At 37.3% G+C, this 144,179-nt stretch overlaps 8 protein-coding genes and 2 long non-coding RNA genes across 10 annotated transcripts; 8 read left to right on the forward strand and 2 right to left on the reverse strand.

Annotated features, from left to right (window-relative positions):
- The first annotated feature begins 1,506 nt into the window (after positions 1-1,506).
- LOC139128706 (uncharacterized) lies at positions 1,507-21,771 on the forward strand. Its single transcript, XM_070694437.1, has 9 exons — positions 1,507-2,557; positions 2,837-2,926; positions 3,372-3,464; positions 3,810-3,927; positions 4,079-4,186; positions 5,576-5,668; positions 6,279-6,665; positions 7,303-7,958; positions 17,929-21,771. The coding sequence occupies exons 7-8, from the start codon at positions 6,428-6,430 to the stop codon at positions 7,710-7,712; spliced, it is 648 nt and encodes a 215-aa protein (XP_070550538.1). The 5' UTR covers positions 1,507-2,557; positions 2,837-2,926; positions 3,372-3,464; positions 3,810-3,927; positions 4,079-4,186; positions 5,576-5,668; positions 6,279-6,427; the 3' UTR covers positions 7,713-7,958; positions 17,929-21,771.
- Positions 21,772-36,022: 14,251 nt separating this feature from the next.
- On the forward strand, positions 36,023-48,942 carry LOC139128717 (uncharacterized). The gene is made up of 8 exons (XM_070694447.1): positions 36,023-36,138; positions 38,813-40,089; positions 40,600-40,692; positions 42,734-42,788; positions 43,235-43,620; positions 44,325-44,981; positions 45,329-45,447; positions 48,151-48,942. The coding sequence occupies exons 1-8, from the start codon at positions 36,023-36,025 to the stop codon at positions 48,940-48,942; spliced, it is 3,495 nt and encodes a 1,164-aa protein (XP_070550548.1).
- A 9,342-nt stretch (positions 48,943-58,284) lies between these two features.
- Positions 58,285-79,433, reverse strand: LOC139128709 (kin of IRRE-like protein 2). Its single transcript, XM_070694438.1, has 21 exons — positions 79,366-79,433; positions 78,534-78,673; positions 77,472-77,780; positions 76,351-76,644; positions 75,298-75,558; positions 72,552-72,820; positions 71,412-71,672; positions 69,930-70,199; positions 68,109-68,372; positions 67,256-67,560; positions 66,718-66,809; positions 65,509-65,565; positions 64,973-65,029; positions 63,599-63,829; positions 62,414-62,525; positions 61,864-62,050; positions 61,263-61,381; positions 60,798-60,915; positions 60,494-60,593; positions 59,859-59,958; positions 58,285-59,555 (listed from the first exon to the last, which is right to left on the reverse strand). Exons 2-7 carry the CDS (start codon positions 78,586-78,588, stop codon positions 71,652-71,654), a joined length of 1,209 nt encoding a protein of 402 aa, XP_070550539.1. The 5' UTR covers positions 78,589-78,673; positions 79,366-79,433; the 3' UTR covers positions 58,285-59,555; positions 59,859-59,958; positions 60,494-60,593; positions 60,798-60,915; positions 61,263-61,381; positions 61,864-62,050; positions 62,414-62,525; positions 63,599-63,829; positions 64,973-65,029; positions 65,509-65,565; positions 66,718-66,809; positions 67,256-67,560; positions 68,109-68,372; positions 69,930-70,199; positions 71,412-71,651.
- On the reverse strand, positions 59,439-70,210 carry LOC139128718 (fibroblast growth factor receptor 3-like). Its single transcript, XM_070694448.1, has 13 exons — positions 70,033-70,210; positions 68,109-68,372; positions 67,331-67,560; positions 65,509-65,565; positions 64,973-65,029; positions 63,621-63,829; positions 62,799-62,824; positions 62,468-62,525; positions 61,864-62,050; positions 60,798-60,915; positions 60,494-60,593; positions 59,859-59,958; positions 59,439-59,555 (listed from the first exon to the last, which is right to left on the reverse strand). Exons 1-13 carry the CDS (start codon positions 70,208-70,210, stop codon positions 59,439-59,441), a joined length of 1,701 nt encoding a protein of 566 aa, XP_070550549.1.
- A 5,512-nt stretch (positions 79,434-84,945) lies between the features above and the next one.
- Positions 84,946-99,714, forward strand: LOC139128740 (uncharacterized). The gene is made up of 5 exons (XM_070694470.1): positions 84,946-85,181; positions 96,549-96,881; positions 97,303-97,587; positions 98,797-99,074; positions 99,454-99,714. The coding sequence occupies exons 1-4, from the start codon at positions 85,106-85,108 to the stop codon at positions 98,901-98,903; spliced, it is 801 nt and encodes a 266-aa protein (XP_070550571.1). The 5' UTR covers positions 84,946-85,105; the 3' UTR covers positions 98,904-99,074; positions 99,454-99,714.
- A 3,168-nt stretch (positions 99,715-102,882) lies between these two features.
- LOC139128719 (B-cell receptor CD22-like) lies at positions 102,883-105,142 on the forward strand. The gene is made up of 5 exons (XM_070694449.1): positions 102,883-103,140; positions 103,356-103,619; positions 103,909-104,172; positions 104,408-104,671; positions 104,970-105,142. Exons 1-5 carry the CDS (start codon positions 102,891-102,893, stop codon positions 105,140-105,142), a joined length of 1,215 nt encoding a protein of 404 aa, XP_070550550.1. The 5' UTR covers positions 102,883-102,890.
- Positions 105,143-107,676: 2,534 nt separating this feature from the next.
- Positions 107,677-109,055, forward strand: LOC139128707 (uncharacterized). Its single transcript, XR_011551387.1, has 3 exons — positions 107,677-107,770; positions 108,318-108,581; positions 108,892-109,055. It is a non-coding gene; the product is annotated as an uncharacterized lncRNA (long non-coding RNA).
- A 657-nt stretch (positions 109,056-109,712) lies between these two features.
- On the forward strand, positions 109,713-111,335 carry LOC139128705 (uncharacterized). The gene is made up of 3 exons (XR_011551386.1): positions 109,713-109,970; positions 110,279-110,541; positions 111,088-111,335. It is a non-coding gene; the product is annotated as an uncharacterized lncRNA (long non-coding RNA).
- Positions 111,336-111,727: 392 nt separating this feature from the next.
- LOC139128721 (B-cell receptor CD22-like) lies at positions 111,728-118,888 on the forward strand. The gene is made up of 8 exons (XM_070694450.1): positions 111,728-111,923; positions 112,892-113,155; positions 113,435-113,698; positions 114,434-114,739; positions 115,565-115,849; positions 116,162-116,257; positions 116,664-116,682; positions 117,168-118,888. Exons 1-8 carry the CDS (start codon positions 111,728-111,730, stop codon positions 117,247-117,249), a joined length of 1,512 nt encoding a protein of 503 aa, XP_070550551.1. The 3' UTR covers positions 117,250-118,888.
- Positions 118,889-130,689: 11,801 nt separating this feature from the next.
- LOC139128722 (MAM and LDL-receptor class A domain-containing protein 1-like) lies at positions 130,690-142,769 on the forward strand. Its single transcript, XM_070694451.1, has 10 exons — positions 130,690-130,730; positions 131,545-131,618; positions 131,700-131,837; positions 135,384-135,728; positions 136,588-136,728; positions 138,577-138,839; positions 139,405-139,489; positions 139,779-139,817; positions 140,496-140,672; positions 142,618-142,769. The coding sequence occupies exons 1-10, from the start codon at positions 130,690-130,692 to the stop codon at positions 142,767-142,769; spliced, it is 1,455 nt and encodes a 484-aa protein (XP_070550552.1).
- The last annotated feature ends 1,410 nt before the right edge of the window (positions 142,770-144,179 follow it).

Below are 144,179 nucleotides of genomic sequence, written 5' to 3' on the forward strand. Positions count from 1 at the left end.
CACGGACACGAGAACAAGTGACATAAAGCTGGGAATCATAAGCGTAAAACATAGCATCTAAACCATGCGTTGTTATGGTGTCCCAAAGGGTGCAATATACAGACTGAAAAGCACAAGGCTAAGGACTGAACTCTGCAGAACACCAGAAGCAAGCAACTTAACATCTGACATCATCGACCAAACACATGCTGTCATTGTTCTGACGCTAAAATATAACTATATGAGATAATCCAATTGAGTACAGCACCATCAATTTTAAACCCACGTAGTCTGTGTATAGAGATACCATGGTCGATGGTGTTTAGGGCTGCAGGAAGATCAACAAGAATTAGAATGACATTACAACTCTCATCAAAGGCACGAAACACGTCGTTGTGCACTCTAGCTAGTGCAGTTTCCGTGCAATGACCTCGATAGGCGAACAGACATTAGCATAGAGGCCGTTATTCCATAAAATTTCCGTTTTCCATTCAATGTCGAAAAAAATACTTGGTCGGGCACACCATGGAGGTAAAATTTCCTCAATGGGCAAACAAAGTCTAAGTTCGAAGATTGCTGCACTCTGGAAATAATGTAATTGACCAATGACAGGAATGTTACCTTAGCCGATACCTAAATCTATTTTCGTGAGCAGCGCAGCCAGTGGTAGAAATGGGGCAAGAGACCAGACCAGATGTACGCAAGGTGTTATCGATTCTTTGAAACAAATATATATTCTGGCCTTTCTGTAAATTAATAAGGGCGCCATTTCGTTTGACGTGATCAGTATATCCATTAGCTTTTTCCGATATTACCACTGTACAACTGACTCAAAAAATCTCCATGGATATACAAATTTGACAGACGCTATAACATGACACATGCATAAAACCTTACTTTCCTGATGATGCGTCGTACCCTACTGACCCCAGAAGCTTTAGCTTTAAAGTGTAAAGTTTTTAGAAACAGAAAATGTGACATCACATGCCTTTAGGATCACACAATATTCGAGAGGGGTATATGTAATTTGACCCACCGTAATTATCTCGCTGTAAGGTATCAAAGTTTAAGGCCCATAAAAAGACTGCCTTAGGGTGACAAATTGCATTACAAATATGATTATTTTCGTCATTCAGATAATGACTCTATCGTGAATAGTGTACAACGTGTCCACGGGTCTGATACTTTTGAGCCACTAGGCAAAGGTGTTTAATTAATAAACAAGCAAAAATGACGTGTAAGTATTTACACACAACGGTGTTTATGAATGCCAACCAATTGTCAAATATACTTGTTTTACTCAAAGGAGTATGGTAAATAAGGCATTGATCGTATGTGATCGATGGGCCCACCAATTCATGGAGGAGTCTCCGATGGTCTTCATCTGGTAATCAGACTGTTACAAGACATGGGAATATCTGTTCATTGTACAGCCTTACAAGCAACAGAAGAAGAGGAACGCGAAGCCGAGGAACTTGGCGTAACACTTCATCTTCCAACAAAAACAGGCGCATTTAAATTTCGAGAGCCGCATCGTGATTGGTTGATGTACCATAACATACACTATCCAAAGCTAGAAGAATTAGCAAATGTCAAATTCGTGTTTGGCTTCAGTCCGTTCACCTCTGAAGCTGCTTTTCATGTCACGTGTAAGGTGTTTCCCCATGCGTCTTGTTTCTGATCAACTCTTTGATAAAGATGACATAACGCCTTTGATTGTCGGCTGTAGTAAGGAGGAAGTGGAATTTAGAAACGAGTTATGTCAGATGAATTTAAGAATGCAAAGTGTTCGTTTTCAGTAGGAGAAAGAGTTTACGCAAGGTATAGGCGACTTTATCGTGATTCAAATCAACAGCTGCTTTCTCCAACGGTGTTTGAGGAATATTATCGCCCCCATTATCAGAACCGCTGCCAATTGCTAAACATGAAACATTCCAAATTCTATCCATCGTCCAAGAATACGAATTTGAAGATCCCAAGAAACTTGATGTCATCATAAGTGCCATTAACACAGTCGCTGAAAATCTCGATCAGTCTCGACGAAACGCCACCAGCGTGGAAAATTATAGGAATACCACCAAGTAAGGAGGAAGAAATCGTGGAAAAGCTGCAGAGAAGCCCTGCATTGAAGATCACGCCTACTTACGTGACAACTACTGAGGGATTTAATCGTGAACTGTTCTCTTCGCATCTTGTACTGATTCCACCTTCATCAACAAGTTATGCAAATCTCACTCTAGCAGCTATGTGCGCAGCGATACCCATTTTCTTCCCTCGAAGATCCCACAGCCACGAGATAGTAGATGAACACTTTCGCATAGTCGAAGCACAAGAACTTGCCGTAGACATGGATAGAGATCCAGCAGGGTTGGCCAAACGAATAACCTCCGTCAAACGGAATAATCCGACTGCATTGGAACGTGCGAAAAAAGATAAGACAACACATCAAAGAAAAGGTTGCCGGGATCTACAAAGTGCCAATAAAGCTTTTAGTACAACTTTATCCGCTGATATGCAAGACGCCTCATCAGTAAAAATGAAACCGTCAGAGAAGCAATAACTACTGTTGAGCAAAAAGGTATGCATATACGAAAGCGGCTATTGAGTGCATTAGTAAGTGAGCGTATGTGATATGAGCGTGCATAATGTGTCTAGATTTTAAATTGGGTGTTTTTTGAGGCAAAAGAGAGGTTCAGAGGCAACAAGATAGATAGGGAAAAAGATATATCAAATAAAAAAACAGTCAGAGATGTGGGGGAAATGCAAATAAAGGTGATGTCAGAAAAGAAAATTATACACACTGACCGTAATTTACGACTGTCACCATAAAGTTGATTTTCATATTCCCTCCGAGCAGATCGTGAGTCGTCAACGTTAGAAGACGTAGTAAGAACACCAGACGATATAGAAAGTGTTCCCAGTACCTCCAGCAATCCAGAAAGTAAAGGTAAGGTAAAAAAAGAATCGACCATTCACCGTAAATGTTGATTATAAGAAGTTACAGAAGTAAGGAATTTTATCTCCTGCAAAAGTTCATACAATGGTTTGGGGTTATGAGATCATCCTGTAGGCTGGTCCTCTTTTGCCCTGGACAGTCGTCCAAGTAAGACTGCCATTTCTGCAGCTCGACCTTATCTGAGCTAATTAATATATATATATATATATATATATATATATATATATATATATATATATATATATATATATATATATATATATATATATATATATAGATAGATAGATATAGATAGATAGATATATATATATATATGTGTGTGTGTGTGTGTACTCTCGAGATATTCTATCAGAGAATCGAACAGACATGCATATTAGTTTTACTGGTTGTTATGCCTAGTGTATCTTTTTAAAAAAAGTATCATGTATGTCCAAAGGTAAAGACGAAAAGAGTCCAGTTGATGGCCAGAAGTCAAGGACGACTCATAGAAAAGATGAAGAAGAAACGATAGGGGATAAACAAAATACAGGTATCCCTAATAGTTATAACGCTCTTTACAAAATAGTCATGATTGGGACATTATATCTTCTGCTATTATGTTTATTTTTCGCCAGCAGTTTTATTTTAGAACCATAATTGATGTTTTCACTGTGAATATGTTTTTGTTAAAAATGTTTTCATTTTGTGAAAAAAGAATGTCTACAGAATAACTTACATTTTAAATGCATCGCTTAGTAACTTCCGGTACTTTGTGTGCCTTCACGATAATGATATTTTTCAAATTTCTTTAGTTGATATCCGAGAGTCTGTTAAGCTATTGCTGTTATTCTGTGAGCAAAAGTACGGGTTTGAAAAATCTTCTTTGATTTTACAGCAAAAGAGCAAAGACATACAGAATATCTATCACTGACAGCTCAAGCATTACGCGACGTAAAAACCGATACCTTCTAAAAGTGATAGAAGAGCAAGTACTGGACGAAAACGACGGCAAGGTGAGAGAGAGAGAGAGAGAGGAGGAGAGAGAGAGAGAGAGAGAGAGAGAGGAGAGAGAGAGAGGAGAGAGAGAGCCGTTTCTGTTCGCCAAACTTAAATCAAAGCTAGAATATGCACTATTATTCACTGATAAAATTTTTACTTCTTCAGATGGTGCAATTAGTGAAGGATACAATACGTGTACACCTGAAAATGCAAACGAATCAAGACATGATTATGAAGTAAAGCAATCAAGGAAAGCAGCAGAATATAGTTCAGGTAATAGTGCTATGTTGAATATTGTCTGTAAATCATCAATACTTATTCTATTGACATTCATTGACTCAACGGTGCCATTTTTTTTTGTTTGTTTTTTCTTTGTGTGTGTGTGTGGGGGGGGGGGGAATCAGCATTCTTTAAATTATTTCTTTGGTCACTGTTAACTTTTAAAGAATGATCTGTTTGTCCGACGTAATATTGCTATTAAAGAGCAAACGACAGTAACTTGACACGGTCAATATTATAGGGTTATTCACAAAATACGGCCCTGTATGGACGAGGGCTCAGTGAGTGACGTATTGGACGAGCCGAAGGCGAGTCCAATACGTCACTCACTGAGCCCGAGTCCATACAGGGCCGTATTTTGTGTATAACCCTATTATTATACACCTCCCTCCATTAATCGTCCGTATAAACTAATTCTATGGTAAATTTTGAGGGATGCCGCACGCGCGATATGAGTGGAACGCGCGCGATCTACTGCTCCGTAGTACAAGTCCCTTGCGTTGGCACGAAGCCAATTAATTTTCAGTGCAGCTCAAGCAAACTTCGCTGAATATTTTCAATTTAATTTGTTTTTTAAAATAAAAATCAATTGCATTTAGACTCAGTTTTGTGTTTAGCGTGTTTTAAACCTTATACTACGAATACATTTTGGTGGAAGATGTTATTATGTCTATAACTCTCCGTAAAATAGTTTGTTTACATCCGATAATCGCTAGGTCAAAGGTCAAACAGGCGCGTCGCGCGTCTCCCGTATTCGGGACTCCGCGTACTATACAAAATACGGAAAGTTATTGGACGGTCAAACTCCCATAGGTTACGGCAGTAGGTGTATAATAATGGCATATTCTGTGCATGAACGGACACGAGTTAAACCATATTATATTCGAAAGTGACCTTGTAGAACGCAATATACTAGTACTCACCTGCGATAGCAATGAAATGCTTAAGTGTAATCAAATGGTGTCCTAGTGGTAAATTGGTATTTCATCACTATGAAAGACAAGCACATAATTGTGCTAGAAAGGGGGAGTTTGAGTTATGATTACATCAACCACTGAGTCGCACATTATAACAATCACGCGTACTAAAGAACAACAATTACTTGCAACATAATACGTGTAGAGTAACACGAACATCCAGATTACACTAAATGATAAAAATAAAGAGATACCTTTATTACGTCGATAAATAGAAATGTCTTATTTATTTCATTTCGCAAGAGCAATAGTCTCAGTCTACGCTCTAGTATTGTGAATACTGTTATCATATCGGTCGTTTCTTAACTTGCATATTTTAACTCCAAATCGTATATAGCAAATTCGAACTGAAATATTGAAGTAATTGGTCTATGTTTCTCTCATTAAAATGTAATATTTTTAACAGGCAAAGTGGATGTCAAGAAATCGAAGAAAAGGTCTAGAGATTCGCCTCTTTACCGGCTTTGGTTAAAGAAAAACAAGAGGAGGCGCCTACCATGTAAGCAAATGACATTATGATAGTATCGATTGAAATATAACAATACAAAACACCAAACAATTCCCATTGTGGCAAATGGAATACACTGGAAATAGCATAATGAAAATAATATGCTACCGATGTGATTCTCTATGAATGGAAGGTGCCAAATGTAATTAATTGTAAGTTTACGATTATTAAATATGATATATATATATATATATATATATATATATATATATATATATATATATATATATATATATATATATATATATATATATATCATATTTAATATATATATATATCATATTATATATATATATCATATTTAATAATCGTAAACTTCGATTTTTAGACAAACGGGAGGAATTTCATGCAATCAAAACAAAGTGGGATGATCTCTGGACGAATCAAATCAATATAAGTGTAAATCATGTGCATGACAGGTCAATATCGATTGCGTTATCATAACTTTCAGTTCGGAAGCTCTTTGATCTTAATTGCTGACCTGCCTACATTGTTTTAAATCAATGTCTTTCATTTTGATAGAGACAATCGCTGTAAGTACATATTGAATATATGAGTGTGTCCAAGCTAAGTACGAGAAAGCTCTGGTTTGCCGTTTCAGGCCAGATTGAGATAAAAGTGAGACCAGACGGTGTTATTCCGCAGGAAGGGCAAAAAGTGAGGGATGTTACTGCTGCATTCTACGACAACGAACAAACAAAAGAAAATGCAGAACTGGTAGGGAAACAACTAGATCAACGTCGGAATGATATGAGTTTAGATCATATAGGTGAAGGAAGCATTTCCTATATCATGGATTGCCAGTCATCGGAAGCCCTGGAGTCTTTGATGGGTGACTATTCAAGTGGAAGTCTTCACAGGATGGTGAAGAGTACATTCCTGTCTGAGAGCCTGCTGGATGAGATTGGAGCTCTATACCTGTCATTGGGAACATCAATAGACTATGAAGAGTATCTGCTATGTAAGGAGGAATTGGCAGACACCAAAGGTACGTTATTGTGACGCTTACTAATCATAGTATGGTTGGGTAGATAGGCGAGTTAAACGTTTGCGATGTAAAGGAACGATTCCATCGAAATAGAGTATACGCCACTGCTTTTCTCCTCCTTTGTGAATGGGGAATTTTTGAATGTTGTCTAATAATTGCATGTGTAGATGATTATTAATGCTAAAATGTTCTAGTTCGTATTTCATGGACTGTTTTGTTGTTAAACTGATATATCGATATACATATTATAAAATAAATTCTCTTTATATCAACTTTCTGTCAAATATGACCAAATAAATAATTTCCTTTATATATAAGATTCCAGATGCCATGCCTAAACGTTTTTACATGCACAATGGTCTATACGATAATTGTTACTGATTTCTTATTCTAAACGATGATAAAATTGCAATTCATCTCTAATAACCTTGCGTCCATTCTTATTGCTTGCCATATCAAGAACCTTAGTCTTGCCCAAGTTGTTAACTCGTCTCTTATTCATCAGTATTTTAGTCTAAGTCCATGATTAGCACATTGCAATCTTGGCAGGTTAAGGAGTTTACCACGAAACAACATGGTTGTAATTTTGTCATTAAATCCCTTATCATCTATCATTACCATTTATATTTGTATTCAGGTGAAGACATACACCAACAGTCTATCGAAGCAATCGAAGAAATGAATGATAAAATCGAATCCGATGTTCTGAGAAAAAGGGCCAATGTCACTATGGAGCAGGCAAAGACAAGAGATAAAGCTAGAGACAGAGATATTCTAAGGGGAATATCAGAGGAAAGAGAGAAAGGTAGAACATCTGAACTCAATGAACTCATAAATGAATGGATCCAGATAAAGAAAGAATTACAACGACTCAATACCATTCATTCTGAATTGGTTTTTGATCGACAAGAGTTCGTTCGAAAGACAGGAGCCATTATCAATGAAGTAGATGTTCCCCTTGAAATAAAGCAAGAATTGATGATGGCTTTCCAGAAGTTCCTGCCTTTGAGTCCAGACAAGACGGCAAGCCAGATCAAAAGCTGGTGATAGAGGGCGATGTACTCATTGAGTATGTTGAGAACACCGTTCATGACTTTGACATTCCTACCAATGAGTACATAATAGAGCAATTCAGGAAGTTGGTACGGGCAAAGTCAGGGAAGGCGACCGCTAAAGCCAGTCTCACTGCAAAACAAGATGATCTACAAGAACGTATCCAGGCAATCGTTGATGACGGTGACATTCCTGATCAACAGAAGGAAGTCTATCATCAGTTGAGGCAGGTCGAAAGAGGTAGGTATATTCATGTAGCAATGACGTGTTTGGATAGGTGAACCATTATAACTCTTTCTATTCCCTCAATGTGGAAAAACAAAAGGAAAACTTAATACGGACATGTAGAGGAGCAAAGTTGGGAGAAAAATTGTCGGTTAATGGGGTCATGAAGCCTGTGGCTCGCGAGTCTTTAGTTTATCAAAAATACACTGATATTTTGCTTGTAGCTGGTTAATTGAGTCAGAAATTAATTATCCCATGGAACAAATCAGTTTGAATTAAGCAACACAATAAATGCTGATATCATATTCATGTGTTCAATGTACTAAATTCAACTAAACCGAGTAAAATGTTTATTTATTGACTACGAAACATCATTTGTAGAGATACTATTGATTTTCAAAGAAGCAAGATTGCAAGTATATAAAATTGCGTCCTTGATTTTAAATGTACATTTGTACTTGGGGATCACTACACTCAGTGCTCTGATAAGCGTGGCTCATACATATATTAGGTAAAAGTTGGAAATCTAATACACGCCATAAAATATGCAGCATTTTCTCAAATTTCATAACAATAGAGGTCTCTCTGTAAATCGCAATAGCTGTGAGATCCAGCAAATTTATATTCTAACAGTATTTTATGGTCAGTTTCGGAAAAGAAAATTCACTGAAATAAAAAAAAAATTGTAATAAAAAGACAAATGTTACCCTGTAAGATACTTATAATTAACTCGTATTAAAATTAAGATTAACTATTGTTCAAAATATTTTCTTACCACTTTCATATCATTAAACATCAAACTTTGGATTGACATGTTCACTTGCACCACACACACCATTCATTGAGATGTGAATCTGCACTCCCAATACGTTGTATACATGAGGTGATTCTAAGGCTTTTGCAGTAGACAGATAAACATGGAAATACGGACAGACAGACTCACCTTCACTGATGCATGCATGCTTGTATGAATACATACATACATACATACATACATACATACATACATACATACATACATACATACATACATACATACATACATACATATATACACATACATACATACATACATACATACATACAAACATACAGGCAGACAGACATACACGCATCCATGCTTCTGTGTATGTATAGATTCATTCATGCATGCACATATACAAACACACAGACACACACATACATACATACATACATATATACATACATACATACATGCATGGATGCATACATACCTACATACACATATACATACATACCTACATACACACATACATACATACATAAATATACACATACATACGTAAATACATACATATGTTCATTCTTAGATACATAGATACATAGAATACATACATACATACATGCATGCATGCATGCATAAATACATATATATATATATATATATATATATATATATATATATATATATATATATATATATATATATACATGCATGCATACATACATTTTTTTCATATAAATACAATATATACATAATACAAACATACATGCATGCATTATAACCTACCTACCTACATTTAATACATACATGTATGCATGCATACATACTTACATATATACATATATACATCATCCAAATACATACATACATACATACAGGCAGAAGACATTGACAAGCAGACAGACAGACAGGCAGACATACATGCATCCATATGCATACATACATTCATGCATGCAAGCACACACACATACATACACACACCTACATACATACACACCAATACACATACATTATATATACATACATACATATATACAGACACACATACACACATACATACATATATACCGTACACATACACATACATATATACATAGATACATACATAGATACATACATATATACATACATACATACTATCATACATACCTACCTACATACATACATACATACATACATACATACATACATACATATATACATACCTATATACATACCTACCGACATACATACATACATACACACATACATACATACATACATACATACATACATACATACATACATACATACATACATACATACATACATACATACCTACATACATACCTACTGACATACATACAGTACATACATACATACATACATACATACATACATACATACATACATACATACATACATACATACATGCGGTACATACACACATACATACATACATACATACATACATACATACATACATACATACATACATACATACATACATACATACATACATACATACATGCGGTACATACACACACACTACATACATACATACATCACATACATACATACATACATACATACATACATACATACATACATACATACATACATACATACATACATACACACACACATACATACATACATACATACATACATACATACATACATACATACATACATACATACATACATACATACATACATACATACATACATACATACATGACATTGTACATTTTACAGAAATCTATAATCTCATAAAATCTTGTATTTCATGAGAGTCAAAATAAACTCATTGTGGCAGTAATTCACTCATAAAGTCAATGACTTGTTCCTCAGTCTTACATATACTGTCATATTTATTGGAATAACTCTCAGCTTTTTGTATCATAATGGAGATTGCAAATCTCTCTAACCATTAAAAAATTGAATAAAACATCAAAAGTTCAGAACCATAATACAACCTCCTTACGACATTGAAAGGATAACATAATTTATTACATGTAAATTATACATATATATTTTATCTAATCTATCAGAATAGTTCAGATTCCATCTTTACAGGAAATTTTAAAATTGAGGAAAACACAATAAATATGAAATATTTCATAAATTATCTTGACTGCATAACTAATAGTTTAATTTCTATCCCTAACCCTAACAAAAATTATAATGCATTTGATATATTCACATGCTCCAGTAAATCTACACTAGGTTTTAGAGTGTACATGAGCCCTGATAGCTGTAGATCATCATACATTAAACAGAGAGAAAATCTGTATTTTCTGAAATGTAATCGTGTATTGCAAATGATTTACACAGAGAAAAGCTTTGACCCAGTAAGACTTAGAAGAAAGCAGAAAAAAACTTGGAAAAAGAAACAAGGAAACCCAAAATGTGCTGTAAATGACAGTACAACTGACATACAGTACACAGAGAACTGTATCACTTCATGATCACAGTCCTGTACCAGTCACATCATTTCTACATACTGTATGTTTACATGTGTTCACTATCATGGCCATATTTACACAGTCTCAATGAAATGGAGAACTAATTAATCAATCCCATTTGGCTATGTAACTTTATTTTCTTCAAAACTGTGGTTTTGGTCACAAATGTCACCATCATTAGAGTCATCAAATCAAGAGTGGCATCTCTGAAGTGAGTGTGAGTGTCTGTATCACATTATCCGTCATTATATGTGTCAAACTTGGCAACTGTCATTCATTCTGTAGTACACATGTCACCACCATTACAGCCATCAAGAGTGGAATGTTTAATGCTTGTCAGTGTCCCGATCAGAATTTCCATTGCTGTCAGTTTCTAAGCTGGCATTTGTCACAGTTACCATCATCAACACTGCCCTCAAAGTCCAAGTAGAATTTCAACTGCGGATATATTGTTACTCAATCAGAATATCCATCACCATCAGTTTCAAACTGTGACAGCTGTCATTCATTGTAGTCACAATCATCAATACTGCCCTCACAGTCCGTTAGATATTCCACTGCAGATTCATCATTACAAGTCAATCAGAATATCCATCAGAATCACTATCAGTTTCAAACTGTGGCAGCTGTCATTCATTCTGTAGTCAGCATCATCAATACTGCCCTCACAGTCCAAGTAGAATTCCACTACACATTCATCATTATAAGTCAATCAGAATATCCATCACCATCAGTTTCAAACTGTGACAGCTGTGATTCATTCTGTTGTCACCATCATCAATACTGCCCTCACAGTCCAAGTAGAATTCCACTGCAGATTCATCATTACAAGTCAATCAGAATATCCATCACCATCAGTTTCAAACTGTGACAGCTGTGATTCATTCTGTTGTCACAATCATCAATACTGCCCTCACAGTCCAAGTAGAATTCCACTGCAGATTCATCATTACAAGTCAATCAGAATATCCATCACCATCAGTTTCAAACTGTGACAGCTGTGATTCATTCTGTTGTCACCATCATCAATACTGCCCTCACAGTCCAAGTAGAATTCCACTGCAGATTCATCATTACAAGTATAACTGTGAAAGATTATCTCACTGGAGTCATCTTCTCTGTACTGCTATCAGTCCTTATCACTTCCTGAAAGATATCAATGAAAATGTAGTTTACATAAAAGCTACCTAAACACAGTACATGCAGTTTTATGAACGTAAAATTCAAAGTCTTCAAGCAGTAAACTATTGTTCTCCATTTCTTCAAGGAAGTCTTTTCATAAAAAAAATTATTGTCAAAAAATTACATTAAAATGTGTCAATGTCAAGTCATTCCTTTGCAATGAAGTGTGTATCCCTGACAACACATTTGAAAACTGTGCTACAAATACTTTTGTAGAGAAATGGAAATATCTATTGAACTTTCTTAAAAATCCAATGAAAGGCTTAAAAGTAAAAGATTATCTCACTCACACATTATCTCATAATGCTTTTAGTAATCAAACTGATAAACCAATCTAAAAATATCTTTTGCTATCCAAGAGTTTTCTTTGAATAAGACCCATAAAAAACAGAAAAAAAGTGTTGAAAGTGGCATGAAAATTTAAAACTTTTAAAATCATTTGAGATTTCCCACTAAAACTAATCACGTTAAAGAGAAACAAAGATTACAACAACAAAATGCCAGCCATTCTGTGTTGTGCATTCAAGTAAATGGCATCATACTTGTTTCTTGGATGATCACAATCTGTATGTGTAGGAAATACTGTATTTTTTGTACTTTTCCATTGGGCACCATTTAATGAATGTGACACCTGTTCATTATTTGACCTGTTCAAATATGTAGACATGGTGCAAATCAGTGAGCAGTGATACTTCTATGCACGTCCTTCAGTTAGCACAGTTATATGACCAACTTTAGTTTGACAATAAAATTATGAAAATATAGCATAAAATTTGCAGCTAGTATGGCTTGTTCTCAGTTCGATTGCACAATTTTTAATATTTTCAACAAATTACATCTAAAAGTATTGTATGAACCCACCAAATTTGGACAGTTTGATGAATCTTGATGAAAGTTGCCTGAGTATCCAAATTTCAATGCTAACATATGAGTGTTTTAAATTTTTTTGATCCAAAATCAGAAAAAAAGCCCTAGTTAAAATGACCCTTATAAATCTTCCATTACAATTTGAACATGTTCATTCATGTCTCAGTTTCTCATTGATTCCTAAACTCAAACTCCTCCTCGTTTTTATTTTGCTGAAAACTATTTCTGCTGCAATTGAATCATATGAAAAACTAATCAGCCAGCTTAGCCTTTGGCAAATTATGTTTTTGATCTTAAAAATGAAATTTTTATCAATGATGATAATTTCTTATTTCTCAATGTTTCTTCAATGCTGATAGCTTATAAATACAGGTGCCCTACTCAATTTAACATAAATACAACTTGTGTAAAGTGGATATTGACTTTGATTTTGAGCGGGGTTTCATTTGCACAGCGCCCTCTATAGGTGAAAACTGTTTGCTGAAGGCTGCATTTGGTACAGGCCATCAACACAATCATGTACACCAGAAGACTGAGAGTTTATTTAATACATTTCAAACACCTAAGTTGTACATAGAATGTTGCAAATAAATTAATGAAGCACCTGTGAACATCAAGAGTTAAAAACAGACTTTACTTCAGATTCCATTGCCACTATCACTTGACTTGAATTACAAGGTATTCTTAATATGAGCAGGGTTGATACCCTGTTGACATGACTCAGCATTGTATTTATAAATTCTTCATTTAATTCCCCTTTCTCATAACTGATACAAATTAAAAGGTCAATTAGAAAGATCTGGCAAAGTGAAGTTGTATGCCCACCCCCCCCCCCCCAAAAAAAAAAAAAAAAAAAAAAAATTGGCCCGGTACCTCTGTAATGAGGCCGAACAAAAAATTGTGTTCTGATAACCTGACCTACCCTATTTTTACCTACCGACCCGAAACTTTTTAGAGCAACGTAAACACTTAAGTAAAATAAGAAAGAAAAAACCCATAAAATCACGTTTATTACTTGGCATTTGCTTGAACGAGGATGTTTTTTATGTTTTTAAACCTTTTATATGTATGATACATTTTCCTGGAAATGTTGTGGCCAGTGTTTGACCATCCTGAAACCCTGAACAATGCATATGCATATTTAAAAAAATATATTCTGGAAAAAATTCTTGCAACCTACCAACCCTTTTTTTGTTATCGGAACAACACAATTTTTTATTTATTTTTTGGACTGATAATATGCACAAGTTTCTTATCACTTTAAACATAGGCATTGAAACTTAAAGGAAATCTATGTCAAAGGATTTTCTGCATAATCACTGATACATTGACACAGCTTATCATTGTACAGTTTATTTTCTTTTCACTTTTGATGAGGGGACCATTGGTCATTTTCAAGGTTAAATTTATGAAGTCAAATTTGAAGTACATTTTTGCCAAGTTAGAGAGCCCTAATTTTACAAAGAAGCACATAAAATGATAGCTGATAAAGTACAATTTCATAAAATATCAACATCTCATCATTTTGACTATTTAGGTATCATTTTGCCTAGCTTGACTCATATCATTTTACAGTGTGCTGTTTCTGTTTTAGAGTGAAAAGCACTCTCCCTGATGATCACTGTGTTTATGCGTCAAATCACAGTGCAGTGATGTCAGACTGTTGTATACAATATTCGGAGATAGTCAGACACCAGTATAAATCCAAACATGGAATAGAATTATATGAAGAACTAAAAACATCAGGAAGTGAAAGTGACAACAGCTGTATACTTTGTGGATTTGACATTCTGTAGGTTTTCATATCCTCTTGTTTTTACGCCAAAAAGCATACTTAACTCTCAGAGCGCAGATAACGAGAAATGTCGTTTAATTGGCCATTTGCGCCTGCGTGGAAACCAAGATATGTTGTTTTGACATTAACATAATATATTCATGTCTTTTGGGGTATTTGCATACATCAAGGCAAGAAATATGCTTGTTATCCAATCATCATCCAGTGTCCTTCAACTTTGAACCCGAGAAAACCTGATCATGCAATATGACATGCAGGTGCCATGAATGAAATTTTGCCATGTGAATGCAATTTTTTAAAGATTATTTCAGGAAAGCATCTGAAAATATGTTTTTTTAAAACTCTGAGCCCCCAAAATTCCATTGTATTTGTCATATTTCATCAATCAAGACATCACAGATGGACAGCTCATGAAATGTAGATTGCATTTCATATATACATTGTCCAGATTGGACCAATTCTTATTGCAATAAAGTATCAATGAATGAGACAGTGCAATTACTGTGTTACGTCATTATTTATTCAGCGCACAGGGAAATGGCCATAGAAAGTATTCAGCGCTCTGAGGGTTAACTACTGTTTGTGATATGCAAACTGCTATACTATTTTTGACAATTGAATTAACTGTGGCTGTATATATTGGGAGTGTAAACATGCTGAAAACTGGCCATTTGTATATATTCAACCTTTGACCCCAATGTCCCTGTATTTCCAAACTCGACCATAGGAAACAGTGGAGTTGAATTCAACTATGGTGGTGTATGGGTTTAGTGAAACAGATTATAAAACTGAACACAGAACAAAAAATCTAAAAAGATGCCATAAAGCATCCACTAAGTACTTACAATAAACTATTTATCTGTATTAATGTTAACTAAAGTTTACATCAACATCTTTGCTGTGTGCGGAAGAACACCTTTTACATCACTGTAGCTAAGTTTGGAATCAAGGTTACATATAGGTGTATGGACCATCGTGCAATTCCAAGTGTTTGCAAGAATGAATCAATTAACGGGATTGGTCATCGGAACTGCACATGTGTGACTTTCTTGTTGACAAACAATGTATTTTATGCATGATATCTAAATGCATCACTTCAACGTAGCTGCAACATATAAAATTTATGATATTCATTGTTAACAAACATGTTTCACTTTCATCAACCGCCAATGTACCCTAGAAACGGTATTTACATAGGTCGCAGGGGTCGCTGGCAACCTTTGAGCAGAGTTCCTACGACCACCTCCCTTTAAGGGTCATATACTTACATACATTCATTCATTTATGCAAACACAAATCCATACATCATATTACAGATACATACAAAATTTAGAATATGGACTGTACAATGATTTAATAGATTTGTGGTATCCTACATCAACTACTGTTCTTGAGTTATTGTCTACTGGCTACATGTAAATTCGTAAACACCATGGACAGAAAATAAATAAAGACAATACTACTGCAATCAACATCAAAAATTAAACAAATTTGCAGAATATTACCAAAAAAATGTCAAAATATTGCCTAACTGGTATATAGTCATTAATTATGCATATTAATAATAATAATAATAATAATAGGTTCTTACATAGCGCACATATCCACAAGTACATGCGCTCAAGGAGCTTTAATTATTATTACCCCTGGTCACTGGACCTAATATGATACCACTCAACTCCCTGGGGAGCAAACAACAGCTCACATGTGCAGCCAATAAGCGCAGCAGAGCTAAACGCACATTACAACCACTGTCCTACCAGGTACCCATCACTCCTGGGTGGGGAGAAGCAATGAGGAATAAAGTGCCTTGCTCAAGGACACAACACCATAGCCATGCTTGGGCTCAAACTCACCATCCCGTGATCGTGCGTCCACTGCTCTAACCACTGGCCCATGATGCCCCAATACAATTGATACATTCACAAGTAAATGTGATGACACGGCAATAGCTTCAGTGACAATTCCACAAAATTCTACCATACCACACTGAACTGTTGATGATTACAGCCTATAGCTAATTACCTAAAGTCATTAATTATGCAAATAAGTCATTACTACACAGATAAAATTCACTGGACAAACACAATGACGCTGCCATGACTTCAGTGACAGGTCAACAACAATGTACACCAAACCATTATGGAGATAAAGCCTAATTACCTAAATTCATTAATTATGCAAATTACTAATTAGAGTAGAGATAAAATTCACTCAACCAAAAGGCAGGTACATCGCCATGACTTCAGAAACAATTTCACAAAATTGTAGCATATTACACTGAACCACTACTGAGCTACATCCTAATTACCTAAATTCATTAATTATCCAAATTAGTCATTACCATAAATATAAAATTCACTGGACCAAAGGCGATGGCATTGCCATGACTTCAGTGAAAATTCCACAAAATTCTAGCATATTGCACTGAACCGTTATTGAGATACAGCCTAATTACCTAAATTCATTAATTATGCAAATTAGTAATTATAAGACAGATAAAATACACTGGACCAAAGGCAATGACATGGCCATGACTTCAGAAACAATTCAACAAAATTGTAGTATTTTACTCTAATCCATTATGGAGATAAAGCCTAATTACCTAAATTCATCAATTATGCAAATTACTTGATCAGAGCAATTTTTAATTATTACCTAAAATCTTAAGAATGTCAACAATCATTGTCATTACTCAACTGAACAACTACCAGCATTTACAAAGAGGTCAAAAAGTACAATTACCAGCCTGAACAATTTGTTTATGATGAAATTTAATTAATTATGCAAATTGGTAACATTTTTACCTTTTAAATTTTTAATTAATGAGATTTTTTCAAGAAATTGCCACCTCCATGTCCAAAAACCATGTTTCAATGGCAGTACTATTGTTTTATCAGCTGTTGACCTTTGACCTACATCTGCAAATTGTTTACCTTACACCCAAAGGTACACCACTGTCCGACACTGTCAGGGTTTTATTGTCCAGAGATGGCAAGGAATCATCAGGAGAAGACTTTGAGCCATTTGGATTGACAATAAACCAGAATGGACATGTACTTGTCTGTGACTATGGACCTGATAACGAGCCTGGCAGTGTCAAGACAGTGACAGCAGACACTGCACAGATTCTAACATCTGTCACAGTTTATGGCTTACCTCACAATTTCAAACCATACGACACAGCAATGGCAGACAATGGTGACTATTACACAGCAGATAGAGTCAATAAATGCATTGTAGTGAGTGATGCAAAGAGTGAAGTGAAACAAATAATAGCAATGGGTAAACTGAAAGACCCCACTGGTGTATTTGTTGATAAAGACAGAAATGTTTTCATAGCAGACTACAGTGCAGACTGTGTAATCAAATGTAATGGAGATGGGGACATTATTTCAAGTCGACAACTCAGTAAGCCCTACTCTCTGACCATGAATAGCAAATATCAACTCATAGTGTCATGTGATGGTGATGTAAATTGTATCTATGTTTTGGACAGTAATCTTGAAATATTGAATCAATTTGGAAGTGATCACTTAGAGTATCCATGTGGAGTTACAGTTGACAATGCAGACAATATTTATGTGGCAGATTGTAGGAAGATAGTGAAATTTGATAGACAGGGTGAATACCAGGAAACTGTAACTGTAGATGGATACCCTTGGTACATTGCAGTGTTTACAGACGGTAGAATAGTTTATTCAGATGTTCCCACTGTCAAGGTCATTTACAAGTAAGAAATCTGAGAAGACAGTCAATGCAAATATTGCAGCAAATACAACTGTACAACTGAACAACCTACAAACACATCATCACCATGACTGACACAATTTTCCTGATTTTCTCATCAAAACTCAATATTTTCTCAGCCAAGTTTGGGTTAGAATTTCTCGTTATGATGTCAGGAAATGACTCCAAGTGGAATTGAAATCCTTGGATGAAATTTTGTATTTTTTTCAGAGTGAATTTTTATAAAATGTGAAGAAATTGAAATCCGGTTTGTTTTGATGCCATGAACAATGTCAATAATTTCATTTTCTCAGAAACTATTCATAATTTCCTAGTCATGTTGGGGTTAGAATTTCTCATCTTGATGTAAGGAATCCAATAATGTAAAAATTAAAGTCATTGGTTGAAATTTTGTATTATTTTCAGAGTCAACTTTTTGTAAAATGTGAAGAAATTGTGATCAGGTTTGTTTTGATGCAATTGTTTATACACAGAGAATGCAAATAATTTCATTTTATGAGGAACGTTCATATTTTCCTGGCCATGTTGGGGTTAGAATTTACCTCTTGATGTGAAGAATTCAAAAATCATAAAATTTAAGACATCAGTTGAAAGTTTATAAATTTTTCAGAGTGATATTTTGAACACTGTGGAGAAATTGTGATCAAGTTTACTTTAATGCAACTGTTTTGACATGTAGAAAATACAAATAATTCATTTTTTTGAGAAATGTTCATATTTTCCTGGCCATGTTGGGGTAGAATTTTACGTCTTGATGTAAAGATTTCAAAAATCATAATATTAAAGTCATCGGTTGAAGTTATCATGTTTTTATAAAGAGATATTTTGATATTTCTGCAGAATGTCCAGTGTTGACATGACTAAATTCCATTCAACATTCAATCAAATTTTAACATGCTTTCCAGATTTTTGAGTTAATGTCCAGATTTTCCTGGTCATGTTTGGGTTAGAATTTCACATTTTGATGTTAACAATTCATTAAATGGAGATCAAAGTGATCGGTTGAAATTTTCATATTTTTTACAGAATACATTTGTAAATTCTGTACAGCATTGCAATGACAGTTGTATTCACTGTAAACATTCATCAAAGCATCGCTGTGAAATCTTCTCATATTTGTTTTGATTTCAAGAAAGACACTCATCAGATCTTACCTGAACATTGTACATACTTTATGCTATTCATCCTGGTCAGGATAATTCCTTCCGATTTCTTGTAACATCGTCAGATTTATAAAATTCCAGGAGTAAATCCACACATGACTTCAGCTGGCAACCTGTCAGCTGTTAATGTTTTGACTGAAGGCGAACGCTTTACTCATTAGATAGCTTCCACAGTAAAAGGTAGTCCCAGAAAAAAATATCAAAGTGCGAATTTGCAAACATAACACAGCTGGTGTTATGTTATGATTTCGAAACAGAAAAGAGACCTCAGTACCTTTGTATTCTTTTTTTCGTTTTTGAAAAGGGTCTGTTTTTATAAGATGTACATCCGACCGACTCACATTAGTGTAAAATTTCTTACGCTAGTTCATTAGCCCATGATAGGTGGCGCTATTTCAATTTCTGCCGTCAGGCTGGTCAGGTTGACGTTATGTCGGCTTCAGCGCAGAAGTACACGTAACAATTAGTATCTGTAATGGAGTGTATTTCTTAGAGTTTGATAGTTTTATTGCAATTTAAAAAATATCATGACAAGAGTGTATATATTAAGACATTTAATTGGATTGTAGACGTTTTCGCTTTTTTTTCAATTTACTATTTCCTTGTACGCTTGCCAAGTAAGCCTATTGTGTTGCACAGCTAGCTGTGTTCATTGTTTGATCACAGTAGCCTATATTTATGCAGGATTATCATTCACTGATACATTCGAGAACTAAGATTTGTTATCACGCGTGTACCCGAAACGGTATAGCTGCATGTTTATACCAGTCCTTAACTTTGCTATGTTAAATCAAGAAATATTGAAGACTTTGGTGATAATTTTTGTTCACTCTTTTCTTTCTGACCACTCGGCCGTATACCTAATGCCATTTTCATACTATTTCTGATCACTCTATCATAGATATAGATATTTTCAGATCATGATGTATTGTAGCATTAGTTTACAAAGTATTCAGAATTGTCCGAATATACCGACCTTTTTCAAAAAAAATAGTATGTTATTTTCGAATATTTTAGTTTTTGGCTTGCATGTATTTTTCTGGGCTGTATTCTAAAGCCAGCGCTCTATGATTTCCTCGGCCACGTTGCTATTGTAAATGATTTAACCAAGTGTTATCCATCGTGTTAAGACGTTTTTGAATCTCGCATTTTACTTTTCGTTGTATTGTACTTTTAATTATGGTAATACGTATGGTTTTCACCAATATCTTTTTGTGTTTTGTATGTCTCACAAGTCGAACGCACTTTTCTCTTCATAGTTTTAGTCATGACTTCGGAATATGGTAAGGTATTTAAAAGCATTGGAAATGAACCTAAAAGTTACATTTTCTATGATCGTCTGGTATTTTAGAGCTAGATCATCTTGTAAACAATGTAGCATTGTACCTTTCTTGATGTGAACTCATTTTAATTGCTTCTTAAAGAACAGAACGCGCACGTCGTATCAGATCAGCCCTCAATACGCATAGAAACATTTTACTTGGTGTCAGTATTGAGTGTTATCGAATTCTTTTCTTCCTGTCAGGAGTTTCACGTTCATGAGGTTTTTTACACAAGTTGTGCATTTTAGCAAACACATCCAGTAGATTAATTTCTTGACTGAACTTCCCGAATAATCTGCATTTCAGAAAAAAATAAATGTGTTTCGCATTCCAAAATATTTCTTGATTTTCATGACATATTTCACGTGACTGTAGAATGAATGATATTACTGCTTACCGCGCACAGAATTGACAAGTTTCTGTTAAACGTCTTTTATTACGTATGGAAGTGCGTTTTGAAAACGCTATTTTATACACTCTCCTCATTTTTACTGTAAAGTCCGTAGGTAGCTCATGGAGATTGGCTTGTTGAATTCCAATGCAGTAATAAAAGATTGAAACAAAAATCAAATTTTGTCAATTCTTTTGTAGCTTGGTGTTGGCTATAATAAATATATGTCTTTGTGTCTTGTCTACGTTGCCATGGTGACATTTCTTTCTTCAATCAAAAAATAAAGATGGTCGTCGTTCCAAAGGCTTTCCAATTTTCTTACTAGGAAAGATATGTGAGAATCGCATGAGTTGTTTCACAGACCCGTGTGAGGAAAAGGTGTTAAAAACTTAGTTGGAGATTAGAGTCTACGTACTTATTTCGTTAGATTAGCATATTTAAGTCATGTGAAATTATAAGGCCCTTTTCATGAGCCATAAGTTTTCATGACACAAGTAACAATATTCGTGAATGGTCGACGATCAAAAGTCTTTAATGATTATCAAGTACTTGAATTGTTCCCTAAGAAGGTTGAATTACATATCCTTCATAAATGCAGTTTTTGAAAATGATGTGTCTCTGACTTGCATTTCTTTCAGTCACGGTCCCTCCATTCCAACTCAAAAAGGGGCACTGTAATTCAGACAGTTTACTCTCTGCCAATAGGTAAGAGGTTCAGGGGCTGCCGATGAATGGAAACCCACAACAATGTTTCCAAATTAACTTTAACCAAAGTCGCGACTTTCCAAAATTCAAAATAATACCCACAATCTTCATTATATAAGTACTATGTATCCCCTGCAGACCCGTCGTGTCACAGTGGTAGTCAATGCAAAAAGCGTGTGTAGGAAGATTGAGTGCGCCCTCATCGGTGAAGGCAAATGCATAGAAACTTTGTCAGTAAATTCGATCAATGCATACGGATTTGTGTCACCACTGTGTATCACATTGTGTCATACCGACTAATACATAATCTTGCAACATACGTAAGGAAAGAATCGCAGCAAACTTACACGTTCTATTAGAAAACATGCTTCAACGTTTTATCGCGAACCCCATGACGTCACCAGATGATTGCTACTATAAAAGAGTGTTAGAATATATCTCGGATAAAAGAAATACCGGCTTCCATTGATGAGTCATTTCATACCTTACCTCTTCTTAGTCAAGGCAGTAGGCCAGGGAACAGCTCACTTTGATGAAAATCAAATAAAAGAATAGCCCGTGTACCATTTTACACACTTTTACTCTTTTGAATCACACCGTTTTGTCTGGTATCAGCCAATTGTATGGTATTAAATAAATATACCACGACAATTAACCCATTATCAAAACCATACGAGAATCTGTTGTGTCATTCTGCTAACTCAACAAGGATTTTGGAGTGCGTCCAAACGAACCGAGGAAGAACGGAGTGACCTTCTATGGACGAAAAATAATGGGAAACTCTGAAACGTTCATGCGCAGCCTGTATATATCGACCTAGACTTAAATACAAATGTCCTTGACCTGAAGGCAATATTCTCTTTCGAATAAATTGCAGGTCAATAAAGAGGAACTGAAAAGCCAGTTGTCGATTGGATATAATCGAAATCAAACTTCCATTACATTGCTATTGATGAATGACGTTGTACTCGTTGTTATCGCTGTTTAATTGCACTTGTAGATACACATGGTGCAATAGATAACCAACAAAGCAGAAAAGGATACTTGACAGAGTATAAACTTGGAAGTGCCGGATAAAATAACAAGGTAGACCAAAAGATCGATTCTGACCTAGACTGCCTTTGAAAAATTGTCATTTGCACTCGTTGCCGTAGAGAAGACGTTCATAGATTACGCAGATTACAATAGTTTTATTAAGTTCTGACAGAGGAAGGTACGTACTGTACTGTGAATATTTGACTAATTGATAAGGCTGTAACTTAAGACATGCCTTCTGGTACATCGGTTTGTATATGGCAAAGAAAACTGCCAATAATGACTCATACATAATTAAGACAACCGGAGCTTCAAATATTGATGTAAAAATCAGTGTCTCGTATGAATAAGAGACAGACATACTTAACCACTGCACTGTGTCGATCATCGACCGTTTCGTTGTAAATGTTACTGATTGAGTCACGTCGTCTTTAATAGTATGTCATTGCGACATAGCATCGACGTAATCAGGGGTCGTGAATAATTAAATATGCGCACGGTAAACGAAATTAATTACATTTGGCCTCAACTCCCTCCCCCTTCCCTTTTACGAAAGTTTGGAAGTGCGAAAATCCAGCCAGGCCTCATTCTGTATTAGCATACCAACAGTCCGTCTGTAATTACGTCGCTTTGAGATCAGGTATAAGCTACCGGACCCCTGGCCCAGAATACCCCCTTTAAAATCAATCTTTGCTCAGCGCCAACTCAACAATGACGCAAACAGTAGAATGAAATTAAACAGTGTATCCATAATGAATGTTACGTTATTTTATACGTGCAGATGTATGTCAAAAGAATGCTGGTGTGGCGCTGGTGGCGTACTGGCCTGGTACACGCCAAACAATATAGATTGCTCATACATTACGCAGAGAACAATAGTTTTATTAAGTTTTGACCGAGAAAGGTACGTAGTGTACTGTGAATGTTTCACTAATTGATAAGCTGTATCTCTAGACATGTCTTTTAGGCTTCTGTTACACCAGTTTGTATATGGCAAAGAAAACTGTTTACAATGCCTCATGCATAATTACGACAACCGAGCTTCAAATATCAATCTTTGCTAAGTTCGGCGCCAACTTAACAATGACGCAACCAATAGTGTTTCTAAATGATTGTTATGTTATTTTACTTTTGCACTGAACCACATGTATGTCGAGACAATGCTGGTGCAGTGCTGGTGCCGCACTGGCTGAGTACACATCAAACAATATAGCGCGGTGACATAAAAGCGTGTTGCGAGATTTTGTAATAATATGTGAAAATATGTAGTGCGATTTTTGCGCGCACGGTAATCGACAAACAGCCAGCATACCTCCCCAAAACAAAGCAAAAAACAACAAAACTAAAACAAAAAACAAAATTAACCGGCAGTTGCGTTCACCATGCGCGTGTTTTAATTATCCATGGCCCCTTAATAAAAATGGCGGTGGAATTCGACCCTTCTGTGTTGGGTATGACAAAATTAACATCAGAATTTGTGTTTTTCAGGGACCTTTTTGTTGCATGTGCTGGCAACAGTTTCTAGGTGCCCTTTCCATAGCGTTCTGAAATACCTAGTACACAGCTTGTTTGCATTAACTGAATGTCTGTATCCTGCATTGATTGTTGTCATTAGCACAGAGTAATATCAGACAGAGTGGCAACAGCTATTGTTTAAGGCGTGAAGCGGTTACGTAAGCAATCCATGTTTGCCTCGCCTCACGAAGCTCTTGGCTCTCTTTTCCGAAGAGTGCCGACCATGCGCCCTTCGGTAATTTCGGATTTTCACCAATTGTTAAGCGAAAGTATGTTCGACAAAGCTTGTGTTGTTGTTGTCGTGTGGTGCTGATCGGAATTGATGTGCTGGCGAAAACGGGAGTGTTTTGAGCTTCAGGAAAGTGGGTTTTACCGTTTTAAAAAATTCCTCTAATATTTATGAATATATAATGAGTGTGTTTGAACCAAATTTGAAAGTCTTTTATCGATACTGTCTGGTTTTACTCAATGGTTTACGGTCAGTCATACCGTCTTTTACACGTGCGCCAAGAAATGACATGTTTATGAAACTGCTGGCGTGTTATGTTTTGATTGGCGTGAAGCAGTGTTTCTGGCCTGAGAGCTCACAAAGTAACTATGTTGCTACGCGACTGGCAGTACGATGCCATCTCGTCGTATGTTTCGCATAATCTCGTGTAATTATCAACCACAAACCAAGCCTCCAAAAAGTTTAACCTTTTAAGCTCATTTTAATATGAAAAGCCAATAGTCTACCGAGACGACCATGGAACAAAAGCATGCAAGTGTTGCCACTCTGTTTATGTTACTCTGTGTCATTAGTGAATAAAATTACGCCGTCATATAACTACCTGGGCAGACTCTGTAAGCAGTAAATTTACTGTCCAGTTAGCTCTGCACCAAGCCAAGTAACATTGGGTATCGAACCCCGTTACACAAATCATAGGATTTAATGACCTAAATCACTAATTGCACCGGCATATTAGAGTATCGATTATTTGAGAGAAGATGACAGAATATTAAGACCATATTGCATGTGGGGGAGTAAAATTGTGAATGAGTCGTGTTCTCAACCTGATAATGACTATAATTATGTCAGGCATTGACTAGTGACCTCTGACCCCTTTTACACGAAGGAGGCCAGGCCGTCAGGTTACGTCATTAACTTTACACTATTATCGATAAGACTGAATCGTATGAAAAACCTGTATGTCGGTTAATGGAAATTGTATTGAATTATCCTTATTCTACACAATATACAATCCACACCATAACACGTGACCAAAGAAAAACCAAACTACATTTTTAGTTCTTCTGACATCGTTTAAAGGCAGTTTGGCGATCCCTAGGAACGCCTTTGTTCTAGTCTGTAAGAGGATTAAGAAGGTGTGATAGCCTTTTATTTCCATTGAAATTGTAATCTTGCGGGTAAATTTTCCGGTCAGACAATCTGTCGCCCACGCAGGCCTTTCAGTGTACAAAATAAATCGTCAGTTTTGAATAGGCCATTCAATTTCTCAAGGCCACTTCGTTGCTCTTGCAGCATTATAAGTGGCTGGCTGGCTGTTTGACATGTGTTCATTTCGTGTTCTGTCTCGTTTCAATTACCTGATCCAAAATGGTCAGTTGCGAAACACACCGTCACTTTACACCGATATTTACTGATAAGAGAGGGTCTATTTTTTGGAGGACTCGGTACCGGTTGAAATTTGTCGATTAAACACGATTGGAACTAATTTGGGATAATTGGATGGTGAAGTAATGCCGACTTCATCTACAAATGTAATCTCATCTACTTTTTTACGTTGAACACTTTTTTTTCTGCAATATTGCGACATTCAACTATAGGGCACCCAACATTTTTTGAGAAATTTCAAAAATACGAAAATCCAATTATCCCGAATTAGTTCCAATCGTGTTAAATTTAATTTACAATCGTGAACTTGTTATCTTTCAGATGGAAAAGTGAGTGGAGTGAATGTGAAAAGGGAACAGTTTAATATATTCACGACTTGTAATACAATTGACGCTTTCAGTCCAATTGCGCTGACTCTATTCCGATAGATTTTCCATGAACCGATGATGAAATTCTTCTTCCTTGGCATTTAGTAAAGTGAAATGGCGTTTTGTGGATTAGGTAATAAAGATACTAGGCCAAACGATTTGTTTTCTTCATATAGTTGATCCTCCGTGGAGCATAGATTATTTGCTACGTATTGTAAATGGTGTACCGAGAATGAAAAGTTGGATATAAATGATGTGCCGTAGCAAATAAACTCCAGGTCATCATTCTATATCTTCATGGAAGAAGTTGTCCAATGAAATATCTCCAGTCAAGAAAGTTTGGGTAAGATAACGATGAGCGTCATCTATAAGTGGCAGAGATAAAAATATTTTAACATAAATTATGAATGAAATGGTCCAGTGTCAATGTTTTTATGGGACATCACAGTGCCGAAATTCATACAAACGATTGGACGGCATATTTTCATGAAGTTCCGATCAAAGGGGTCAAACGTGGCAAAAGGGTTCCCTTTCACGACCACACCAAACTTTACAACCATAGTATGTATTGTTACTCTTATCTATCTATTGCCAATAAAATTACAAATCACTAATATCAATTGCTCCTTCAAGAAACTTCTACCCTTATTGATCATAACCGAGTTGTCAAGTTTGAGACAGATGTGCGTTCAACTATAGTTTTTGAAATACGACATATCAAACACGTGTTTGAAAAAGTCAATGTTCTTAATTACGATAGGCATTTATCGGTACATATATAATGAAAATTAAACTCATGTTCTATGTCAAAGACAGCAAATTTTAAAAGCAAAGATTTTAGTTTTACGTAGCACAAACAACTCAAGTAGAGAGCCGTGTGTACAATAAAAAGTAAAATTAACAACCATTAATGACCCTACATGGCGTACTTCACATTTTAGGTTAAAGCTTCATTAATTCGTTTATGATCGTCATTGCAAATATTAGCAACTGCTTCAGAGCACGTTGGCTGAATTCCAAAATACTGAAGGGGCTAGAATGTTATGGAAACCAACGGGGCCCGGGTATAAAATGAATACATGTATGTCATCCAACGGATCTTTTTGTTAACATGCTGGTATTTTTTATGCGACAACGTGATGCCAGGAATCATAGAAACGATTTGACGGCAGATTTTCATGAAGTTCCGATCAAAGGGGTCAAACGTGGCTAAATTGTTAATTTAACGGTCACACAAAACCTGACACTCATAGAATGTATCTTGTATTAATACTGTGATCTATTGCCAATAAAGTTGCAAATCATGAATCTCAAGTGCTCCTTCAAGATTGCTAACCTTTACGCTAATAACTTAGTTGTCAAGTTTTGAGACAGATGTGCGTTCATGCATGTTAAAAGTCGGCTAATCACGTTTTTGTGCTGCTGCACTGAGTGTGACAAATTGTATGAACGATCTCTCGTCAAACTTGATTTTTGAAATCACGACATGTGAAACACATGTCTAAAATAGTTAGTGTTCTTAATTACAATGTGCTTTTATCGGTTCATATATAATGACTCTCCTATGAGTAGTCAATAAGAGCAAATTTCAAAGGCAACAATTTAAGTTTTACGTACAGCGCAACACAAGTAGAGAGCCGTATGGACAATAAAAAGTAAAATTAACAACCATACACGGCCCTGAATGGCGTAGTTCACATTTGAGGCTTAGGGTTTCCCACTAAGTCAGTGTATACCTAACAAGTGTCTAAAGCTTCATTCATTCGCTTATTATCGTCTTTGCAAATGTGAACACCTGTATCATATTACGTTGGCTGCGCTCGAAAATACTGGAGAAGCTAGAAGGCTAAGGAAACCAAGGGGATATAAAATGAATACATGCATGTCATCCTATGGATCCAGTGTCAATATGTTGGTAATGTTTAAGAGACAACATGATGCCGGGAATCATAGAAACGATTGGACGGTAGGTTTTCATGAAGTTTCGATCGAAGGGGTCAAACGTGGCCAAATTGTTAATTTAACGGCCACACAAAACCTTACAAACCATAGTATATGTTTTGTATTGTTAGGGTTATCTACGTTTTGCCAATAAAGTTGCAAATCGTGAATATCAAACGCTCCGTTGCAAATCGTGAATATCAAACGCTCCTTCGAGAATCACTATACTTAATGCTCATAACAAAGTTGTCAAGTTTTGAGAAAGATATGCGTCCACGCGTGTTAGAACTCTGCTGTTAACATTTTGTGTTGCTGCATGGAGTGTGACAAGCCGTTTAAACAATCTCTCGTCAAACTAGATTTTTGAAGATACGACGTGTCAAACACATGTCTGAAAAAGTCAATATTCTTAATTACAATGTGCTTTTATGGGTACATACACAATGAAAATTAAACTCCATTTCTATGAAAAGTCAAAGACAACAAATTTCAAAGGCAACAAATTTAAGTTTTAATTGGTAACACAATCAACTCAAGTAGAGTGCCCCATGAACAATGAAAAAGTAAAATAAACAAACATTCATGGCCCTGAATGGCGTAGTTCACATTTAAGGCTTAGGGCTCTGTACCTGACGATAGTATAAAATTTTATTAATTCGTTTATTATCGTCACTGCAAATATGAACACCTGCTTCAGAACACGTTGGCTGCGCTCGAAAATACAGGAGGGGCTAGAATGCTAAGGGAACCAAAGGGGTATAAAATGAATATGAATACATGAATACATGTATGCCATCCTACGGAATCAGCGTATTTTTATGAGACAACATGATGCCGGCAATTATGGAAACGATTGTGCGGCAGCTTTTCATGATGTTTCGATCAAAGGGATCAAACGTGGCCGAATGGTGCCTTTTCAAGGTCACACAAAATCTGACAACCATTGAATTTATATTGTATCGTTACTGTTATCTATCTATTGTCAATAAAGTTACAAATCATTAAATGCAAGTGCTCCTTCAAGAATCGCTATCCTTTACTCTCATGACCGAGTTGTCAAGTTTTGAGACAGATGTGAGTTCATGCATGTTAGAAGCCTGCTATTCACGTTTTGTGCTGCTGCACTGAGTGTGACAAGCCGTGTGAACGATCTCTCGTCAAACTAGAGTTTTGAAACTACGACATGTCAAACACATATCTGAAGAATTGTTCTTCATTACAATGTGCTTTTATCGGTACATACATAATGGAAATTAAACTCAATTTCTATGAGAAGTCAAAGACAGCAAACATTGAAAGACAACTAATTTTAATTTCACTAGGTAACTCAAGCAACTCAAGTAGAGAGCATGTGAACAATACAAAGTAAAATAATCAACCGTTCATTGTTCACATTTGAGTTTAACCTGGGTTTTCCTCTAACACAGTCTATACCTAACAACAGTGTAACGCTTCACGAATTCGTTTATTGTCGTGACCGCAAAACCCTTCAGTATACATTATCATCCGAGTGGCTAAAATATACTTAAGGAAGTCGAAAATTACGACCGACAAAGTTACTTTTTCTTTCAATTTTATTGACGATTCTTATTTATTTTCGAACTTTGTATAAAGTACTGAAACTGATGAATTGCTGACAGCACTTTTGTCGGGATGGCCGTAATGACCATGTTGTGATTGATACGAATGACCTCGTACAGGTCACCAGTCTATCCACCATCAGTACGGATGCTGGGACACTGAGATATTTACACATGCTTTCAGTTGTTAACGTGCGAGAAAAACACTCCCGATAAACATCACAGGGCGATCCATTTTGTGAGCTTATGTTAGATACGGGTCGTTACACAAACTGAACTGCTAATGGCATTCGCAGTTTTTACGTTAAATTGTGTTTCAGTGTATTTCAAAATAGCTTTGAATTACAACATGTTCAGGTGATTGGAAAAACGTTTCCGGCGATAGAAAATGACGTCGACTGCATTCATTACAAGCATTCTCCTTCAAAAAATTTTGCAACAGTTTAACCTAATACGACGTTCAATGTGACACAGTCAACATCATGAGTGTTGCTGCGCTTCAATTGAAAACACTCAACCGTACACTGACCGTTTGAACATTCCTATATTGCCTTTATCACATTTCCCGACGATGAAACGGCACAGAATGCTAACAATATAGGTTTTTAGGTAAATTATCAACAGGTGGGTACAACGATAGGTATTACTCACACTGAATATGTTCTGTAAGTGAAAAAGTGGAATCCTTAGCGTTTGCAATTGGTGCAGTCGGCGTAATTTTTTATCGCCAGAAACGTTTTTTCTAATCACCTTAGCACGTTTTAATTCCAAGCTATTATGAAATTCACTGTAAGTAATAGTAAACACCTATTGCCTGGCCCGTCTATTACCCCGAGGGGCCGTGCATTACCAGAAACACATCGCTATTCCCCGAGGCCGTAGGCTGAGGGGTATAGCGATGTGTTTCTGGTAACACAATAGACGAGCGCTATAGCCCGAATAAAGACCAGGCTATAGGTGTTTTATAACACACCACATGCTCATGTTGTATTGTTATATAGTTTTTAATGTGTTTTGATATTTTGCATGGCAACAATCCATTGTGACAAGTATACCGGGCGATGTTTCCACAGCGGTTTCAGTTGTACGTACGTGGTACCACTATCTTTCAAAAATATTCTAAGCATACCTAGCGACATCCTTAGTTGCACTTTAATCTTTTCCGTCGATGAGCTGTTCAAGTTCCTACGCTGTTGGAATGTTGGAAAACGTTTGAAAATCTGTTTCAGAGAATGTGTCGTCACCTATCCCGGACGCACATCACGTTCTAGTCACCCGCCATTGTTGCAAAGCTGCAGACGACACTACGGTCACGTGACAGGGGAACTTTTCCAAATTTGGTCAAAACTATTTCCCTAGGGAAATAGCTTTTTCAAAAAATACCCTCTGACGTCACTTTTGTCGATCCGATGGGGACTAGACGTATCTATTTTCTCGTCACGTGACGTATTCTGGCGAATCGCGACATGGAATGAGTATGTGGTGTGTTATTAAACAACATAATGGTGATAAATATCAAAGCATACAAGGTACAGTGGAATTTGATTGAGTGTCCGGTTTGCCTTGCAGAGCTCGACAAGTCTACATGTTGCTTATCATTAGAAAAGTAAACATTTGCAACAAATTGAGTCTTTGATGTTAGATTATACAGCGCGCGCGGCGAACGTTTCCCATACACTGTCTAGTCTACAATCATGACGGTCGTTTCAGCATGCCACATATGCACAACAAGCTTGACACCGCACTATAGCTATAGCACATCATCAAAGTTTTCTTTCAGCTATTTGTGTACTTTGATTTGGGAAATACAACTCAGACAAAACTCACTGGCATATTTTTCGAGTGTCGGATCTATATCTCGAGGAAAGTCCTCAACATCAACCGGACTGACTCTGGGCGTTTTATTATAGTAGAACATTGTATTTCTTCAGCAAGGTAAAGAATATTTTGAAGGCAGAGAGATATCACCGTCCCTCCATGCTAACCCGTTGCCGTGTATGATGCCGTCCGGGAAATTAAGTGCCAAAATACAGTGAATTATTTCAGAAACACTGGGTGTGTTATTCAATGGCACAAAATGTACCGTGTTGATTGAATTGCACTTGCATGTGCAAAATCAACACTTTTCTTCAAGTCTATTTTGTAGCTCAGAGAAGTGTCAATTGAGAAAGTTTCATTTAGCTGAGACAAAAGAGAAAGCGGGATTAAAGTTTCATGCAGGAGTGTTTAGCATTTTCTGGTTGACAATATTCAGTGTTGTATCGTGTCAAACTTGTTGATAGAGTAGACTGCACTGGCAATGCTACAGACTGCATGCTGAAGGAACTGTTGTCGTGATTGCTGACATCCGAGTAGAGAGGAGAAGAAAAGTTTTTTTTTAAGAATTTCCTTGTTTCTTCGTAAAGTTCCCAATTTAAAAGCAAACACCTAAAAGAAAACTGGTGATGTGCATGTAGTGAAGTGTTATGCTTGTATTGAGTGACATGCTGAAACGACTGCAGTGATCGTGACGAGACAGTGTATGGGAAACGTTTGCCGCACGGTGTAATCTAACATCAAAGACTCAATTTGTTGCAAATGTTTACTTTTCTAATGATAAGCAACATGTAGACTTGTCGAGCTCTGCAAGGCAAACCGGACACTCAATCAAATTCCACTGTAAATGACTTAGGAAATGATTGCGGTAAATTGGCCGCTTGCACTATATTTCGCGTATTTCTGAGCATTCGCCTGAAAATGTCAGACTGAAGTGAAAGAGATGTAATTATCTGAGACTATATAGTTGCATCGCCTTCAGGCCCAGTGAGTACGCAACCTCAACTTTGACATGTTCGTCGGGAATTATGTAATGGATGTAACTGTATCAAAAAACACTTATGCATTTTGTGTGTGAAATGAGAATATATACAAAACAGCCGATTTCCAACGATAGAGATATATCTTGATGTACCCAATTTGACTATAATCTTTAGCCCATATTGTAGTGGAAACAACTACCGCTCTCTGGAATTTTAGCATATGCGCTCTTTGATTGTTTTTTTTCACATTTACGATAAATCATTTGTACTATCAAGAATGAAATGCTTATTGGCCTAATTGTATTCAACTGAGACGATACAATGATTTGCAGTGATAGTGCGTTTGATATGCATAATGTGACATTCACGATGCTCATTTCTTTAAAATTCAGAAAAAAACTTCATTTACCAGATTTTAACTGAACAACAAACTCTCAATCCTCTTTCCTGCATTCCCAAAAAAGAGCGTTGTGCAGCAACAGCATGGAGGAGGTGAGAACATATATGTCAACGCCTGAAATTATGGTCCAGTGATAGATGGGGGCGGCTGTGCTGCAATTAAACAATGACCTCGCCGCAATCGTTGTACACTTGATTTTGGCATAGAGAAAGATAGATAGAGTGGCAACGGGTATTGTTTAAGGCGTGAAGCGGTTACGTAACCCATCCATGTTCGCCTCGCCTCAGGTTGCTCTCGTCTCTCTTTTCCGAAGAGTGCCGACCATGAATCCTTCGGTAATTTTCGGATTTTCGCCAATTGTTAAGCGAAAGTATGTTCGGCAAAGTTTGTGTTGTTGTTGTCGTGTGGTGCTGAGCAGAATTGACGTGCTGGCGAAAACGGGAGTGTTTTGAGCTTCAGGAAAATGAGTTTTACCGTTTTAAAAATTCCTCTCATATTTTTATGAATATATAATGAGTGTGTTTGAATCAATTTTGAAAGTCTTTTATCGATACTGTCTGGTTTTACTCAATGGTTTACGGTCAGTCATACCGTCTTTTACACGTGCGTCAAGGAAGGACATGTTTATGAACTGCTGGGCGTGTTATGTTTGATTTGGCGTGAAGCAGTGTTTCTGGCCTGAGAGCTCAGAAAGTAACTATGGTTGCTACGCGGACTGGCAGTACGATGCCATCTCGTCGTATTTTTCGCATAATCTCGTGTAATTATCAACCACAAACAAAGCCTCCAAAAAGTTTAACACCTTTGAAGCTCATTTTAATATGAAAAGCCAATAGTCTACCGAGACGACCATGGAACAAAAGGCATGCAAGTGTTGCCACTCTGTTTATGTTTCTCTGTGATTCTGGTACAAGTCGCTCACAAACGGCACTCGTCGTGCTATTACATACATTAACTTGTGTGTCTCTGTCGTCTTATTGGGGTATTCTTGTCACTTTACGCCCAATGTACAGATAACAGACGGTGGAGAGATCGAATATCGAGAAAAAATCGCCAGAGACCAAGCATTGCTTACAAGTCAGGATAAGTTGACAACATAGGAACACAGCAGACCAAGAAAAGTGACGGTTCAAGTATGGCCAAGTGCTGAAAGTACGAGGATGAAATATAATATATATATATATATATATATATATATATATATATATATATATATATATATATATATATATGCTGCAATTAAGCATTAAGTTTGGAACTTGGATTTGTCACTTTATCTCACGTCTTCAACATTTTCTTCAAAAGTGTATCCTTATCAAACTCTATACAACGCCTTTATTCTAGCACACTTAAAGGGACAAAGTCGACTATTTTCATGATTTTTGTTTGATACGAGATACTACTTATTGTTTGACATGTTGAAAGATACTGAATAAATGGGTGACCATGCATATTCGATACAGCTTTTAGGTATATTAAATGAAACCATCGCGAAAACGAATTAATGGTCATGAACATTAAGGCATGGTTTCATATCTCGTGTCTTAATCTGGCCGTGACCATTTGCGCTGTAGCTCAGATAATCAATAAAAAGCGGTAAAACACGACGACCCGAGATATGCCGGTGACACCGAGACCCCGTTAGTGTAGATACGTTCTTTAAATTCCACAAGTTTAGTTCAGAAGAAGGTGCGGTGTCAGCAAGAGCGACGAACGCCCCTATCGTAAATAGTTTTCATTTTATGGGCATTGCGTTGAAGAAAGATATTTTTCATAATGCACACATGTTCAACAGGAACTGTGTATACAAGCAAAAGAAACGTGAGCATTTCCCATATATGGCAAAGGTTCTTCTACATTTTGCTGTGATCATGAACAGTCTTACATTGCCACTTGACGAGAAGATAGGGTGCGGCGTGAGTGTCAAAACTTGACCACCTCTTGCTGACTTACTGGGTCTCGTTGTCCCCAGTTCGTGTCAGCTTTTATTTTGCCGATACTATGCGTCATAGGACATTACGACCCATTTCGCTATTTGTACACTGGTAGATCTAGAAGGGAGTTTATTATTCGCCTAGGGTTCTGTATCGCTTTTTATGATTCCGAAACAGTTATCGATAATCTCTCTGTATTCATGAAGTATTATTGTCATGAAAATAACTCAACCCTTTGGCCCTCCTCTCAGATAAAATCCTATTTAAATGCTTATTCAGTCCCTCATACCCCTCGGCCGCCCCTAAATATTCACAGTACAGCCCGCTCGGCACTTGCGTGCATTACACTTGACAACAAGGCACCGCCTCTGTTAGGATTTCTTAGTGTGTTTGGAGTTCTTGAGCTCTGAGACAGTTCGATTTTGTTCGTACCAGCCACCATTCTAGATTATCCTTATTTAGAGTTACGTCATACGAGTAGGCCTGAGTCGTCTTTGACCTTGATTTTCTCAGACCAGGTGCAGATATGGCAAGCTCTCACGTAAGATCAAGTACTTCTAACGGCAGAAGAAGTGTATCTGTTGACCGCCTAAGTGGTAATGGCTGGAGACGAGGGAGTACCGCAGCAAAGAAGAGCAAAAGGTAAGCTCCAAGGACCAGCAATCGGACGCCCAGTAGAGAAAGCTAGCGAGGCTATGCACTCTATACCGCGAAATATGGCCTAAATTTCTTACTACAGACAACAATTTCCACAAGGACAGTGTGTCTGTTAAAAGCCCTCTTACAGCGCTGTAGGGCTGAAAAATACTATGATAACGGAGAAACACCAAAAAACTTAAACAATTTTGCTAATATATATATATATATATATATATCTATATATATTATATATATATATATATATATATATATATAGATAGATAGATAGATAGATATATATATAATATTTGAGGCGACACTAGTGCCCTGTAATGTTCAATGTAAATCGAACAGGTATTCCCTGCGAATTCAATTATTTCATTGTCCAGCTACCTTGATTTGTAAAGGTCATAATAAAGTAATTTGCAGTTTGTTTGAAGTTTCCGATAAGTGAAGTCAATATCTTGGCTTACTATTATGGTAGGGTCAAGTTGATTGTAGAATATATTCTCCTAACCTTGGAACTATGTAGGTGCTGTGCATTATTCAACTCGTCATCGCTAAATGTAGTAAAATTGTTAAATCACCGGATTTTTTGCTTAAGACTATTCCATAGCCGTTGGGCGCAAAAGAGAAAGATCTGCAACCATAAAGCGACGTATTGTCCATTGGCTGGTGCAGAGTGAGTGCACCTACAGAAGGGGATCGAAGGGTATGACCAGGAGTGCGAATGAATAAGAGCTCTTTAAACAACATGGTGCAGTATTGTTTCAACCTTGACATTTTCAGAAGGGGGTCGAAGGGTATGACCAGGAGTGTGAATGAATAAGAACTCTTAAACAACATTATTGTTTCAACCTTGAAACCTATACATTTAATCTTAAACTCTATTCGCTTGCGAACAGGAAGCAATGCAAGTTACTCAGGACTGGCTGAATATGATCTGATTTCTTGGTTTTTGATATCAGACGTGCAGCAGAGTTTTGAATCAACTGTAGTTTCTTTAATTGACCAATGGGTAAGCTGAAAGAAATCAAGCTGTTACAGTAGTCCATTCTGGATATTACGAAAGCACAAACTTATTTTTCAGTTGACCTTTTTTGAAGAAGTTTGTATATTTTTACTATTTCTCCAAAGAGCAAATGAAGCTGATTTAGACAAACCTGCGACATGAGCAGACACAGATCTGGGGTGACATCAAGATTACAAACAACATGTGATGAATGAACGCCGACACTGCCAAATTGTATGTCACAGGGATGTGAACGACCTCCATCACTTAACTTTGAGGAAGAACGTTTGACTTCCGTTTTGGTGCTATTAAGGGCTAACATGTTATTGCGTAGCCAATGTCGAATCTCCTTTGTATAATGGGTGCAGAGTCACGCGGCACTAGAACAAGTGACATAAAGCCGGGAATAACCATCATAAAACATAACATCAAAACCATGCGTTGTTATGGTATACTCAAAGGGTGCAATATACAGACTGAAAAGCACAGGGCTAAGGACTGAACTCTGTAGAACACTAGAAGCAAGCAACTGAGCAACCGCCATCGTTGACCCAACACATGCTGTCATTGTTCTGTCGCTAAAATATAACTATATGAGGTAATCCAATTGAGTACAGTACCATCAATTTTAAGCCCACGCAGTCTGTGAATAGAGATATCATGGTCGATGGTATTTAGGGCTGCAGGAAGATCAAGAAGAATTAGAATGACATCACAACTCTCATCAAAGGCACCAACACAGTGTTGTGCACTCGAGCTTGTGCAGTTTCCGTGCAATGACCTCGGTAGGCGAACTGACATTAGCATAGAGGCCGTTATTCCATAAAATTAATTTCTGTTTTCCATTCAATGTCGAAAAAACATGCTTGATCGGGCACACCATGGAAGTAAAATTTCCTCAATGGGCAAACAAAGTCTAAGTTCGAAGATAGCTGCACTCTGGAAATAAATATAATTGACCAATGACAGGAATGTTACCTTAGCCGATACCTAACTCTATTTTCGTGAGCAGCGCAGCCAGCGGTAGAAATGGGGCAAGAGACCAGACCAGATGTACGCAAGGTGTTATCGATTCTTTGAAACAAATATATATTCTGGCCTTTCTGTAAATTAATAAGGGCGCCATTTCCATTTGACGTGATCAGTATATCCATTAGCTTTTTCCGATATTACCAATGTACAACTGACTCAAAAAATCTCCATGGATATACAAATTTGACAGACGCTATAACATGACACATGCATAAACCTTACTTTCCTGATGATGCGTCGTACCCTACTGACCCCAGAAAGCTTTAGCCTTTAAAGTGTAAAGTTTTTAGAAACAGAAAATGTGACATCACATGCCTTTAGGATCACACAATATTCGAGAGGGGTATATGTAATTTGACCCACCTTAATTATCTCGCTGTAAGGTATCAAAGTTTAAGGCCCATAAAAAGACTGCCTTAGGGTGACAAATTGCATTACAAATATGATTATTTTCGTCATTCAGATAATGACTCAATCGTGAATAGTGTACAACGTGTCCACGGGTCTGATACTTTTGAGCCACTAGGCAAAGGTGTTTAATTAATAAACAAGCAAAAATGAAGTGTAAGTATATACACACAACGGTGTTTATGAATGCCAACCAATTGTCAAATATACTTGTTTTACTCAAAGGAGTATGGTAAACAAGGCATTGATCGTATGTGATCGATGGGGCCCACCAATTCATGGAGGAGTCTCCGATGGTCTTCATCTGGTAATCAGACTACTACAAGACATGGGAATATCTGTCCATTGTACAGCTCTACAAGCAACAGAAGAAGAGGAACGCGAAGCCGAGGAACTTGGCGTAACACTTCATCTTCCAACAAAAACAGGCGCATTTAAATTTCGAGAGCCGCATCGTGATTGGTTGATGTACCATAACGTACACTATCCAAAGCTAGAAGAATTAGCAAATGTCAAATTCGTGTTTGGCTTCAGTCCGTTCACCTCAGAAGCTGCCTTTCAAATCACGTGTAAGGTGTTTCCAAAGGCATCCTGTTATCTGATCAACCTCTTTGATAAAGATGACATAACGCCTTTGATTGTCGGCTGTAGTAAGGAGGAAGTGGAATTTCGAAAGCGAATCATGTCAGATGAATTTAAGAATGCAAAGTGTTCATTTTCAGTCCGAGAAGGAGTTTACGCAAGGTATAGGGGACTTTATCGTGACTCAAAGCAAGAGCTGCTTTCTCCAACGGTGTTTGAGGAGTATTTATCATCCTCAAGATCAGAAAAGCTACCAATTCTTGAACACGAAGCATTCCAAATTTTATCCATCGTCCAAGAATACGAATTTGAAGATCCAAAGAAACTCGATGTCATCATTAGTGCCATTAACACAGTCGCTGAAAATCTCGACCAGTTTGACGAAACGCCACCGGCATGGAAAATTATAGGAATACCACCAAGTAAAGAGGAAGAAATCGTGGAAAAGCTGCAGAGAAGCCCTGCATTGAAGATCACGCCTACGTACGTGACAACTACTGAAGAATTTAATCGCGAACTGTTCTCTTCTCATCTTGTGCTAATTCCGCCTTCATCAACGAGTTATGCAAATCTCACTCTTGCAGCTATGTGCGCAGCGATACCCATTGTCTATCCTCGAAGATACCACAGTCAGGAGATAGTAAATAAACACTTTGGTATCATCGAAGCACAAGAATGTGCCATAGAGATGGAGAGAGATCCGGCAGAGATTGCCAAACGAATAACGTCCGTCAAAAGGAAAAATCAAACGGCATTGCAACGTGCGACAAAGATAAGACAGCATATCATAGAACAGGTTGCAGGAGATCTAAAAGTTGCTAATGAAGCTTTCATTAAAACTTTAACCACCGACATGCAAGACGCCTCCACTGAAAAGAATGAAACCATGAGGGAAGAAAAGATTACTGTTGAGCAAAAAGGTACGCATATAGGACACAGCCTTTTGAGTGCATGAGTAAATAAATAAGCTTGTGTGATATGAGCGTGCATATATGTTTCTACATTTTTAAATTGGATAAAATATTACAGGCAAGGGAGAGGGACGGAAAAAAATACATGTAGAAAGAAAGACTTATCGAATGATTGTACATTCAAAGATATTTGGAAATGCAGGAAAATGCGACGTTAAAAGAGAATATTACAGACAATGAGAGTATAGAATGACAGTCACAATCACGTTGATGTGAATATATTCTCGTCCGAGCAGATCTTGAGTCGTCAACGGTAGAACACGTAACAGAAACAGCAGGCAATACAGAAAGTATTCCTAGTACGTCTGGCAATCAAGAAAAGGAATGTGAGATTATTATTATATATATATATATATAATTAACATGCATATATATAATAGACATGCATATTTTTACGGGCTGTTGTGCCTGTTATTTCATTTTAAAGTAAGTTAAACTAAGTTTCACGTCTCTCCCAAGTGCAAGGCGAAGAGAGTCAAGTTGATGACCAGAAGTCAAGCACGACTGACGGAAGAACCAAAGAAGAAATGATAGAGGATAAACTATACACAGGTATGCCCCAAATTGTAATGCTGTCTACAAAATAGTCATTTCGAACGACATTATAACTTTAACTTTTCTGTTTTAAAATTTTTCCTGCTGTTTATCAAGCATCATAATAAATTGCTTCAGTGTAAAGATATTTAAGATGCATATCTTTCTTAAAGAGAAAATGTTTTAATTGTGCAAAACAACACAGTCATAACGTTTTGCTGTTAGCATTACTTGCTAACTTCCGTTACTTTTGTACCTTCACGATAATGACATTGTTCAAATCTCATAGGATAATATCTGAGCCTAGTATCTTCATGAACGAATGACGACTATTCTTTTGTTAGCATAAGTACCGGATAGCAGTATATGTAATTCATTTTATTGTACAGGAAAAGAAGAAGGCACACAGGCGATGGAAAAAATGATGGCGTATCATCCGGTAATATAAAAGCAAGTACTGGACGAAAACGACGGCAAGGTGAGTGAGAGAGAGAGAGAGAGAGAGAGAGAGAGAGAGAGAGAGAGAGAGAGAGAGAGAGAGAGAGAGAGAGAGAGAGAGAGAGAGAGAGAGAGAGAGAGAGAGGGAGGGAGGGAGGGAGGGAGGGAGGGAGGGAGGGAGGGAGGGAGGGAGGGAGAGAGAGAGAGAGAGAGGAGAGAGAGAGAGAGAGAGAGAGAGAGAGAGAGAGAGGAGAGGAGAGAGAGAGAGAGAGAGAGTATTTGTGTTTCAGTCTGCCATACATAGACTTCAAACCAAAACTAAAAGATGCACTATTTTCACAGGTGAAATTTGGACTTCTTCAAATGGTGCAAACAATGAGGGATACAATTCGTCTGCACTTAAAAATAAAAAACAATCAAGCAATGATCATGACGTAAAGAAAGGAAGGAAAGACACAGAATATAATACCGGTAAATATGCTATGGTGAATGCTTTTTCGTAAATCATGGAACGCCTGCAGAAAATCGGATTATTTCAACTTTAAAGTTTGTATACATAATATGTAAATGTGCGCATTATTCACACTTCTTTCAGTCTATTTTTTCATTCAAATTTGTTGAAAGTCTCGAGGGTGTAAAGTTTTTTTGCTGAAAATCAGCTTTCAATACATTTCTTCTTTAGTCACTGTTAACAATCCGTGACAAATTGCGTCCACCCCTTCTGATGTCGTGATTCTTAATATATCGTATTTTAAGACACTTGTTTTGACATTTTCCATTTGAAATGTCGATGACCTAAGTCTAAGACGACTTAGATCATCGACATTTCAAATCGAAAATGTCAAAACAAGTGTTTTAGAATACGATATATCAACAATCACGACATCAGAAGGGTGGACGCAATTTGTCACTGATTGTTAAGCACTGATGATCTGTTTTCCGACGTAATATTGTTCTTAGAGGGCAAACGCCTATAACTTGACATGGTCAATATAATATTATCGTGTTCTGTACATAAACGGAGTGAGTGACTTTGTAGGATGCAATCTACTTCACAGCGATCGTGATGAATATACGAGGCTGAAGTGTAATCCAATGGTATCTTTGTGGTAGATTAATATTTCATTACTGAGAAAAACATCCTCGGACAAGTACATATTGGCGCTACAAAGGGGGAGTTTTGCCAGTGCAAACATGTGCCAATCATCTGGGTACCATCGAAGAATAACGATATACATGCAACATAATATATTGTGTAGAGTAACATAATCATTCAGATTACATTAAATGCAATGAAATAAAGTCATACCTATATTTACGTTCATGAATAGAAATTTCTTGTTAATTGTTTTTTCCAATATCAATTATAATCGCAGTCTACTCTCTGATTTGGTGAATTCTCTGATCACATCGGTTGTTTCTTAAAATGCATAAGTTAACTGCAGAGACAATTTCAACAAGGAACCTTTCTAGTCAGATCCTGTTCAGATCTTGCAAAGTTTAGTAACACAAGCGAACTATCTCCTAGAAAGTCAAACTCTGTGATTTACAGCAATTCTGACTGACATATTTCAATGGTTGAGTCTATGTTTCTGTCATAAACATGGAATATTTTCAACAGGCAAACAAGATGTCAAGAAAAGACGGTCAAGAGATTCTCCTTTTCACCGCCTTTGGTTAAAGAAAAACAGAGAAGGCGCTTACCATGTAAGTAAATAACATTATGCTAGTGTCATTTGAAATATAACTAAACAACAAGAAACAGTCCTATTGAGACAAATGGAATACACTGAACACAACTTAATGAATATGTCGACTTTCAGATAATCATATATGTGATTCAAAGTGCCAAATTTAATGAAGAAATTTCATCCAATAAAAACAAGGTAGGACGGATCTCTTGACTGTATTAAATCTATTAGTGAGAAAAACAAATGATTGGTAGTTCGACAATGTTTTTCATTACTTTCAGTGTAGAAGCCCTTTAAACTGAATGGCTGAATTGCCCACGTTGTTTTAATTCGATATATTTCATTTTGATACAGGCAGTAGCTGTAAGTACCTATTAAATAAATGAGTGCGTGAAAGATAAGTTCGAGATATCTCTTGTTTGTCATTTCAGGCCAGATAGAAATAAAGTTAGACCAGACGGTGTTATTCCGCAGGAAGGGAAAACTGTGAGGGAAGTTACTACTGCCTTCTACTCCAACAAACAAACAAAAGAAAACACTGTACTGGTTGGGAAACAACTAGACCAACGCCATAAACATATGGCGTTACATGATACACGTAAAGGAAGCATTTCCTATATCATGGATTGCCAGTCATCGGAAGCCCTGGAGTCTTTGATGGGTGACTATTCAAGTAGAAGTCTTCACAGGATGGTGAAGAGTACATTCCTCTCTGAGAGTCTGCTGGATGAAATCGGAGCTCTCTACCTGTCCCTAGGAGCATCGATAGACTATGAAGAGTATCTGCTATGTAAGGAGGAATTGGCAGATATCGAAGGTATGTTCAACAGTATGGATTCGTATGGCTTGGTTGTCAAACGAGTAAAACATCCTGTTGTACTTGAAGGCTGTACTCGAGAGACGGGTCACTTTCTTTCTCCACCTTTGTGCATGAGGCATTTTGAAATGTTGTCTGAGAATTAGATATGTGGATGAGCGTTTATGTTAAAATGTTCTAGTTCGTATTTTATAGATTATGTATTGCATTATGTGCAGATGCGTCGATAGAAATATTATAATTTTTTATATATTTTATAATAAATATTGTTATAGAATATTTTTTTCATATTATAGAAAACTTCAAAGGAAATATTCTGAATTAATCGATCTACTTCTTAAATATTGACCGAGATGATGTGCCTCAATTTCTTTTGGCATTGAAAATGCACTATAGACCAAACTCAATACGATTTATGGCAACGAGTTAAGATTATTAATGGTGATCAATTAAAAATTATCTATAATAAATTTGTCGTCGATTCTTATTGTTCATTGTAGGATCTTACCCCTGTTCTAGTGCAAAGACTCATCTCTGATATTACAAAAAGACCAGTAGTTGGGTAATGTCAAAATATATGACTATGACATTACAATCCTCCTGTTGAACTTGGCATTTTAAGGGGTTCATCATTAAACAACATGGTTTTAATGTTGTCATTAAATTGGCTATAATTTACTATTATCATTTATTTCTGTATTCAGGTGAACACATACACCAACTGTCTATTGAATCCATCAAAGAGATAAATGAGAAAATCAAATCCGATATTCTGAGAAAAAAGGCCGCTGTCACCATAGAGCGGGCCAGGACAAGAGAAAAAGCTAGAGACAGAGATATTCTAAGAGGAATGTCAGAGAAACAAGAGAAAGGTAGAACATCTGAAATTCATGAAGTTGCGAATGACTGGATTCAAATAAAGACAGAATTACAACTTAATACCAATCACGGATTGGTTTTTGATCAGGTAGAGTTCGTCAAAGATACTAGGGCCATAATCGATGAAGAAGAAATTGCCTTAGCAACAAAACAAGAATTGATGATGGCTTTCCAGAAGTTCCCGCCTCTATGTCCAAGAAAGTCTGGCAAGCCTCACCAAACGCTGGTGATAGAGGGCGATGTACTCGTTGGTTATGTAACGAACATCGTTCATGACTATGCCATTCCTACCAAAGGGACAAACAACATAATAGAGCGATTCAGAAATTTGATAAGGGAAAGGTCAAGGAAAACGACTGCTAAAGAGAGTTTGACTTCAAATTATAAGAATCTAAAGGAGCGTATCCAGGCAGTCGTTGATGACGGTGACATTCCTGAAGAACAGAAGGAAGTCTATCATCAGTTGAGGCAGGTCCAAAGAGGTATGGAGATACATGATACAGTTAATATATTTGAGCAGTTAGAACATGTGTACCTCGCTTTATTCCTTCACTGTGGAAAAACTAAAAACATACTATCGAGATGTATCAAAGAGAATTTGGCACAAAAATTACCGGTAATGGGGTCATGACGCCTCTTGCTGTTACAATCCCATTGGTTTTCAGTTTATCATAAATACATTGACATTTCCTTGGTATCTGGTGAGTTGAGTCAAACAGTTTATTTAATCGTAACCACAAAGCAAATCGGTTTGTTCTGTACAATATGTAAATGCTGATAATCTTTGTATATATTTTAATATATTTCAATATATTTCTTGTGTTCAAAGAGAAGTGTCTCTTTGAACACAAGTGGTATTCAAAGTGTGAACAACAACAGACTCTAAATACGAAGGAGACAGCACGCTGTAATCCAATTGTCTCTGCCCTTGAAATGTCTGATGTCAAGGTTTAACTCCTGTAACATTAAAGTTGATCATAAAAATCTGTTATGTTTGCCTTTTAATTTCTGCAGAAAATCAACAGTGATGTGATCAACATAAACCACTATATTCTGATTGAAGAAGTAACATTAGCCTAAAAATGATGTAAAGCTACTATCAAAGACAAACACTTTTTAGATTGTAGAGTACTTGTTCTGCTATATTTTAAACTTGAGTTGAAAAAAGAAGACAGGATGATCTTTCCTACGGATATCCTGTTGCAATAAAACAGCACCAGCACCCATATTCTATTATCTACAGCTAATTTGAATGCCAAATTGAATCTGGTGCAAACAAGACTTAAGCACTTTTAAGTATGGCTTTAAGTCTATCAAATGCCTGTTGTCATTGTTCTGAGCAAATAAACTTTATAACTTTTTAAGTAAGTTATTCTAAAGGTCAGTAATGGTGGAGAAACTTTGACAAAATTTCCTTTTGTAGCCCACCATAAAGAGAAAGCGTATCAGTTGTCTCTTGCAATTTATTTAGAAAACTAGTATCGGCACTGATTTTTGCATTGACAGGTTTTACCTCATCCTCTCCTACAATTTTTCCAAGGTAGGTCACCCTTGCCCAACAAAACTCATATTAGGCGACGTTAGGTCTACATTGCTTTGCTCAGTGCTCTAAAACAATTTCCGCCTGACTTTGATGTGTTCCTCTCACGTGTCGTTGTGAAGGACAGCATCATCGATGTAAGCTTTACGTCCTTTTAATCCGGATGTGAGGTTGTTTATCATTCGTTGAAAAGTTTTGGGCGAATTCTTCATTCTAAATGGTATTACCTTGTACTGGAACAATCTGCCTATTGTAACAAAGGCGAATATATTTCACGAGCACGATCAGTCAGAGGGACTTGCAAAAATCCCTTTAGTAGATCAAATTTTGTCACATACTTGCCTTTTCGGCTCGATCGATAAAGTCATCAATCCTAAGGACAGGGAAAGTGTTTGTCTTTGTGAGACTTCATTTTACTGTAGTCAGTACACATACATGAGGTAGCTTTGCACTAGTTTTTGGCACAAGTATGTATAGCAAACTCCAGTTACTGTTACTAGGTCAAATAAAGTCGTTGATCAGTAAGTACTTTGTAGAGTTCAAAGGCAGACTCAGACACATGTTCTTTTAAAGCTCTTTCTCAAATTTGCCAAAATTAATTAAATGTTTCAAAATATTGTACCGAATTTCCTTCCTGTGCTTAAGACCTGAACTTCTACCTTGAGGAAATTGGCCAATTTAATTAGGTTATCCTTTCTGAGAGAAGCAAATGTGTTCTGATCATGGTCCTCCATAAATTCGTATGGCTTTAATTCTGCCACAATGAAAACTTGCTGACTTCAAAATGTACAGTAATTTGGCAAATGCTGGCAAGATAGTGTCGAGTGCTCTCTCCTGGACGAGCCCCTTATTTCCTTTACGTCAGAAAATCTCTCTGGTCCGTGATTTTTTGAGTACAATTTACAAAAAATTTACAACAAAGTTGTGTAATAAATACAAAGTGTTATGTTTACAGGCTACTTGTCTCAGCTGGGACGACACAACGCTCCAGAGTTGAGTCAGACAGTCTTATGATTGAGAAGTCCATTGGCTTGCAGGCTTGAGGTTTCTCCGCGCAAAGCTCACAGAATAAATCCAACATGGGAGTAAAGGTCTTTCAGTAAACTCTGTGACGTGATCCCGAACAGTCCGTCTAAACATCTGTACCGCCCCTTATTTATACTTAAGGTAGAGACACACGTATGATGATACTTATTTTAAACTCACTTTTTCTCAATAATTTCACTTTTAGACCCCACAAATTATATATTTTCTGTTAGCCCTATATCTCAACATTATGAAAAATATGTTTATTTTCCGAAATCACAGTGTTTGTGACCATTTGTCTCAAAAATATGCGTTTTTGAGTTTTTTTACCTAAAAAAAATAGGTGTTACAGGACTATGGCGACTTGAGATATTTTAACAGAAATCAACAATAGAGTAGTCTGGGGAAACCGTGTCCCAGATTTTTTCTATTCCCTTTTGTTTCAGCACAATAAGGTGTGAAAGTAACAACTCTGGGTTTTTGAATAAATTACCGGGTTTCATTCACTTCAGCAAGAATTTCTCTTGTTCTATCAATTTTACCGAAAATCTGGGACACCGTTTTTTCCCCAGACTACTCCATTGTTGATTCTGTTTAAAAGATCTCAAGTCGCCATAGACCTGTAACACCTAATTTTTGGGGGGCAAAAACACTCAAAAACGCATATTTTTGAGAGAAATGGTCACAAACACTGATTTCGTAAAATAAACATATTTTTCATAATGTTAAGATATAGGGCTAACAGAAAATATATAATTTGTGGGGTCTAAAAGTGAAATTTATTGTGAAAAAGTGAGTTTAAAATAAGTATCATCTAACGTGTGACAAGAACAACGTGTAACTTTTATTGCTTTTCTAAAAATATCTTTACTTTTAGTAAACACGACTAATTTAATTCAAGGACATGGAGGCGAATGACCGTAAATAGTCTTAAGAAGTATTTGGGACTGATTAAACTCAGGTCATAGGTGGGAGAAATGACCTACAGAACACTATATTCTAAGAAATCGTTACTTTCATGTCAAAAAACCACGTTTTAATGAACTGTTGACCATTCAGCTAATTTGGGATTTTTTGTGTTACAGGTAAACCACTGTACAACACTGCTATGTTTTATTGTCAAGCGATGGCAAGGGATTATCAGTCTTTGCGCCAAAGGGCTTGACAATAACCAGAATGAACATGTAGTTGTCTGTGACCATGGACCTGATGACCAGCCTGGCAGTGTGAAGACAGTAACAGCAGACACTGCACAGATTCTAACATCTGTCACAGTTCATGGCTTACCAAAGATATTTACACCACAAGACACAGCAATGGCAGACAATGGTGACTATTACACAGCTGATGTAGACAACAAATGCATTGTAGTGAGTGATGCAAAGAGTAGAGTGAAAAAAGAAATAGCAATGGGTAAACTGGAACATCCCACTGGTGTATTTGTTGACAAAGACAGAAATGTTTTCATAGCAGACTATAATGCACAATGTGTAATCAAATTAAATGGAAATGGGGATATTATTTCAAGTCGAGACCTCAGTCAGCCCTTCTCTTTGACCATGAATAGCAAAAATCAACTCATCGTGTCATGTCAGGGTGATGAAAACTGTATCTATGTTTTGGACAGTAATCTTGAAATATTGAATAATTTTGGAAGTGATCACTTAGATTACCCATGGGGAGTTACAGTTGACAATGCAGACAATATTTATGTGGCAGATAATTGGAAGATAGTGAAATTTGATAGACAGGGTGAATACCAGGAAACCGTAACTGTAGATGGAATCCCTTACTACATTGCAGTGTTTACAGACGGCAGAATAGTTTATTCAGATGACAATGGCACTGTCAAGGTCATTTACAAGAAAAAAATCTGAGAAGACAGTAAATGCAAATACTGCAGCTAAAACTGCAAAACCTACAAACACATCATCACCAAAATGACACAATTTTCCTCATTCCTCATCGAAATTCGATAATGTTCAACAAAGTTTGGGTTAGAATTTCTCGTTATGATGTCAGAAAATAACTCAAAGTGAAATTGAAGCCCTTGGATGAAGTTGTGCATTTTTAAGAGTGAATAATTTTGTAAAATTTGAAGAAACTGTAATCTAATTTGTTTTGCTGTAATTGTTTGACATTAACAATGTAAATTACTTATTTTTTCTCAGAAAATGTTCACATTTTCCTAGCAAAGTTTGGGTAAGAATATCTTATCTTGATGTACAGAATTCAGAAATGTTAGAATTAAAGTCATTGATTGACATTTTGGTTTATATTTTGTTGAAAATGTAAAGAAATTGTATCATAGTTTGTATAGAAGCAATCGATTAACTTGTTAGAGTTCCAATTATTTTCTGAAAAGTACTTAACATTTATGGGTCACATTTGGGTTCGAATTTCTTTTCTTCATGTAAGAAAATTAAAAATCCCCTAAATGAAACTATAGCTTAACATTTTGTATAGTTTTCAAAGTCAACATTTTGTAAATTATTATTCAGTTTGTATCGATGCCATTGTAAGTGACACAGAGATTTCAAACACTTTCATTTTTCAAAGAAATGTTCACATTTTCCTGACCATTCCACGTTCCGGTGTATCTAAGTTCATAAAGTAGAAATCAAAATGATCCGTTGAAATTTTCATATTTTTAGAGAATATAATCAATAATTCTGTACAGCATTGCAATGGCTGTTTTATTCACTGTAAACATTCATCAAAGCATCGCTGTGAAATCTTCTCATATTTGTTTCGATTCCAGAAAGAAACTCATCAGATCTTATCTTCACAATATACACACTGTGATATTCATCTTGGTCAGGATAATTTTTTTTTCCAATTTCTTATAACTCCGTCACATTTATAAAATTTCAGGACTACATCTACATCTACATCTACAGACTTCTGCTGGCAATCCGTCAGATGTTGTTTTGACTGAAGGCTAATGCTTCGATCATTTAGTAGCTTTCACCGTAGACAAAGTAGTCGTGAGAAATGTCGCCGTTCTAAGTTGCACATTTGTGAAACCATTGATGTAATGTTACTTATTAAGAAACTGGTAATGTACTTCAGGACGTTTGCAGTTATTTCAATTTTTTGAATTTTTTCCCCTTTTTTATGAGATGTACAACAGACTTACTGACATTACTGTAAACTCTTACGCTTGTAAAATGGCCCATGATAGGTAGCGCTCTTGCAATTTCTTCTGTCAGGCTGGTCAGGTTGGTTTTATATTCGCTTCAGGGCAAAAGTACACTTAACTTATTTGTATTTGTGATGGACTCTATTTCTGAGTTCCACAGTTTAACGCGGTTTAAAAGATACATTAACAGAGTGTACATCAAGGCATTTTATTGGATTGTTGATTTTTGGGGGTTTTATTTCAATTTACGTTTTCCTCTACGCTTGCCAAATATTGTGTAGCACACCTAGCTATGTTCATTGTTTAAACACAGTATACGCATTCAATATTAAAATTCACTGATGGATTCAAGAACTAACAAACACGATTGGAACTATTTTGGGATAATTGGATGGTAAAATAGTGTTGATTTAATCTACAAATGTGATCTCATCTGCTTTTCTTTTTACATTACACACTTGTTTTTATAAGTAATTTATATCTTTGCAACATTAAACTATCTCGCAACTAAAACTTTTGAGAAACTTAAATATTATGAAAATCCAATTGTCACAAATTAGTTCCAATCGTGTTATTATTATTTATTCGTGTACCCAATATTTTACAGCTTAACATTGTTTATACTTGAATTTTGCTGTATGAAATATTGAATATTTTTTTGTTTTTTTTATGTACTATTTAATTTGTCGGCCGTTAATCGTATCTGTGATGCCAATTTTTACGGTATTTCTGGTCACTCTATTATAGATATAGATATTTTCAGACGATGATGTTTTGTATGATTAGTTTAATCAACTGAACAAAGTATTAAGAATTGTCCCAATATAACGATTCTTTCAAACAAACATGTTCTATTTCAGAATATTGTAATTTTTGACTTGCATGTATTTTCTTTGCTGCTCTAAATGATTTTGTGAACTGCTATCTATCGTGTTAAGACATTTCTAAATCTCGCATACTATTTTTCACTGTATTGTAACTTTTAATCATGGTAATACGTATGGTTTTGACCGATATTTGTAGTATTACTCGTGACTTCAGAATGCGGTTAGGTATTTCAATTTGAAAACTTGACCAACAGTCACCTGTTTACAATAGTCATATATTTCAGATCTACATCTCCTTGATGAAGATGTACTATTTTATCTTTCTGGAATTGAACTTCTTATTATGCTTCTACAGTACGTCATATATTAGATATTCAGATCAGCGATCGATTCTCATAGAAACATTTTACTTTCTGTCAGTATCGATTGTTATCTGATTATTCTTCCTGTTTAGAGGGTCATGTTCATGTGTGTGTTTTGTTTTACCCAAAGTGTACATTTTAGCGTTTTGAGAATGCTATTTTACATACACTTGCAAGATTTTTATTGTAAAGTCTGCTAGTAGCACATGCAGATAAGTTTATTGTATTCCAATGAAGTAACAAAAGATTTAAGCAAAATCAATTTGTGGTAATGTTCTTGTGGTTTTGTGTTTATCATGATAAATGTTATATAGGTGACCGTAATTTTATACCACAACACTGACAGAAGAAAGGTCTAGATTACTTCGCCCTTTAAAGCAAGATTGTATGTCTTCCCAATAGAAAAATGTATGAGGGGGTATGTATGTATGTATGTATGTATGTATGTATGTATGTATGTATGTATGTATGTATGTATGTATGTATGTATGTATGTATGTATGTATGTATGTATGTATGTATGTATGTATGTATGTATGTATGTATGTATGTATGTATGTATGTATGTATGTATGTATGTATGTATGTATGTATGTATGTATGTATGTATGTATGTATGTATGTATGTATGTATGTATGTATGTATGTATGTATGTATGTATGTATGTATGTATGTATGTATGTATGTATGTATGCATGCATGCATGCATGCATGCATGCATGCATGCATGCATGCATGCATGCATGCATGCATGTATGTATGTATGAATGTATGTATACATCTTTAAGCTTATATGAAAGTTGACCATGATGCAAGCACACGTGTGTTTTCAAGGTATAGTTCTTGCATTAGCACGTTATCATTTTCTTTGTTTTCGGACCAAGAGCTTCACATCCGATATGTGTAGTCAACAATAAACTTGAGAGAGATTACAAAACTTGGACCTCGTAGAAACAATGCCGCAAGGGGGACTGGTCACTTTTGTGTGAACATATGCCAATACACAGTACCTACACTCAGTTGAGGGACTGTGGCCAACAATAATAAAGCACAAATGTGTGTTTGTTTGATTGATTGTTTTTGTTTGTCCATTTGTTTGCTTGTTTGTCCATTATTTGTTTATTTTGCAAACATGTACATTATATTCATAAACCACAGTCAACGCGAATTACATATTATCTGAATGTCTTACTAGTGTCGATCTATCTATTAGATGCAACATTGTCGGTCGTTACTACAACTCCGCGTTACAGTAAGCTTGTCTCTACATCCCGAATCCTTTAGTCACGTTTTTGGCTGTCCTGCACGGTGTGTTACCTTTTCAATCAGAGTAAATAATCAAAGTTGATGTAAAATAGGACCACTTCATACGAAAAGAGTCGCGATACAATATATTCAAAATGTCTAGTGGAAGAGTTGGACAGAGCTTTATGATACAGGCTGACGAATCCTATGTAAACAATAGTATATCAACACATGAATAACAAGTCATCGTTGATGACACAGTCCCCACTTGTTAAAGGGTATTTTGATAACAGGTCCTCAGAGAGGATAGAGTCCTCTTCATTAGGTCTGTGATAAAAATACTTTTGAATAAATTTGCTTGATACATGTCTGAGTTGTAGTTCAGGACATGAAAAAATCGTAATAAAATGGCCACATGGTGGCCATATTGGATCGAATCACAAAAAAAATCAATGTGCATATGTATGACACAGGTCAATGTCCTTGTACCAACTTTGATTAAAATCGGTTGAAATATGCCTGAGTTATGGCTTTGTACGGTAAATGAAAAAATCATAAAAAAATGGCTGCACAGCAGCCATATTGGATCGTATCACAAAACAAATTAATGTGCATATGTATGACATTGGTCGATGTCCTTGTACCAAGTTTGAATAAAATTGGTTGATACATGTCTGAGTTATGGTTCTGGACATGAAAAAACGTAATAAACTGGCCACACGGCGGCCATATTGGATTGTATCACAAAACAAGTCAATGTGCATATGTATGATATTGGTCGATGTCCTTGTACCAAGTTTGAATAAAATTGGTTGAGATATGCCTGAGTTATGCTCTGTACATGAAAAAACCATAACAAAATGACCGCACGGCGGCCATATTGGATCATATCACAAAACAAATTGATGTGCATAGCTATGACATTGGTCAATGTCCTTGTACCAACTTTGAATAAAATCTGTAGAAACATGCCTGAGTAATGGCTCTGTACATGAAAAAATCGTAATAAAATGGCCGCCTGGCGGCCATATTGGATCGTATCACAAAACAAATTGACGTGCATATGTATGACATAGGTCAATGTCCTTGTACCAATTTTGAATAAAATCGGTTGAGATATGCCTGAGTTATGGCTCTGTACATGAAAAAATCGTAACAAAATGGCCGCACGGCGGCCATATTGGATTGTATCACAAAAAATATTGACGTGCATATCTATGATATTGGTCAATGTCCTTGTACCAGCTTTGAATGAAATCAGTTGAAACATGCCTGAATTATGGCTCTGTACATGAAAAAATCATAATAAAATGGCCGCCTGGCAGCCATATTGGATCGTATCACAAAACAAATCAACGTGCATCTGTATGACATATGAAGTAATCCTTGTACCAAGTTTGAATGAAATGGCTTCAGGCATCTCTGAGATATCTGCGTGAACGGACGGACGCACAGACGCACGCACGCACGCACGCACGGACATGACCAAACCTATAAGTCCCCCGGACGGTGTCCGTGGGGACTAAAAATCAATTAAGAGAATCTTACTATATATCCATGTTAAGAACTCGCAGTACTCATCATTGAATTCCTGGAACCCACAAAGACCTAAGATAAAACAAACTTGACTTGTATTCCAGCACGTGAATAATGAGTAAATGTATTATCATTATCGCATTTGACGTTTGCAAATTGAAATATTGCTTATCAATTGTATATGTCAGCGGTCACATGCAAACCAACAGGTTTGGGAGAGCAGACGTTAAACCTTGTCACGTTTTACGGAATATTGTAAGGCTATCAGCCAAGATTGACTTGCCACTGGAAATGCGAGGTGATGAGCGAGGTGTCAAAGTCAAAATCGACTTGTCAAAACGTCAGTGTCTTAAGGTCTATGACGTCTAAGGTGAAATGCAAATAAGTGCAGACTTTATAATAGGTCAGAGATCAAACAAAGACAGTCGCGTTTGACTCAAGTCATCTGCTCAATCAAAAACTCTATTATCCCCCATAGTGTTAACACCAGGATGGCGGCCCGTTTTGAATGTTTTTGCTTCGCTGACGACAAACTGCTCTCCCGGATAATAACATCATCCTCACACTACGATAAGTATGTGCAATTTTCTTTTTCTTTTTTCTTTTATCGGTAATATCATCCATTTTACGATAACTACTTTAGAACCAAAATGAAATGAAATCTTGTAGAAGACAATTTTTGTATTTACAAACCAAAATATTTCTGGGTCAAAAATGTTAAATACTCATTAACATAAAGGAATGGCATAATGTTTTTGGTATTGCACTGCAGTGCAAATACCGGTAGTATGCGCGCGCTTCGATGCAAGTAAACTGTGGTACATATGTAACAAGTCATTGACAATGACATAGTCCCCACTTGTAATAGGGGTATTAGTCTTGATGGGGCAGGGAAATGTAGTCATTAAGAAGTAACACTGGAGTGTATATGTTCAGATCTATCCACACATAGGTCTATGTCATTGCTCCCAATTTGAAACAGGAGGCATGCACAGTACAGTAAATTTCCCATAATTCATTGCGATTTGTATCCTCAGAGATTCCCCAGAGAAGTCTAACAGGTCTCCCATGTGTAGACAAATTCATAGACTAGTTGTAAAAATTCTGAAAACGTACTTTTAAGAACACCATTCTTCTCAATTCTCATTTTAAATGATTTGGAAAATTATGCAAGATTGAGAGAGGAGATAGCATTTTTGTAAAATTTTCCACTGATTGTGTCTTCAGCCATACAGAATAATGTGATGGTAAGTAGGGAGACCAGTTGCACCTGTTTTTTGAAACAAAAGGATATTGATTTTTTTCCAATGGAAATGACAAAAGAAATTTGCATTCTAAGTTTTCTCAGAGAATGACCCCTTCAGTGCGTCATAACTTGCTGCCTAAAAAGTATGGCATTTGTAGTACCTACAGAACATGACTTCCATGGTTGTTTAATGGTTATTTTGAAACTTTTGCTGAAATTTCTAAACGTACTTTTACTGGATATTATTTAACAATTATTCTGATGCTGAACATTAATGCTAACATGCAGAACTGAAAAAGTTTTTAGAAAAGTAACCTTCATGGATACAAATCAAAGAGAATTGTGGGTAATTTATTGTACTGTGGCATGTCTAAGTTATGATTCTAAATCGGGAAAAAAGATCAGACCTCTAGCTGTATTGGCCAGCCAAGAAATACATATGTGCATAATAGATGAGGTACAAGATGTGACATCTTAAGGTCTAATATCCTATCAAAATGGTAGCGTATAGAACTTGTGGTTACTGAGTTATGCATATATATGTATAATCAAGGTCAAAGGTCATCAAGGTAACATGACATTTTGAAAAAAAAATGTATTGCTAATTAATCCCTATATGCCAAAATTCAGACCTCCAGCTCTATTGGCTTGCCCAGAATTAGATATGGGCTAGTTAACAGGTAACGAGGTAAAGCATGTGTTGTCAGGTCTCCCATCCTACTAAATATAAAGGACATAGCACTCGTGGTTACTTATTTATTGACATAATCGTGTATTTTAGGTAAAAGGTTATCGAGGTCACACAACATTTTGTCAAAAAATTTCTATCCTATAGTCTATCCCTATATACCAAAAATCATACATCTAGCTCTACTGGCTAACTCAAAATTAGATATGCACATGATTAATGAGGTACAATATGTGGCGTCATAAGATGTCCATTCATACAAAATATGAAGGGTGTAGCCCTTGTGGTTCCTGAGTTATTTACAAATATGTAAATTTGCGGGCAAAGGTCACCGAGGTCACATACCAAAAATCAGACCTCTAGCTCTATTGGCTCGCTCAAAATTAGATATGTGCATAATTAATGAGGTACAATATGTGGCGTCATAAGGTGTCCTATCATACCAAACATGAAGGGTGTAGCACTTGTGGTTACTGAGTTATGGACAAATATGTATATTTGAGGTCAAAGGACATTGAGGTCACGTGATATTTTGTCAAAAAATTGAATTGATAATTTATCCCTATATACCAAAAATCAGACCTCCAGCTCTATTGGCTCGCTCAAAATTAGATATACACATAATTAATGAGGAACAATATGTGGCGTCATAAGGTGTCCCATCATACCAAATATGAAGGGTGTAGCACTTGTGGTTACTGAGTTATGGACAAATATGTATATTTGAGGTCAAAGGTCACAAGGTCACGTGACATTTTGTTAAAAAATGTATTGCTAAGTTATCCATATAGGCCTATACCAAAAATCAGACCTCCAGCTCTGTTGGCTCGCTCAAAATTAGATATGTGCATAATTAATGAGGTACAATATGTGGCGTCATAGGGTGTCTCATCATACCATATATGAAAGGTTTGGCACTTGTGGTTACTGAGTTATGGACAAATATGTATATTCGAGGTCAAAGGTCACCAAGGTCACGTGACATTTTGTCAAAGTGTCTGAGATATCTGCGTGAGCGGATGGACTCACGGATGGACTCACGGACGGACATCGATAAGCCCCCAATCGATAAGCCCCCTGGACTTTATCTGTGGGGACTAAAAACTGTGTCACTGCATCCGTTTTGCAATATGGATAAGATGAGAAACTAAATGTTTATTTTTCTTGGCCTTATACATGGGAGTCTATGGACTGCCTTATACATGGGAGTCTATGGAGATGAAAACTAAACAGTCCTCTAACACGGCCAAATTTGATCGCATTGTGAAGCAAATCGACGTGCATCTGTATGAGGTAGGGTACTATCCTTTTACCAATTTTGAACGAAATTGCTACAGGCGTCTTTGTGATATCTGCGTGAACGGACGGACGCACGCACGCACGCACGCACGCACGCACGGACGTGACCAAGCCTTTAAGTCTCCCCGGACGGTGTCCGTGGGGACTAATAAAGCACAGTTTTCACGTAAATTAATTTTCAACAATATAAATACTTGATGAAAAAACTCGAGCAGGGGGTTCATGAGTAGGTAATTGATATTTATAAAAAAATGAAAACAAGGTACAACGTAAGCGGTAAAATGTTATTTGTTTTTCAAAATTGTGCCTCAAAGGTTTGGTTTATTCTTTCAGGATTTATTTATTTTATGAAATCGAACAAAATCAGCTAGCTTTGTCCAAGCCTATTTGTCAACAACCCGGTCACAGTATATACTATATTCACAGGTAGAGTCGCCAATGTGAAACGCTCCATTTTCAGATAGGCATACCTAAACTTCATGTCAAATGACTTCAAAGAACAGAGATGTAATTGTGAACGATGCTGTATAAAAATTGAAAACCGACGAATTTCCAGTACAGGATTTCAGTTGCTACTTTCAGTTGATTTTGCAAAGGTCTTTATCACTGTTGCTGATCTAGCAGGACTGTCTCTGTCGACTTCTTTACAGCGCGCTTTCGACGCCTTGCTTCTGTACCGTGCTTGTGAGTATTGAACAAACGTCGCCAGTGTGACAGGTTACAACCAACAGTGATATGCACGCCGAAACTGGAGATAAGTATTCCAGTTTTCGGTCTTGTAAATGTGAGCGCATCGTACAAGATAAGGAGTGGTCATATTGTTGCAGAGATTGTTATGTGTAATTTGTTGTGAGAAACCCGACAAGAAAAGAGTCATTTTAATAGCAATTTTATTCATATTGTAATGTTGAACTCAAGTCTAGATTATTTATCGGGGGACAATCTTCCGACTTCGGTGCACATCGTGTGCAGATATTGTACATGAATAATGATTTAATAAGCAAGGTGTAGTCAGGTCAGCATAGAAACGATATATTTCGTAGTATTTATAAAGAAAGACCTTTACATTAAGATAAATTGTGTATCTGACGTCAATAGATCATTGTCCTTCTATTAGCGTTTGATAATGACACACAGACATATTCATCTTTTTTACAGAAAGTGTGTTCTAGACATAATTGTGAGATGACCGTGCGTCGGTGACCCTGATCAACTACAACTGCACACCCTCATCGCGCCACACTGAAACATTAAAAGGACGTGCTTACTTCACTCTTGAAAGCAGTTTTGTATTACAAAATGTCGGTCTATGAATGTGCTAAATATATTGTCTGCCAGAAGTTCTCTCTCGTCATTGATGACGTCACATGAGTGATTAATTTTGAGAGATTATGTAAATTGCGTATGTATGTATGTATGTATGTATGTATGTATGTATGTATGTATGTATGTATGTATGTATGTATGTATGTATGTATGTATGTGTGTGTGTGTGTGTGTGTGTGTGTGTGTATGTATGTATGTATGTATGTATGTATGTATGTATGTATGTATGTATGTATGTATGTATGTATGTATGTATGTATGTATGTATGTATGTATGTATGTATGTATGTATGTATGTATGTATGTATGTATGTATGTATGTATGTGTGTGTGTGTGTGTGTGTGTGTGTGTGTATGTATGTATGTATGTATGTATGTATGTATGTATGTATGTATGTATGTGTGTATGTATGTATGTGTGTATGTGTGTGTGTGTATACGTATTCTCTGTCTTTCGAATTTAATCTGAAGACCAGAAAGTAAACTTTCTACTTTCTCCTTAATCCCTCGTGCTTGCATTATTGGATGTGAATAGCTTGTTAGCACTGTATTGACAATTTTATATCCAAAATATATTTTATGTGAGATGAATCCATCATGCAGGTATGGTCTGTAAGAATATTGACTATGCAGTTTCTGATCTGACGTTCAAATGTCTGTCTTTGCATTGTCACGTACACACTGATCTCTGCCGAAGAAACTCAGTGTCCATCGGTTACCAATCGCACAGTGCCATCACTTTGTTTCATAACACTTTTCATTCGCTGCCTCTTATAGTCTGGAGTGTCGGCACACGCCTTTTTGACGTCTATGAAAACCTGGAATGCAAGGAATGACAAAATGTTGTTGATACTTCCTCTGGTTTGTCATAGCTCCTACTACTGAGGGACAAAACCATGAACAGTTTCCTATTTGCAAATTAATAAAAAACAGTTGTTAAATTGCTATAAAATTGTCGCATCAGAGTTAATGTACTAGAGACCAGTAACATCAACCAGTGATCTCCCTTACAGGATAAAACTGTCTTTACTCAAATCGGAAAGCCATAAAGAACGGGACGATTGTCGACACAAGTGAACCGCTCATATTTAGCAGTGAAAAAAAAACAAACAAACAGTTACCTCGCTGCTTTTAGCCATGCCTTCAAGTTCAATGACGAGTTTGGAGAAGGACGGTCGCTCTGTTTTGTTTTCCGACCAGCACCTCGTCATGACGGAGTACCTGTTGGTGGAGGTAAGGTCAATGTCATGATAATTTCAATGTCTGGTTATCGCTCTTTTGCTGATATGAGACCGCATTTTCGAAATATGTATGTCCATGGCCATATGTGCAAAACACAATCTGTCTGCCTTATCAAAATACAGCAGGGTATTTACGTAGCAATTGCCTGCATTTGACCGCAAAAAAACATAGGTTTCCAGTTCAGCAAAAGTGAGGAATTCCTCATGGAGTTTCCGAGTAACGTCGTTTAAGAAAATATTAAATCAGTAAAAAAAAACCATACAAACTGGTATTTCCGTGCACATTCACAGTTATTTAATGATTTTAATGCCAGTGATTTATCAACAAAATTTCAAATTGGCTTCTGTTTTTGTAGCTTTCACTGTGTGCACGAGAACTGCCACTTCCATTTAAGTGTTTATAACTTATCGTGGTGAATATTATATTCACATCGCAATAAACTATTGTCTGTTCATCAGCCCAACCAAGGCGTACAGTACATTAGATAGAGGTAGCTTTGTTTGCCATTACTTACAATTTAGCGTCACAATAGGCTGGTCTCTTCATTCGAAATCCCTTTGAAATGAACTCCCTTACTTTGGTCACGTTTTTGGCAGTTGGATACGGTGTCTTACCTTATTTCAATCGTAAAAACAAAACAAAAATACTTAAAGTTGATGGATAATTGAACATCAAAAGGGAAAACAGCCGAGATACAAGAAGACGTATGACAACGTTTCCGTGTGCCCGTAGTCGCTAGCAGGATAACAGATTTGGAAGACCGGATAACGCCCGGCAAGTTGAAATGTTTGGTTGGTACTTTTGCGAGCTGCACTTACCTAACGTAGTGATCTCCCACAGTACGACACCAAAGGACCAGACGTCGCTCATTGTTGAATATTCCCCTGAACTGACCGTTTCTGGTGAAAACCAACGTATTGGCTGGCGGGTGTGATGCTAAGAACAAACAACAAACACAATTTAAGAATCTCCATGGTAATCAGTAAATTGTCATGCAATGTAGTTCAGCACTATGATGGTAAATTAACTACTTTAGTTTGTGTAACTTTTCTATGATCATGGTAAATTAAACTAAACTACTTTAGTTTTCTTAATAATAGGGTGGTAAAGGTTGCCTTTTGCTTCCTAACATTCGCTATGATAGCATTGAACTCTGCATTTTATGGGCGGAGTTTCAGAAAGTACGCAGCAAAACAAATCTTTCAACGTCTTTCGTTTGATCGCAGTAGAGTAAAACAAAGAGTAGAGTAAAACAAGGAAAATATCACAGAATGTAATGTTACCTCTTTAACTCTGATCGCTTCAATTTCCACATCACCTCTGAGACCAATATTTGATAATTTACAAGTTTGCCGGTCTTTGATAGAAGAACTGTTTTTGCAGCAAGTTCGCCGTGCACATACTATGTCAATGTCAAACGGGAAGGAATGTAAACTAAACATGCATGACGCATTTCACATAACTAGACAATTCGACTCGAGACAAACACCAATTACAATGTAGGAGTCATAAATAGCCAATACCTCGTTGTTTTATTGCATAGCATGTTCTGTGCCGTGAACCTTTTCCTCAAGTAAGTGGCATTTACATAAGTGTCAATAAAAAACAAAGCAAACCCCCCAAAAATAAATAAAACAAAACAAAACAAAAACCTAAGTGTAAATGCCCATAGGCCTTATCTATCAACCACCTATTTGACATTGGATGTGATGTTGCTGTTGTCGGTTATGGATAACACATTTGTTGTGATTTAAGGTTCAGCACAAATTGAATTCGTGCAAAGGTGCATCGGAGGAGGTATTTGGGAATGAATGCAATTACACTCTAATGAAAACAACGCTGATAGCAGTTTGCAAGAGATAGGCCACAGAATAGCGCCCTCACCGACTTGGAGGCTAGGTACTGCATTCCTGCGGCAATCTGCTTTCCCATAGAGACAAGATCCTTACTCTTGAGAACCCACTTCAGTCGAGCTGCGTTCGCGTAGTCGCTCGTCTTATCTCGTCGATAATCTCGAAGGTTCTTCAATAGGTTCCTTGACCCATGAACTCCATGATGACGTAAACGGGTTCTGGAATGACGTTTTTAACACACGAATTTTGAAATGTTATGAACACTCGGGTCTTGGATAATCAAACTAAGAGCACAGAAAGCGGACGTCATTGCACTCGGGGAACGGCGATTAAGACAAGGAAACTGCTCACTCACTGAGAGGGGTTAAAATCGTAACTCCTTTGTCGAAATTCTGCATTTAGTCCAAACCCTTTTTCTTTCTTTCTTCTTTCTTTTTTTTTTTTTTGGGGGGGGGGGTTTGAGGTAAAAACGGATGAGTTGCATTCATGTACGTGACTTCGTTATCAACGGTCTCCTTACAGACTATTGATAGCAAATTTAAACCTAGCTTACAAAGAAAGTTCGCCGTAAACCAACTTACCTTTCTCAGTACAGCAACCGAGGAGGAGCACTATATTTCTGTGTGGTTCAATACCCTGTAGTATGTTTCAATTCTACCGTCAGTCTCCGTTTATCATCATCAGAAGCACTGTCTATAAAGATACAGAAGGGGCAATTCAGATGTCTATAACTGAGGGCGCTAACGCCCTGCACGTAGAATGCCAATGTAAGAGCAAAGTTTAGTCTGGTCCCCTGACCCATTTCTACCTCTGGCTACGCTGCAAACGAAAATAGGGTCAGTTATGGGCTATTGTAAGCATGGCTGCCATTGGTTTACAGTACGAACGCAGTGACTGAGTTGAATTCATTTCCAACTTAAAGTTATCTTTGAATTTAGATTTTGTATGCCAATGGAGAAATTTTACCTCCATTGTTATCAGAACCAAGCATCCTATGTCGACATTGAATTAAAAACGTAAAAATCACTTATTTTTTTGTTACTTCAATACATGAAAAAGGAGTGACAGTATGTTACGTCTGAGACAAAAATCATAGACGATAATCGTCATTTCAAAACTAAATGCCATCATGCAAGTACAAAGTCGAAGACTTAAAAGTGAAGCCGTTCAAATAAATTCAACGATCGATGTTTCATCGTGTAATTTCCAAGCTTACCATTATACAGATGTGCTGAATACATGATCTTGTCAGGCGACTGTGTCATTAATAGCCAGCCATGGTAGCCTGGGCTTAGCCCGTACCTGACTCTATTTTCGGGAGCAGCGCAGCCAGCGGTAGAAATGGGCTAGTGGACCAGACTAAGGCAACATTATCTTGTCTGTAATACGGTTGCAAGCCTTGGTAAGTGGATGCTTACATTTCTTTACATTAATCATGGGTGACTAGTTAGATAGGTAGGTAGATAGATAGATAGATAGATAGATAGATAGATAGATAGATAGATAGATAGATAGATAGATAGATAGATAGATAGATAGATAGATAGATAGATAGATAGATAGATAGATAGATAGATAGATAGATAGATAGATAGATAGATAGATAGGAAGGATTTATGGTGATTCATTAATCAATTTGCTAATCATGGAAACACATGCCGAGAGACTGGAATAAGGCTGGCAAATATAGAAGACCAGAAAAAAAAACCCAGATCGCCTCAGATAGACAACAAAAATGATCCTAAATTATATTGGGAATGTCTTACCTTTTACAGACTTCACAGCTACCACTGTCTTGCCGCTTTTGCCAGCAATTTCAGTCGCCGTGGCCCGTTTATCTGCCCGTACGACCCAGTGCCAATGAGTTCATGCACTTTGATATGCTGGCGTGGAAAATCGTTGGAGCGTGCGCCGAGTTTCATGTAGATGTCAGCTGTATCCGTAGCAGGCTGGCGAAGAGATGTGTACTGCGATTCTAAAGACGTGTAATTGCTTTCCTGAGGATGTGACGATACAAGACAGACTATCAGTATCATCGGCATTATTTCTGAAATACTGTCATTCGCTAAGTATATAGATAGCAAAATAGTATATTCTATCAGTTTCGATTTTCCATATGCTTGGGAGGGGGGTGGGCTTTCAGTTATTACGAGGATCACAGGCGAGGGGAAATCAAGTACATGTTAAGATTAATGTGACCCCCTCTTTTTATTTTAAGCCCTGCCCCTACGCAACCTCGAAATATTACATTTCCTGTACACGCATGTACTTTCAGTGATCCCTCTCTAGTCAAGTTCAATTGATTACATATTTGAAATTAAAACGCATAGCAGCTAACGTAATGCGTGTGCGTATAGCCTTTATTAGTTCCACCTTAGGGTGTATGCGAATGAATCTAACTAGTGTCAACTGTGTAATTGATAATGGGCACATTCATGTATTTCACCAACTTCATGTATTGTATATTCGTTGGGTAAGCTATTGCAATTCTCTTTAAGTGATTATTGTGGAAAGTTTTTTTCTTTGAAATTTTGTATAAACCACAGTAAAAATTTGTATCAATTACATGGTTAGCAACAGTCAGATGTGACCCTCCCCAAGGACAGGTTTGTAAATATGAAGCTCGAAGCTTGAGGCTCATAATGATTGTTCGTTCCCTTGGGTCAAGTTTCAGCGATAATCATGAATAGCCAGGGAGTCGATGGCACAAACTGTAGAGAAGATTACGCTTTGGTTTCTGTATATATAGTGCTGGGATATAATTAGCTGGCATCAATTGGATCATTTCGATGAAGTGATAGGTTTCGAGCGGCACAGGAGAATTGCCGCACATGGTGATCTAAAATGGGTTTTGTTGCCATGATGAAAAAGGTACACCCATGCAACCCCGAAAGAAAACTATATATCTACATTAAAAATTACACTGAATAGTCACCGCCCCTTTTAAAGCTATTTAAATACATTCAACCTGTGTTGTCTTATAAAACAATGAATTGAAGACTGTTGCCGTAAGTTTTGTTCGAAAATTGTTCCATTTTACATCTGCTTATCACTGATGGTAGAATGAAAAACACTGTTCAATACGTTGATGTTCAAGTTTGCAGATGTTTAGATTATTTATCAATATATTTTGATCTGACCTTCTCTGACTCAGTAAACTCCAAATCCTGATAATGGCCTTTGTCGTCGTCGTTGTCCTGGTGGCGAATAATATAATGTCACAGTTTTAAACATAGACATCAATTTTTGGGCTACCTTTCTGAAAATGGAATTCTAGTACATGTTTCACTAAAGTGAAGTAATGTTTGTTACTTTAATAATATTATGATTTTCAATATATATAGAAGCGTAGTTTTATGGACATATATTACGACGACGGTGTCCTTTCTAAATGTATGCAATCCTCGGACTCTTCGTTAAAAGCGCAACAAGAGCTTAGCCAATGATTAATTAATAAACTTCCATTGTTCATTCTCTCAGTAAGAGTGATACGTTTAATATATTAAAACCAGTTTGAACAAATTTGAACAACTGTTTGTGAAACTTTTACAAAAAATCACATACTCAGCGAAAAAGTAAGCTTGTTCATTCTCTCTCTCTCTCTCTCTCTCTCTCTCTCTCTCTCTCTCTCTCTCTCTCTCTCTCTCTCTCAACATACACATACACAAAGACCTACCTTTCCAATATGTTTTAATTCTGCGCCTAAAGATGTCCCTTGTTCTTCGGATTGTTCCTACATAACAAACAAACACAGAGTTGAATCATTCATCTGATTAATACTGTAAATATAATAATTGCGACCTCAAGCTAATGTTTGCGTACGTAGACATATACGTGGCTGGGTTGACCTTTGACCCGCATAGCGACGCACGCTACCCCACCGACAGATAGCTGCGTTTCCACAGCTAATACACGGGTAGGATAGATACTATTATAACACACCACATGCTCATTCCATGTCGTGATTCGCCAGAATACGTCACGTGACGAGAAAATAGATACGTCTAGTCCCCAATGGATCGACAAAAGTGACGTCAGAGGGTAATTTTTGAAAAGCTATTTCCCTAGGGAAATAGTTTTTCCAAATTTGGAAAAGTGCCTGGTCACGTGACCGTAGTGTCGTCTGCAGCTTTTGCAACAATGGCGGGTGACTAGAACGTGATGTGCGTCCGGGATAGGTGACGACACATTCTCTGAAACAGATTTTCCAACATTTTCCAACATTCCAACAGCGTTGGAACTTGAACAGCTCATCGACGGAACAGATTAAAGTGCAACTAAGGATGTCGCTAGGTATGCTTAGAATATTTTTTGAAAGATAGTGGTACCACGTACGTACAACTGAAACCGCTGTGGAAACATCGCCCGGTAAACTTGTCACAATGGATTGTTGCCGTGCAAAATATCAAAACACATTAAAAACTATATAACAATACAACATGAGCATGTGGTGTGTTATAAAACACCTATAGCCTGGTCTTTATTCGGGCTATAGCGCTCGTCTATTACCCCTCGTGGCCGTGTGTTACCAGAAACACATCGCTATACCCCTCGGCCTACGGCCTCGGGGAATAGCGATGTGTTTCTGGTAACGCACGGCCCCTCGGGGTAATAGACGGGCGCTATAGCCCTCATGACCAGGCAATAGGTGTTTACAATAGATGACTGGACCAACGGATGAATGAACACAAGTGTTAGCTCGGAGATAGAGAAATTGAAGGGGGGACAGATATAGAGACACCAGAGAGAGAGAGAGAGAGAGAGAGAGAGAGAGAGAGAGAGAGAGAGAGAGAGAGAGAGATTTCCAAAATCAAATTTGAAATTCTTTGCTATCGTAAGAAGTACACATAAATAGACATGAAAATGCAGTTGAGTCTCCCCTTACCGGTGAATACTTTCTTCGTCTGTACCAGTAATATCCGAGAGCAAGAGCAACGCCGATAACGATAAGCAGGCCAAAAACGATCCCAGTAATTCCTGACGAATTTCAATGATTATAGAAAGGCGAAAAGTAATAATATTTTCAGAATATCGTACTGTGATGTTTACAATAAATCGTACATTAAAACCTTAGTGCTATCGAGGAAGGAATGTAAAGTGAAATATTCACCATTGGAAGAAACAGTAGTTTTAAAATAACGGAACAACATGTTCTTAAGGTACAATAATGTCAGATGGACAACAAATATACGTGCATAGTCTGTGAGACATTTTCCATTGAAAGATGATATTTTTTACTCTATAAACCCTTGGTTTTAGCGATGAGAGTTATCAAACGTTATACAGATACTGTATCTCGTATTTTCGAAATGAAAGAACGCAGTATACCTGATTGATTATCTGACAAATATACTTACGATGAAGGGGCAAAAAATATCACGATAAATCTGAAAACAACGGTAGACATTTAATGATATGCATACCTCCAGCAGAAACTCCTCTTCTCCCTACTAATTTAATTCTGCACTGATCTACAAATACGTAGTTTGTAGCAGTACTATGACGTAGTCTCCATAGTCTTCTTTGGTGACGAAAGCCACGATCAACTTACTCGTTGTCTCAGTCCCTTCTATCGTCTCCTCTGAGCTGGTAGTGATTTGTTGACCGTCTTTCTGCCAAACGAAGGTTGGCGACGGACTTGCGGACATTACGCAGACAAGCGTTGCGTTCACGCCGATGTCTGCCTCGACCTCGTCGCTGAAATGCGATCGCTGAACGGTGGGTTCGACTGAAAATAATGAACGATTTCGTATCACGGTAAAATGTAACCTTATCACTGTCGGACAAGAGCTGGGTATGATAATAGATTTGGTGGAAGTTATCATGACAGCGTTTTTTGTCGAGAAGAGGCGAAATTAGCTGTTTTCGCCAGTTTGCTCTGTCTGTAAACTATAGCTTGGAAAAGCCTAGCCTTCAGTTTGTCATTACAACCGTAGACGTTATTGGTGATAATCGGATAAAATTTCGAGCTAGAATCCATTGAGCAACGATAGCTTGTAAGTAACTATTTACATAATCGAAACCTGCTCCTACAAAAACTTTGAAGAAGAAATGTGAAATAACGATAGAGTACCATTCACAAGGATTATCCATAGACCCTCGTTTTTTTCTCGAGGGTCTATGGATTATCCAATTCAAATTACATCAAAAACTAGCATTAACCACTTAGAAATGTATCTGATTAAGCTGCTGATGCTATTTTTGGCATCTGATTTTACCAGAACATTTGTTCACAGTACTCGGCCGCAATGACCGTGTTTCCGATCTATTACTTACAGTGTACATCTAGGTAGGTGGTGCTTCTACCAACACCTTGAGTGTTGTCATAGAAGGTGTTTGTCGCCTCGCAGGTGTAGTTTCCGGCCATATCTCTTGTAACGTCGGTTAGTGGAAGGGTTGAACCAGGCTGCCTGTCACCGTTTAGCAAAATCCAGTGGATGTTGGCATTCGCTGGATTGCCGCTTGCCACACTACACGAGAGAGTCAAGCTCCGACCTACTACGATTTCTGCACGCTTCTCTGTGCTTACCGTTGGCGGATCTACGTGAAATCACACACATCACGTTATTGTTTATCGTGTCACGTTCCTAGTTACTCGGAGTGTCGGATCGACGGTGCGTGAAAAAATCGACCCCACTCTCTAAGAAATCGTCCTACACTATGTATAAATGCGAATACACTAAAGCGATATATATTAACCCTTTGAGCGCCATAGTCAATTTCTGTTGCCTTTATAAAATATTCGAAGTCAATTTTTTTTTCAGATTATTGCTAAAATTTTGACAAAAAACTGTAGCCACTGAAATATGATGTCCAATTTGTCCAAAATTATCAGTAAAAAATACAGAAAAAAACATAAAAAATTGTAAATTGTTGCACTAAAATTTTGGTGGGAAAAATTACAGTACTCAAAGGGTTAAAATAGCTTTGATTGAATAATACGTGCAAAATGTTATCCCATGGCGTAATGGTTAGCACACGGCCCGGAACTACAAAAATACGCAGGTCATAGTGCTGTTAAAAAGATTTTATATTTGTCTGTGTCGGTTTGGGGAATGTACATCACTGTTGGCAGACACAGAAAAGGCCCGAAATAGTCGAATTGTCCAGTTAACTAATGGACAACAAGCCACTAGTTATCGCCAATTTTTCGGTGAATATCTTGGCGGGAGAAGACGTTCAGGTATCAGCAGTGAAACTCGCCTTGGATTTCAGGTTAGTGACGCGGAAGAATGCATAGCCATAAATTAGGATATAGTTTTGAAGCAGTTACAATAATCATTCAATGTTTCCAGTGTGAATTTAACGCATTTTGTGGCCATGTTAGAAAAAGAATGTCACATAACATGGACCTGGGATCAGATTCCTCACATTCGGGTGGAATATTTTGCCTTACACTCTTTTACAGCTCCCGTGAGACAAAATATCCTCCTATCGTGTGGGGTGTGAGATTTTATTAGTCTCTCTCGCACCATAACTGTGGATTTGGGTTACTTACATATGAAAACCATCTTCACCTGCTTTGAGCAACCAACCACTTTCAGCAATTACCAAATTTAATTCCATTCACATTCGTATATAAACATTTTCACCGGGATTGACTTTAAAGGGAAATAAGCCGTAACTTGTGTCAATTTTTTCAGTATTCTGCTTCTGTATATCAACTACCGTGTCTGAACCTAATCTATTTGTCATGCTGAAATTTCGAGTATTCTTTTTTTTCAAAACAGCTTGTATGTGTAAAGTGATCATTGTTTATTGCTCACAAATGAACTCTAGTTCGGACTTGAATACGATTTTCAACAATAACAGTGTAGATTATACTCATATTTGTTGTGTTGGCATGCTAAATACTTGGCATTAAACTACATTGTAGGGATTCAATGCAGAAAGTGTATGGAAACCACAAAACAAAAATTCTCAAAAATAGCCAAAAGATACAGCTTATTGTTAACGCATCTATCTCTGCCTTTAGGGTAATCTAAAGTATCGTTTAACCGACATCACGATGATAATATTCCACTTTAAATTATTACATTTTATCCGACACGAAATTTTGAAAGCCTTCCGATATCATAGGCTCCAAGAAATACTTACACTGCACATTTAGTGTTAAATATTGACTCTCGCTGCCTGGATTACCATTGAAGAGCACGTTGCTGCCAACGCAATAATACTGTCCGCTCTGTCCACGACTTACGTTCGGTAAATCCAACAGACTCGTATTGCTGACCACAGAACTGCCGTCCTCCCATTCCACCGTCGCCGTAGGGTTGGCATCGACGGTGCAATCCTCTGTGTACGTTCTCCCTTCCACCGTCGTCACTTCCTGGTAGCGGTGTTCTCCTATGTCCACGACAGGATGATCTACCCAACATTGTATGAGAAAATAGGACGTGAAAATATGCCACAGTTCTCTACTCGCAGCGACCAGTCCCAAACTTTGGTAGCACAAATATAAAGGAAGGCAGTATCTCGAACAAAACAAAACGAAATTTAAATAAATAATATTACTAAAAAGTATTTGTTGAAAAAAAACGCGCTTATTTCCTTGTTCACTTACATGGCATTTTATACGATCTCTTGTTTTTTTAGAATACTTTATTGTGAGTCTTAATTATTGAAATATATATTTCTTTGTACTTCTGCCTGTCTAATAAGAATGTATATATATATATATATATATATACTCCTGAACAAATTTCAACGTGTTCAATTCAAACGTTAAAGCACATTCTGAGAGTCTTAGACTCTTACCGTACAAAATGTTTCAGTAAATGCTATTTGAAGGCGTGAAAACTAACAAGCTTTTCTCACTTAATGGAAACATAGATGTATGATGTTCCTTCCAAACGATAATTGACACAGTCAAGCCCCCTCAGTGGAAGGCAAAAGTCGTGTCGGGGAATTCCAGAGGTTATCGGTCAAGTCCCGAAAGTAGTGAAACTTGGAAGAGAGACTTGAATTTGATGAACTTTCACGTCTTTATACAACAAATGCTGTATTCAATATACGTCAATATACCAATCGTATATCAAGCGTACTTTTTTGTATAACATGGTGACTTTTAGCGTATCCTAAATTGCTTGACGAGGCATATACTAGCCTAGTATGTCAGGCCTACACGAGCCTGGTATTTTTTTATCTCTGTAGGTCACCGATAAAGTAAGCGGTGAACCCTTTACGTCGTTGGCAACTTGGACAAAAAACACTCGGTAAAAAGACGTGAATGATCATCAAATTCAAGTCTCCCTTCCAAGTAGTCTACTGTTCTTGGGTCCATCATGGTATTTCCGAGAAGTACATACAAAAGGAAATGCGAGTTATGCAAGGTGTTAAGAATTTTGGTTTTTCTTGGTTTTTTTTCTTGGTTAGTATTTCAGATACCAAGAAAGTCTTACTACTTTGAGTGATGTGCGCCTTCCAGGTTTCAGCGAAACGCAAAGACACATCACAGTCCAAATTACTCATTAGTCTGACAACAATCTACTTTGGAGCCAACATCCCTCCGAAATCCTGTTCGGAAGTTTCGCACTTAGAACAGTATATGTATGAATGTGTAAAATGGTCGACACTCACACTGCACATCGAGTTCAAACGAAACAGAATCACTTCCAATGTCGTTGTCCCAGAACGTGTTCCTCGCCTCACATGTGTACGTCCCATGTTGGTCTCGCTCGACGCCCGTTAGAGAGAGCGTATTCGAAGAACTGATCTCGCTACCATCATACACCCATCGCACAGATGCCGCTGGGTTAGAGTCAACGTTGCACTCTCTGTGATACGAATCGCCTTTGACTACAGCATTGTCAGAAACTTCTAGGCTGACCTGAGGAGAATCTGTCAATGAAAGGAATCATCAAACAAGTGGAATAAATACTTGGCGAGAATCGTGACCTATAAATATATTACAGACAACTGCAGCTTTAGGCAGAATTGCCAAAATTATAATTTACGAATAAATATGGAAAGATGGATAGATTGCGATGAGCAATTTATTTGCAGTCAAAATTTTTGTGGATATCTTAAAATAATATGTGTCATACATACTTAACCCATAATCAGCCAAAATCATGTAAATATTTTTAACAAATAGGGAGCCTGTAAGAACAATTTTCTTGGTAATATTTGCATATCAGATGTCTTTCCTATTTTTTTTAAATCCATCCTTTTGTAACTTTCTATCCTTCCCTAATCTACCTCTTTAAAACAGATCTACATTTTCTGTATACTTCTATATCTGCACCTCTCCCTCATTTGTAAACATAATCTGCAATAAAGTATATTTTTACAGAGCATCTGTGTAACATTTGTAAGTGAATGGTAGCTGGTGGTCGTCATTTTCCGAAATTACTAGGACGTGTTATGTGGAATATATGTAATTTTACTTCCAAAATACGATGCGTAACAGAGAATAACGTCTAATAGCTATTGATTTTTTTCTGTCTAAGGTGATAATTGCTATTTATGAAATACCGGGGATGAAAATTAAAATGGTTCGCTGTTTTACTATTAGAGGAAATTGTTTTGGACATTGTATATGATGACACCTGTAGAATGAGCATTAAAGTGGATACAAATCGCCCCGTATTTACCACATGATAGGCAATACAGGGCAGCCAAACGCACTCACAAGCAAAAAATTCGTCTTGATTGAATTTTTTTCAGTTTTTCGTTAAATATGAAAAGATTTGACCGATATCATAAATGATGTCTCACATTGAACATCGATAGATACGTTGACGTTGGCAAAGCCCGTTTTGCCATTCCAAAATATGTTACTTGCAGCACACATGTACCATCCATGATTGTCACGTGACACCGGTGAAAATTCCAACCACTTGTTGCTCGATGCGTCATTCCAGTGGAGGTGCTAACATCCGGGTTACTGTCAGTGACCTTGCATTCCACTATGATGTCTTTTCCGGCGATGACCTGGCCAGCGTCATTGGCAGAAGCTGATATTTCCGTTTCAAGTTCAGGGTGATCTGTATGTAAAGAGAGAGGGTACAGGATATGTTTTGAAGAGCATGAAGTCAGGGGCAACATTTAAAGTTATGAATTGATAAAAAGAAAGATGGACGCAAGTATTCTCTTTGCAGGCGGCTGGGCTGACACAAACGGTCCTCGCATTGAGAAAATTCGGTGACCAATCAGGGCAATATCAGGGCAGTCCAGCAGTCATGGCAGTATCAGAGCAGTCAGCAGTCAGGGCAATATGGATCTTTGTTTTAGGTAAAGGGAGATGTGAAAGTTTTGTAAAAGGAGAAAGAAATCTTCCCTGGTCGATAAAAAAAATTAAGGGCGATTTTTTAGTTTTCCTTCCTTCAAACAAAAATAGGAAGACAGTCACAAATAGTTTCCCCTCTCTGCATTTTAACGTTGTTCAAATACGTCAGACGAATAGATTTACGAGTAGAAGGCCTCTCTTAACAATATTGCTGTATTGTAAACATCGGCCAGTGACATACACAGACTTTATCTCGGACCATAGGGGAAGTACATAATTGACAATATATTTAATTATTTCAATTCTTCAAATACTAATTTGACTAGTTAGCTGACGTTACGCCTTCTATTCGGACGACATAAACGATCACAAGGCATGTCATCGCAGGTGCATTTTCAAAAGTCAAATTAAAATCACAAAATTATCATTGCAAATGTTTGCATGAAGTGGGTGTTTACAATATCGTCCTTGTATGTCGGTGCGGCCTGTGACATACAAGGACTTTAACTCGTGTCATAGGTTAAGCACATGATTATGCAGGTGTTGATTTTTCTATTTTTCAAATAGGCCCTATTAAATTTATTTATATGCATACTTCTTTCTTTTAGCACGATATCAGCGATCACAGGGCATGTTAACAAAAGAGTGGCTTTAAATTGACCAAGTAGGAATCAATATAGTGTTTGTGACCGACGAGAGAACTATTAGCTTGCCGTGCGGAAAGCTGATAAGCTACGCACGCGGCAAAATGAGCAATGATTTCTGACAACCAGTGTACAATCTTGTCGTCGGGAAAGTAGGCCACAGCATTCAGCATTTTTTAAAAGTACGATGGCATAACGATCGATGTATAGAGGAAAAAAGCATATATTGGTTCTTTCTTAAAACGTTTTAAATTTACAAGGCTTTTAACTGCTTGTTGATTAGATGGAACAAATTCAGTAGATTTTCGGATGATCGGATTCGAACTCATGACGTACGGCACCAAGTCTCCTATAGCGAACAAATCACTGTCAAAACCACTCGGCCAAATCCCTAGCCTTAAAAAGTGGTTTTAATAGCCGAGCTAAGTTGTAACATTTATTCAGATTGCGACCCCTCCACACACGCTGTAGAGTACACGAAGCCCTCGCACTCACATACTCGCTATCACACATCACACACAAAATTTATCAGACCGATGAATGCATGGCTTTATTCGACGAAAGACAGCCTTGGGGACAATTATGTCCATCAGCAGAGCTATCAACCCAGGGTAGAAAAAGTAGTTCATGGGACAAAGTTCAAACATGGAACAAAGTTCAAACTTGAGCTTTTACATGGGCTGCATCTACTTTCATGTGTCGACGTCTAACTACTCAAGCGACGTTTTGCAAATGTTTCCAATCGAGTTCCGAGTCTCGATTCCGAATAGAATATGCGTGTCGTAAATTATTATGTTATCTTTAATCGATATACTTGGTGATATATTTGGCATTTAAAACATGCCATATGTCATCGTTCTTCCCCCTAGACAGTAAATCACTGCTTAACACAAAGGCAGCTTTTATCTCAACGCAAACTGACCAGGCATCGCCTATTGTCGCATAGGCCTTATGATAAATTCGATGAGTTGAATTACTAAAGTTACACGTAATCGAATTATAGGATAAGATGTGTGTTAACGTTTACAACTTATGAAGTTTTGATTATTGCAAACAATGAATAATAAAAAAATGAGACAAAAATTAAAGTATGCTGGACTAATTGTGGACAATATAATGACTCATTCTTTAAGAAAACGTCTACAAAAATTAGTGATGTTTATGCAGTTTGATTTGGGATAAAGTTGTTCTTGGTTGTCTTTTTCCACAGCAGTATTTGGACATTTGGTACATAAGTTACGCGTGAAAAAGCGTAGTTTTAAATCATGGTATCGCAAAATGTTTCGAGTGCAAGAAACAACAACAACTGAATTAGGGCCATAGTTTAGATCGACACTTGGCACTCGATAAAAAAGATAATATACAACACAGGACCGTAGCCTTAGCAAATTGCCCAGGGAGCAGAACTTAGTAACTGAGATATGAGTTTGATAATTTACATAAATTTACATATTGATAGTGTTGAACAATGGTATCGGAAGGCAATAAGTTGGATCGTGAAGAGGTACTGGACGTGTTACGCATTTGAAGAGGGGGAGGGGGTCAAACAAAATTGAAATACTTATTAGTGTACTACTGAATTGATACCTACATTGCACATCGAGGTCGAAGGTGGCGGAGCCATTGCCACTACTGCCGTCCCAAAAAGTGTTGTTCGCCTGGCAAGTGTACGTCCCGTTCTGATCTCTTTGGACGTTCTGGAGATGGAGAATTTCAGAGTTTCCGACGTCCCAGCCACGATGTATCCATTGAACAGTCGCGTTTGGGTTCGCATCGACACTGCAGGACCTGTTGTACACGTCGCCTTCGATGACAGAGTTGTTTGAACCCAGTATGCTTACTCCAGGAGGATCTGTAGTAATGAAATGAGATTCACTAGCAAGACCCTTCTCTGCTATAAATGTTAACTGTATGCTTTAATATGGTGTCTGTATCGCTTTTTCATCTTTTACTTCTTTTCCAATCGATCAATAAGTAGCTTTCTTAGTGTGATCTATCGTTAGGATAAGTGCAAACAGTAATATGAGACATAATCAAAAAGACTGAAAAAATTAAAACAATTACAGTTAGCAGCCGTATCTTCTCTGGAATATATTATTGACATTCAATACGGCATCAAAGATACTGTATAATATGTAATTACAACGTTCACCACTTTATTGTGTCAAGTTCAGGGTCGCGAACAAACGCATTTCCAAACACTTACATTTAAAAGACCTCAATTTCTAGTTGGAATGTTTGCTGTCGTACTCGATGCTTTATCAGATTCTGATTAGTCAGAGTTCAACGCTACAAGTGTTCTCTGTAGCGATCATCTGACGAATGGGTCAACTTATCTTATCTCAAAATGTTTCCGAATGTTTATTCCGAGATAAGTTAAGTTGTAACACTCGTCTGTTGATCGCTATATAGGGCACATGTTACGTGAAACCCTTAGTAACGCCTAAGTCCTGTTTTCTACTTGTTATCAATTTTTACCGTAATTCGCACTGCCATACAGGTATTGAGCACTGTTTTACACCGTGAAGATTTCCGAACGTTATAGTATATATATATATATATATATATATATATATATATATATATATATATATATATATATATATATATATATATATATATATATAAAGGTAGTATTACTTACACTGTACGTTCATGGTAAAATTCTTTCCACAATGAAGTGATTGCAACCCATGACAAAAGGATGCATTGAGGGCCTCATAGAAACAGGTAAATACGTCACCGCTTTCACTACGGTTGAATGTTTTCATGAAAATATTGTCTTGTTTCCTGTTCTGGCGACCTCTTTGGTCATTACGCATCCACACGACCTCCCCTGGGGCGTCATCCGGCAGATCGATTGAACAGTTGAAGATAGCTGTGTCCACGTTTTCGATGACATCTGTACCCGGTTGGACATCACAGCTTGGTCCTCTATCTGGAATGTTTTGAGAAATATATTTATCATTACTGTTTTGTTAATTTTGTATGTGTTTATTTGAATTGTTGATATGTTCCTTTGTCTTTTCCTACTTTGCAGAATACAAATGGACAAATATTTTGCAAAACAGGAAAATACGAGAAATATACAGGGCATTTAGGTTGACCGTTTACACTTGCATGTTTATCACACAGGTTTTCTTTCAAAGCACACACAGAATGTGTTAATAAGCCAGATTATTAAATTGGCGACTAATTTAATGACCGTTTAGAAAAACACGAAACACTCTCTGGACTTAGGAAACACGTATCGCTAATTTGTAAGAAAAATATCACGGATTATTGTCTTGACAGAGACAGATCATTAATTGCTAGAACACAGGGTGACAGTTTATGACCCCTTTCAAGTAAACAGAAAGGCGACTGCTGACACAGACATTGACCACCCATAAACAAAATAAAAAAATGAACCAAGGACTCAATGAGTCGGCAACTTTAATGTCTGGCTTATCAACACATGCTCCTGTCTGTAATTTAGAAGAAAATGTGTTATGGACATTCAAGTATGAACCTAAAAGACCTGTTTTGTCTTGCCAATCAATGAATTTATTCCGCAAAGGCTGGTAGTTAGGTATGTAAATATGTGTGTTTGTTTGCTTGTTTGATCACTGTGTGGTTTGTTTGTTTGTGAGCGTACGCTGGATATTATTGCTACAACTATTATTGCAAAATATGGCACACAAATGTACATTAGCCTATAAATATACCTATAAATATTTATGAGATGTGGTAATATGCAAAATTTTCCAAAATAAATACACTGACCTAAAACGAATAAGTTTGCTGTTGTATTGAGATTGGTTTGGTTCACCCTGCATTCATATCTGGACTCCATGCTCTTATTAACGACCTGCATGTGGAGGTGAAACTCGCCTCGAACGGGATCCCCGGTTATGTTGTAACGGGGGTCGTAAGTCTCGTCGCCGAGCGAGATTTGCTGGTAGCGGCCGTCGACTCTCACTGACCACGATATGGTGGCGTTCAGGTCTGATACACTGCAGTTAAGTTGTGCTGAACAGCCGGTGTACACCAGCGTGTCGACAGGAATTTCAATGAAGGGTGATTGCGAATGGCCTGAAAATGAACATATTATCAAAGCCCTCTTCCATTTTTAATGACTGAAAATGAGCATTATATCACGATTATTTTGCAGTGAATGTGAAATTGCTGCAGTGTATAAACATGGATCACGCATTTGCATCTCAGAGCATTCAATAATTGAGTATAGTGTTTTCTGTTTGCCATTTTTATCCCGAATTTTAAAAGTTTAGTTCCCCCGTCTACATTTCTTTACGCTCCATCACTTCTCTGTGCAGAAGTGCCGCAATTATTATAGGGTTTGTTTTTTTTTCGACAAAAGGAATACGAAGGCTTTTAACAAATAGTTCGACTACCGTGACGACTGCCTCAGTGTCATGACCTCCATTGTGTGTATAAGGAACTTACGAAATACTCATAGAATTCTTAGAGGATACGAACAGTCTCAGACTCGAAAATGCCAGAGGTCGAAAAATGAAGGGACTACCTTCTCAATTGAGGCCACGTTCCAGTCTTTAGAATGTTCTGGAAGTTTTCCGAGATATAACTGATATTTTCAGACGATTGTCTAATATCGGACACTTCATTGTCGCAACGTTAGCCACTTTAGTCTTCCATGCACAATCAGTCGCTCGCAAAAGCGATGTTCACCTTACTCGTCAGCGCTGTGTGTGTGGATATGAACAAAAATGGAGAGCCGCGTTCACCCTTAGTTGAAGGCATATAAAATAGTCCCGCACTGAACGCTAGCATTAATCGACTTATTGAACAATTTATTGTGGTACTCACAGATCCCCAATGTACATAGACATGCGCACAGCGTGAAATACAATCGTCTCGGCATTTTGCGGCGTGTTCAAGTCCAAGCTGTTGTTTTTTTCAGAACCAGAGACTTAGTCTTCGGGGCAACTGCACCGTGTCCTACAAGTCTGAGAAGAGAAAAACAGGGTAATGATAGCCTTGTTATCTTATTATCTTCAAATTAGTGACAGATACGATAGGCGGAACTGATCGCCTCTGAAGACAGCTCCACTTAAACTTTGTACCGTGCAAATATTTATAAATTTTACCATCACCGTACCCTGACTGATTTATAGGGTATAAACATTCCGTCTGTGTAGAGGTAGGGGATTTCAAGCCCCCACTTTATAGTGAAACAAACTCAAGGGGCGAATTGGTCAAACTTCCCCTTAGTTTCAAATACCAACAATCTTCTCTCTCTCAAAGTTTCAAACTTAGTAAACAAGTTATACTTTTACGTGAAATGCAATATTTATACTTTCATTTCACCGTATTACGTGATCCCTTTTAAAAAAATATGCGGAAGTTCGGTTCACTTGTCAGATTAATGTAGCTGGGTTCACGCCAAAATATGTGCCCCTCTGTAGCAAATTGTGTGTTTTCATACAGATAACGTCAAGTCTGAGTCAGCAATCTGGTGTTTGTCAAAATAGAGCGTCTCAAACGGAAAACTCATTCCCCTGATAATTGAGGTAACATCTACGTTACACGATGCTCACCAGCCGCATCCAGCCTTGCAAAAAATGGTTATCCGAAAATGCACTATCTTTCGTCAAGTTGTACACAAAACGTCGTCCGTCATAAACCAAAAGTGACTTACCTTAAAGTGCGGGGCAATCAGGAGAGGGCTGAATAACACTGACTTTTATAACTTCTTCCAGGGTGACTGACGTCTCAGGTGACATGTAAATTACCGTAGACGTAATAGTCGGTCAAAGGTGACACGGCAACGCAGAGTCGTGTTTAACGCCAGTCGTGCACTGCACTATCGCGGCTGAACACGTACACAAGACCTATGAGTGTGTTCAATTAGGGGTCGTCACGAATGAAGACGTGAATACAAACGTCAGAATATTAGCTTGTTATATATTCTCTAAAAAAATTTACATACACAGCATCTCTATACATTCGATGTTGTATCGAATAAAAGTAAATGTTGTAATTCAAATAAGGGCCCCGGGGAACTAAATTATGCACTGAACACCTTTGAACATTCGGCGTTGATTGTTGCGAACATCGGGCTGTGCGGAAGTTAACGCTTGAATAATCATCATTGGCACCCGCATGTGGATCTTTGCGCTCAATTCGTGACCTCTATCTAAGCACCTACCGATACTCAGGACTGAAAGGTCATTGTGAATTGATTGAGAAGTAATACTGAAGTAACTACACGGCAATAAAGAACTTTAAGCCAATACTTACTACATAAGAGGCTCGGTGTAATTAAATGCCATCATAAACGTAGGTTGCATAATAGGCATAAGAAAATGTAAAGATCTCTTAATTGTCAGAAAAAGCTGGCAACCGAGTAAATGGCACGCTGTTCAAGATACACTCACTTCCGCAAAACAAAACAGAAAAAAAAAACTACAAGGCAGAAGTTCATCGTATATCACAGGTATTTGGAGGTTTGTTTTCTGATAGTGTTCGTTTTAAGTAGGAGAGTTTCAGTAATCAAAATTCAAAACTGTAAAATGTGTGCAAAATTTAGTAGAGGAACGATGGACAAATGTTTAATTGCTGACTTCTGCGCTTGCTCAGATGCTGTATATGCTGAACTCTTCACAAAATTCCACAATGTCCTACCAAAACAACAACAACAACAACAACAACAACAACAAACAAACAAACCTTAAGAAAGAGGTGCTGCAAATACCCCCGAAACTCCCTGAAAGCAACTTTAGGAATCATCTTTTTGAAGTTCAAGATTTGTGGAATTCATAAAGCCACGGCCGCTTCACAAACACGACTGACCTATGTAGACGACAAGAAATGTCATCTCAACTGTCACAGTGAATAAACAAAGCAAACAAAGAAATATTGAGGAAGATTGAAGTATAGGATTGGAGGGCGACCTCCAAAGAATTACCGAGAATGGCATTGAGGGATTTAGGGTTGTACGCAATCTGACTAAAATCCGATATTGTAATGGGCCGATCTTTTTTTCGCTACTATCGTATTACTGTATTTGTTATCTGCAGTCCTCCGCTTAAGATATAGCGAGGGGAGGACGCAGAAAAAGATCTTAATTCGATAGCGTAAAAAAGACCGACTCATCTTAACATCGGATTTTAATCAGATCGGGGCTATACGGAAAGTGCAACCACAATTAGTGTCCAAATAAGGTATGCATAGCTCACGGTTCGCTCTTCGCAAACCTGGAACAAACGCGCTGTTCAAAGATTTGAACGTACTAGATTCAATACGATATGTCGATATAAGACAGATAATGACACAAGCAACGAGTGACTTGTCAAGCCCTAAAGCCCCATATACACTTAATAACAAACACACTTCCAGAATATACGTTGTAAGATTAATTCGACAACCTACTATAAAGTACGTATGTTCTTTTCTGTAGTGTAATCTCAAGGTTTTTGGTACATATTCCATGATAGCTATTCTGTTTGCAGTGCACAGTACCTTGCTTTACTCTCGGAATCTGAATACCTGTTGTACAACTAACAGCTCGACCTTTAACAATTGTGTATGGATTCCACAAGGCTGTAGTTGTAAACTGAATTTTAGTCTAGACTAGAGTTCCCCTTGCCAGTAATTGAGTTACATTTTATGGGCAATGCGTAGTGTGTTCATTTAATCCATCTCTAGACTGGGAAAAGGAAGATTTTCGTTATCTCAGGAACAACAATATGAATGTCACCAAATGTTACATCTTTCGGCCCTTTGCTCCTCACTTGTTACCAGGTCAATGGGGAAATGAGCGTTGCTTATTTACAAAGTGGCTATCCAAATTATTGTAAACGGCATAATGATATCTATGACAGGTAAAGAAAACAATATTATAGTTTTGTTTCGTACTTAAGGTGGTATGTGCCTCGAAATTGAAAGACTTAAACTTTTGCTCAAACTTTGAACGATTCTCTTAATAAATCAATAATAAAAATCGGAGGGTCACCGTGTAAATTCTTCCTGAAGAAAAAAATTGCTCAAGATTGAACGACATTTTAATTCAAAATTGTCTATATGTGTTAACTCTAGGGAGAAAAATGACTTTTGAGAAACTGAATTGGTTAAATTTTCTCTTACACAAGAGAATTAAATTGAGCACCCACAATTTATAGATCAGAAACGAATTGTAAAAGTTTGAGAGTCCGAATATCTGTCTCCGAGGCGTGTTCTATCCTAATCTAATCGCTGAGATACAGGGGTATGTCTGTTAACAGCGAGATTTGTTAAGAGCTACTGCATTTACAGCCAGATGACATGATAGTTGTTGTCTCAGAGATAATTGTTAAACAATTTTCCGCGTTATAATTGATCTTCAATTTTTATTTCATTTTTTGTTCCGCTTTAGACATAGCCACGAGCCAGCTTGTTGAATAGTATAAGGGGAACAGACTGAAGTTTTCCAGTCAACTGATTCATCATTTGAAAGGGAGAAAAAGAGAACTGAGGACTGAAACAAAGACACTCGTTATTTCCCTTCGAGTTTGCACATCGATGCCAAAAGTGCCTACTGTAGAAAGTAAAGCTGTTATTTTTGCACGAAAGTAGAGCTATTATTTTAGCGCAAATACTGATGAAGGCCGTGTGATAGGGGAAGGCAGCAAAGACAGACATACAGAGAACCTGACGTCCACTCTCAGTGTTTTACTACTAATTAGATTGGATATTTTGCATGGAGATGGTCACGATGACATGGCTTCATATTACTTTTTAAGTAAAATCTTAGCGACACGTTGCAGTCATTTTGTTCAGGGAAGATATTCCGTCTTCTCCCGTAAGGATGCCCTTGACACACCGATTACAATTTGAATTTTTACCACTTACGACTAAATTTAACATCGGACTAATTGTCAGCCGTAAGGTCAGACTTTACATTCAAGTAGGCTGTACTGCCGAATTGAACAAGAGGACATCGAACACGATTTTGCCGGTTTGCCCATCAAGAACGAACACATTGGATATTTACGAATACTTAAAACTAAAAATGGAACTATAAAGTTACTGCGTATGAATCAGTCGCTTTCACGATTGATATTCCTATGCGCCAGTGGCTAACTGACTACGCATGCGCTGGTTCAATATACTATAATACGAGTAACAAGAAGTGTACCCGACTAAATTCATGAGCGCCGCCGTGATGTTCTGCTAGTGCTTGTAAAGACACAAATACGGAACATGCGAAGTATTATTTCTGAAAACTCCATTAATAAAAAAGAACCATATCGATTAAGTAGTATTATTCCACACCTCTTACAAAATAAATAAAAATGTCGTTACCATCACGCCTAAAACATTGAAAAAAGAGAAAAATATGGTGAATATGAGCGAGGGACACACGCCAAGAAAGCTCGCATTGAAGTTGAAGAAGATCGAAGTTCACACTTAGAAGAGCGCCCTTTGTGTCAATAACTAGATGCAAAATTACCTAGATTACTCAGTTTTTAGACGGAACGCTGACTTTCAGCTTAGGGGTACAGTTGCTATTGCAATGATAGTGATGTCACAATACGTTCCTTATTTATTAAAGACAACGGGGGTTGTTATCATGGCTAAAATTGCCAATTTATGTCCAACTTCTTGACAGATTAAACAGAAAATCATACCTACCCGGGTCTGACACAGCATATACTTCCTTCAGAAGGTAAACTGAGTGTTTGAATTTATTGTTTATGCAATGCGTAGTGATCATTCTGTATACAGCAAGTATAACAATTAATTTTATTGTACTCCTTCTAAATTAATATTATAGGGCTCAGCCCTTGGTGTCGCGCCATGGCGCCAGGGGTTAAGATTGGCAATGTTATTTGTATTGATTCATGATAAACTGTAATTGTTACTTCATAAACGTTTATATGACAACTATGCCCAGTTTCCCTCTGATGAAAGCAGTTCACGTACTTACACGACGTCAAACCCTGCAGCAGCAGCAGGGCAGGTATAGATTTTCTGTAGCGTGTAAAAATTTTGATTGATAACAGTCTATTGCGTTAAACAAGGGACGTATTATGCAATAATTATCATTGCAATGGTAACCGCACTGCCCACCTTTCACTTGCAAGCTGAAAACTATAGCGTTCCCTCTAAAAACTTGCAATTTTTGAATCTAATTATCGACACAGGGGGCGCTCTTCTATAATTCAATCCCAGCATTCTTTGCGTATGCCCCCGTTCATAAGCACGACAGTTTTCTCCGTTTATCTATATCAACGATACTTTGTATCAGCGACAAGGTGTATAATAACATTTACTGGCTAATAAAAGAGGTATATTTTATAAAAGGCATGTTATATCATAGTAATTTGTTTCGTATTTGTTTATTTACGAGTACTCAAAAAAAAACATGGCGGCGCCCATGAAAGAAGGGTACACTTCCGGTTACTCGCATAGTATATTATGAATAAGCGCATGCGTAGTCAGTAAGCCGCTGGCGCGACTACTAATCATCAATTATTACTATGATGAACCGTGTAAGCATCAACTGTGCATCTTCAGGAAATAAAGTTTTTAATTTTAACCTCTGGCGCGACAAAGGTTGCGCCCTATAAGATATTAGCAATGATATTGCAAAGCACAGAGCAATGCAGGCAAAAAACTCACCCCAGTTATGCTTCAAAAGCTGAGGCGCAATTATAACATTTTAATACAACAACATCTAGCAGGTTTGTATATACAGTGACGTTTTGGTATACGACACTTCGGCCACACCAGCAGCCCCTCTTATGCTTTCTTTTTTCAACACTCGGGTCGAAGTTTTCGAAAATAACCTCAACTTTCATAAAAAAAAAGAACTGAAATGTTTGCCCCCGGTTCGCGATACAATCGGTTCCTTTCCTTTTGCGTTCCAATTTTTACAAAAAATAAAATAATTGAAAAGTTAACCTTAATACGTGACTTGATCTTTGAACTGAAAAGTATGATTTACATCCATAAATTTCACCGTGGGATAACAAACAAACACGATTCATACTAAGCTCGTTCCACATGCCAAGCGAAGACATCAACTAAGTTGCACAATCCTCGCAAATGACCTTTTCAATTTTGATTGATTTTCTTTTGCTCACCTAATATCGGCGACAAGTACGTGACAGGCGAGGGTGCTGACGAAATTTGCATTTGAAAACTAAAAGGAGCTAGATCTACGAGCAGTCATGCAGAATATTCGCTCTCGCTTGCTTACCTCTGTTTTCGCGCAGACCCAGGTCAACGTGGGGACAAAACTCAAGCCAAGCATGAACTTCATTTTTGCCCTTCGATGATTGCGTTGTCCTGTATTTTACGACGCTAGCTGTTTTGTAGAGTCGTTAAGGGTGTCACTCGCCACAGGTGCAGAAATAACCAAAGTGACAGACGAGTAAGAAACCCTGAAACATAAGATGCCATTCACTGAATCGAAGTTTTCCTTCGTCGTCTGCGTTCTTTACTGGCTACTACTTTCACAGGCGGAAGTCGGTAAGTTCACTATGTGATGATTACTGTTACCGTAAAGATGGTTGTCGTATAAAGTCCTATCCTGACGATTTTGAGAAAGCAAACAAACGAAGAAAACGGTGAATCAAAAAGCGAGTTATAATTTTAGGAAAATTCTTCAGTCAAATCTATTCAAGTTAGCAAGGTATGACACACTGGCAGGTCGGGGTACAGATAGACATTGATGTTTGATTTTCGTCAATGTTTTTTTCCATAGAATTTTTACCTCCGGTCTTTTCCCGTACTGCGTACATTCATTAAAAATTACCTGACAAATAAATTGCACATTCGGTTATTATCGAGGAATATAATGGTGGCAGTCCTATGTCAGCTAACATTCATATGCAACACGTGTCAATTTGAAAACAAAAAAAACATACGCAAGCAAACTTACATTTAATAGGGGGCTTTCAGGTCACAAATTTACACTAACAAATGGGGTATGAATTTCACGAATACTAGGCAATAGTTGAATTAATTAGAGCGAAGACATAGACTTAAAACCTGCTGTTAAAAGATTTTGTACAAACTGTGATATTTTTAATGTTCGTTCATTTTAAAAATTAGATTTACAAAAAGTGTGTATGATCATTTTCGCTCCCCTTGCTGTATAACTTATACCGAGTTAATCAAAATTTTAAAAAGGCGTAAATGTGATATATATACCACAGTGTCCGGGTGATCTACTTGACAATCTGCTTACTCAGTCTAGTAATCTGCTTGACAAGCAGTCGGGTCACTCGGCCGTAGACCAACCCAGTCCGACAACCTTATAAACATGCCTTGAAAGCAACTCGACCATAATCAAACTAAGTCTGACATCACAACTCGATATTTGCATTTTTTTTATTTCCGTGTACTTTCAATAGTGTAACAAACAGAGTTAAACATAAGGAATTGCAGTATGCCTGTAAGAGTATAGATAAGCTACAATCTCTCGAAATCATTGGAAACAAATTATAGAAACAGACAATGTCTAAAAGCAGTAGCGAGTCTTTCAAGAAAATTGATCACGTGACATCCTACTCAACTCATCATTGGTGGTGATTGTTTATTTTTTGAAATCTGTAATGGCGAGGGCGTCTCAATTATAATAGTAAAGTGCGAAATGACGAATGATGAACGTTGACGACAAAATTAACCCTTTATGGTGTAAATCCGGCGAAAAATTGATGTTCTCTGCTTTTAAGATTTATGACGTCGGGTATGGTCCCCGGTTATGTAACAAAGGCTACTGAGAGATGATGATGTTCCAAGATCGTATATTTTCTGTTCTAAATGCATGTTATTTTTTTTCAGTCGATGAAATGTGGTATTCAGTTGGTCCAAAATTATTTAAAAATTACAGAAAATTCATAAAAAGTGGGGAAATGTTGCACTAAAATTTTGGTGGGAAAAATTACAGCTAACTATATTATCATCCGTGGTGCATATACGAATACAGAGATTAACACAGCAAAGTATAACGCACTCAGTGTTGTGCAATGGCTTGTTTTAGCAAACGGATACAAGTATAAGGACTGAAGTTAAGTTTTCAATAACATTCGACCTGACACAGGTACGGCTAGAGTTGACAAATCAAGTCCCCGCCATTGTATATTGCAGTGTGAGTAGAAATAAACTGCACTTTACAGGCATTAAATTGGCAAATGTTAAAGCTAATGGAACAATAGACACATATACAGTTGACGGAAAACACAATCTACAATACAAAACTGCTTGAGTGCAGCATGACTTCTTTATTGTGCGACTAGAGGGGTCATGACCTCTGACCTATTCTGCAACTTAAGCCATGCATGCACGTCGTTTATCAATAGCTAGCAGATCTAGACACGCCTTTTTTTAAGAAGCTGGGCTCACTGGAAAAAAGTGAGTCTAATTCAGTTGTAAAGGAAATAATTGCAGAAGAAGATAGTACGTATTCAAATTAAAGAACCAGCCGTTGACGTATATTAGAGTGAATTATATGGCTCACACTTTTTCCAGGGTCAATCGTCCTAAGAGTCATGTCTTTACAAAGAAATGCTGATAAATACTGCGTCACTTGTGTGAACAATGATCGCCCAGCGCACTTAGGCCCCTTGATTGACCTTTGTGTTTTACATTCAGCTAAGTGTTTAAATGCCTGTGAGTAGCTCTCCATTGTGTCATAAATACTAGTAAGTCTACAACAGTGAGCAATTGCTCGTTTCCACTCTTTTCCTACGCGTAGATTTTGTAGTAACAGTCTTCCCAGTAATATCTCATCAATCTTCCCAGTATGAACTTCAAAGAAAGCTTTCAAAGTGAACACAGCCAATTTAAACATGAACGACAGTGTAACACGGAAATTATAACAGCGAATTTGTCAGTGAAATCATATCGAAACACCGCGTACAAGATGTTTCCTCTGGTAAGAACTCCCCCCCCCCCCGGAAAGGACTCTCTCTATTTCTATGTGACTTGGTTTACATGCAAAATTATCCGGATTAAATTGAAGGCACTAGTAAACCATTATATGCATAAAATGTACAACCTACTACAAAGAGATTTCACATCGATCAGGGAGAGTTGAAAATTTCATGAATGTCAACGTAATGGATTATGAACGTTGATGATAAGATTACGATTTTTCGATGTTGCTGCTTCACTAACATACTGCAATGAAATGTTATTTTAGTGATTCTGCTTGACCCGTCAACTTTCGACCGAAACCAACTCGACCACAGCCCAAAGTTTACCTGATCAATTTTGTTTTGTTTCTTTTGTTGTTGTCGTTTGTTGTTGTGTTTTTGGGGGAGGGGGAGCGGCCAACACATACCGACAAAAATCCGCCTTAAACATTGAGAAATAAGATTTAACCATAGACCCCAGAGAGAAACATCTCTGACTAGGGTCTGTAATTTAACGAATATTCATTAGGAATTTATCTTCTTTTTCGTTTCCCTTTGTCCGTTGGTAGATCAGGTCAACGTGAGGACACTTATAGCTTGGTAAACAAGGAACACCTCCAGTATAGTGGCCCCTTTCTGATTAATATTCTGTTCCAAGTGTCCGGCTTGTGGTCAACTCTTGTGTTCTGTACATGCACGTATACATTCATATGCGCGGTGTCGGGATATTACACGGAAGGGACGTGTGACAATGATGAGAAAGTACTACGTTCTAGCCAACTGTCGCACTCTACTGCCATTCTCACCACTACTACAGGCGAGAAATTCGGGTCCTCACCAACATGTGGTGAGAACTGTTCCGATTCTCGACCGATTCTCGCCGGTGGTATGGACAATCCTAATGGTTTCTGGTAAGACTGCCTAACTGACCAGTGAGAATTTCAAGACTCACGGTAAACAGATAATTTTCCTATCACCGATGGGAACCAGGCTGCCAAAAAGTTTCATCTAATGTTAGTGAGAAAGAGAATTTCAAAACTCTTCAGTATCACTCAATCGATGTACAAGTGAAATTAATCAGGTAAAAGCAACAAATAGAAAATCACAATAAAATAGGGTCAACACGAATCGCTGTTCGGTGGTAGTAATAGGTGTCCGGCATTGTTAGCATGCACACCAGGTTTGTCAGAAAGCAAACCTATAATCGAGGATTTTGTTGAAGTGTTGGCAGATTTAAAACTTGTGATTTCTGAAAACATATGAAAGACATCATGCTCCTCTGCTGTGTTGCATAAACAATGTCAACCAAAGTGAAATTATAGACAGTTAGAAGAGACTAAGTATTATACCATTGCCAAAAATTATCTCGCATTGTACTGGAGTACGCTCTCCCATGCCACCAGACAATAACCTAGTATTCTGCTTGACATGACCTCGGGGTCGACTCGGCCTCAAACCAACTAGACTCAAACAAACTCGGTCACTCACGCTCTCCCTAACTCCGCGTTGAAACATCACGGCCTAAGGCCAATACGGCGAAAACCAATTTAGCCTGACCCCACCATCGACCGAAACCAATTCGTTCGAAGTTTCGATGAAGGTAGTACGTGCCAACATGTTTGTTTGAAAAAAAAATCAAATAATGTATTAGAAAAATGATCAAAATAATCATGATTTTTGTCTTCTCATTGATTCATCAAATTTAGGTGTTCTTTGGTCCGTCTATTAGAAACGCTGCGGATTCCCCAAGGACGAAAACGTCTCCCAGGGTCATTATTATTACAATGTGCATTGGCATAGTACTATTCCTTGTTGTCCGATTCACTCAGACTAAGTGCTATCCTGATTGAAACTGCATGTACCGAAAACATGTCACCACGTTAGGTATAACTAAACATATTTAGTATCGTTATAATCTTCAGGTCGTCCGCGCCTCAAAAATGAAAGACTTCAAATTTGTTTCAGACTGTCTTTTAGCTTACCTTCAACCCTTCAAATTAGCTTACCTTCAACCCTTCAAAATCAAGACTTGAAATCGGGGGTCAGCTTGAATTTGGTACTAAAGAAAAAATAACCCACATAACATATTTACGGATGTTTTAAAGTCAAAATGGCCAACATGCCTGTTATGCGTACTTAAACTTCCGGATTTTCACAAAACGAAGAACGCGAAAATCCATTTGCTCCATAAGCATTAAAACGAGTGTTCACTTTGGAAATGAATACTAGTGCGGAGTAGAATTCGCTAACATTCCACGGTACTGCCGTCTGCGTTGTTGAGTTAAAAATTGACATTTCTAGGTGTTTTAAGAGGAGCAAAAGCAGTTTTACAAATAGACATACGGGTAATTTGTCAAAGGTTATAGCCATATCGGAGTGTTCAACACAAGGTACAGTCAGTATAGGGGCAGGAGAAAGTACTGTACAAAGCAGAGCACCAGGATGCATGTATGTTATCGCCAGCGGCTACGAGAGTCGTAAAGCTTTGACCCGTGGTGTAACTTTAACGATGTATTGACGTCGTCTATCAATAGCTATTTAGACCGGAGACAGTAGAGGGAGTGGGGCCACTGTCTATCGCCAGCCACAGCTCGTTTGATAAACTGGAATTACTGAAAGACGAACTTTGTTTCATTTGTAAAGAAATGCAAAAAATGGTGTGAATGAATAACTTCTCTTAAACACAAGATGTTTTTTTTTTACTTATTTTTGAGTGAGTGGGTTCAGAAAACTTTTTCCGGGGTCGAATCTCTACTGGGTAGTCTATGCTCCGTTCAATGACACGCGGAAATACACTATACTGGTTGTGTAAAACACTGATCGCTCATGGCACAAGGATTGACCCTCCTGCGCGCACCCGGCAGGCTCGTGAGACAATCAGTGGTGCAAGTTATCAAGTACTAGCTCTCAGCTGTTTTGTTGTTAATACTATTACTGTTCTATCGTTCTGTTGTACCGTTAACATTTACAGGTTTCCAATTTAAATTTCCCGTTTAGTTCCTCGATCTTCATAAATGTTGGGCTAAACAAACAAGACAAGACAAAAAAGTCACGAAAAGTACATCAGACTTCACATCTAATTTTTGTAACGAAATAAGGCAAACTACTTGACTGAACTAGATTAATATGAAACTGTATGAAGTTTCAAGTTAAGGCGGTATTCGCCTCGAAAACAAAACATTTGAGCTTTTGCTCTAACTTTCTCCATGGAATATTTCAACCTTCCTCTTTCAAAATCAGGAGTAACAACTGGGGTCACCGTACAACTTTTGGTGCAAGAGAAACAATTACTCAAGATTTAAAAACTCTGAAATTCAAAATTGCCGCTACCCCTGTGTTAGCTCTATGGATTACAAAATTCTATTTTCGCCGAAAACTAACATTAAAAAGTTTTCTTACTCCAAGAGCCCCTAAAGTGCTAGATAAGAAAAGAATTGTAGAAATCCGAGAACTATAGATCTCGATAAATGATGGTCGCCAAAATTTTCCCTTCAAATTTGGCTCGTTCAGAAAAAAAAATCGATTTGCCAATTTTACGTCATCAGATTCCAATGATAGCGTCTCAAAATTATATCACAGTCACCATAATAACGAGAAAAAAAGGAAATCCAGTAAAGCTTAGGGAGCGTTCAGTTATTATGGCCGGGGGTGGGCCGGCAAATTCTTCCTGCGCATCAGTCAAAATAAGTGAACCCCCCTACCCATTGTACCAAAAAATTGATGACCCCCCTTTCAAGATGACAAAAATTTAATGACCCCCCCCCTTCCCCACACATTGCTTGTGTAATCCTGCACACACAAACACCTCGGGGGTATGGAGCAATAGAATCCCCCCAAAAAAGAGCTTAGATTTTTTCAAATGACCTTCCTTACAAAACTTAAAAGATGTTAATGATTAGATTTCCCCTTCTGACTTGCTATAATTTTGAAGTTATCCCTCAAAGGGGTTGGACAGAAATTACTGGTGGATCGCAATATTTTGTGCAAGCGTGTGTAAAAAATTTTGATATGTGCAAGCGTGTGTGTACAAAATTTTGATATTTGGATTTAATTAAAAATCAGCTGTTGATAATGTTGATTCACCATACATGGTATACATATATTTTCTCATACATGTTGAGAAATCTATGTAATACTTTTTCAGTGCAAAACTATATATGTGCATTTATAGATATTTGATAATTTACATAAATGTACTTAAATGAAATAGGGTTGTTACAACTGGCATGCGGACAAAAAGTTTTACCGTAGAATTTCACCAAAAATGTTCATCCTATACATGGGAGTCAATGAAAAACTTGGTATACTTGTGCATATACAGATGTTCAATAATTAACATTATTTTACTTGATTAGAATATGATGGTTAAAGGTGCATATTTTGTGTACACGAAATCTGATTATGGAACTTCACTGCAAATGTTCATCCACTATACATGGGAGTCTATGAGGAAAGTATGAATAATTTTTTTCCAATACAAAATAGGTAAGCCTATGTATTTATGTACTCTCGATTATTGATATCAATGTACTTGATTAGATTAGGGTGGTAACAAATGGATGCGTTCGCCAGAAATTGGATTTTGGATTAATACAATGTAGATTCACTGTACATGGGAGTCGATGAGGAAAATGAATATTTTTTTTCCAATACAAACTATCAAAATCTGTGTATTTATAGACATTTCATAAATCATTTTAAGTACTTAGTTAGCCTAGGATGGTTAAAGGTTGAAATGTGTGCAAGAAATTGGATTTTGGAATTTCACCGAAATGTTGATTCACTATACATTGGAGTCTATGAGAAAACTAAGAATATTTTTTTTAAATGCTAAACTAAATTAATTTGTGCTTTTATAGGTGTTTGATAATTGATACAAATGTACTTGATTCAAATAGGGTATTTAAAAGTTCACATGTGGACAACAATTATGATATTGCAATTTCATCTAAAAGTATTATTTAACTTTTCATGGTACTAGTAGTCTCAGTACAGGTAACTGTTAAATGATTTCCCTGACAAAACTTACTATATCTCTAATACCGGTATGTAAGTAATTGTTCATCGCCCCCAGTGCAGTGAGCTTGATTAACGATAAGACAAGCCTCAGAGTTGTCAAGTCAAGATGTTCATGTGACAGATAATTATACTTTTGTTCAGATTTACAGGTGAATAACTTCAGAGAATGAAATCATATAACGAATCATTTTTATCTCCCAGAATATTTCTCAACACTGAAAATGCTTTTTGACGGGACGAATACTTATGAAAATTAAGTGACCCCCCCTTCTGAGCTGTTTGAAAAATACACGACCCCCCCTTGCAGTTTTAAAATTTGAGGTGACCCCCTGGATTTTGCCGGCTCATTCCCGGCCATAATAACTGAACGCTCCCTTAAATGCAATCGATTCCCTAATTCTGATGATCAAAATGCCACTCCAGTTGATAATGACTTCGAGAAAAAGGTTTTCGCTACTCTAGGTAAAAATTGAACATGACTTACAGTCATCATGCATGAGATAAGGCGCTGAAATAAGAATACTAGCTTTCAAAACATACTCTGAAATCAAAGATACCCTGTTCCATGGAACACCAATATAATATAACAAGTTAATGCCTGTCGTAATCCTGTTATCCATGGCATCAATCCACCCTCCCTCCCTCCCCTCTCCCTCTCTCTCTTTCCCTCTCTCTTTTCCCCTCTCTCTCTCTCTCCTCTCTCTCTCTCTCTCTCTCCTCCCTCCCTCCCTCCTCCCCCCCCCTCTCCCTCTCTCTCTCTCCTCCTCTCTCGCTCTCTCTCTCTCTCCTCTCTCTCTCTCTCTAACCTTCTCACTTCTGTCTGATGATTGCAGGATACATGAAACTTAAGTAACAGATGTCATTACTTTGTACTTGAAGTAGTTCTGTTATTATTTATAACGCTCTACTTCAGTATCGAGCGCTGCAATTCCTCAATAGGACATCTTATATATATATATATATATAAATATATATATATATTATATATATATATATATATATATATATATATATATATAATAAGAGAACGCAGACAACAATTTTACAAAACAGAGTTATAAAGTATTTCATCATACATAGATTTTAAAGGTATACTGTCACCTATTCAAATTTTGCCACAGTTACCATGGAAAGAGAAAATCTAACCAATCACAGATTTTAAGCGGGTGGCCGCTTTTAACAAATAGCGCCCACACAAGGACACTTTGAATACCAAGGAACACCCCTTTGACATATTTGACATGGGCATATTTAAATTACAGGAGACTTTAATCGATGATGTTAAACGTACGGACAATCAAACGGACAATCAAACGAAGTGTCAAAGCCTTTGTGGTTTTACGAGTAGAACGGTTGAAAACAAATCTTTGCCCTTTAATTTATATTTAGCTGGGTATAGAGCACGTCTTTGAATAGCTAGTGGACACACCTTAATCGATTGGTTTGGTTTCATGAAAGGAAGACTTTGATGAGGTCGCTATGGAATGCAAAGTAGTATGTGCATGCTTAACTTCACGCTGTGAACAATAATCTAGCATAGTTACACGTCCTGCACTCTCTTTTTTGGTGGTGAGATTTTCTTATAGTCACAGATACAACGAAAATACATTCTACGTAAATATGGTGGACATGTTAAAACGCGAATTGACAAACAAGGGGAGCAGACGAGGGAAGATTTTTGCACACAGTTCTATATCCGTCAACGTAGAACGGAATGGCCTGTACATAAAAAACTCAACATCTCGACGGTTTTAGCAAAATAGTTACGTGACGCTAGTCATGACGTCATTGAATGCATCTTGAAGGTACCGGACGGGTTTCGTTCCTTCATGAACGAACCTCGAAATCAAAAGCCATCGATTCAAAGTATTTCAAGAACTGTATCGGAGACTTCTGTATTGACCCGAGTCTTTCAAAACTGACAATCGCTAAACAAGCGAATATTTTACATGGCCTCTGAAACCTCTTGAGCTCTGAACGCATTTTCGGTGAGGAATTGAAGTGGCAACAACCCTAACATACAAGCGAAAACATTTGCAGAGTTGTTCAGAATCTTCTTAACTGGTCGTGGGCAATTTTTGCACGGCTCCATCCCGCGACCATGTTTTATGCATCTCTTGGTGATATGTAGGTTACCCTTTTCTGGGGGGGGGGCACACTTTTATAGTGTCATAAATGGGCAACAAGACTCGTATTTCTTTCTTTCCTGCACCAATTTATACACAATACCTGCAGTAATAGTGAAGTGGCGAATGATCAACACTATTAAACACATGTTGAAACCTGTCGTACCCGAATATTGTTCGACGAAAACATTCAGTGTAGCTTTCATACAGGGACCCATGTTGAGGTGAGATTTTGGTCAGACTAAACCCAGCGGTCAGAGGTCACACTTCTGCGAGGTCATGCATGTATTGTCGCTTCACTGGAACGCGGAAAAAGACAGCAGAGGTTAAGTAAACTAATACAACACCCGATCATCTGTTTTGTTATGTTTATGTACTATATGCTGAGTCATAATGTTAAACAGTTGATGTTATGAAGGAAATTTTTAAAAAGTTCAGAGTGCATCCACAAGAAACATCTGTAAACAAGTGCGTTGAACTGTTTTTGTATTTGAGTTTTCTTTATAATCAGACTTACACTGTGAGTGATTGAACATAAATGACATGCCTGAAACGTAGAATAGATGTTTATGTTCTACTGTCGCCGAAAGCAGGTATAATTTTAGTCTTATTTTACTAGCACATAAACACTATACAGTCATCCAAGTTAAATGGTTGTGTTTTGTGTTTGAGCGGTGTTTTGCCCCTGAAACCTAGAAGCCTTCATCAAGATCGAATTTTCACTTTCAGGTAATCTCTGTAATGGAAACAAATCGTAAAGTCGAACACAGCTTATTGTGAAAAGAAAGCTAACAATAAACACTTTACAAACATATAAGCAGGGCAAATGAAACATGCGAAAACTTGCCAAAATTAATATATTTCTTGCAAAACTGTCGACATTATGCTATGACAATACAAAACTGAATCGTTTTGATTTTTAAACAAATTAAACATCTTGCACTTTGTTTTTGTACGCCTTATGACATCAAATTTAGCTTACCAAAGCCATCGACACGCTTTAAAATTCCTTTTACGCATTCTTTGGCTATTCCGAAACTCGTCTGAAAAATACATAGTATTCTACTTGTAGCAATGTCTATCTTGTATAAGTCACAATGTTAGGGCCTGGTCAGTTTATTAGGCCCTGGGGGCAGTGCATGCGTTTTTTGCGGAAATCAAAAAGTGGTTGACCAAGCGGCTGACCATTCCAACTTTCGGAAACAGGGTCATCCCCATGAGACAAAGGTAAAACAAACATGTGATATATATATATATATATATATATATATATATATATATATATATATATATATATATATATATATATATATATATATATATATATATATATATATATATATATATATATATATATATATATATATATATATATATATACACACACACAAAAATGTATACAATGTGCCCTCCCGGTTATCACCATAATGGCTTTACGGCAACCTCTGAACTTGGGCACAGAGAGTACGGTTATATATAATATATATATATATATATATATATATATATATATATATATATATATATATATATATATATATATATATATATATATATATATATATATATATATATATATATATATATATATATATAATATTATATATATATATATATATTTATATATATATAGTTGTGAATTTAGCTCTACTCTAGCATTGAGCATACATATATATATATACATATATATATATATATATACATATATATATATATATATATATATATATATATATATATATATATATATATATATATATATATATATATATATATATATATATATATATATATATATATATATATATATATATATCTGCATTTTTCTACAGGTGCAGTTACGCCAACACCTAGTCCTCCAATGGCAAGTCTGAACATAACACCCTCAGACACAGTCACTGTTGTGGGCAGAGACACACAACTAAATTGCAGTTTCCATCATGTTGGAAGCAATGTGCCCGCTTGGAAGTTCTACGATGGAGTTCGCTATGTCGAAGTCACGAGTGGTTCCACTTTACATCGAGAGGGATATAACGCGACTTTGGAGGCATCCAGCGGAGAGTATCATTTGATCATGCGCAATGCAACGTTAGCTTTGGCTGGGATCTACGAGTGTACATTGCTCGGTTCGAGTAGTTTCGCCAGGGCTGAGCTTGTGGTACTGGGTATGTATATGCGTCACCGACACTTAATTCACCCCTCGGTTGGTGAAAACTTCTGAGCGACTCCATACAGAATACAACAGAAATGATGACGTCATCAATTGTTAGAAAAAAAACCTGTAACACTCCTGTATAAATCTATACGTGTTTCTCGTATCTTCCTGAACTAATTATCATGAAGAGAGTTGCACACTTGTTTTAACCATGCATCAACTGCACTTTCGAAAACTAAAACACAAAAAACCATAACAAAAAACTACGAAATCAAAACAAAAAAGAACACCACAGCCTCCCTGTGAGGTTACCAGTTCTATATTTACCCAACTTTGTGTGTGGACTGTAATATGATTTTAATGTTATGTTGTTATATGCAAAAGTAATTTTATGCTTCACCACTCAATAACTTGACTTTCTATAATGACAGAATACGGGCCTGTATGTGGGGTCAGCCCAGGTCACACGGTAGTATCAAACCAATCAGAATCAACATTCACCTGTCATGTCGACGGTGGCTCCTGGGGTGACCTCGTGTGGTTAAAGAACGGCGAGGAAATCTCGCGCGCCAACGATTCGACAAATGAATATTCAACCAGACTTCAGAAGACAGACAATGGGGCGGTGTATAACTGCCGATACGAAAGCCAGAATATTTCGTCTGAACTTTGGCCTCAACTGACGTGTATAGACGACATATCTGTGGATGTGCAGTGTAGGTATATATTATTGGTATAAAATGGTTCAAAATGGTCAATTTCTATCCCCTGCTTATGTCAAATTTGCCAGTACAACAGTATTTCGCTTACATCTACCCAATGCTATTCAACACCACATAGTACATTCATTTCGAAGCTTATGGAGCGAATGATTTTTTAATCGTGTTAGTTTTGTGAAAAGTGATAGGCGGCTATATAGAATTTCAACTGTCGGTAAATATTGGGGAATTTTTTCACTGGTAGCAAATTCAGGACGACGATACTTAATTTCTACTCTTCTTATTCTTGATTTTGAGAAGGAATGGTTGAAAGTTTAAGACTTCCAATTTTTACCGACAATATAAGCTTAGAATTGAAAAACCAGTAACTGTGGGGTTTTTTTTATCGTAGCCTTTAAATATTATGTTATTAGGTCTGTCAAGTCATAGCAAGGGCGTTTCGTCACAAATGTGTGAAAATAGTGACTGACTACAGCAATAGCTCGCTTCCTGGTATGAAGTATATGCATTGTCTTATCTTACGTACTAGTGTGTAAGCAACGATTGCTAGTTCAAGTTTTTCAGAAAAAAACGAACAACACTATGCCATTATTGTTCACGTGGCTAAGTATTTATGTCTGGGTACAACGTGTAACGGTCAGTCTCCAGTCATTCATCAGCTAATGACCAGTCTCTAGATTGTTGTGTTATATCCAGTTGAATAAAGTAGCCTCTTAGATGTATACTAGTAGCTGCCTCCAGTATTCATTACATCCTTTGAGGATAAGACCGCTGCTTCCAATCTACCGATTGAGTGACAATATTATCATAAACCCAGTCACGTCACGCTGATAGTGACATCACAATTCATGACGCCCGTCTAGCGTAGCAAAAATGGAAAAACAAATGCCTGACAAGTGTTGTATACGCCCCCTCCTTTGCTTGAATTGTTTTGTATGCTTTAACAAAAAGCACGATTGGAACTAATTTGTGATAATTGGATGGTGAAGTAATGTCTTTACAATCTACAAATGTAAGCTCATCTGCTTTTCTTTTTACGTTACACTTTTGTTTTATATGAGTAATTTGAAATATTGCAACATTCAGCTATAGGGCAACTAACACTTTTGAGAAATTTGAAAAAGATAAAGATCCAATTTTCCTAAATTAGTTCCAATCGTGTTAAAAGTTATTTGTGCCAATGTATTATCTTTTTTATATGTACAGATCCTGCAACAGTGGCCGTGACCAACTACACCATTGGACCGTTCTCGAAGGAGATGAAGTCTTCGCAGTCTGTGAAATTACAGAGGACGGTAACCCTAAAAAACTGAATGCCTGGTACTGGTTAGAGCCTGATGGACGCAACAATTCAGACGGTGGGGTGTTAAATCTTGGCAGCGTCAGCAGACGAGACACTGGGACGTACACTTGTGTGGCTGAAAATATGTACTATGACAATAGCATTGGACGAGGCATCGCTTTATATGACGTCCACGTACATTGTAAGTATGGGAAAATGCAAATATTTTCTATTTGTTCGACACAAGACAGATCGAGAAACAAAATGATACAACGGCAAAGAAATCGGCGGTGTATATAATATGAGAGAGAGAGAGGAGAGAGAGAGAGAGAGAGAGAGAGAGAGAGAGAGAGAGAGAGAGAGAGAGAGACAGACAGACAGACAGACAGACAGACAGACAGACAGACAGACATCTACGTATTAGAAGAAACAAAAAGAGAATATGTGAAAGTCCTGTAATGTGGAAATCAGAAACGCATCACCCTTGATATCTATGCCAACCATAATGTACTGAAACTAATTTGTATCGTCAAGCGACTGAAAATGACAAATAAAATCAAATGATCATATTAATATTGCAGATTCACCGTCAGTACAGATAGAGGACCTGAGTGATGGTAAAGTGATTGAGGGCGACGTGTACGTCGCACGCTGCCACGTCGATGCATACCCCGAAGGCGATATGGCATGGACCGATGTCAACGATGACGTCATTAGCCATGACCAAGAACTTGTTATCGCAAATTCGCATAGAACCAATGCTGGAACATATACGTGTCATGCAAATAACACATTCTTCAATGGACAAATGGGATATGGAAATTCCTCGATTTTTATGGACGTACAATGTAAGTAAGATGGCACTTATTTATTAATCTTTTCAATAAATAAATAGCTAAATAAATAAATAAATAAATAAATATTATAAATAAATAAATAAATAAATAGATAAATAATAAATAAATAAATAAATAAATAAATAAATAAATAAATAAATAATAAATAAATAAATAAATAAATAAATAAATAAATAAATAAATGATTAATTAATTAAGTAAGTAAGAATAAAATAATAAATAAGTACGGTAATCAATAAATGACGTAATGAATAAGTTGATGAAATAAACAGATAATTGACTAAATAGATTGATAGATTAATCATTCAATCAATTAATCTATTAAATCAATCACATGTTTGTAGATTTCTCTGGTGTCAGCATTGAAGATAACAGTAACGGGAGAGTTATACTTGGAAATACGTTTACCGCTGATTGTGTTGCCGACTCTAATCCCGAGGCTGACTACAAATGGACTCGTCCAGACGGAAAAGTTTCAACCTCGTCGCAACTTGAGATCCCGTCAGCGCTCAAGAACGACACTGGCAACTACACATGCGAAGCGAACACAACGTTTTGGAACGGGTCGCTGGAAATAGCAAGTGCACATTTGTACTTGGACGTACAGTGTAAGTAAATGATAGCGGTTCCGGAGACACCTAATCGCGTTCGCAATGTGTGTGAAGACATAATTTTGCAGGAGTTCTGTTAGTCGTAGCTGTTACCCTTATCTATATGAAAGGCAGAGCCCATTAAGACTCTATTTTAAAAGCTGGCATGGGGTTCAAACTTTATGACCATGTATGTTACCCGTGGATGGTGAGAATGTGCGTGCATGTGCGCGGCAGTAAAATGTTTCACTGAATGTTTAATCTTCTCTTGCTTGCAAGCAAAGTTGAGGTTGAGCACAGTTTACCAGTATATCAGAATGGTTTAAGAAGGTAAACAACTTAAATCACTTTTCATGTTAAAAATCATGAAAAAGTTAAAATAAAGGGCAGCTTTCTTCCTTTCACACTACAGTGTGCTGCACCAAGGTTATGGAATGTTTTCTGGTTGACATTGACGCATCGACCGCATTTACGATTATGATTGACTTGGCGCAGATATTTATTGGTTTCTCGATAAACAAGATTGAAAAGTGCAATAATTTTTCTTTGAATACTTATACATTAGTCATGACACATCAACAATTTATTATTGTTGATCACTAAACTCATAACAGAAAAAGTTTCCCAAAGCTTTGAAAATCTGTAGTCGTTACATGTGACGATACTCGAAACAGACGTTTTGCTGTTCGAATTTTTGTCAACTTAGCAATTTCTAAATTACTTGAATTCTCTTTCTTCGCGTGGAATTGCGGAAACAGGCGTGTTTGGAACAAACCACTTGTCCTGCTAAAGTACACTTGGTCCTATGCAAAGGTCTAAATACATGAATATAAACAGTGTGTTGAAATAATCTTACAAGAGGGAGGTAACTAGCGTATCAAATACTATAATTTTTATCATATCAAACTGCTCTCATGAAGAACACACACGACGTTTTCAGTAATTCCTATCCTTTATCTCGACAGATGAACCTATCATTACCTTGATTACTTATGGACCAATAAATGAAACTGGCAAAGTTATTGTCAACAGCAGCATTGGTGTCCTCTGTGACGTCGTTGAGAGCAACCCTGGAGTGGATGTCGTGTCTTGGGGAGTCCGCGGCGGCGGCGATTGGTTAAACTTTACATCCGTAACACGTGGCGATCACGGAAACTACTCTTGTACTGCAAACAATACGTTTTGGGATAACACTACTGGCAGTACAACCTTACAGATATTTCTCGATGTACAGTGTAGGTATTCATCATCCACCTTCGTTGCATTAAAAGTGAAAGCTCTTTGCTCATTATCATAGTTTCAATGACGTCGCACATGACATGAGTTACTAGTGCAAATCCCAGGAATCTCTCCTGTATTCCAAAAAAACTGAGTCCACCGTGCCAAAGGATTATGCTGGATTCTATTTTAGATTCTACCAGAATATTCGGCAGTTTTGCCAGATACAGGAAATCAATTTTGTGTTCTAGTGCTGGATTCTCAGTGCTGGATGAGGAGGGATACATTCATGGATTCTACTGTAAATTATGAGAATCAATCAAAATGGATTCTTTCAAAATGCTGTTAGGGCAAACTTGTGACAGCACAGCGGATGCCAAAAGCCTTTCACTATGTATCAGCTGAGTCGATACAGAACCCCGCACTAAAAGCTGGTTCAAGTCCTTTATCGGCAGGCTTTTCTGTCTCCAAAATATAGCATTGTCAAGACGATCAGATGCATTTGTTCGAATTCACTTATTCGCATGTGATCTTGAATACCATTTTAAAAATATGCAGATAACGCAAACACAAGATAGCGTCAATTATATTTTCAGATGGGCCTGAAATAACGTTATCTGACGTCAATAACACTGGACTTGAAGGCAGACCTTTCACAAAGTACTGTGAAGTCAGTGGTAATCCCATTGCAAGCAGCGTACAATGGAAATACGGCGATGTAGTGGTTTCTGAAAATCATACGTTGGCGTTCACTCCCCAGAGAAACCAAGAGGGGGCGTACACGTGTGTCGCAACGGTTGTGTTCTGGGATAGTACTCAGCAAGTAACTGCAGCCTCCTTGACTTGGCTGTACAGTGTGAGTGTACATGCTCTGTCGTCTGCCATCTTGAACCTTCATTTGTCCCTGTTTTTATTTAGTATTCTGTTCGCTGTTTGTTCTCTTTATTGCTCTTCTAGATACGCCCCCGATGTCAATGCGACGCTGCATATTACTTTTGAACATGAACTCCTTAACATGGTTGTTTGTTGATCACAGAGGTTAGCACAAAAAGGTGAATTCAACATATGTCATGAGGTGTTCCTAATTTTTTGCACATGTATAAGTAAATGTTTTAACCCTTTAATGTAGGATTTTTTATAATGACTAGAGAAAAAATAAACGGTGACATATGACAAGTCATGCGGAGGAAAAAAAGGATGAGAAAAAGCAGCATAGAAATAGCTGCAGGTCGGACAACTGCAAATAATGATGATTAAGGCAGAGAATATAAAACAATATGTAAAATTTAGCAAGAATGTCAATATCTAAAACTGCCAAATGCGAAATTTTGATTTTCAGATTTACCCGACGTAATGGTTGAAAAGAAAACTCTGACTGTGAAGGAAGGTGAAAATGTGACCTTGAACTGCGAAATAGATTCAAAGCCGGCAGCAGTTTATCATAACTGGACCAAAGATGACGATGTTGTGTCCACAGACTTAAAACACGTACTTGGCAACGTCCAACGATATGACGCTGGAATATACACGTGTATCGCTGTTAACGAATTGTATGATGGGACACTGGGTACAGGGTACAACGAAACGAAAGTGATCGTTGAATGTAAGTCTGAAAATATGTTGATACATTGATAAAATACCTTACACAATGTATGTAGAGAGATTCCTTCAGGCTATATAGATATTCTGCGGTGAATTTGATCCAAAGGTCTAACAAACATTGACATGAGTTGATATATATTTGACACCGACAAAAATTGTTTTGCAAATTTGCAATTATCTAATATGCATTCGCTCTTTTCCCGAACGCATTTCAAGATATCCCGGATGTCAACATCGATATCGAAGCTCCCATTATTAAAGAGGGTGAAACGGCGATGTTCACTTGCAAAATTGATTCAAATCCGAATGTAACATACCATAACTGGACGAACGATGGCGTCGTCGTGTCCACAGACCTAAACCTCGCCATCGCTAACGCCCAACGTCAGCATACTGGCACTTACCAGTGCATTGCTGGTAATGTGTTCTATGATGGAACGACAGGCACGGGATCCAATGCCACTGAACTCACTGTTCAATGTAAGTCTTATGTATTTAAACCTTAGCTTTATTGTGGATGTCGTATCGGGTAAAATTGTTGCAAATCCTATCGAAGGAAAACATTTGTAATGGATGTAGTTGGCGATATTTTCTATCGCCATAAACGTTTTTGTAATACCCTTGCACGTTGTAATTCCAAGCTATTTTAAACTCACTGTACCAACTTCGACAATAATCTAACACACTCACGTGTTCAAAGGAAAGTTGACATTTCCTTGCCACAACCACTTAAGATTGCCAACATATACACTTGACCATCGTTTAACAGATACCCCCAGTGTATCAGTTGACAAGAGAAGAGTGTCAGTGAGGGAAGGTGAAAATGTGACCTTCAGCTGCGAAATAGATTCCAACACTGACGTGACTTACCACAATTGGACAAAGGATGGCGCTGTCGTGTCAACAAACCTGAGCTTTACCATTGCCGGCGTCGACCGGCTTAATTTTGGCTTCTACGAGTGCATTGCTGTAACTGAGTTCTATGACGGAACGACAGGAACAGCACGAAACCAAACCGAACTCGATGTCCAATGTATGTATTGAAATTGTAGTTCAGTTCATGCAATAAATTCTTTATTTGTTTTAACTTTTCACCGATTTCATAAAATCTTATCAAGGATCGTTGCATCAACACCTGCAAATGGATACAACAATTAAGAGAGAGAGAGAGAGAGAGAGAGAGAGAGAGAGAGAGAGAGAGAGAGAGAGAGAGAGAGAGAGAGCCATGCTTGAATATGTGTAACAGATGATGACAAACACTCTTCCAGATATTCCTGAGGTCGGCATTCTTACTGAAGCCTCGATAGTTAGAGAAGGCGAAATGGTGATACTCAGTTGCAAAATTGATTCCAACCCGGACGTAACATACCACAACTGGACGAAAGATGGCGTTGTTCTGTCCACAGACCTAAACCTCACCATCGCTAACGCCCAACGACAGGATACCGGCACTTACCAGTGCATTGCTGGTACTGTGTTCTATGATGGAACGACAGGCGTGGGGTCCAATGCCACTGAACTCACTGTTCAATGTATGTATTCAAACCTTAGCTTTCATCATTCGTCATCATTTTATGATTCAGAAACTTCATTATTTTTAATAGGGTTACGAAACGAATTCAATGCACTGAGTCTAGATAAGGTTTTCCAATATTTGCCTATATGTACAGATCAAGGGCAAAATGATGTGATGACCACATCCCAACTATGATTGAACAGGCAAAAAAAATCATCCAAACTATATTCAAATTGTGTGATTTCTCCTCATGAAGTTTATTTTAGATCCTGTGAGTATAACGTATTAATAATTATTTTAATATCGATTAACAGATGTCCCCGGTGTAACAGTCGAGAAGGCAAGTCTAACAATCAAGGAAGGTGAAAATGTTACCTTGACCTGCGAAATTGACTCAACCTGGAAATTACTTACCATAACTGGACGAAGGATGGCGCTGTTGTGTCTGACGACCTTAGGCATGTTATTGAAAGCTCTCGACCGATAGATTCCGGCCTTTATGAGTGTACTGTCGTTTATACATTATATGATGGATCGACAGGAACGGTATCAAATAGAACTGAACTTGATGTTCAATGTACGTATTCAAATTGTTCTGCTATATTTACCATACTCACTAATTGTTAGTCTCTGTTGTTTGTTAATTGAATCAGATGTGTTATCTGTTGTCAGTCCAAATTTATCACCTTAACTTGATGTCTATCTTAATATTTAATAATCTGTACGTTGACGACAATTGGGGCAAAAAATGTTTGCTATGTCGTTTTATCGAATATTAAGGAGTAAGAGCCCTTAACCCAATGGAGATTCATGTAATGTTACATTTATGTTATGAGTTTTCTTTTCAGAGATCTTGCAAATCGTTGTCTCCATTGAAGGCTCACTGACGCAAAAGGAATTAACTGATCCCCATTTAGAGTCCAAAATCAGTCCCCGAGTGTCATTCTACAGTAATTTTACGATTGCATTAAAATTTCAGATCCTCCAAGGGTGCACATCGATGACAAAGTATCGACAATAAACGAAGGAGAAACTGTGACGATAGTTTGCAAAGTTGAGGCAAAGCCAGCGGCAACTTACCATAACTGGACAAAAGAGGGGGTTGTCGTGTCTACAGAGCTAAACTACACCATCGAAAATGCCACTTGGGTCGCTTCTGGTCGCTACGAGTGCATTGCTGTTAATACATTCTACGATGGAACGACAGGAATTGGAAACGACGTAACTGAACTCAGTGTTGAATGTATGTGTAGTACACATTACTAAGAGCAAATTGTATTCGATACTACATTCTGCATACATTTCATCTATCGGATAACTAAGAGGAGAACCTCATACAGAGATTTAGACTATGAAGTTTACTTCCGTGGTAGTACCATGATGCAATTTTAGCTGTGCCTTAAACAAAATCTTCGGCTAGGAAACACCAGGCAGGATAATCATTTATTACTATAAGGTACATCTGGAGAAGCTTTAAAAAAACGTGCAAGCATTTAACAATATCAATTGCTGAATTTTGTATGTACAGATTTCCCGAACGTTGCGGTTGTCCACGAAAAAGTAACAGTAAAGGAAGGTGAGAATGCAACCTTGAAATGCGAAGTTAATTCCAACCCTGAAGTAACCTACCACAACTGGACGAAAGAGGGCGTGGTCCTGTCTACAGAGCTTAACTACACTATCTTTGATGCCAATCGACTTGATTCTGGCTCCTACCAATGCATCGCTGGTAATACACTATCCGATGGAAGGACTGGAATGTCATCCTCCATGGTCGAATTGGATGTTCAGTGTATGTAAAAATTTCTTTGCAGAAAACTTAATCCATATCAGAATATTTTGTGGAGCATATTTATAAAGTACATGTAGTACTCCTGAATATATATTACAGATGGTTCCTGGAATTATTAAATTAGGGTTTCGCATTTTTCTCATAGATCAAAAACATCAAAAACAAAAATTGATGTTTCCGGCCGCTGTCTAGGTCATATTCTGGTATTAAGAACGACATTATTGGATTGACTGTTATGTGTATTACTAAACATTCTTTTCGCTTCATACTTGCCATAACCTTTTCAAATATATGCCATGAGGGGACGGGGTCAACAGACATGCTCCATCAGGACATACACATACATACAACCAGCCTTCACATAGAACTGGCACACAGACAGGTAGACTTGCAGACTGACGGAGAGACAAACAATATTAATTTTTAAGTGGGTTGTTTTAAGTCTTACATGGAATTGATAAATATAAGCATTACAATGGATTTCCAGATATCCCAGATGTTAGCATCGACAACGAAGAATTCTCAAAAGGAAGGAGAAACAGTGACGTTAATTTGCAAAGTTGAGGCAAATCCAACGGCAACCTACCAAAACTGGACGAAAGATGGCGTTGTCGTGTCTGCAGAGCTGAACTACACTATCGAAAATGCTACTTGGCTCGATTCTGGTCACTACGAGTGCATTGCTGTTAATACGTTCTACGATGGAACGACAGCAATTGGAATCAACGTAACTGAGCTCAATGTTGAATGTATGTGTAGAAAATATTATTAAGGATATTTTGTTCAATACGACACTTCTGCATATATTAAATCCATCGGATGACTGAAGGGAGAAGAGAAACAGAGATATAGACAATGAAGTTTAGCTTAGCGATGATATACCAAGATACAATTTTAACTGTGCTTTAAACAAAATCGATGCTCGGGAAGGAAAATCATCACATGAAACTGAAGTTTCCAAAGATTTAATCGTTATTAATTACTATCAGATATAACTAAAGAAGCTTTGAAAAACTGAAAAGCATTTTAAAATATCAATTGATGAATTTTCTATTTACAGATTTCCCAAACGTAGCGGTTGGAAACAAAATAGTAACAGTAAAGGAAGGTGAGAATGCAACCTTGAAATGCGAAATTAATTCCAACCCTGAAGTAACCTACCACACTGGACGAAAGATGGCGTGGTCCTGTCTACAGAGCTTAACTACACTATCTTTGATGCCAATCGACTTTATTCTGGCTTCTACCAATGTATCGCCGGTAATACACTATCCGATGGAAGGACTGGAATGTCATCCTCCATGGTCGAATTGGATGTTCAGTGTATGTAAACATTTCTTTGCAGAAAACTTAATCCATATTAGAATATTTTTTAGCATATTTATAAATACATGTAGAACTCCTGAATATATATTACAGCTTTGTGGAATTATTTAATTAGGGTTTCGCATTTTTGTCATAGATCAAAAACATCAACAACAAAAAATGTGATGTTTCCGGCCGCTGTCTAGGTCATATTCTCTGGTATTAAGAACGATATTATTTGATTGACTTATGTGTATTATTAAACATGCTTTTCGCTTCATACTTGCCATAACCTTTTTTAAATATATGCTATAAGGGGACAGGGTCGATAGATGTGGTCCATCAAGTTATACAAAATTATATATAGGAAGTTTACTTAGTGTACCTTATGTATTGTTTCCCTCCTATTGACATGTAATTACTCGCGTATTCAAAACGGCCATCAGATAGAACTGGCACACAGACAGGTAGACATGCAGACTGACCGAGAGTCACACAATTTTTAAGTGTGTTGTTTTAAGTCTTACGTTGAATGATAAATATAAGCATCACAATGCATTTCTAGATACTCCAGTGGTTTACATCGACAACGAAGAATTCTCAATAAACGAAGGAGAAACAGCGACGTTAATTTGCAAAGTTGAGGCAAATCCAGCGGCAACTTACCACAGCTGGACAAAAGATGGCGTTGTTGTGTCTACAGAGCTGAACTACACTATCGAAAATGCTACTTGGCTCGATTCTGGTCACTACGAGTGCATTGCTGTTAATACGTTTTACGATGGAACTACAGGAATTGGAAACAACGTAACTGAACTCAGTGTTGAATGTATGTGTAGAAAATATTACTAAGGATATTTTGTTCAATACGACACTTCTGCATATATTAAATCCATCGGATGACTGAAGGGAGAAGAGAAACAGAGATTTAGACAATGAAGTTTAGCTTAGCGATGATATACCGAGATACAATTTTAACTGTGCTTTAAAGAAAATCGGTGCTCGGGTAGGAAATTCATCACATGAAACTGAATTTTCCTAAGATTAATCGTTATTGATTACTATCAGATATAACTAAAGAAGCTTTGAAAAACTGAAAAGCATTTTAAAATATCAATTGCTGAATTTTCTATTTACAGATTTCCCGAATGTAGCGGTTGCAAACAAAATAGTAACAGTAAAGGAAGGTGAAAATGCAACCTTGAAATGCGAAATTAATTCCAACCCTGAAGTAAACTACCACAACTGGACGAAAGAGGGCGTGGTCCTGTCTTCAGAGCTTAACTACACTATCTTTGATGCCAATCGACTTGATTCTAGCTTCTACCATTGTATCGCCGGTAATACACTCTCCGATGGAAGGACTGGAATGTCATCCTCCATGGTCGCATTGGATGTTCAGTGTATGTAAACATTTCTTTGCAGAAAACTTAATCCATATTAGAATATTTTTTTAGCATATTTATAAATACATGTAGAACTCCTGAATATATATTACAGCTTTGTGGAATTATTTAATTAGGGTTTCGCATTTTTGTCATAGATCAAAAACAATCAACAACAAAAAAATGTGATGTTTCCGGCCGCTGTCTAGGTCATATTCTCTGGTATTAAGAACGATATTATTTGATTGACTTATGTGTATTATTAAACATGCTTTTCGCTTCATACTTGCCATAACCTTTTTTAAATATATGCTATGAGGGGACATGGTCGATAGATGTGGTCCATCAGGTTATACAAAATTAGCATATAGGAAGTTTACTTAGTGTACCTTATGTATTGTTTCCCTCCTATTGACATGTAATTACTCGCGTATTCAAAACGGCCATCAGATAGAACTGGCACACAGACAGGTAGACATGCAGACTGACCGAGAGTCACACAATTTTTAAGTGTGTTGTTTTAAGTCTTACGTTGAATGATAAATATAAGCATCACAATGCATTTCTAGATACTCCAGTGGTTAACATCGACAACGAAGAATTCTCAATAAAGGAAGGAGAAACAGCGACGTTAATTTGCAAAGTTGAGGCAAATCCAGCAGCAACTTACCACAACTGGACGAAAGATGGCGTTGTTGTGTCTACAGAGCTGAACTACACCATCGAAAATGCTACTTGGCTCGATTCTGGTCACTACGAGTGCATTGCTGTTAATACGTTCTACGATGGAACGACAGCAATTGGAATCAACGTAACTGAGCTCAATGTTGAATGTATGTGTAGAAAACATTATTAAGGATATTTTGTTCAATACGACACTTCTGCATATATTAAATCCATCGGATGACTGAAGGGAGAAGAGAAACAGAGATATAGACAATGAAGTTTAGCTTAGCGATGATACCGAGATACAATTTTAACTGTGCTTTAAAGAAAATCGGTGCTCGGGTAGGAATTCATCACATGAAACTGAATTTTCCTAAGATTTAATCGTTATTAATTACTATCAGATATAACTAAAGAAGCTTTGAAAAACTGAAAAGCATTTTAAAATATCAATTGCTGAATTTTCTATTTACAGATTTCCCAAACGTAGCGGTTGCAAACAAAATAGTAACAGTAAAGGAAGGTGAAAATGCAACCTTGAAATGCGAAATTAATTCCAACCCTGAAGTAACCTACCACAACTGGACGAAAGATGGCGTGGTCCTGTCTACAGAGCTTAACTACACTATCTTTGTGCCAATCGACTTTATTCTGGCTTCTACCAATGTATCGCCGGTAATACACTATCCGATGGAAGGACTGGAATGTCATCCTCCATGGTCGAATTGGATGTTCAGTGTATGTAAACATTTCTTTGCAGAAAACTTAATCCATATTAGAATATTTTTTAGCATATTTATAAATACATGTAGAACTCCTGAATATATATTACAGCTTTGTGGAATTATTTAATTAGGGTTTCGCATTTTGTCATAGATCAAAAACATCAACAACAAAAAATGTGATGTTTCCGGCCGCTGTCTAGGTCACATTCTCTGGTATTAAGAACGATATTATTGGATTGACTTATGTGTATTATTAACATGCTTTTCGCTTCATACTTGCCATAACCTTTTTTAAATATATGCTATGAGGGGACATGGTCGATAGATGTGGTCCATCAGGTTATACAAAATTAGCATATAGGAAGTTTACTTAGTGTACCTTATGTATTGTTTCCCTCCTATTGACATGTAATTACTCGCGTATTCAAAACGGCCATCAGATAGAACTGGCACACAGACAGGTAGACATGCAGACTGACCGAGAGTCACACAATTTTTAAGTGTGTTGTTTTAAGTCTTACGTTGAATGATAAATATAAGCATCACAATGCATTTCTAGATACTCCAGTGGTTTACATCGACAACGAAGAATTCTCAATAAACGAAGGAGAAACAGCGACGTTAATTTGCAAAGTTGAGGCAAATCCAGCGGCAACTTACCACAACTGGACCAAAGATGGCGTTGTCGTGTCTACAGAGCTGAACTACACTATCGAAAATGCTACTTGGCTCGATTCTGGTCACTACGAGTGCATTGCTGTTAATACGTTTTACGATGGAACTACAGGAATTGGAAACAACGTAACTGAACTCAGTGTTGAATGTATGTGTAGAAAATATTATAGGATATTTTGTTCAATACGACACTTCTGCATATATTAAATTCATCGGATGACTAAACGGAGAAGAGAAACAGAGATTTAGACAATGAAGTTTAGCTTAGCGATGATATACCGAGATACAATTTTAACTGTGCTTTAAAGAAAATCGGTGCTCGGGTAGGAAATTCATCACATGAAACTGAATTTTCCTAAGATTTAATCGTTATTGATTACTATCAGATATAACTAAAGAAGCTTTGAAAAACTGAAAAGCATTTTAAAATATCAATTGCTGAATTTTTTATCTACAGATTTCCCGAACGTTGCGGTTGCAAACAAAATAGTAACAGTAAAGGAAGGTGAAAATGCAACCTTGAAATGCGAATTAATTCCAACCCTGAAGTGAACTACCACAACTGGACGAAAGATGGCGTTGTCCTGTCTACAGAGCTTAACTACACAATCTTTGATGCCAATCGACTTCATTCTGGCTTCTACCAGTGCGTCGCTGGTAATACGTTATCCGATGGGACGACAGGGATGTCATCCTCAATGGCCGAATTGGATGTTCAGTGTATGTATCAAAATATCACATCATACTGTCTATAGTCACTTTTGGCTCGTGTAATTGGATGTTTATACATTGAGTGTTTTAATTCATTCAGGATTCGGAACAAATGTAAGACAAACAAAAATGTTTACTTTCGGTATATTGCAAACACTACTTAGCAGAAAACCTTGGTCAATGTTTAAATCCTTTTAGAATGATGTGCGGTGAAATAGTTATCGCGAAATTTTATGCTGAAGAGTAGTATACTAAATACGAATTTCGGATTTCAAATTTTTCTAAGAGATCAAAATACAATGCAAAAGTGGAATGATTCCCGCCATTGCCTATGTTATATTCAAGTCTTATGAACTATTTCATTACTTTGGCTCTTCTTTGAATAATATTTATTCTTGCCCCTTCCAATTATGCCATAGTATTTTAACAATACAACCATTACGTGCTAAAAGGGGCTAGTATCAGTACAGTACATCAGTACAATTTGTAACAGGATATGCAAAGTCAGTAAAGAAATTTTACTTGGTAAGCCTTTATGGCATTGTTTCGCACATGTTCTTCAGCCAACCGTTAGCTGAGACAGACTGAACGAAAGACGGACAGACAGAAGAAGAGACAGAAGAAGAGACAGACAGACAGACAGATAGACAGGCAGGCAGACAGAGATAGATAGATAGATAGATAGATAGATAGATAGATAGATAGATAGATAGATAGATAGATAGATAGATAGATAGATAGATAGATAGATAGATAGATAGATAGATAGATAGATAGATAGATAGATGGATATATAGAAAAATAGACAGACAGACATACAGACAGACAGACAGATAGTTAGACACAGACAAACACTAATACAGACAGGTTTGCAGACGGAAAAACTCGCAAGCTTGCATAGGCACAGACTATTAGATATAAATGTATGTCTTGCAAAGGATTGATTGGTTGATACAAGGATTGCAATACATTTGCAGATACACCAGATGTAAACATAGAGAGCGAAGCATCGAAAATAAAGGAAGGAGAAACAGCGAAATTAACATGTAGAATAGAGTCAAACCCGGAGGCGACGGTCCACAACTGGACGAAAGATGGCGTTATCGTGTCTACAGGCTTAAACCTTACGATTGGAAATGCCCGACGGCTCGATTCTGGTCTCTACGAGTGCATTGCTGTTAATACGTTCTACGATGGAACGACAGGAGTAGCATACTATAGGACGGAACTAAGTGTTCAATGTACGTCTGAAAATTTATATATATATATAATATATATATATATATATATATATATATATATATATATATATATATATACATATATAGTATAAAGATGTCCTTGCTTGAAATTTCACTGCTCTATGATATAATCAGCGAGTTATGTAACACGAATTACTTCAAGAGATTTGCGTTTATAATACCAAGTAATTGGAGTGCATTTAACAGCAAAAAAAAGACATACTTTTATGATCAGTGTTTGTAAATATGATGTGTCTGATGTTGACTTTCAATTTACAGATTTCCCAAACGTTACTGTTGATGAGAAACTGGTGAAAATTAAGGAAGGTGGAAATGCAACCTTGAAATGTGAAATTGATTCCAACCCGGAAGTCACTTTCCATAACTGGACCAAGGATGGCGCTGTCCTGTCTACATATCTGACCCATACCATCGGGAACGTCAACCGGCTTGACTCTGGGTTGTACACGTGTATTGCTGGCAACACTTTGTACGATGGAACCACAGGAATATCAAACAGTACAGCCGAATTGAGCGTTGAATGTATGGATTCACATTTTACTACATCTCTGATTTACTTTTCCTTATTTATGAATATCTCAAAAGTTTCATTGATTGATTCAATAATTTCCAATCTTGGAGCAAACAAAATCGGAATTAGCCACTAGGAATAGAGTAAACGAGACAAACTACCGGTAGATTTATTTCCTGTGCAGAAAACAAAACAATGTAAAGTATTTGATTTGTGGAGATTTGCTCAGCGTTGAAAAGCTCCAGGTGCGAGAAGACACTTACCGTATTGTTAATAAGTGGAAAATATTTGCAAAAGGCAAACGCAGGTTTTAATTATCCGACAGGCTAAGATCAACTTCACCTTCTTTGCCATGCATTGAAACAGATCTCCGAGGTATTTGTTGTTCTAAGGTGCTCCGTCGACCCGGAAGGAATGATAAAGTACAGACTTTGACACTGATATTGTGTCAAAATGATGAGAAATACCAGTTCAGTTTCATTACAATAAACCACAATGCAATGTTGAATACACAGGAATTTGTTATCCAATGGATTGTCAATAGATTGTTGATAACGACTTTATTATGAGTAACATTGCCCGTTTTATTAGTTAAGTAAATCGACAGCATTTCTGCTACGACGATCAAGACTAGTCGAGAAACAGGAATAAAATAGGCAGAAACATCCGAGAGCATTTTGCTGTGAGTTCAAGAAAGTATTTCCGATTGATAAATACATATTTCATGGGACGTTTATTGTCAACAGATTTAGCTGTCACAGAAAGCCATGGACCATCCGGCGCAGTCGTAGAAGGTGTAAACAAAACCATGATTAGGTGTACCGTGACTGACGGGGTACCTGATCCACATACCATCACGCTGTTCCACGTGAATGAAACGGTGAACCGGGTCGACAGCACTGAAAGCCCGAACGGGGTCACGAGCCACACCTTTGACCTCGGGGTCACGCAGCGCTGGCACAACGGCAGCTACTACTGTGAAACCAAAACAAGATTCGAGGACAACAGCGAGGAAAGTGAAATATCTGACGAAATATCGGTGATCGTTCACTGTGAGTACCCCATACATCACGGTTACTCTACCCAAGAGTAAGAAAAGAGTAGTAATGCATACATAGCCTTTTTTCCGTCTTCCCACAATGTATTGCTTTTACCGTAATAAGCATCGTATACACACTCAAAGCAACAAAATTTGTGCTGTATAACGGTTAGTTATACATTAATGACAGAAATTTGCAATACCAGAAAAGGCCTCGTGTATTGTATCCATCGGCGATGAAAATAGAGGGCAGGGTTTAACTGCCATAGTATTTTATAGGTAACATATCCTGCGTATACAACGTTGCATGAGTAACGCTTTGTATACCCTAGCGCGCACTGCATCACGGAACCGGCAAAATAACTATTGATACGTAAGAATAGCAAGGCAAGTATCTATATCGCAAAGTAGATTATTGCACCGAGTGGTGACCAAGTGTGTTACTCATTGTAATACACGCGTTTCCAATCAGAATACATGTGATTTTACACGCCATAAAATTTGACAATCAGGCGGCCATTAGCGTCACGAACTAGATGATAACTACCCAAACACCTATACACAGATTTCCTTTTACACACTCCCCTACCAAAACTGATGTCCCTTTACAAAGATCGGAGTAGGTTACCGACGCCTAATGCAAGCTACTGGCAAACGATGTTTAAATCAATCGGATTCACCGATACACTGCTGATGATTTGGATATCCATGACAGTAAAAATAGTGTAGGAAAAACCATATCTAGTTTTAGCATGATAGGGCACAACTATCATTCTCTTGTTAATCGTTAAGATACAATTACACTTGCATGTCTCTGCTTGTTGTTTGCCCTTTGAAGACAAACCAACCATCACAAGTACCGACGAAACCATCTTCGTTAGGGAGGGATCACGCGCAACTCTCACCTGCACAGCAGAGGCTTACCCGGGAGCTGACATAACGTGGATGAAAGTCGGCAAAACCCTGGATGTGGGAACAGATAGCAGTACATACGTTATTCAAGCCGTCACTGAAGACAATGCCGGGGAGTACATCTGCAAAGCAGAAAATGATATTGGAACTGATCAACTTATAGTTAGAGTCAGCATAACAACACCGGTCGAGAAAGCTGCCCTTAAAGAACGTAAGAAAATATGGAATACTTAAGAATATTGTTGTTATTTTCAAAAGTATGTATGTATGTATGTATGTATGTATGTATGTATGTATGTATGTATGTATGTATGTATGTATGTATGTATGTATGTATGTATGTATGTATGTATGTATGTATGTATGTATGTATGTATGTATGTATGTATGTATGTATGTATGTATGTATGTATGTATGTATGTATGTATGTATGTATGTATGTATGTGGGTACGGAAGTGTGTATTTATTCAGGCTTATCTCTCTCCGTTCACTAATTTAATTTGCTTATTCACCCAACAAAGCACTCAACTATACCCTGGTGATACTCGCTGCAGTTCCAGTTATAATACTGTCCATAATCATCATAACTTTCCTGGTTGTAAAGGCGCTACGATCAGGTAAGTAACATCTGTCTCTCTGAGTTACTACGATCAGGTAAGTTATATCTTCCTCTCTAAGTTACTCACCGTTTCAGTTTTTAGGTTGCGTGCCGATGGTGGCCAAGAATAGTTTGTCCTGATGATAGACAACAAATTATGTAGCATTATTTTAACATTCATTTGTATGCTATCAGACAAAAAATTCATACATTTTTTATAACTTCGATAAGGATCTTCCCAAAGAAGCCGTACGTGTATAGCGACTAGAGAAAATACCTAGGCGAAGTACTACGTCTTTTAAGCCTTCTATTAGAAATGGTTTTCCATAGGTTTGGGGCAGTGCTAGTATCGACCTTCAACTGTGCTGTAATTTACAAATGACATTTTCATATTCAATTTGTTTCCGTATTTTCTTTTCCCGCAGGGAAATTACATGTCAAACAGTAAGTAAAGAACATCCAGTTTAAATGTGATAGTTCCCTATTCAATTATACTGAAATATTCAGTTTAAGGTAGATCGCACCTCGAAAGTGAAATACTTCAACTTTGCTCAAACTTTCGTTAAGGAATCTTTCAACCGTTACTTTTCAATCGACCATAAAAATAAGGGTCACCGTGCAAATTTTAGTACTAGAGTAACAAATTACTCAAGATTTACCGATATTTGAAATTGATAATGCCAACATTCCTGTGTTATCTCTATGAAAAAAATGAGAATTGTTAAGATTATCAAAAAACACAAAAGCAAGTAATAGTTTTCTGTCACCGAGAGCTTCAAAACGACCCCCCCCCCCCACAAGTGGCAGTTCAGAAAAGAAATGCAAATGTTTGAGATTCCGAATATCTGTCCCCGAGGCGCAATATGCAAATATTAGACAAGGAGAAGCTTCCACGCGTCCAGCGCATAATTTGTACATTCCTCTTACAGGGTGCCCTATGAAAATCACTTCTACATCCACCCAGATGCCGGGAATACACACTTTGTTGGTACGGTTGAAATGCGCTATTAAAAGATTTATACAGGTAAACGGAAATCAGGCAGTTTGATTCTGAACAAAGATGGCAGGCTCTGAAGACGCTACATCAATAGAACTCGCCACAAGAAACGATCGATGATGAAGCAATCACGCCCAGAGGCCTGAACGGCTGTTAACTGGCCCCTGTGTTGGCACCAGATTTGTCTTATCAAACAATTTACCCACCAGATTAAAATTCCAATGGAAAATAAAAAGCTATCACACTTACATAATCCAGACTTGAGCAAAGGCGATCCCAGGGACCGCAAAAATTGCCAATAAACAGCATGGATCATTTTTCAATAGCATTCCATTATGTTGGACCCATTAATGCTTTTGTCGGGGTCGTTTACTATTAGCTCTCGTACATACACATACACATACATTCACATACATCCATACATACATATCGGAAGGCTACCAGGAAGGGGTAAAAATAAAAGCAGCATTATGTTCTAGATGATCAAGATCACGTATGTACATCCGAGTTTGTTCTAATATGGGATTCAACTTTGTCTAATCTATATGTGCCATATAACATAATACACCAGTCTGTCTATTTTCAACTAAAAACTAATTTTTCAACTATAAAATCGACCATTCAGGGACGGGTTAAGAAACAGGACGAGAGTTTTGAAACAAAAGTAAATGTCGGCAATTTCAGTAATTATAAATATTTCAGTAAATATTAACACTCAGATTGAATTATAAAATATAACATTACAGTAAACTTTAACACCGAGTCACATAGGATAATTGCAATGTACCTCAAAATAGCAGATAGTGTGTATATCACCTTGTATATATGAGTGATGGAGCAAGGTGTACTGCTCAGGCAGATGTCATCGGCGAAATATTTAACAAATCATATGAAATGATTAATCTCTACCAATACGTATTAAAGGAGCACTTTTTATCAGCTACATTTCTGATCAAATTGACTACTTGTTCACAACTTTCAAAGCAGAGCCAACTTGAAGGCCAAAATTCACACAAACGTTCATTGTGAACAACTACTAATGTGCGAGAAGCAGTGATTAGAGACTGCCGCTTTGAAGAGTCAAGTGCAGTTTACCTGAATTGCATTGGAAGGAGCAAGGATTACGAAATATCACTTCAGTAACAGCAGACTGTTGACTGTACACATGTACAGGACATGTACACATGTAATAGTAACTTTTATTTCGCACCGAAAAATTCATATCAACCAATCTGCAATCACGCACGTGTTGCAACCTTAATGACCATCATATTGTACATAGTTTGGACGATTATTCCTTGTCTTCCAAATAATAATTAGTTTCACTTCATTTGCTTGAGTTGTACAGCGTCTGATTATTATTTAAGAATTAGATTCATGTCAGATTGTTGTCAGTTGTGTAAATTTTGGGAAGTTCACATTTCATAGACTCCAAAGCAGTGCACTTTTGATCGTACAAGTATATGCAAAACATTTGACATTATTGTAGTTTTGTTTATGTACATGCGATGACTCAAACTCTGATTTTTGTATTTTGCCAATGGTTTATAGTCATTTGACATTATTTCATAACAGTGATTTTGTACCTCGCAACATATCATAATTTATACCAATCTGCTGATTAACATGGATGGAGAATGTTACAAATATCTTATAATTTATGGGTCTTTCTGTTTTTGATATGATTCTAAATAAATAATATTTAATATGTGTCATATATGGAATTATATGCTGTATTTTTTGAGAATGGTTTAGCAGTGTGTCATCAAATATGGTGATGACGACGACGGCGAAGACGACGACGACGATGATGACAATGATGATGATGCAATGGAAGTAGTGAGGATATATGTAATGCATCAAAGGGTCATTTGCTTCAATTCAGAAGTTTGCTTTGCATTATCAAAATTTATGATTATGATACTGATGTGCTGTTGCTGTTGATGATGAAGATTATTATAACGATGGTAGTGATGTTGTTGATAATGGTGCTACTATTTCAGATGATGATGTTGATGATGATGATGATGATGATGATGATGATGAAGACGAAGATGATGATGATGGTGATGATGATGATGATGATGATGATGATGATGATGATGATGATGATGATGATAATGATGATGATGATCATGATGTTGATGTTGATGAAAATTAAAATGATAATTATGCTGATGCTGATGTTTATTTTACCCAAGGTATGGTTTGGCTGCCACAGATAGCACAAACAGCCTATCCTAAAAAATAATTGTTTCTTGTTTTTTGTTACCCATATTGTTTGTTTTGCTTTTGTCCGATTCCTTGATATTAGACCTTTATTGCAATTACAATATCAATGATATTAATCAGATGCGTGGATTTTGTCTGCTTTGCTTGGAAAAAGAAAGAAGAAAACCATATGTTCGATTCTGTGTCTGTTAATTGCTTTGATGAAGAATGTATTTGCTGTTTCGGTACCTGTGGAGTGGTAACTTTTGTTATTATGTACGTAGATTCAAGTGCCCGTGTAAAGCTGTGGAAGAAGTGCCTTCCTGCAAGGAATTTGAATTGACCACGATTGACAAACAAAATTCAAAGAGACGCGTGTGTTTGTTTGTACAGACATCAAAGGTCTTTCGACCTTACTGAGTCGGTAGAACACCGCGAGACCTTTTTTATCTTTCTTGAATAGAATAAAGGGGATTATAAATTTTCAATTCCCTGGCCACAGGGAGTGTGGGAACAAAAGTGTGGAATCAAATTGTTCCCACCACCTGTATTATTGCTCGAGGCAGATTTGTTTGTAGGCCATGCTTTTCGATTGGTCAGTAATGCTCTTGGTGTGATACGTCCATGCACTATTGAGTCAATAGGAACGTGCGTTATATACAACCAGAACTACAAATCTATGAATAATTCATTGGCGCAGACGACAGGTTGACAGCTGCCTTGTTTATTGTGCACATGCTGTAATGTTCAATGTAGGCGATGTATTTTCTAAGGACGACCGGACGTTTGTGCTGAAATACCAATGTGGACCTCATATCGCATGGAGCCTACAGACTGTTTGTCGTGAACGATATTAATTCTGACGAAGAATCAACTCGTTCAGCGGTGCAGCCCGTTAGCGACTAACGGTACGAAGGTCCTGTCATGGATACACCGAGGCCAGGTACGTCGGCGGCCGACGCTGGAAGATCCGGTCGATTTGCGGAGTTGTCCCCTGCCGAGCGAGCTGGACGGGTTTGTTTCTGATAGACAAATCAAAGACATTCCTCCCGCCGAACTCGATCCGCTTGTTGGTAGGTTTCTCTGCGTTGTCCGCAAGGAAGATGGCTCCGAATATGAACCCTCATATTTACACGGCATGCTTAATAGCCTCGAAAGACATCTCCGCTGCGAGAAGTACGCATCGTTTTTAACACTGGGCGCCGAATTCTTCATGGCCCGCGAGAAACTGAAGGCGAAACAGAAAGAACTGAGAAAACAAGGCTAAGGCAACCTCTCGAATAAAGCGGACGCATAAACCGATGGTGACATAAATCACCTATACGAAGCACAGCAACTCGGACCGTGCACATCACAGTTAGTTTCACATCCTTTCGCTGTACAACATGCTACATTTCGGTATGCGAGCTGTTTACGGAACATCGTTCGCTGTGTTGGGGTGATGTTCAGCTCAAACGCGATCGGGAGGACAGAGAGTTCCCTGAAATGACTGCAGAACATCAAACGAAGACGCAAACCGTTGAAAATGTAAACGCGCGATGTCCGCGCAGTGAGACCTCAAATGTACGAAAACCCTACAGATATTGGGCGCTGTTCCGTAGCGTTGTACAAGCATTACAGAGCACTGAGACCAGGAGATTTTAACAGTCCGGAAACACAATTCTATCTGGCTATAAAGGACAATTACCCGAAATCACCGACAGAGAAGACTTGGTTTAAACGTCAAGCTATGGGACCCAATACTATCGGTAACATTATGAAGAATATGTCAACTGGAAGTTGTCTGACCTCAATAAGAAACTGACCAACACCAGCGCTAGAAAATATACGCTGCAAAAGTTAACGATGAAATGGTGCCGCCGATACACACGATGCAAAAAAGTGCACACAAGAATGTTGAGTCCGTCAACAAGTACTGAAAATTATCGGACAAACAGTTCGCTATGTCACACATTCTATGCGATACCAAGGGGAACCGAAATGAAGGTAATGTCGTCCAAAACGAATTCGAGTTTTTCTAGCAGTAGTAATGCTGTTGTCACGTCATCAAATTACATCAAACTACAAATGCAGGAACATAAGCACACGGAAAAGTAGAAATGTCCCGAATTCTAGGTTCGACTGCGATTTTAAGCGATTGCGATATTACAGGAGAAACATTTCATGTTTCGCTGAACGTGTAGAGTGAAGGAAACCGAATGAGGAAACTACCGCGAGTATTGTATTCAGATTCAGACAGCCAGAGCAGCAAAGATAACTGAGTGTTTTTTGAAATAGAATGTATTCTGAAATTGCTTGTTCAGATATATATATGTATATACGCCATAAATGTTGAAAAAAAAACCTGGGGCATTTTTAAGTTTTGGCAGACGTTTTAAGAATTTGATGTATTTATTCAGAGACTTAAATTTGACCATTTTACCTAAACTGTACAGAAATGACATTACCAAAAAATAAATCCAACGTGTTAACTCATTTACTGTGAGCATATAAGCAATACATATAAGCATCCGTTATTTGAAATGAAGTATTCATGATTATATAATGTTTTCATCAATATTTATCAATATTATATACACAAGTTGTTCCATATATCAGCGTTAAATTTTCAAGTTTTCAACTAAAAAAAAAGAAATTACTTAAAACGTTACAAAGGTTAAACATGTTAATATGCATGCTTATTGTACGAGTATCAATAATATAACATGGAATAAAACAAGTAATTTATAATTAAATATCACGGTGTGTTCGATTTTAATTACTTGTAAGATGAATAATTTTTTCCTGTGGAATAATACTAATTGGACTCAGGCCTCATCACACATTTATTTAGAACATAAATTGTATGTTTTGTTCCCCTTTTATCCGGTCGAATTTATGGTGACGTGAGAAATAGAACCCCACACCCGCTACGGGTTGGAATGGAATGTCTCACATAGTACGTGGGCTAGAGGGGGTCTACGTGCACCCCCAGAATAACAAACCTGTATTTTTCAGAAGCCTTGTGATCCCTACCAAATACAAAATGGAATTTAACAGAAAAATGTAGGGATGCAATTGCTGTTATGGTCATGTTTTGAAGGGTACCGCAAAAATCAAGATTTTGTAACCCACATGCATTTTCGTCAAAACTGTCTTCTTGTAAGTCATATGCAGAGCTTTTTTTAACATAATCACACTTGTTTGGTATCATTAAAAGGCATTTTATTTTTCTTTAAGATGACATATTGTATTATGCAAATGCAATATCTTCTACACTTTTTGTGAAATATGACCCAAACTTACCCAATACCCCAAAGTTTAACATTGCAAATTACAGTAAATTTCAAATTCTACCAGATTTTTAGCTAGGCATAATAAAAAATGCAATGCTTTGTATGAAATCTGTTTTATTTGGTACAGGGACATGTCACAAATATGAAATAGACTTTTAACAGAAAGAATGTTGGGACCCTACAGCTGTAACAGTCATATTTTGAAGGTGCCCCAAAATCACATTGTTGCAGATTTGTATAAAATTTTTGTTAGACCTGTCTTCCTATAAGTCATCTGCTAAGCTTGTTTTTAATATAACCTAATTTGTTAGGTATCATTAGCAAGATAATTTACTAGTCTTTAAAATGACATATTTTAATATACAATATCTTGTATAGTTGTCATTAAATAAGACCAAAACTTACCCCATACCCCAAACTTGCAAAATTGCAGTCAAAGCTAAAATCAAGTTCTACCAATTTTTAGCTAGACACAAAAAAATCTGGCAATTTTTGCTATTTAATCTCCTGACATGTCCCTGTACCAAATTTGCCATTATACCTTGATACCCTTCCAAATATGAATCAAAATGCTACAAAATCATATTATATTCCTGTTAAAAATTACTTTCATATTTGTGACATACGTTTTTAACAAAGACACAAATTTCATAGGTTGCATACAAGTAGGTTGCATACAAGTATTGCCTTTTATACAAGTTAATAAATTGTAAAAAATGGTAGAGTTTAGATTTGCTGTAATTTTCTGTCTAAACCTTGGGTATGGGGTAAGCTTAGGTCCTTTTCATGACACCTAAACTAGATATTCTACATTACAATATGTCATTTTAAACACTAGTAAATTACCTTTCTATTGATACCTAATAAACCAGATTATGTCAAAAATCGAGCTCAGCAGATGAATTATAAGAGGACAGATTTAACAAAAAAGCATGCGAGTTGGAAATACTGTGATTTTGCGGGACCCTTCAAAATATGACTGTTACAGCTGTAGAGTCCCGATATATTTTCCTTTAAAAGTCTATTTCATATTTCTGACATTACCCAGTACCAAATAAAAATATTCCATATAATGCATTGCCTTATTTGTTATGTCTAGCTAAAAATTTGGTAGAATTTGACGATAGCTACGACTGTAATTTTCGATATAAACTTTGTGGTACGGGGTAAGTTTTCGTCATATTTCATGAAAACTATATAAGATATGGCATATAAAAATATGTCATTTTAAAAACTAATAAATTACCTTTCCAATGGTATCAAATAAACATGGTTATGTAATGAAATAAGCCCAGCAGATCACCTACAATTAGATAAAATTAACAAAAACGCATATGAGTTTGCATTGCTGTGATTTTGTGGTACCCATCAGAGTATGCCTGTTACAGCTATATAATCCCAATATTGTTTCTGTTAAAGGTCTATTTCATATTTCTGACATGCCCTTGTACCACATAAAAAGATTAAATAGCAAAAATTGCCAATTTTTTTGTGTCTAGCTAAAAAATTTGAGTTTGATTTTAGCTATGACTGTAATTTTCAATGTAAACTTTGGGGTAATGGTTAAGTTTTGGTCATATAACATAAATACTATACTAGATATTGCATGTTACAATATGTCATTTTAAAGACTAGTAAATTACCTTTCTAATGGTACCTAACAAATGAGGTTATATTCAAAACATGCTCAGAAGATGACTTATATAAAGACAGGTTTAACAAAATGCATGCAAATCTGCAACATTGTGATATTGCGGTACCCTTCATCAAAGTATGACTGTTACAGCTGTGGAGTCCCAATATTTTTTCTGTTAAAATGTATTTCATATTTCTGATATGTCCCTGTACCAAATAAAACAGATTTCATACAAAGCATTGCATTTTTATTGTGCTTAGCTAAAAAAAAAACGGGAGAATTTGAGATTTACTGTAATTTGCAAAGTTAAGCTTTGGGGTATGGGGTAAGTTTTTGTAATATTTCACAAAAAGTGTAGAAGATATTGCTAATACAATATGTCATCGTAAAGGGAACGAAATTGCCTTTCTAATGATACCAAACAAGTGAGATTATGTTAAAAAAAGCTCTGCATATGAATTACAAGAAGACAGTTTTGTCGAAAAATTCATGTGGGTTACAAAATCGTGATTTTGCGGTACCCTTCAAAACATGACCATAACAGCTATTGCATCCCAATATTATTTCTGTTAAAATTCCATTTCGTATTCTAGGGATCCCAAGGCTTCTGAAAAATACAGGTTTGTTATCCTGTGGTTGGGGGTGCACGTAGACCCCCTCTAGCCCACGGCCTAACACTCGTTGGGGTAAAAATTCCCCAACTTCTGTGAGACATTCCATCCAAACCCATTGGGTGTGGGATTCTAAAAATCTTACACCCCAAGGACCTGGGATAGGATTTCTCATTCTCATTGAGGATATTTTGTCTCACACTTGCTTGCTGCTCGTGTGAGACACAATATCCCCAACTGGTGTGAGAAATCTGATCCCCGGTCCTTGGTGTGTGATATTCTTTTCTCACGTGACCATAAAATGCGTTTAATTCACATCTGAAACATTGAATGTTTAACTGTATCAGCGAGTATCGGCTCTGAATGTGAGAAATAGTTATCTCATTGCATAATCAAACCCTTGGTTTAGGATATTTGTACCGGAGTTGTATTGCAGTTTTCATTAAATCTACATTTCATGCATTGGTTTCCGTACCAAAGCAAAATATATCATTTCAATGAGCATGCTGTGCCATTTCAACTTACTAGTGCATTTTTCACAGTATTTATGCATTTCTGTTTTATGGAATGCCCGTTTCACTACTTCACATGCAAGTGAACGAATATAAGATGTATGATTACACCCAGCCGCTCAGGTGAAATTAATGAGTTAATGTGCGTATCTTGACTTTTGTGACACTGATAAATGATCTGGAAATATGAAAACCTATTACTGAGCTTCGTCACGTCACCTCATTTCAAAAGTGAAGCTGACTTTCTTTACTAAATCAATCCTGCACAGGACATGGTCTGTTCTAGCTCTTTGCTGTCAGAGAACGTGCGAGTGAAGATGGTCCTAGCAAAGCGGCATCGCAATACAACGTGAAAAGTTACTTGTTTACCCTTACGCGTTCTGTGCTAGCAAGATTAAAGAAGTTTACCTTTATAATTAAAAAAAAACACAAAGAAATCCGGCTGTCTAATCGATAGTCAAATACTTGAAACTCTGAAGAGAAGTGAAACGGGTCTCTTGGACTTAGCAGTAAACGGTAAACAGTAAACAGTATACACACTGAACTCGATCGGTACTAATTTGGGATAATTGGATTTTCATATTTTGCAAATTTCTCAAAAGTGTTAGCTGCCATAAAGCTGAATGTTGCAATATTGCAAATTATCATAAAAACAACAGTGTGTAATATAAAAAGAAAAGCAAATGAGATAAAACTTGTAGATTGAATCGACATTATTTCACCATCCAATTATCCCAAGTTACTTCAAATCGTTTTACTCATGACTAGTGAACCTAATCGTCGTCTCTATCAGCTAAGATTTAATCTCCTGTGTTTAAAAAATGATGTAAAACTTTGTTTGTTTTAAAGTTTACAGTGAGTGCTTTATCTCATGTCACACACTTGATTGGTACGAGCTTTTTGTCTGTCTGTCCGGTGCTGACATCTAACACCCACGCGTATGGTTTACTTGCGTTTTAACTTATCTGTCTGTCCGGTATCGACATAAAACACCCACGCATAGGGTTTTCTTTCGTTTCAACTTATGCAAACACGAAAATTTGGAAGTGGGTATGTGCAGAATGTGATTTGTACAGCCTGAGGGTCATAGTTTACTTTGAGGGGCGTAAGTAGAAAGGGTAACTTGATGACCGAGTGAAAGAGGGGCGTAATTCACATTTTCAACAAACCAAGTTAGAGGGGAATAAAGGTTTTGAAAGCCTCTGACTCTAAACTTCAATTTTCTTGTAGTTTATGATTGTAACTGTTCAGGGTAATGTCATATATAATTTTCGTCCCAGTGTCAAAAACTTAGGAGTCATACTCGACTCTGACATGAATAAAGAATATTTGCAAAACAGCATACATTGAAATTAAACAAATTAGCTCTATCCATCACTTCCTCTCTTTACAGGCTACTCAAACGTTGGTCTCCGCACTTATTCTGTCTCGTTTAGATTATTGCAATTGTCTTCTTTCTGGTTGCCCTAAACAGCTTATAGACAAGTTGCAAAGAGTGCAAAATGCTGCCGCTCGTCTCGTCTATAATGCTAACAAGAACGATCATGTCCGAGCCCTGTTGCAAAAATAACACTGGCTGCCTATTAGTTCTCGTATCCACTACAAAGTTGTATCTACTTGTTTCAATTCGTTATGGGTACAGGACCGCAATATCTCTCTGAGCTTCTACATCAATACCCTCCTATAGACAACTCCGCTCTTTCTCAGATTCTCGACTTTCAGTATTCCAAAAGTTTTCACAAAGACTTTTGGCGAGAGTCATTTCTCTTACATTGCCCTGCATTATGGAAAAAACTTCCTTTTGACCTTCATCACTCCAGCTCTACCTTTTCTTTCCGCCTTTCCCTCAAGACCTTTCTCTTCAAACAGTAGTTTAACCTTTTCCGTTCGCGGCCAAGTCTCCAGTCCGGTGATTCAACATTTCCTCTGATACAGTCTGTTTTGTCATTATTGCGCCTCGAGCTCTGTCCTCAGCGATTAGGCGCATTACAAATGTACTTTTATTATTATTATTATTATTATTATTATTATTATTATTATTATTATTATTATTATTATTATTATTATACATATTGTTTATGTCACAAATGAATGTTATAATTATGAAATCCTTTTTACGTAAATTGAAAAAATGTGGAGTTACGCCCATCTTGTACTAGCATTTCGAGCCACAAAGGAAGTACCTCATCATGCGTGTTTCCCTTTGTAGGGCGTAACTCATCATATATTACGTCCTTCATGCACAGGTCAATTTTTCCTTTTGTAATAAATTCTTCACGAAAAATTGATGATTTTACATTTTTCCCATGCAAAACAGGCCTAAGTACGGAGTCACGCCATTAGTGCACCGGCTTTCTCGTGCGAAGGGGGCGTGACTCAAGTTACGTCCCCAGGGCAACATGAGTTTGACTTTTTTTTACTCACAGTTTTCACAAAAGATGCATTTCACATTACAGAGCAAAAATATATCAAAAACTCAATTTTGACAAAAACATGAGTTACGCCCCTCTTGCACTGTGCCATCGAACTGAAGTAGCCACACTGCAACGCAAGCTGGAATTATGTGTACCTTTGATGAAGATCCTTTCATTGTTGGCAGTATTTTCCAAGTTTTAATTACATTTTGCTTTCCAACTCAGGCGATATAATTTTAGTCGACTTACCGTTTAACTGACACCGTCCATGGGAAAGTAACAGGTTGACCGATTATTTAAATTCTCTTTGATCAACAGCAGTCAAACATAAATGTTTGTTTATGCTCAATAAATAATTACAAGACCTCGAATGCAAAGTATGATGTAGAATATTTACTGTGCAATGTCTATAATTATAAAAAACCAAGGACATTCCAACTTTTACCCACACAGAAACTGATTAGGTTGAACCCGTTAAACCTCTCTGAATCCTACTGTTATCAATTTTTATCTCGTCAATATATATATATTACACGATTTTAGCACTTTTTTCTCTAGGTTCATGAACTAGGTTGGTCAAAATTGGCCGTCCTGGCCATCTTGATCGCTCCTTTAAAATTGTTGAGTAGGGGACTTTTAAGCAACATTCAGAAAAAGGAAGACGTTTACGTCTAGTAACCATGAGCCACTGTCAACGTAGCTGATGCACCATAGGTACGATGCTGTGTTGATCTCTGTGTAAATGTTCCGTTCACTACGTTAATCTTGACCAAAATGGAGGGAAACATAGTGGATGAACACAAATCACCGTACACAGACTTAGGATCATAATTTTGTTGCTAGGACCAAAGACTACATGTGCAATAAAAGAACGGCTTCAGCTACTTCTCTGGTGTCTACACGAGCGTCAGCCCGCTCTGCAAAGCATGTCTACACTACTGCTACGGCGTAATCATAGCCGAGCTCTCTTGACTCATACTGGCCGTATGGCTAATAGCTTACCATCGTGCATCGGTTGATACCGTGGCAGAAAATTATTTTAAGTACATTTTAGTAGTAACCGTGGTTTTATTTTTCGGCCATGCGTACGTCAGTCAATGGAGGTATAAAGATTCTAACTCATGGTTAGTTAGTCGCTACGATTATGAAGCCAGAAGCGGAGTTAGTACCGGCATATTCGGCAAGAATTGTGGAATATCTTGGTCGTTACATGCCCACTGTGTTTCGAAAGTCTCAGCAAACGCTTTGCTAGGTCTGTATAGTTTTCCCTGTTTGATGAACGTTAGTGTTGTATTTGTAAGGAAATTTGTGAAAATTACGAATATTGTCTTGATTTATTGCTTTATATCGTTACTATCTTAGAAAGAGTAATTTTAATTCACTGCCCACGTGTTACAGGTTTGCGAACCCGATGTACTGGCCATTCCCCAGATTTCCGATCGATATAAGTGTATGCGTAAACAAGAAAAGTAAACTCATGAAGTTTAATAGACGTGGTGGTATGCAACGAAACAGCTGTGTTTCAATGAATGGTGATCATTTACAGTTTGTGCTTGTGATCACTGCAGTACTGGTACTGTCAAAGTGTGAAAAGGAGAAATTCAAAATCGAAACCCAATTGCGTGTACACAGTTGCCGTGTGCTTAATCACAGTCTAGTGAAGAACATTCACATAAGTGTTCAAAGATACACAAATGCACAGACTCGAAAACGGTTTTGTGCAGCGATGTTTTGTCATCTCTTAGTTAATAAAACATTTAAAATGTCTAAGCTATCCTTTTTAGGATAAAAGGAATTCAAGTTCAATTAATTCAATTAGTTGCTATGACCGTCTTATTACTAATGTCATGTAGCGTGATTGAGTGATAGTTTTGTGATCGTTAGCGACGTATTTTGTTCGTGGTTGTCGTTAATATCCGGCTGCTCGTATAAAATTTGGTAATAACCCCCCCCCCCCCCACACACACACACACACACTTAGGCGAGTGGTAGACCATTATCAGATACTGGGTTACGATATCTAGAATGGTCGGCTATCTACAAAGACGTGGTCCACCATGTAATTAATTATTATACAGACTTGGCTTCTCACTCAAGTCAATACGGCCAAGTCACAGGGTCTACATCTCAGTGTCTAGTCGAGGAAGGAGAGAAAAGACGGAATATCTCTCTCTGGAAAGTGTACAACTTAATGGTTTCCAAATCTACATACTGTCATGACTTTGGTATGCATCTGTAATTAGCAAAAGCAAATCAAAGGAAAGGAAAGTCGCTCTCATCAAAGTAAACTCAGTCTGTCAAACAGGATGAAGCAATCTGTAGCCATTGCTAATGACTACATTATGAAGATGTTAACACGATACATTCACTAAATGAGGATGAACGCTTATTTGTAAGGTCGGGAAAATAAACAAGGGGAGACCATTCTCGTTACTGAAACTCTATAAAATCGTTCTGCGATATCACAATACGTCAGAGCTACTCTAACCATTAAACTTTACGAAAGCACCAATCCATTAAAAGAGGGATTAAAATAATAACGCTCCTTGAAGCACAGAAGATACTCGCACATTTGAAATAATGTTGTGTAAAGTAAGAGTTAATCGTAATTTGTTCGAGGTAATATTTAATTGAGTTGGAAATATTTGTTACGCTAAGGGGCTTATAGACGTAGGAACGAGTGTGAGCCTTGGCAAACATACCCCCCATGACCCTTCTGAATTCCAAAATGACAGTCTTGACATCTGTAGCGGTTACAACTATCCATATCGCTGACGAGTCTATACTTGCGCGTCATGTCGTCGCCCCCACCCAAGCGGAGACACCTTGTGCAAGGGTAAAAGTCGAGTGCTACGCCTACCAGTTTCAAACCACAGAACGAAGTGATCGTATCGCCATTAGCACGCGTCGCTTTCTGCCTCTGACTTTCAGATTGGTCGTTAGACATAGCGGCCAATATTGGTTTTTATCTCTGAAGAAATTGTAACTATCCTTTTCCGCCGTCAGTCCTGGGAAGCTGGTTGACGATGACGGAAAAAATAAGCGTCTTTCTGCTTTTGTGTTGCGGCTTGGTCGGTAAGTGTTGTTCTAGAGCTGTACCGGACAATATCATTAAAATGTTTCGAAATTTGAGATGCTAGTAAATAGCATAAGTTTACCTCAAAGAGTGCAACAATTGGCAGTTTTAAGCGGACATACTGTAAAGATTTAATTAAATATATGTATACTATATTTAAGGAAGCGCACCCCGAAGACACACATATTTTAGAAAAGTGAATGTCATAATCGTATCGTCAGCTGGCATGAGAGACAGAACACAGTCTGTGTCACCAGACACTTATCAATGTCGGACAATATTGTGTAAAATTTGTCCTTTGTATCATCAGTTGCATATACATTAATCACATCTAAAAAGGGCGTCCTCATGACTTGGAAAATATCTTAAGAGCTCTCTAGCTATCTGTCATGATGAACTATTTAGACACTTTTTGAAAATTTTGGTGATAATATCAAAGTTGATATCATGGGCTAGTGGCTAGAGCAGTGGACGCACGATCGCAGGATGGCGAGTTCGAGCCCCGACTGAGCATGGCAATGTTGTTGTGTGCTTAAGCAATGCACTTTATTCCTTATTGTTTCTCCCTACCCAGGAGTGATGGGTACCTGGTAGGACAGTGGTTGAAATGTGTGCATAGTAGTAGTAGTAGTAGTAATAGTAGTAGTAGTACATAATAATTCATGAGAATTCCTTGACAAGTTCAGATTAGAGAACGATTGAGCTTAAGAAAAAAATATATGTTTTCAGGTTCTCAAGACTGTGACTTTGAAGGAAACAGTTGGTGTAGCTGGACCAATGATCAAAGTGACATCTTTGATTGGGAATTAAGACAGGGCAGCACAGCCCATCCCCATACTGGACCATCAGTTGACCACACATATGGAAGTGAGTGACTTTATTTCATGGCTACAGATAAAAACTAATGACCATACAGCTACAGTTGTTTTCGTCGCACACTTTCCAGAAATGTAGATTTGGTTGACTCAATGCAATAATTAAGATTCTCTCGTTTTAGTGATACAACACATTGCCTAAAGTTGTATTTTATGTTGTTTGTTCACCCCCCCCCAAAAAAAAAAAATTACGTATAGTCATATTGTCATTGACCTTTTGTTTGTATGCATTGAAAGTGAACCAGTCACCCAACAACTGTAATTTTTTTCAGTATTTCTTACACATTGTCTCACTTTGCGATCACGTATTATGTTAGAAATATAACAACGTAAACCAACGTGACAATTTTGCTTCCCAGATATCACCGGATATTATATTTACATCGACAATGTTGGGGCTCGTACGGAGGGTGACCCTGCAAGAATTATTAGCCCTGATGTCAGCTTCGCAACAAATCAGTCGAAATGCTTGACTTTCTGGTAAACTTAACTTTCATTTTACTGTTTGATTAAATTTAAGATGTGATTATGAAACACTAGATGATCTTGGAGGTTCGACCTGTCTCGTCCTTTGGCGCACTGATCAGATTGACGTAGGAATGTCTTGAAGAAAGGAAAGATGTACCATTACTTTTAATTTCCATATTTTTTTCTCTTCTTGTTCTTCTTCCTCTTGATTGAGAAGTTTGACGACGCAATTCCCAGGGTGCAACATTATTATTGTTTTTTAATAGTTGATATCACCCATGTACAATACTGTGTTGAGGCATTTCGGCAAGACTTTGGGAGTTGGCCAAAGAAAGAAACGTTTAAAGATATTTCAAAGGTTGCAGCTGCTATGGAGATTTAAATTTCAAAATTGTTATGTGATTTATCAAAAATATAATATGACAAATAAACATGCATGTAAATGCCGTACTAAACACACAAACAGAATCAAGTACACACAAGACCATTCTACAAACATACATACATACATAACATACATACATACATACATACATAATACATACATACATAATACATACATACATACATACATACATACATACATACATACATACATACATACATACACACACACACACAACCACACACACACACACACAATATATATATATATATATATATATATATATATATATATATATATATATATATATATATATATATAATATACACTGCGATCATGATTCCTGTTACTGCCCCCAAGAATATTTACTCAATCTTATACAAATCCCGCGAGACCGCGAGATGTGTCACGTCAACCTTCACTATTGTAGTTGTGGTCTCGGTGACTGGCTAATGGATCAACCCATCACTTTCCCGAAATGTCTGAAATGTCATTGCTGAAAGCGATATGGTGTAAATATAAATGAATGATTTCTGAACAGCAATCGATTGAAAAATCCTATTTCTCAAGGAAAACAAATATATCATATTTTTAGAATGTTTATTTGAGTCAAATGTTAATAGAAATGCGCAGTGTGTACAATGCATGCATAAAGTGACAAATACTTACCAATTATAATTATATAGCTGAAGAAACAAATACATTTCAAGCGAATCTTTTAAACATTCCTTAGGTATCACATGTATGGGGCACATATCGGGTCACTCAATGTCTACCTAAAGTCAAACTCCACGCTTGGCGATATCATATGGAGCAGAAAGACTACGCATGGTGACCAGTGGAACGAAGCGAGGGTCTCTCTCAAGTCATCTTCATCTTCAACATCGAAAATTGTACTTGGAGCACAGCAAGGTTACAGAATCCATGGCGATATAGCTGTGGATGATATAACACTTGTCGATGGATACTGCACACTAGGTATATCTTAACATTGCTACAAGGTTTTTTTTGATTGGCTGATCAATTGTTATTTCATTGAAATGAAGTAACAAGCAGCCTGATTGTAATTTATCCGGGTATATAAATAATACTCTGATGGAAGATTTTGTTTTAAAAAAAGAACGCGTGAGAAAATATGCATTTTATCTCATGGAATTCACTATTCTTCGATCTCTCGCACGGGTATGACTGTGTGGAGCTGAAAGGGTGTGCCAAAATGGTGGCAGATTTGTCTGACTTCTCTGAGATAAAATTTGTCGAAAATTAATAGGTGCAGCTCTCTGTTTGCCCAATCCAGATTCTCTCCGCAGGTGTAGTTGTTTCGTGGCGCCGAAACTGCAAATATACTGTAGGCCAGTGTTTCCTCTATGCACATAAAGATACATTGAGGATTACTAACCTCAGCGAGAAATAGAATAAACGTTTGTAATTATCATTCTAAATATAAACCATATGCTTGTAATATAAGAGTCTAATTAAGATGGACCAGACCTCGGGGACACATATTCGGACTCTCAAATGTTTACACTTCTTTTCAGATGTTTTACTTTTCTGGGGTTCATTTTCAAGCTGTTGGAGGGAGAAAACTTTCTCCGGCTTATTTTTACGAAAATTGAAAATTTCAATTTTCCTCTATAGAGTCAACGAGAGATGGCGGCCATTTTGAATTTCAAATATCGGTAAATCTTGGGATATTTGTTTCTCCTGTACTAAAATTTCCAATGTGGCCCTTGATTTCTCTTCTCGATTTTGAAAGAGAACGGTTGAAAGATTCTTTAAGGGAAGTTTACGCAATTTTTTTTTAGTCTTTTACTTTCGAGGCGCATCCCACGTCATCCCCTCAAATTTTTTGCCAAAATGATTCATTTTTTCTGGACGACATTTCAGCTTATACTGGTTGCGATTTCGGCGTGGAAACCATGTGCAATGGTAAAATGACGAAACCAACGATTTTGATTGGTCTATCAGCACTGGTGATGATGACACTGGGCCGTTCTTTGATCATACATATGAAAGTGGAACAGGTGAGGTGTCTGCGTCAGATAAGCTTTGAACTTGACACTGGGAATTGTAACGTCCCAAATCCAACGTCAGTCTAAGAGCTCAACGCTGCCTTACTCTTATGAAATGATAATTTAATCCGATACAATGCAGTAAATTTTTGATTCGAACTCACAAACGCCTTGCACTCAGTTACTTAGCAAGACGCCACAGTCACGACAGCTCGGCCAAAGCCCAACTCTTGTGAGTTGGTGTAATGAGTTAGCAATCGTGCAAAATTGGGCTGTATTGGAAGACAATTCCTGGTGTGTTTGTATTTAACTTCATTTAGAAAATGACCATTCCTTTTTTTTCGCTTTACGTTATCAATTCATGAAGCAAGGATGTTGAAGAAAACATATGAATGCTGACATTCTTTTTTTTCTGCATGTGACGATACATCAATTGGCGCCTAATGAAAGAAATCCTATCACCTGTATATCTGATTTTTTTCACCTAGGTCTATGTAAAATATTTGTACACTGTAAAAGTTGTGTAGTGCTAGTGACATTCTAGAAATATGCTGACTCGCCTCTTTAACCATATATGGGTATAATATGGAGGGATGCAAATATTGAAACACTTCTTTCAATCTATATTGTGTATATGCAAATTGACCTATCAACTGTAATTGCTGTGTTTCAGGTCACTACCTATTGGCGGAAGGCACATCAACAAACGGATCTCAAACAGCTCGGTTTCTCACAGACACTCTAAACCTCGAATCGAAGAAATGCTTGCAGTTCTTCTACGCCTGGCAAGGGTTAGACGTCGGAGTCCTCAGTGTCCGAATTAAAATCGATAATAGCTTGGGACAGCCGATCTGGGAACGACAGTTGCAAATTGGAGACGGTTGGAATATCGGTAGAGCCTCTTTGAGGCAACAGGCGAATTTCCAAGTCGTGTTTGAGTTTGTCCGTGGTACTAATGAGACTGGCTACGTGGTTATTGACGACATACAAGTGATGGACGTCAACTGTACAAACCCTAGTAAGTTATTTATGGAGAATAGTAAGATAACAAAGTCTCCTCTTTGAACAGTTTTCTTTTTGTCAATTTTGCACTTTTGATCTGTCGACCGTGTGTGGTATTTTTGATACAGAAAATACCCTCTAGCTGACCTTGAGAAAGAAAAGGAGAGACATAACTTTAGGCATCCGTTAGAGATATGCTAATGAAACAACAAATGCATTGTGAATCTTAGCAACAGTGTGTAGTACTGAACGCCAGCTATACGACCCGCTGACATAAGTTTTGTTTGTGGCTGACAAAAACAATGCCGAAATAGACAACATTAAATCTTCACGCAGGTCCTCGCACAATGATAATTCGAATGAGTCAATGTTAAATTCATTTTCGTGCTCATTGTTTTTCCGGTTGTGGATGTTTGCATTGCTCTTAAAAGGATTTCATTATAAATTCAGCCTTTGGTTTTTAAGGACGAGAAAAACATTCATTTTTGTTTGAGTCGTGCAAATGTTTGGAGTATGGAACTAAAACGTATAATTCAAGTTGCGACAGGCAATCATTCAAACATGCTGGGAGCGCTTAACTGAGAAAACTAGCGACAATGAGTTGTGATGGGTATTTTTTCCAACAATCTTCAAAATTTTCCCCAGTTACGTTTCGATTTCAGTCCATTGTATTCTTTGGTGGCGTTGTCGAATAAACACCCGGGAGCATCGCTGCAATCAAAATACAGTGGAAAGGAAGAGTGCAGCCTTTATCGTCGGACAGACTAAACAGGAACTGTAACTTTTTTACGAATATTAGTTTATTACTTCTCATCTACTACACAAGTTCAAAGAAAATGGTCATTCAAGGTTGTGTGACCTCTGCTTCGTTTCAGGTCACTGTGATTTTGAGCATGGCAAGTGTACTTGGAGTAACATTGTAAACGGCGACGATCTTGATTGGGTGCTCCTTAGTGGACCAACGTCGTCTGATGACACAGGACCGACAAGTGACCACACCATCGGAAATGATGACGGTAGGATTATACAATTTCAAGTAGAATGCGCTTTCGGGACAGACTTTCGAACTGTCCAAATCTCAAAGTACGATACCTTGCTCTTTTACCCCTTGTGGGATCTCATTTCGAAGCTCGTAATTTTTGTGAGAATAAAAAAAATGAAAATTTACTATTGAGTTAACACAGTGATGGTGGTCATTTGAATTCCTGTTTATTTATTTATGTATTTATTTATTCTTTTATTTACACTTTTTATGAGCGACCGATTTACTCTAATGAGTAATATTGTTCGGGGCTCACGCCAATAAATACAGCAAACATAAGTTGATACGATACAAAAAAACCCAAAACAATACAATTACTTTACAACGAAATGCGAGTCATAATAAAAGTATTTCAATAAACTTCTAAACTTATTTCGTTACATGCGAGTTTTACGTCAACTGGTAGGCAATTCCACGGTTCTGTCGCTCTACAATGGAATGTTTTTTGCCAGCATTTAAAAAACGAGGACCGTAGAAATTTAACTATGAAGCTGACCGTGCGGAATACAAATTTACGTGACTTTGAGGAATAAATACATTACAGAGATAACGTGGAGCAGTATTTGATATACATTTGTTCACTGCGAGGGCGAACTTGAAGAAGTAAAAAATACGCTGCCTTACTGACATCACATCAAACGTAGAAAAGAGGTCAGCAGATGGATAATCATAGGGTAATTTAAACAAGACACGCACTGCTCTCTTTTGCAAAATGAAAACCTTATCCAAATTATATTCTGTAGTGTTACCCCAAACAATGATACAGTAATCAATCGAACTTTGGATTAAACCATTATACAACACAAGTTGATTATCAAGTGGGATAAACGGACAAAGTCTGCGAATTAGACCAATCAGTTGACTTAGTTTCTTATATAGATTCGATCGACATCAATGCTTGAAGGAAAGTGTCATCAATAACCACTCCTAATACAGAACTATGTCGTAAACTAGATATTTCACAATCTCACTCATATAGATAGAGAATCGGCATTTCTGATACGACTCAACTTATGTGGAGTTGTTATCATATGACACTTGGTTTAGAAACATTAGTACGCATAGAACTAGAGCTATTCAATTAGAAATTGGACGAATTTTAACGTCCATTGCATCATTTAATTCCGTATATTTTGACATTATGCAAGAAGCGTTCGATCGTACGCGTCAGCAGACATGTGTAAACTTGAACAATGGACAGATAATGGTAGACCATTGATAAAATAATGAACAAGAGAGGTCTCAAAATTGAACAATAGATTAAGGAAATTTTATGTCTAGTACCAATTCTTGAAGGGTGACCCCAGGTTTATATATTTGACTTTGAAAGAAAATTATTTAAAGTCTCTTTACATAAAGTTTGAGCAAACGTTTAGCTATGAAAGGCACTGTGGCAGCGTAAGTAAAAATTAAATTATCCGAATTTCTTTGGACACCAATTATGCAAATCTGAAATTCGATTGCACTGTTATTAAAAATTGAATACGCATCACATGTACACATGAAGTAATAACAAAGAATTGTCGTATGTGTCTTTAGCGGAAAGAGTTATTCTTTCAAATGAAGGTAAAATTTCAACCTGCGGAAATATTTACTTAGATTCTCTACTCCTGAATTTTAATCGATATGATAGTGCAAGCATAATACTTAGCAATAGTTGAGTAAGTTTTGATTGTTTTATCCGTGCACGTTTTGAATGTTCCTTAACATTTTGCTTGAATAATACGACTATACATATACATACATATATATATATATATATATATAAAGATACATTTGTGCAAGATTTTAAAAACTTACTGTTTTTATGCTTTCGACACAGGCGTTTATTTATACTTAGAGGGCTCTAATGCCAATCCAAATGCTACAGCGAAGCTGTACAGTCAAACTTTCCCTTCGAACACCACAAACGGATGCCTCGAGTTCTGGTACAACATGAACGGAGGAGGAATCGGCACCCTTAGAGTAGATATTGTCACGGGTAAGGACCCTACAACCCCGGACACAATATGGACCCTGAGTGGGAACCAGGGCAGTGAGTGGGAATTCGGCACAGTTTCGTTCTCGCAAACCACGGAATACCAGGTGAGACATTGCACTGTTGGGAGAATCTCGGAACTGGATAGCTGTTCATAGTTGTTTAGAAAACGCGCAAAAGCGTAAATTTTACACTTGGTCGGTTATGGTTTTTTTCTATAAAGTAAATGATTGTGGGTGTTTTCACACAACTTCAATATTGTCTGTCCCTGTCGTAGAATGAACTTGATTGACTTTAAGTGTTTTAATTTTCAACATTAAGAAATCAAATAGCAAATCAAGGGGTATTCACATTTTTAAACGAACCAGCGTTCGACGTATTATTCACATTTCAAAAAAAATAATTAAGAATTTCGAAATTGGCCAAAATAAAGGCGGCGATTCCAAAAGAAACAACTGAATATGCTGCGTGCTCTGAATACGCCTATTGAATACGCTGAATACGCCTATTTATTGAAACTGTGTGTTGCGCTGATATGTTCTTGGCGCGTTTACGTGCCTCCCGCAGTCTGGCCGTTGGCGCAGAATGCGCCCTCCCGCGGTGAAAGTGCGTCTCAAAACTAATTTTCTGTTAGTTGATAGCATTAAATAATGGTTATTTCTCTACAATTAGCTGATATTCGTTGCCATCAGAGGAAACGGGCCATCCAGTGACATAGCCATAGATGACGTGATCATCAGTGATGGATACTGCACAGGTAGGCTGGATTCTATTTACTTCAAATCGAAAGAAATAAAATGTCCCGCTCAAAGTAGATGACCTCAACCTTGTGAAATACCATGAAAGATAGATTATTGACAACAATACCAGAGCCAGAGGCATGGAGAGACAACTAAAGACAGAATAATTGACAGAGACATATGGACAGGCAGGCAAAATCAGAACGATTAGAAAGACAGACAGACAGACAGACAGGCAGGCAAGTGGATAGATAGAATCTGCTATCCGTTATAGTAATTGCATTATTTTGCCATTCGTTCATTCAGGAGTGCCAGAGACTACCACAGTGTATCCAACAACCGTTGGTAAGTCCTATCTTGTAGTCTCAACGCAGAGATTTCAATACACGTTCAGGTCATACTTAAAAAAGATATCTGTATTCACGAACATCGAAATACGATACTGCTTCTTAGTCGGCGAGTGAATTGATGACGTAAGACTATCACATAAAATAGATGTGAGAGTATCCCATTTAACGTTTAATATCAAACTGGCTGTGGTCGTATTGTTCTTTTGTGCAATCTGACCCGGGTTCCAGTCGAGACCAAACCGGGTTAAAGAGTCATCTCCAAGACTCGAATCCACTCATATTGAGTCGTGTGTGGACGCGCGATATACTAAACTACACCTGAAAATCAACCTTGAATCCATCGGCATTTTTGTATGCGTTCTTCCCTACAATTGTTTACTTTTCGAGACTTACATGGCATTTATATGTCACCGTGTGACCTCTGATTTGAATCTCAACGTTTTAATCTTCCTCTGTTTCTCAAACCCATGCACCGACCGGAGGCAATCTGTTCGGTCCTGCAAATACACAGACGGAAAGTGCATTGATGACAATCAGCAATGTTATTTTGACACCCAATGTGTCAATAAGTTAGATGAGGTTGACTGTCGTAAGTCTTTACAAAGATTTCGGGAAAAGTTACTTGTCATCGGCAACGAAACCTTATATTCGTTGTTATCACTTATCTCCACAGATATGCCATCAACCGCACCACCGACGACATCACCTCCATTTCCGCCCTCTCCAACACCCCAACCATCATGCAGTCCAAATGAATTCAACTGCAACGCTGATAGTAGATGTATATCTAATGACAGGGTTTGTAACTTCCGCAGTGATTGTACCGCTGGCGAGGATGAAGTAGGATGTGGTAAGTGTTTTGTCTAAATCTTCTTGTATATAAGGAAGTAAACATCACGCGCGACATCGCTGCAAGTCCTCCATATTTCAATGAACCAAAGAAGAAAGACACCGGAATGCAAAAAATCGTCATACAGAAGGGACCTTTTAAGGTGCAATATGCTATTACAATTGTAACCGATGAAAAACTGTCCTCAGTTTTATACTTATCGCGCTCAGTCGTCGTAGGGCGCGGAGCTCGTGCGGAGAGGGTAGCCATTCTGTTTGTTTACCCTGAGGTTGTCATGTCAACAGTCGTGGCGAACACGACATCGCTGTCACGCCACACGCTGACTACCTGTTCGGGGGTAGACTGTGTACAGCGTCGGCGCCGTACGAACGGCAGAATAATTGCTAGAGCTTGGCCAGAAAATACGGGAATTTTAACAGGAAAACCATAGGAAATAAGTTCAAGACTGTTACTTCCGTATTTGGCAACGAGAAATACCCGTGTTCCTCGAAGCCCTTACGTCGGCGACATCACTTCGCAGGCGGGGAATGGCAGCCATCTTGTAAGCTTACGTTGTTTACCAACAAACTGCTAATGTAGTTCGGAAAAACTCCAAAACCGATGACGTTTATCGTGCATATCTCGACGTTTACCGTGAAATATCAATAGGATGAAGCAATATGGGTGGCATGGGTTTTTGATAATGAAGAGTATCTGTCAGATAATGATATGTAGCATAAGACTGATACGATGATTATTGAGGAAACTTCCGTTGAGTTTCAAAAAATAATCTTTGCATCATCAGTTTCATATACATTTATCACATCTCAAGAGGGCGTCCCCATGACTTTGAAGATATCTCTAGAGCTATCTGCGATAGTATCAAAGTGAAAGAGAAAATACCATCATGGTTCTATATAAATATTTGGGAGACATCATTAGCCAGTGGCTAGAGCAGTTGACGCACGATCACAGGATGGTGAGTTTATGTGCCGGCATGGCATTGGTGTTGCGGCCTTTAGCAAGGCATTTTAACCTTTATTGAAATCCCCAAACAAAGGAGTGATGGGTAACTGGTAGGACATAGGTTGCAATGTGTGCGTTAAGCTCTCTTGCGCTGATTGGCTGTATATGTGAGCTGTTGTTTGCTTCCCAGGGAGTTGAGTAGTATCAAATTAGGTCCAGTGACCAGGGGTAATATTAATTGCAAACTACTTGTGGATATGTGCGCTACATGAGAACTAATATTATATATAACTATATAACTATATATATAACTATATATATATATATATATAACTATATATATAACTATATATATAACTATATATATATAATATATATATATATATATATATATATATATATATATATATATATATATATATATATATATATATATATATATATAAGGGATGCTGGAGAATTGATTTTACAATGTCATCTCTACAACGTTGTTTCGTGAGAAACAACGTTGTAGAGATGACATTGTAAAATCAATTCTCCAGCATCCCTTATATATCTCGCTCTACTTTTGTATTGAGCACTTTGTATCGGACAAGTCGAACCGCATACTTCGTATATATATATATATATATATATATATATATATATATATATATATATATATATATATATATATATATATATATAATCAAAGTATACAGATGTCCTCGAGGGAAATTACAGTGCTCAGTGCAAAAAGCAGAGCGTTATAAATAAACAGATTACTTCAAGTACAAAGTAATGAAATCTATTACTTAAGTTTCATGCATCTTGCAATCCTCAGATCTATCTATCTGAGGATTGCAAGATGCATGAAACTTAGTAATAGATTTCATTACTTTGTACTTGAAGTAATCTGTTTATATATATATATATATATATATATATATATATATATATATATATATTATATATATATATATATATATATATTTTTTTTTTTTTTTTTTTTTTTTTCCAGTTTCCCAATACTGTGACTTTGAAGGAAACAGTTGGTATGGCTGGACCAATGATCAAAGTGACATCTTTGATTGGGAATTAAGACAGGGCAGCACATTCCATCCCCATACTGGACCATCAGTTGACCACACATACGGAAGTGAGTGGCTTTGATTCATGTCTACAAATGGAAACTAATAACCAAACAGCTACAATTGTCTTCGTCGTACACTTTCCAGAAATGTAGATTTGGTTGACTCAATTGCAATGCAATTAAGATTCTCTCGTTTTAGTGACGCAACACATTGCCTGAAGTTGTGGTTATATGGTTTCTGTTCCGAACCCCAAAATGCCTTAAAGTAATATGTTAGTCATTTGCCTTTGTTTGTATGCATTCAACCTACACCAGCCACCAGGCAACTGTAATCATTGATTCAGTATTTCGTACAAATTGTCTAATTTTGTGATGATGTATTATGTTATATGTACAACTATGAAAACCCACTTGACGATTTTGCTTCCCAGATAACAGCGGTATTATATTTACATCGACAATGATAAGGATCGTACGGAGGGTGACCCTGCAAGAATTGTAAGCCCTGATATCAGCTTAGCAACAAATCAATCGAAATGCTTGACCTTCTGGTAAGCTAAACTTTCATTTTTTGACTTATTATATTTAAGATACGGTTATGAAACAATAGCTGATGGTGGAGGTTTGACCAATCTCGCCCTTTGATTCACTTATCAGATTAAAATAGGAATGTACCATAATTTTGATGTCCATATTTTTTGTTCAAAAAGCAGTGTGTGCAATGCAAGCATAAAGTGACAAATACTCACCTATTCTGATTTAGATATCTGAAGAAACAAAACTTTTCAAGTTGTATTTATACATTCCTTAGGTATCACATGTACGGGGCACATATTGGGTCACTCAATGTCTACCTGAAGTCAAACACCACACTTGGCGATGTTATATGGAGCAGAAAGACTACTTATGGTGACCAGTGGAACGAGGCGAGGGTCTCTCTCCAGTCATCTTCATCTTCAACCACGAAAATTGTACTGGAAGCACAGCAAGGTTACAGAATCCATGGCGATATAGCTGTGGATGATATAACACTTGCCGATGGATATTGCACATTAGGTAATCATTACATTCATTAATGTCCTTTTTGGCTAACCAATTGTTACTACATCGAATTATAGTAATCAGCTGATTGTTATCTATCTAGGGTAATATACTATGATGAATTGAGACAATTCTGCAAAGGGACATGTAAGAGAATATGCATTTCTCTAACATGAAATCCATTATCCTGCGATCTCTCGCACGGGTTATGAATGTCTGGAGCTAAGAGGGTGTGCGGAGGTGGTGGTAGATTTGGCTGATCATTCTGATATATCATTTGTCTGAGATTGATAGTTGCAGCTCTCTGTTTGCACAACCCAGACTTTTTCTGCGGGTGTGTTTTTTTTCTTGGCGGCGAAACTGCGAAGAGACTATAGGCTACTGTTTCCGTTAAGGTAGATAGCGCCGCAAGGAGGGACAACTATTCGGATTCTCAAACTTATACAATT

The sequence above is a fragment of the Ptychodera flava genome, unplaced genomic scaffold (assembly GCF_041260155.1).
Source record: "Ptychodera flava strain L36383 unplaced genomic scaffold, AS_Pfla_20210202 Scaffold_66__1_contigs__length_654902_pilon, whole genome shotgun sequence".
Lineage (NCBI taxonomy): Eukaryota > Metazoa > Hemichordata > Enteropneusta > Ptychoderidae > Ptychodera > Ptychodera flava.

Bases quoted from the DNA above. Each gene is read 5' to 3' on its own strand.
- LOC139128706 (XM_070694437.1), top strand. From the start codon at position 6,428: ATGAGTTTAGATCATATAGGTGAAGGAAGCATTTCCTATATCATGGAT. The intron at 6,666-7,302 runs GTACGTTATTGT...ATTTGTATTCAG, and splicing joins GGAATTGGCAGACACCAAAG to GTGAAGACATACACCAACAG.
- LOC139128717 (XM_070694447.1), top strand. From the start codon at position 36,023: ATGGCAAGCTCTCACGTAAGATCAAGTACTTCTAACGGCAGAAGAAGT. The intron at 42,789-43,234 runs GTTAAAGAAAAA...TTGTCATTTCAG, and splicing joins TCTCCTTTTCACCGCCTTTG to GCCAGATAGAAATAAAGTTA. The intron at 45,448-48,150 runs GTTTAACTCCTG...TTTGTGTTACAG, and splicing joins TTGAAATGTCTGATGTCAAG to GTAAACCACTGTACAACACT.
- LOC139128718 (XM_070694448.1), bottom strand. From the start codon at position 70,210: ATGTTGGGTAGATCATCCTGTCGTGGACATAGGAGAACACCGCTACCA. The intron at 65,030-65,508 runs GTAGGTCTTTGT...ATTCGCCACCAG, and splicing joins AATTAAAACATATTGGAAAG to GACAACGACGACGACAAAGG. The intron at 59,556-59,858 runs GTAACTGTTTGT...CTTGCATTCCAG, and splicing joins GCATGGCTAAAAGCAGCGAG to GTTTTCATAGACGTCAAAAA.
- LOC139128709 (XM_070694438.1), bottom strand. From the start codon at position 78,588: ATGCCGAGACGATTGTATTTCACGCTGTGCGCATGTCTATGTACATTG. The intron at 75,559-76,350 runs GTAAGTAATACT...TCATTACTACAG, and splicing joins TTTTACCATGAACGTACAGT to ATCCTCCTGGAGTAAGCATA. The intron at 71,673-72,551 runs GTGAGACATCAT...TTTCATTGACAG, and splicing joins CGTATCTATCGATGTTCAAT to ATTCTCCTCAGGTCAGCCTA.
- LOC139128740 (XM_070694470.1), top strand. From the start codon at position 85,106: ATGCCATTCACTGAATCGAAGTTTTCCTTCGTCGTCTGCGTTCTTTAC. The intron at 85,182-96,548 runs GTAAGTTCACTA...ATTTTTCTACAG, and splicing joins ACTTTCACAGGCGGAAGTCG to GTGCAGTTACGCCAACACCT. The intron at 97,588-98,796 runs GTAGGTATATAT...TTATATGTACAG, and splicing joins CATATCTGTGGATGTGCAGT to ATCCTGCAACAGTGGCCGTG.
- LOC139128719 (XM_070694449.1), top strand. From the start codon at position 102,891: ATGGTTGAAAAGAAAACTCTGACTGTGAAGGAAGGTGAAAATGTGACC. The intron at 103,620-103,908 runs GTAAGTCTTATG...ATCGTTTAACAG, and splicing joins CACTGAACTCACTGTTCAAT to ATACCCCCAGTGTATCAGTT. The intron at 104,173-104,407 runs GTATGTATTGAA...ACACTCTTCCAG, and splicing joins AACCGAACTCGATGTCCAAT to ATATTCCTGAGGTCGGCATT.
- LOC139128721 (XM_070694450.1), top strand. From the start codon at position 111,728: ATGCGAATTAATTCCAACCCTGAAGTGAACTACCACAACTGGACGAAA. The intron at 113,156-113,434 runs GTACGTCTGAAA...TTCAATTTACAG, and splicing joins GACGGAACTAAGTGTTCAAT to ATTTCCCAAACGTTACTGTT. The intron at 115,850-116,161 runs GTAAGAAAATAT...CACCCAACAAAG, and splicing joins GAAAGCTGCCCTTAAAGAAC to CACTCAACTATACCCTGGTG.
- LOC139128722 (XM_070694451.1), top strand. From the start codon at position 130,690: ATGTCGTCGCCCCCACCCAAGCGGAGACACCTTGTGCAAGG. The intron at 130,731-131,544 runs GTAAAAGTCGAG...CTCCCTACCCAG, and splicing joins CGGAGACACCTTGTGCAAGG to GAGTGATGGGTACCTGGTAG. The intron at 138,840-139,404 runs GTGAGACATTGC...CTCTACAATTAG, and splicing joins CGCAAACCACGGAATACCAG to CTGATATTCGTTGCCATCAG.